The sequence below is a fragment of the Xyrauchen texanus genome, chromosome 5, assembly GCF_025860055.1.
Source record: "Xyrauchen texanus isolate HMW12.3.18 chromosome 5, RBS_HiC_50CHRs, whole genome shotgun sequence".
Lineage (NCBI taxonomy): Eukaryota > Metazoa > Chordata > Actinopteri > Cypriniformes > Catostomidae > Xyrauchen > Xyrauchen texanus.
The window spans coordinates 45,791,911-45,936,089 of NC_068280.1; the positions used below are offsets into that span (position 1 = coordinate 45,791,911).

General features: G+C 37.0%; 4 protein-coding genes across 4 annotated transcripts; 3 read left to right on the plus strand and 1 right to left on the minus strand.

The window, feature by feature from the left end:
- The first annotated feature begins 781 nt into the window (after positions 1-781).
- grapb (GRB2 related adaptor protein b) lies at positions 782-13,677 on the plus strand. Its single transcript, XM_052127437.1, has 5 exons — positions 782-1,117; positions 2,906-3,003; positions 5,416-5,535; positions 10,562-10,730; positions 13,418-13,677. Exons 1-5 carry the CDS (start codon positions 1,040-1,042, stop codon positions 13,598-13,600), a joined length of 648 nt encoding a protein of 215 aa, XP_051983397.1. The 5' UTR covers positions 782-1,039; the 3' UTR covers positions 13,601-13,677.
- A 6,763-nt stretch (positions 13,678-20,440) lies between these two features.
- On the minus strand, positions 20,441-65,073 carry slc5a10 (solute carrier family 5 member 10). Its single transcript, XM_052126997.1, has 15 exons — positions 64,963-65,073; positions 64,649-64,720; positions 63,856-63,960; positions 63,363-63,422; positions 62,625-62,729; positions 61,768-61,873; positions 58,045-58,125; positions 52,214-52,419; positions 48,535-48,670; positions 33,572-33,679; positions 32,502-32,652; positions 31,000-31,168; positions 26,803-27,018; positions 24,098-24,188; positions 20,441-20,686 (listed from the first exon to the last, which is right to left on the minus strand). Exons 1-15 carry the CDS (start codon positions 65,071-65,073, stop codon positions 20,490-20,492), a joined length of 1,914 nt encoding a protein of 637 aa, XP_051982957.1. The 3' UTR covers positions 20,441-20,489.
- LOC127644007 (protein FAM83G) lies at positions 37,018-52,182 on the plus strand. The gene is made up of 5 exons (XM_052126996.1): positions 37,018-38,263; positions 39,767-39,934; positions 41,220-41,344; positions 42,802-44,062; positions 49,233-52,182. The coding sequence occupies exons 1-5, from the start codon at positions 37,805-37,807 to the stop codon at positions 49,713-49,715; spliced, it is 2,496 nt and encodes an 831-aa protein (XP_051982956.1). The 5' UTR covers positions 37,018-37,804; the 3' UTR covers positions 49,716-52,182.
- A 6,611-nt stretch (positions 65,074-71,684) lies between the features above and the next one.
- On the plus strand, positions 71,685-135,591 carry si:dkeyp-9d4.3 (caskin-1). Its single transcript, XM_052126381.1, has 21 exons — positions 71,685-72,137; positions 95,134-95,185; positions 97,207-97,304; positions 99,684-99,829; positions 99,931-100,026; positions 101,843-101,964; positions 105,799-105,907; positions 110,788-110,896; positions 111,006-111,100; positions 112,108-112,222; positions 115,696-115,797; positions 117,357-117,556; positions 117,687-117,768; positions 121,020-121,129; positions 121,571-121,681; positions 123,186-123,287; positions 123,376-123,514; positions 126,394-127,337; positions 127,743-128,364; positions 130,970-131,780; positions 133,502-135,591. The coding sequence occupies exons 1-21, from the start codon at positions 72,044-72,046 to the stop codon at positions 133,596-133,598; spliced, it is 4,356 nt and encodes a 1,451-aa protein (XP_051982341.1). The 5' UTR covers positions 71,685-72,043; the 3' UTR covers positions 133,599-135,591.
- The last annotated feature ends 8,588 nt before the right edge of the window (positions 135,592-144,179 follow it).

Consider the following 144,179-nt stretch of genomic DNA (forward strand, 5'->3'; position numbering starts at 1 on the left):
ATCAGTTTGTATGTTTGTGCAGTGGTGATGATGGGGAGCTGGGTGGATGCTGCCACCACCAGCACATGCTCTTAGAGATGTCAACTGTTTTTCAGCTGTCAGACACATATGTGTAACAGAATCTGAAATCATCACACAAATATGACAAAATATTCATGCTGACTTCAGCGTTTTAATTAAGTTCAACAGCTCTGAAATTAACTCTGCTCTCAAAAAAAATTGTTAATTGATCTGCACTAAGTCAAGAGGCAGCTAATAAGACAGAGTGTGTCCATGTGCACTTATATAAAGTCCTGTCATTTGAATCAGCGAGGACTTTACTAACATGCATATATCACATTCATACATGCACAGCTGCAGCAAACGCTCCCCTAATAAGGTTGTTGTTTGATTCAAATAGCAAACTGCCAGGGGATATCAGACATGTGCACTCTCCAACAAAAATGTATGATTTATACACAACAATGCACTTTCTATATCTCTATTATGTGACCCCCAAAAATACTTTGACACTAAAGTAACACTTTGGACACACACATATACACACATACACATATATGTGTGCATTTCTGAGGCATTTAACAACACAATATTTTACATTTTTAAACTAGTCACTAATTTCCCTTCCACTTTCTCTCTCTCTCTCTCTCTCTCTCTCTCTCTCTCTCTCTCTCTCTCTCTCTCTCTCTCTCTCTCACTCTCTTTCTCTCATCCCCTTTCGCTCCGGCTGTGCACAGCTGTACCACGGCACATATGCACATTCTCTCATGCTCCCTGTCAACATTGCGCTTCCTCAATTTTCCACTCAATGTTTTTGTCGCTCCAGTTTTTTACAAGCTGAAGACTAGTCATCATACCTCTTATTCTGCTCATCACACTCTCTATTCATCTCCATATCCATGCATCCTCTGTAATCATTTTACCATTCTCATTTCCCTGTCATTTGTCCCTGTGCTCATCTTTGTCTTGTTATTTGTGTATCTTCTCCACTGTTCATTTACATAGAAACCATTGTTCTTTCTTTTTTGTTCTTTCTCTAATGGAGGCAGAGGCACTTTACAGTTTCAGAGCGACAGAATGCGATGAGCTCAGTTTCCAGAAGGGTGACATCCTGAAGGTGAGTGTTAGTGTGTGTGTGTGTGTGTGTGTGTACATGCTATTGTACCATGTGAACATGGTGCATGCCTGAATGTATAAGGATAACTCTCTGCATGCTGTACTGTATATTTGCAGATATCTTTACTGGAACAGTCAGGCAGTGAGTCAGTGTGGTGGGAGTGTGTGCGTGAGCATGGAGCTTGTTAAAGGGAGTTCTTGTGGGAACTGAGGAAGCTGGTATCAAATAAAGAGATATTTTATGACTCTATCTTAGGGTACATTTATTGTTTGAGAGTAAATATCTGCATAGGTACATAACCTGTACCTTAAAGTTTAAGAAAATTACTATTTCAAAATTGTATAATTAAAACAAAAAAAAGTTTAAATTTATTTAAACAAATGGTAAACTGCAGTTGTTTACTTTAAGGAATAGTTCACCCAGAATTTAAATTCTGTCATCATTTACTCACCCTCATGCCATCCCAGATGTGTATGACTTTCTTCTGCCAAACACAAGTGAATATTTTATGCAAGCGAATGGGTACCAACATTTTCAAGCTGAAAAGTGAAAAGCTGAAAAAGGACTTATATATTGACTTATTTCTCACCCACACTATCATATTGCTTCTGATGATATGGATTTAACCCCTGAAGTCATATGGACTACTTTTATTCAGCCTTTATGTGCTTTTGGAGCTACACAATTTTGGTACCCATTCACATTGTATGGACGTACAGAGCTGAAAAATTCTTCTAAAAATCTTCGTTTGAGTCAGCTGAAGAAAGAAAGTCATACACATCTGGGATGGCATGAGGGTGAGTAAATGATAAGAGAATTTTTATTTTTGGGTGAACTATCCCTTTAAGGTATATTTATACTTTATCTAACCAATTAAAAATTATCTTGTTGGTATAACCTAATTTGTCAGGTATATTTATTCTGATTAAATAACATTTCTGAAATGAACAAAACAATTTCATTTAGATGTTACATGAAGAAAATGTATTAGGTTACCTCACATTGTTACAGTTTATAAAAACACAAAACAATTCATAATATAACATGCAAAGTATAAAACCATTTTCCAACCAAAAGTGCATAAAAATTTAACCTATGACATTATATACTGTAAATGTGACAACCTGCCCAACTTAATGTTTATGAAAAATTGCCTTTTCCTGAGGACGTAGCCCAACATTTCAGTTAAAATCTACCTTTATTATTTATATAGGTGACCCTTGTCTTCATGCATCAGAGTGCAGTAAAAATATAGCAGAATTTTATCAAGTCAAGTAATAAATTTTTATTTGTATAGCGCTTTTCACAAACACATATCGTTTCAAAGCAGCTTGACAGGAAATCATGCATTAACAAAATAATACATACAAATTAAACTGTAATATCTATAAAGTATTAGAGTGCTCATTGTGTAGTTTGATTAAATATGAACTGTGTATACAAATTTAATAATTAAATAACTGTATTTTGAACACCTGTGAGCAAGCTCAAGGCGACTGTGGCAAGGAACACAAAACTCCATAAGATGTTGGTTCATGGAGAAAAATAACCTTGGGAGAAACCAGGCTCACTGTGGGGGCCAGTTCCCCTCTGGCTAAACAACATGAATATAATGCCAATATTAGTTATTAATGTGGAGTACAAGTCATGGTATAAAATTTGTAAATTAAGTAAGTGTTAAGGTCCGATGTTTAAAAAAAGGAAGAACTAAAATATTTTATGAACTTTAAGATTAATGACTAATATCTTTGAAGTCCATTCTGAACGGTGTTCTTTTGTCTATCTCAGGTGACAAATATGGACGACGATCCAAACTGGTACACAGCTGATTTGATGGGCATGAGGGGCTATGTGCCAAAGAACTATATCAATGTAAGACCGCATGCGTAAGTATCAAATTACAAATGCCAATGTAGCTTCACCCATGAGCATGCATGTGGCTTTATTTGTGAAAAAATACAGTGGGTACAAGTGGAAGAAACCTTTGGAGGAACTAACTCATCTGGAGAAACCCATTCTCCTTTCTTCAGCTTATTAGAATGATTTATGTTATATTTATAGCCATATATGGCTGGTGATGGAGTACAAGTGGGGACAGGTTAGTCACATGTCAGGAGTCTGTTATAGGGATCTTCTTGGAGTGTATCTCTCATTGTTTTGATTAATGTTTAATCATTAATTATGCGAACAGGATTACTTCCTGGTTTCTGTTGGACCGGACTTGTGTCTCTGTGTCAGTAGTGCCACAGGAAACGGTAAAAAAAAACATTTGAATTGATATAAAGATGTCTGATAGGAGATGAGACTTGTCATTGGATGTCAGGATACTGGAATATTCCATAGCAACATGTTGATTTCCAGTGTGATCATGTTTCATTAATTTACGTAAAAAATAAACATGATTAACCAACAACAGTTATGTTTATCACAACATTAGTATCCTAAAACCAAAACTATGGTTACTACAGTCTACAATATTACTATAGTAAAGCCATAGTTAAACCACGGCATTAGTATGTATGATATAGTAAAACTATAATAATCACAAAAAAAAAAAAAAAACTGTTGTCTAGGATTATCACTATGGTTTACCAAGAATATCATGGTTAAAATATGGTTAATGTAGTAAAACCATGTTAAATTTATTGCAAGGGGTAGAAAAACTATTGCGAGGGTACGCAAAACTTCTTGCGTGGGAACACAAACTATTGCAAGAGAATGCAAAACTTATTGTGAGGAAATGCAAACTATTGCGATGGCACACAAAGCTTATTGTGAGGGAACGCAAAACTTATTGCGAGGAAATGCAAACTATTGCGATGGCACACAAAGCTTATTGTGAGGGAACGCAAAACTTATTGCGAGGAAATGCAAACTATTGCAAGGGCATGCAAAACTTATTGCGAGGAAATGCAAACTATTGCGATGGCACGCAAAGCTTATTGTGAGGGAATGCAAAACTTATTGCAAGGAAATGCAAACTATTGCAAGGGCATGCAAAACTTATTGCGAGGAAATGCAAACTATTGCGATGGCACACAAAGCTTATTGTGAGGGAATGCAAAACTTATTGCGAGGAAATGCAAACTATTGCAAGGGCATGCAAAACTTATTGCGAGGAAATGCAAACTATTGCGATGGCACGCAAAGCTTATTGTGAGGGAATGCAAAACTTATTGCAAGGAAATGCAAACTATTGCGATGGCACATAAAGCTAATTGTTAGGGAACTCAAAATGTATTGCAAGGGAATGCAAACTGTTGCGAGGGCATGCCAAACTTATTGAGAGGGAACACAAATTATTGTGAGGGAATGCAAACCTTATTGTGAGGAATAACAGAACTTATTGCGAGGAAAAGCTAAACTTATTGTAAGTAAATGCAAATTATTACAAACGCATGCAAAACTTTTTGCAAGGGAACAGAATCTATTACAAGCGCACGCAAAACTTCTTGCAAGGGAACACAATCTATTGCGAGGGCACGCAAAACTTATTGTGAGGGAACGCAAACTATTGCGAAGGCACGCAAAGCTTATTGAAAGGAAATGCAAACTATTGCGAGGGCATTCAAATCTTATCACGAGGAAATGCAACACTTATTGCAAGGGAACGCAAACTATTGCGAAGGCACTGCCCTTTCCTCTAAGGGGTGCCATACTCTGTAATGGAGTTGTGGGAATTGCCTGGCATTAAACCTCATTGTGATGCCATACAACAATTGTTGTAGGTGTGGCCTTCCTGTCAGTATGATTTTATATGAAATTGCTGGGTAAGGAAATCTTGACTTGTATAACAGGGAATCTTTTCATATATTTAGGGTTAGACAAAGTCAAAGTCCAGATGTATTCCCAATAGACATGCTGTGTCTTGACCTGAATAGACCAGTTCATGCCTGAACCTACCACTTATTCTTAATTAAGGATAACTGAGGGTGAGTAAGCTTAAATTCCACAATAGCAATAAAAATTAAATGTTGAATTAAAGAAACCATTGGGTTGAAATTTATGCAGCTTAAGTTGCTTAGTAATTGCAGAACTTTATCCACACAAGGAATATACAGCAGGCGATGGATCATTTGACCATTGGTGTGAGTTTGGGACGTGACTATCTGTTTGAACAACCAAAGATAAATGAAGGAGGTTTCAACTTTAATGTTGTCAACAAATATTTGCTAAATAATAAATATGAGGAACCAATTCCTTTGCACTCAGTGACAAACAATGTGCAGCAGAAGTTCCCTTTCATTCATGAATATACATTATGATGCTGAACTGAGGGATGAGTTTATATTTTGCAGGTGGTTTGTGGGCGGAATATCACGACAGGAGGCAGAAAACCGTCTGAGGCCACTGGAGTGTGGAGCGTTCCTCATCAGGGAGAGTGAGAGCACTCCAGGAGAATTCTCTGTGTCTGTCAGGTCAGATACACTACTTAAAAAATTAAATCCACTTTCAGTAGACTATCGACCTCATTCACAGACTTTGATAACATATTTCCATAATTTAATTACCCTCTTGTTGTTTCAAACCAATATGACTTTTGTTTTTCTTCTATGGAACACAAAAGGCAGAATAATACACTCAGTCACCATTCACTTTCATCTTTTGCTCACACAATGAAAATACAGGTAAATGGTGACTGAGACTATCACCTCCTTCCTAACATCTCCATTTGTGTTCCATGGAAGAAAGCCATACATGAGGGTGAATAAATGATGACCGAATATTTATTTTTGAAGACCATACAGGAGACCACCAATACTTGCACTTCATATACTGTGTTAATTATAAAGGCTTGTTATTTTACTCTACTGCGAATTTAGTCAGCGACATGAGTGTACTTGCATTTGTTTGTGGGTGTTCTTGATACCCTATCTGGCTCTTCATTAACACACTCTAATTGGAGTGGAGTACATGGTAGTGTGTTGCTGTGATGTAATCCTTTAGCTCCCAGCACTTTGGAACCTATTTACTAATAAACAATTAATTAACTTTACAAGTAAAATGTAAACATTTTGAGTAACACCATCAATGAAGCATTTTGCTATATAATGCATAAAAAAGGTGTTTTGTTGTATGTTATCTTGAAATATTTGAACCACTGTTATAATATTTGTACATTTTCTGAAGAAAATTTGAGGGCTGCTTGCCAGTGCAAAACTGGCCACCTCATTGATTTGGGTGGCTGCCAGGGCTTTGCTATATGGTTGCTATGGTGTTTTGAGTTGTTGCTAGGGTACTGTTAGGTTGTTGCTTGACTATTCAAGGTGGTTGGCCCAGTTTAGTCCACTTTACATTAATTTATGACATTTTGGTACCTAAATATGGCTCTGGTCACTACTTCGATGTAAGTCAAGGGATTTTTGTTTGCCCATTTTATTGTCCTCTAGGTGAAAATTGTAAGTCTGGTTACTTAGAAAGGTATCTCTCATATACAAGTTGAGATATTGTTCATGTCTAGAGCACAAATGGTTACAGGACCCAAGTAATAGTAATAGAGCATAACAGTGCCCGCTGACTTTTTCTGTTGTCTTGGTTCCAGAAGTATTTTTCACATCAATGTTTTTCCGTAGGGATTTCATAAAATCCCCCATAAAAGCAATCAGCACCAAGGTGAATCACAACCTTACAAACTGATTTGAAACAAAAAGTATTTGAAAATCGGACAAAAAGACAAAGGTACAAGACTGTGTCCTTTCATGAGGGAATGAACTACTGTACAATCGTGTACAGAAGCATTGCGAATTATGTAATTTAATCTCAGTTGCTTCCAAGACAATCAGCACATGGCTTGCTATGCGCATTATCGCAGAGACTTAGATACATACCATACCATATACCATACGTGGAGGCAGGGGCGGATCTAGAAAAATATTTATGGGGTGGCGAGGAATTTTTGAGGGGTGGCAACATATGGCAGACTTATATATACTTAATTTAATCACGTTTATCACAGTTTGATTAGAAATAGTATGTACACACTAAAAAAGGGCACAGGCTGCCATTTACAAACTCATACAGACAAACTTAATCTCATGCAATCAATGTCTTGCATCTGTTTTCATGTGAAACAGTTCATATTAGGAATAAGTGACCATACAATGTGATCTTACTTAATAGGAGATAGAAGTATGATTGAAGTAAGGGCATTATTACCAGAAAGGCATTAAGGTAAGACACAGGTGATGACAGGCAGATGTGTGAGAGGGGAAGCAAACGCACGCAGCATTTGTACAAGAAGAAACTATACAAAGAAAAACTTACACATGAAGATCTATGGACTGAGCTATACTAAAGTGAGCATAAATACTCTGTGGAAATAAATAGGTCACGGCACTCAAACGAGGTACTGGACATCGCTTTAATTGTTTACTCAGAACACACATTTTTCCAAACTGATCAGTCTCTTGCTGCATTCAGTGCAGTCGGACATTGGAGATTCGCGCTCGTAAATTGTCAAATTGGCCATAACTTTTGATTCTTTGCTGCCAACTGGGGTGGCAGCAGGGGTGGCAAGGTATTCTTTTAGGGTGGCTTTTGCTACCCTATGCCACCCCGATAGATCCGCCCCTGCGTGGAAGCTCATGCTCTTCACTGTGGCATCCATGCAAATCTCTCCATGTGCTCCATTGAGAGCAAGAACCACCATATAGCGAGTAGCAACTGGGCCTATTGGTTGCTTAGGAAGCCTGGCTGGAGTCACTCAATACACCCTGGATTCGAACTCTTGATTCCACGTGTGGTAGTCAGCGTCTTTGCCTGCTATGCTATCCAGGCCCCCTTGCCACGATTTTCCCTAGTGGATTTAGTGTAGTACTTCACCAGGAATTCCGCTCTTGAAGACGATTAAAAAAAATTACGTGAATTGATTGCTTTCACAGAAATGTACAACATCATGGTAGGTCTGCCTTTTAAAGGTATAAAAGTTTTTAGTTATAACAATATTTTTTTCCTCTATGGAAAAATGAATGGGATTTTTCTTCCAAGATCCAGACTAACTAACTTTTGTCTTTCACTCCCATGCATTCTCTCTCTCTCTCTCTTTCTTTCTTTCTTTCTTTCTACCATACTCACACATAGGTAAACACACAGAGAAACATCTGTGCTTGCCTCAGGTACTAGTGCATGTTAATAGGCACTATGCTAAATGCTAATAGTACATGACAGGATTGGTTTAATTGTGCTGTAACTGTGCTGCATACTCTCTGTTCCTTGATTTCTCTTTCTTACTGGCACTGTCTCTCTCTGTCTGTCTCAGTGGAATTTTACGTTTTAGGTCAGGTCTTCAGAGGTGCAAAGCAAAGCGATCTAAAAATAATCCTTGTCCACCCTACTAACGTAAAATAACATATTTAATTCTACCATGATCTATGAGCTATAAATAAAAAGAAGAGGTATTAGTCAAATATACCCATTGAGATTAATGTACAAACAATGAATAGCGCCATACTGTACTCTCGTTCACCCAGTCATGACCCAAAGCTGTATTCTGTTTTATAAATATTTCAGAATAAAATGATTTATGTCAAGATATCCAAAGAAGAAATGCATTTTTGTTTCTATATGACATACTTTGTAATATATAGGTTATTTGAACCTGCAGAGAGTGACAAAAAGGACCATTCATTTTCATTTTTTCATTTTCATTTCAGGCTATAAAGGTTAAAGGGATAGTTCACCCAAAATTGAAAATATTTCCATCACTCGCCCTCATGCCATCCTAGATGTGTATGACTTTCTTTTTTCTGCATAACACAAATTAAGATTTTTAGACGAATATTTCACCTGTGCAATTAAATGGTGACCAGAACTTTGAAGCTCATATAGGACATAAAGGCTGCATAAAAGTAATCCATGTAACTCCAGTGGTTAAATCCATATCTTCAGAAGTGATATGATAAGTGTGGGTGAGACACAGATCAATATTTAAGTCCTTTTTCTTATTATCATAAATCTTATTTATTTATTTTTTTGGCGATTTGCATTCTTCATGCATATCACCACCTACTGGTCAGGTAGGAGAATTTATAGTAAATAATGGACCTAAATATTGATCTGTTTCTCCCCCACACCTATCAAATCACTTCTGAAGAAATGAAATTAGCCAATGGAATTGTATGGATTACTTTTATGCTTCCTTTATGTGTATTTTGGAGCGTGAAAATGTTGGTACCCATTCTTGCAATGTGAGGATTTACAGAGCTGAGGTATTCTTCTAAAAAATATTTGTTTGTGTTCTACAGAGGAAAGAAAGTCAAACACATCTGGGATGGATATCAGGGTGAGTAAATGATGAAATGAGAACTTTCATTTTTTAAACTATCCCTTTAATTTAAATACAGACAACATAATGCTGTACAATGAATAATGTGAGGGTGTTTATATCTGAGCATGTGAATATTTAAACTATGTTCGGTTTATGTCATGTCTAATAAATGTGATAACTGACTCAGTCACTGTTCCTAATTGTGCCCTTTTTTGTGTGATTATCTGCCTTATAATGCTCTCTCTCTCTCTCTCTCTCTCACACACACACACACTCGCACGCGCATCTTGGTGCGGCTATTCTTATGTGGACTGTCCGTAGACAATGATTTTTATATTGTACAAACTATAGATATCCCCAATATTTTTTAAGCAATTACAAACTGGTAATTAAAGGCTATAACGCTATAAATGTGCTTCATGAGGAAATTTCTATTGTAAAGTAATTACCCCCCCACACACACACACACAGGTCCACATCCCTAAGGCTGTTCCTTATTCGTCACTTTTTCTGCCTGAACAAGCAGCGTGTGTTAGAGCAGCCCAGATAGGTTAAGTGCAGGTGTGGCAGGGTGTCACCGCGTGATTAAAGCAACATGCCGCAGGCATAGGGTGTGCATCTGTGGCTGCATTTCTTGGTAACACAGAAACAATTGATAGCATTTTCTTTTCTTTTTTTTTTAAACTTCAGCAAAAAGAAAAATCGATTAAAAGGAATACTTACCATTCTATTCTAAAAAGTTACAATTCTGATTACTATTTGATAAAAAATACCCCAAAACATACAAATAAAAAGTTTACATTAACATAACACATTTACAGTGACACTCACATAAAGTTTGACTGCACTGCTCTTTAATTAACATTAATTTACAATTGAATATTCTCTTATAAATGTTTGTTCTAAGAGTTTGTTCTATACCTTTGCAGGAAAATGTTTAGTTCTCAAGCACAGACTTGTTTAAACCATAATTTGATTAAAGTTATTAAGATTGCACATTAATTGACTCTGAGCTGAAATGTCAAACTGTGATTTATTGGGCCAAACCTTTGATCACTGTTATACAAACCATATTAACATTCTTATCTTCCAGATATAATAAACTGGTAAGTTGAGCCAAGATCTGTTTCCTTATCTTTATAGTAAACAACTCTCAAACTTTCTTTCTTTCTCACTAGTTATGGGGACCATGTGCAACACTTTAAGGTTTTGAAAGATGGGCTAGGACAGTACTTTGTATGGGATGAAGTCTTTAGCTCCCTCAACCAACTGGTGGATTTCTACAGAATCAACAGCATTGCCAAAGAGAGGACCGTCTTTCTACAAGAGCCTGAGGGTTCACTAACTGTAAGAATAGTTGCAAATATGTAACCACACGATTACCATTATCACGCCAAGTAGAACACGCTTCAGGATCAACACCTTTTTTGGTGGTGTAGAGCAACATTCCTACAAAACAATCAGATTTTAGGGTCAGGGTTAGAAGTAGGCCTATGTTTGGGATGGGGTTTGAACAAAATTCTCATTGAATTATGTCTCTGTGATTATAGCAGAAGTTACTGGTTAGGATTAAGGTTAGAACTATGTGTGTTTTACCAACGTAGTATTCAAAGGTATTCGTGTAATGAACAGACACTGAAATGTACAATATCAATGTATTAGCAGCATCTAAAATTTTAAAACTTTTACATATGAACGACTTTAGAGACAAATCATTCAAAGTTTGTACATATTAGGAATGTGCCCGAAGCTGAATAACTTATTCGGAAATACACGAATAATGACTTTAAAATTAATAACGAATTCTACCGCATAATGCAAAATAATATTAGTTAGACTGATGATCTAATTTATTGTGTGCGACTCCAAAAAATAAATAAAAAAAATATTTTTTAAACCTTTTCAGCGAGATATATAAGAATATGTATCTCACTCGCTCTTCAATCAGGCCAGTGGGCAGTGTGTAAGTTGAGGGAGGGGTGAAGTGATTTCCTTCTAAAACAAAGTGACAGCAAGTCACTTGCAGAGAACAAGCACATACTGCAGGGCTGTGTAGGGCTCGAAAATAATCGCAATGATTTCGCTGGTGATATCAAATGAATCAATAATGTGAAAATCAACAATGATTGATTTTAACACAGTTTAATTTCCATTTTTCGAAATGCTCTCTGTCCACACTGCTGTTTTCAAGTGTTTTCCAAAAGTTGCTCATCCACAATGAAACTTGTAAAAACGCTTAAATCCTCTTACTGTGCATGCGAAAAATCGCCGTTCCAAGTACGGTTGGAAACGCAATTGTCTGCATGTTGCGTCACTGAACAGCAATTTCGAGTAAACTTTCCATCGCCTTTGAAGGAATGCAATGTACTGTATTGTTTATTCCCATATTATTGAACATAATCCTATCACTGGTCTACAGTTCACAGCAACCCATTTTGCAATTGAATTTGTCAATTAGTCTAAGGACTTGTCTAAGGACACATCAATGTACACCTGTGCAAAGTGACCAGCGTCAGGCGGACGCTTTTGGAACGTCTCTGAGTGGTGGTGGCGTAGTAGACTAAAGCACATAACTGGTAATCAGAAGGTTGCTAGTTCGATCTCCACAGCCACCACCACTTAATCCAGGTTGCTCTGGGGGGATTGTCCCTGTAATAAGTGCTCTGTAAGTCGCTTTGGATAAAAGTGTCTGCCAAATGCATAAATGTAAATGCATGCAAAATTAAGTTTGAATCTTTGAAAAACATGTCTTGAGACCCCTGCATTTGGATTTGTTCTCCATCAAGTTGTGTTTGTACGCAAGAACGTGTTCTCATCTTGTGTTGTCTGCACTTGGTAAGTGTGGTTTGTTCTCTGTCTGTATGAGCTGCGTGTTGCCTATACAGACAGTTTCGCTTACTGCCCCCTGAAGAAAACGGGTGGTACGCCATGCTTGAATTGCTCATATGGAAGAAATATTCATTATTACAGTCCGGGGACATGATTAATTGCATTTTGCATTTTTTTTTTTTAACTCATAATTGTTTTAATATAATTAATAACACTGAATTAACCTGTTAAATTGACAGCCCTAATAAAAATATTAATAATCAATATTAATAATAAAAGAAGAAATAATGTAATGAATTGCACAAGGCTTATTTGGATTATGGAAACTAATAGCTAAATAGAAAAATTTACAGTTAAAAATGAGCTTTTCATTTAGTTTTGACACAATTCCGGTTTAAGCTCCACCCACATTGGGCTATACATGGACACAGATACTGATAATGACTTCGATGCACACCGTAGGTTTTTTATATTGTATTTAGAGCAAAGATTTTAGTTCTGACCTGTTTGCTGGGGATTCATAATTATTTGTAAATCTCTAAAGTTTGCCGTTTAAATGCTGTCAATATGTTGATATGGTAGGTTTCAGTGTCCACCCATACCTGCTAAATTTGGTATACCCTTTATCAGGGTTGGGAGGGTTACATTTGAAATGTTTTCCACAACAGATTACAGAATACATACTGAAAATGTTTATTGTAACGTATTCCATTAGATTACTCAAGGTCATTAACATATTCTAAATACTCTGAATTACTTCTTCAGCACTAAATATTAAATGAAATATATGACAATAAAATGCAAAGTAATCTTGTCAGTAATCAAAATACTTTTTGAATGCAACTGTATTCTAATTACTGTAATTTAATGATAATTGTAACTGTAGTGGAATACAGTTACTTATATTTTGTATTTTAAATACGTAATCCCGTTACATGTGTTCCGTTACTCCCCAACCCTGCCTTTTACGCTCAACAGTGCTGGGGGGTAACTACCTTAAAGTAGTGACGCTAGTACTAACTATAGTTATAATCCAGGTGTAATACAAGTTACATTTGTGGCATACTGCTGTTTACCACAAAAATGCATTCCTTATATAATAAAAAAACAAAACAATAGATGTTGATCATGAAATGTTTTGGCACACTTTTGGCATTGAGATTTAAATGTCTCGTCTCTAACCACTGTGTGTATTTCTGTTCCAGAGGCCACGTCACGCTCATGCCCTCTTTGACTTCACACCTCACCATGTGACTCATCTGCGTTTCCTGCGTGGTGATGTTATCGACCTGCTTGACTGTTCAGATGCTCAGTGCTGGAGGGGGCGGTGTCGTGGCAGAGTGGGTGTGTTCCCACCAGATTATGTGCAGCCAATTTATCATTTGTAAATTACTACTTTCTAACTCACATAATATGTTAATTTTATTCCTAATAATTATTCAGTATGTTCTCATATTAAATCATACTAAGCTTTAAATGTCATGTCTTGACTAAGTTTTGGAGTATTAGGCTTGACTCAGGTGATCAAAGATGGAATTAGGCTCATGGGCCAAGTCATCATCATATTGTTACTAATTGTCAGCAGTGTGAGTGAAAGTATTTTTAAACTTCATTAGAAAAAGTGATGAAGTAACTAAAGATAAGTAGCTGACTATAGAAGCTATTTTTGGGCAATGCAATATCTTTTTACCATCTAACTATCAGATGGTATTTTTATTTATTTATTTTGCGATTCAGCAAATCTGGCACAAAATCAATGAGGATCTTTATTAGGCTACGTCTACATTAATCGTTTTTGAATTGCTCTCTGTCCACAGTGCCATTTTCAAGCATTATCCAAAGGTTTCTTGTCCACACTGAAATGTATCAAAATGAAAAAAATCCCATCCATCTTCAACCGCTTATCCGAAGTCGGGTCACGGGGGCAGCTGCTCCCTTTACTGCAAATGCGAAAAATTACCATTTCATCGTCGGACATCAATTCCGAGCAAACCTGTTGCCTTTGAAATAATGGATTGTGAAGGTTGTACTAAGTAACATTTATCTTAAGCAATGCTATCAAAGTGTGTTGCAGGCACAGCATCGCTGCTACAACATGGGCAGCCATCTTGATTGTTTTCAGTTGAATGGATCACATGACTGGGTCACATGACAGCAAATAAGTCATCGTTTTCGACTATCTCTGTTTTTCCTGTCCACACAACAATGGAAGGTCAAAACGTAGAGAAAAAGATGCATTTTCAAATGAAAACATGAGCACATTTTTATGTTTCCATTTGTATTTTTATTATAAAACTACCATCTAGTTACTCCCTGCTGCAATGCTTAACAAAACATGAAAATTCACATTACTGTATATTTGGCAAATTTTTCAGTTAATGGACCCAATTTGTATTCGGTGTCTTTAACTACTATTTACTTAAAGTATTAGTTCACCCAAAAATGAAAATTCAGACATTGTTAACTCACCCCTGTGTGTAACGTTTGATAGGGAGAACAAACAGACCCAAGAGCTGCGGAAACATTTATGGAATTTATTAATCACAAAAAGCAGTCAGCTTAATACTCAACATCAAACAACAATCTAGCAAAGATACTGAGAACACGACGGGCTTAAAAAGGGCATGAATTAGAGGAGAACAGGTGTTGCTCGGCATGCTAATCAGTGGCATGATCAGCTTCCCCCTGGGAATAATCAATGTTCCCATGGAAATTCCAATCTTGCTTGCTGGCTGTGCCTGTGAGACATGGGGGAGAGAAAATGACAAAGCAATCAAAACAAATAGGCGAACTCACCTGAGCCGTAACAGTACCCTCCATTCTGCCCGCACACGTAAACTGGGGTCTTAGCCCAGTGCCGGTCAGCTGACTTCTTAACATTATAGTCCATATGAGGGATTCTCTGGTAGCTTTTCAGGTGCATCAGCACCTCTGGATAAAGGCGTAGGTGGATGGAAACTATACGTCAGGTTCTTGGGCGGAGAACATAGTGGGCTGAGGCTTCACTGGAAGGGTGATAACTCCATAGATGACGACTGCAAGGAATTTTGGACGTACTCGACCCAGACTAAATGATCGCGCCAAGAAGATGGATTATGGGAGGGCACACAGTGCAGGGCCTTTTCCAGCTCCTGATTCACACACTCTGCTTGCTCATTTGTACAAACTCACCGTAACTCCCAGCTGTCGACAGAACTCTGCCTAAAAATGTGACACAAATTGGTGGCCTCTGTCAGACCCCACATTGACCGGAAGTCCATGAATGTGGAAAACGTAATTAATGATGGTAATTTGGGGAGGGGAATAAAATGAGCCGCCTTCGAGAACTGGTCCACTACAGTCAAAACGACTGTTTTGCCACGCGAGGGGGGGGAGACCAGTTACGTAATCCATGGCTATGTGTGACCAGGGTCTCGAAGGGACAGGTAGCGGCTGGACGAGCCCAGCTGGGGGTTCACAGGATGTCTTATTAGTCACACAATTGGGACAAGCGGCTACAAACCGACGTAAGTCCTGCACTAATTATGGCCACCAGAAACGCTGTCTAATGAGCATCTGGGTGCATGTCGCCCCTGGATATCAAACAACATTGGATGAGTGACCCCACTGTAAGACGTCCATCCAGGCAGATCATGGAACAAATAACTGGCCCGCTGGATGTGGCGGGGGCACGGTGTTTCATAGCGCAGCACGAACACGCCAGTAACCCCTCTCCTACGGAAGAGCGATGTGTTTTAACCAGACAGGAAGCAGCAAGATCATCAGGGCGAGCACAATAAAAACATGGTCCATTATTGAGATGTCGCTGTTTCTCCCTACTAGCGATTTGCATAGGCTCAGTGTCGGGCTGTGATACTGGTGAATTTGCTGAAAAAGCAGAATGAGTGGGAGGATCAGCAGCCAGGGTGGGTGGAAAGCAGCGTAGATGGTGGTGACGGAGTAGGATCAGGCACTGATCGACTCAGATCAATGACTCAAATCCTGCACCAAGTCATCGAAGCGCGGAGGCAACTCCAAAGAATAAATCTTGTCCAGAATATTGTCGGAAAGGCCATGCAGAAATCGTTCCCACATAGCATGGTCATTCCACTCTCAAGAAGTAGCTAGGGTGCAAATTGAATCGCATAATCGGAGACTCTTCGATCTCCTTGAGACAGTCCCGATAAGATCCTCGGAGCCTCCCGACCTTGAGCTGAGCGATCAAACACTCGTTGGAGTTCTGTGGAAAAAGCATGACAAAGCACAGCAGGGAGGTCTGTTGTCCCATAAGGCAGTGAACCAACCTTCCGGTGAAGAGCATAATAATGCAAGCCACCTTCATCATATCCAAAGTGAAAGTGGAGGGCTGCAACATGAAAAACAGGGAACATTGTGAAGGAAATATGCTGCAGGATTCAACCTCACCTGAATACAGGGCTGGAGGGTGAATGCGTGCTTCAAAGGAAGATAAGGAAGCCTCCTGAGGGGGCCCAGCATCAGGAGATAGACGGAGCTGCTGCACTACGGAGGTGACCTCAGCGAGCAGCGAATCTATCATCTCAGGGCCCAGTTCGAAACAGAGATCTGGTCCTTCTGACGCCCCAGAAGGGCTCCCTGCTGAGAGAGGGCGAAGCGAAGGCTAGGTCCATACTGGCTAGATTGTTCTGTAATGATGTGATAGGGAGAACAAACAGACCCAAAAGTAGAGGAAATGTTTATGGAATGATGCTCAGGAACAATCCTTTAAAAGTGTGTTCGTAGGATGTATGTGTGCATTGTGGAAGTCAGGAACCGATTCGTAGAATCCTCCATTGAAGCTAGTGAGTTGCAGAACAGTGCCCAGCTGATGAGGGCGATACTAATCCCGACACGCGGGCAGAGATGAGGTATACTTCCTAGAAGACCAGCTGACACACAGCAATACGGGAAGGCAACCACACACCTGACACATGGGCAACCAACAGGGACACGAAACAGGACCAACTAGACAGAGAGAGCTAGGTAAGCACTCAACATCAAACAACAATCTAGCAAAGATACTGAGAACACGAAGGGCTTAAGAAGGGCGTGAATCAGGTGAACTCACCAGAGACCTGACACTGTTGTTATAAGCCAATATACATTTCTGTCTTTTTTAACATAAAGGGATACATTTTTTTAAATATTTGTTCTCAGTGATGACATACAAAGGCAGTTTATGGTAACCACCTCTTCATGCTTCAAAAGGACTCAAAAATATAATTTAGAAGTCTAATAACTTATTCAATGAGACTCATGTTTGTTATGCAAGTATACAATAAGGTTTGGTGAGAAACAACCTGAAATCGAGTGTATTATTTAGTGAGTTTCTGGTACCCCTCTTGGGTAAGATGGTGCCCCCTTAGGGAGTTGGTGCCCTACACAAACTGTGTAATATGCGTATAGGGAGTGGCGGTACTGGTATCCTCCTGTAGCCTCCTCCAACACACTTTTTGATTGAGAAATGCGGTTAAAACAAATAAGGTTGGAAATGTATCTATTCCACTTTAAACTCTTCAGACGTGTTTGTAATTTCTGGTTTGTGTGTAGCTATGTTGTGTTTTCTGTTGTTAATATCACTGGTGGTCCTGTTGAAGCGAAACAAAATGCTTGAACACCCCATCTCGCACTTGCTGAGAACAAGAGAACACATTTTTTTTTCACAATTTCTCGCTTTATGTTAAGAAAAAGAAAGAAAATCAGGAGTGAGTAAACAATGACTGAATTTTCAATTTTGGGTGAACTACCCCTTTAGGCATTTAATACAATGTACTTATTATGTATATATGTGTTGTTGCATTGTACTTGCATTTCAAGTACCTGCATTTAATTACAGCTGTAGTTACACGTTTTAACCTTACCCCTAACCCTAAACCAAACCCTATCCCAACACTTACCCTAAACCCTAACCTTAACCCTTGTGAGAATTTTGCAGAACAACATGTAGTTACACAATAAGTACATTGCATCGTATGTGTTTTAATGTTAATATAGTAGGTGACAACAACTCAACAACTTTTGGGCCAGTTGCTATATAAAATCCCGGGCCGAATTTCTCTTCCCATTCCAGCCCTTGATATCAGTATCATATATCAATTATTCTGATTTTAAAGTAATAATTAAACCGTTGAAAAATTTATCACATTACTGATTGCTTTACTTTTAAGTTAGGGGTCTGAGTAGCTCAATGATTATTGACGCTGACTCCCACCCCTGGAGTCGCGATTTCAAATCCAGGGTGTGCTGAGTGACTCCAGCCAGGTCTCCTAAGCAACCAAATTGGCCCGGTTTCTAGGGGGGGTGGAGTCACATGGGGTAACCCATGCCATGTCACGATTAGTGGTTCTCGCTCTCAATGGGGTGTGCGGTAAATTGTGTGTGGATCACGGAGAGTAGCATGAGTCCCCACATGCTGTGAGTCTCTGCAGTGTCATGTACAGCAAGCCACATGATATGATGCACGGATTGATGGTCTTAGAAGCGGAGGCAACTGACACTTGTTGAGTAACCGTGCCACCACGAGGACCTAGTAAGTAGTGGGAATTAGGCATGCCAAAACTGAAAAAATAAAAATAAAAAAAAGTAACTTTCTAAAATACATTTCACAGAAATGTCTTTTCTTTTCTGCTCAACAAACTCAAAATAAAGTCTACCTGTAAACCAGTAAGTGTAATCTGATTACAAGAATTTAAAATGTAATGTGATACAAAAGTTAAAAACTAATCAGATTACAGTAACTAATTACTTTGTAATCAGATTAAACCCAACAATGGTTTCTTACAAAGATAAGTTTCTACATATTATTCATATTTAAAGATAAAAAAACACTCTGTTTGCTTCATTATTTTTAATATATCATTTTTTTCATTTGCATTGTCACAATAAAATAAACAATTAATAGAAAGCAAAAGGATAATTATGAGACAGCCAGAAATATTAAACATTTAATGTTTCATGTAACCTCTGTAACATTCTATTTTTCTGTACATCAAATAATTTACAAGCTGTTTACTTAGAATTATATAATCTATAGCTATTCTCATGCTATTATATCGATTAAAAAGGCGCATATTACGTTATGTATCTACAGTACAGTAAATTACTGTTTAATCACTATTAATTTGTTTCAGAGAAGCAAATCTGCACTAAAATGTACACCCAACCCTTTTGGGAGTATCTGGCAATGACTGATACTCCCAGTAAATGGACACCAAGATCTTAATAAATGCATTTCATTTTGGCTTTTAAACAAACCTGAAAGTTATAAATTTCCAATCCACCATGAGAAAAATCTGTTGCCCTATGCTCAAAGGCAAATTTACACTTGTTAAATGTACAGCATATACATTTTATGAAAAGCTAACTGAGCAACCTTTAAAACCTATTAAAACATTATCTACGCTACCAGTCAAAAGTTGGGACACACTGAAATTATGCTTATGCTATTGCAACAAGTACCTATGTAAGAATTTATTTGCAAACCTAAAAGCTCATTTTAGATATAGGATTAAAATACATTTGTTTAATATTTTTGGTCAATACCTAATTCCTATACTTCCATTTGTGTTATTTCATAGTTTTAATGATTTGACTATTATTATAAAATGTGGAAAATAATATTATAATAAAGATTGTGTATATACAGGGGGCCTGGGTAGCTCAGTGAGTGAAGACACTGACTACCACCTCTGGAGTCATGAGTTCGAATCCAGGGCATGCTGAGTGACTCCAGCCTGGTCTCATAAGCAACCAAAGTGGCCCAGTTGCTAGGGTGGGTATAGTCACATGGGGTAACCTCCTAGTGGTCACTATAATGTGGTTCTTGCTCTCAGCGGGGTTCGTGCTGAGTTGTGTGTGGATGCTGCGGAGAATAGCATGAGCCTCCACATGTCTCCGCAGTAATGTGCTCAACAAGCATTCCAAATTGGGGAGAAAAAAAATAATTATTGCATAGATACTGTATGTGTCCAAACCTTTGACTGGTAGTGCTTCTCCAGTATGTACCCTACATAAATAGGTATCTGTATCATTTTTTACAAAAACTATTTTGGGTATTGCTGTATCTAATGCTGATACTGCATCATGATTCAGCCATTGTAATGACACAATTTGAACCAATCATGCAAGTATCCGTTTTTTCATTAACAAAGGTAAATAATAAGTAAAATCACAAAGGTGTGCATCAGACTTCTGGAAGAGCATGGTGATGAATGTGTAACGAAAGCAAAAAAAAAAAAAACAGTGTGCGTGACTGTTTGTGTGGGTATGTTTGCCGGTTTGTTATGCATAGTAAGCATAAAGAAAGATGTTAACACACATGAGAATGATGGCATTAACACAGCAGAAGCGAGACCAGAAGGGATCCTCTCTGGCTCTGTCAATCAATAGTGGTGGTGTCCCAGGTGCGGAACGGCCTGGTCGAGGACTACAGAACCCAGCGGTGCGGACACACCTTCCTCTACGCAAAGACTCACTGCCTGTATTGAGAAGAAATTTGATAGAGAAAGAGAAATATGAGATGGGGCGGAAGGAGACTGAAATCGAATGGTTTTGATGGCATCCCTTCATTTACAATGGTATTTACATGGTACTCGAAGATACATCAAAGAAGTATTGTAATATTTATTTTAAAGAAATATAGTATACTTTTCAAGCAAAACATTTCACAACAAAGTTTGCTATGTTCTTAAAAAAACACATCTAGCATCATTTGTTTTTAAATGCCACTTTGTTTTGTATTTTTAATGCAATGCAATAATATTCATGAATTTTCTAGTTTGGCTTAAAGGTGCACTCAGTAATTTGTTCCTCATTAAAAAAGTTTAACTTTTAAAGACATTTTCAAATTGTAATTTTGCAATATATGTAGAAAATCATGAACACTCACATTAAAATGAAAACTCCAGTCATATCAGTCACTGTATTAAAACTGTTTTATTCTACATGGAGAGGGTCCTCACATGGGGGCTTCCATGTTAGAATCACATGACCAGCTGAATTCTACTCGCTTAATCTCAGTAACCCTCCTGTTATTTGACACTTTCACTCATTGATTAAAGTAATCATGTCTGACTGTGAGCACTACATTTCTTCAATGGCATCTGAAACTGAAAACTATTGATATTAAATAATGCCGCATCCAAACCGCAAGGTGTCAATGTAAGTCCAAGGTGACAAATAGACAAAAAGAAATTGTTAAAATCTGATTCAATCATACGCTGATTGGACACGTTCAAACATGGCACGTTGCAATCGTTTACATAAGGCGTTAGGCAAGTTACAAAAAAAGTAATCACATTACTAATTACTTTATATTTAAGGTAATTTTTAAGAAATAAGTTTAACCCATGTAATGTCCTTAAATGTAATGTGTTACATTACATTTTGACTAAAAAGTCATTATATTTCAGTTGATAATTACTTTTAAATCCGATTACACCCAACACTGGTCACAAGAGATGCAAGAACCAATAGCGTTTGACGTCATTACTGTTAAACCTTGAGCGATGCATCTTGAGGCACCAAGTTTGCATTACAGAATAAAAATCATTAAAAAAAAAACAGATTTTGAAAAAAATCTAACTTTAAAATCTATTACAGTGTCATGATTTGCTATTTGCTATTGCTAGTAAGTGGCAAGTGGTGTAAGGGGGAGGGACATTCTTAGAAAGCATTTAATTAGACAAAATATTTGAGTTCAAGATGAGTCATCAATATTTTTGGTCAATTTTCACAGAATATTTTTTTTTTTTAAATTGCCATATAAATGTGTTTACCTCTGAATAAACAGTTTTTATTCAAGTCAAAAGTATTATTTAACTGAGTAGTTCGACCAAAAAATTATAATTCTCTTACTATCTCTCTCTCTCTTTTATTCACCAAAACGCTTCACTTTCGCCCAGCTCTCCTAAGCATCTATCATAAGAGAAGCTTGTTTGTCATGTTTGCGTTGCTTCTTACCCAAAGCAATTGTTTTGCTTCAGAAGACATGGATTAAACCACTTGTTTGAATTACTCCTATGCTGCCTTTATTTGCCAATGGGGTTAAAAAATTAACTTAATTCAAAGGGGAAACAAGTTTATTTTTCTTACCCCATTGGCAGATTTATCTTTCTTTCCTGTTTTAAGCATAAAGTTTACTACATTTGGTCAGATTTCTCTGAAAACAAGACTCAATATCTTGCACCATTTTGCTGGTCAGATAAATATATATTGTTTTAAAGGGTTAGTTCACCCAAAAATGACAATTCTCTCATCATTTACTCACCCTCATGGCATCCCGGATGAGTATGACTTTCTTTATTCATCAGAACACATTTGAAGAAAAATAGAAACATATCTTGGCTCAGTAGGTCCTTAAAATGCAAGTGGATGGTGATAAGAAATTTGAAGCTCCAAAAAGAACAGGCAGACAGCATAAATGTCATCCATACGACTCCACTGGTTCAATTAATGTCTTCTAAAGTGAAACGATCAATTTTGCTGCGAAAAAGATTCATATTTAAGTACTTTTTAACTATAAATCTATTTAACTTCTGCTCAGGAGTTTTTCACAGGGGTGGCCGGGCAGGGGCCAGCGATCAGTCTGTGGTGGCACAGACATTTTCGGCCAGTAGGCCTACATGATAAGTATTGTGCACAAAAACGGCAATTGTGAGTGGGGCGGCCAATGGGGTGCCCCTAGCTCCACCACTGTTCACACAATCTCACGTGTGACGTATTCACGTTGGCATGTTTCACGTTTTTCTCTCAGTTGAGAGATTCAGGATGAGTACACAAAGCCCCATTGTGAGTAAACAAACACAGATACAGATCCAAATCAAAGCCAATGACACTTCTCTACAGTGTTTCACCAATTCAGTTGTAAACAGTAGTGCTCTTCCGGTTGTGTCGCATGTGTATCTGTTCTCATGTGAACACGCCAACGTGATTATATAATGCGCGTACTGCTGACCAGAAGCGATGATTTATAGTTAAAAAGTACTAAAATATTTTTCAACAGAAAAAGCGATCGTTTCACTTTAGAAGACATTAATTTAACCACTGAAGTCATATGAATGACTTTGGGCTGACAAGCTGTTCTATTTGGAGCTTCAAAGGTCAGATCAAAATCCACTTGCCTTTTAAGGACCTACTGGGCCAAGATTTTTCTATTGCTCTTCAAATGTGTTCAGCAGAAGAAAGAAAGTCATACGCACCTGTGATGGCATGAGGGTGAGTAAATGATGAGAGAATTTTCATTTTTGGGTGAACTAACCCTTTATTTAGATATTTTTAATGGAAAACAAGACAAAAATACTAATTAAGAAATATATTTTTTTGCAGTGTACATCTTTCAAAGAATCTTAATTTGTCTTCTGCAGAGTAAGAAGGTTATTCAAAATACAAAATCATACCAATAAGTCATATATTATGTTACACCAACAAACAAATTTTAAGGCTAGATCAGGTATAGTAGAAAGAAGCTCCTGAAGGTAACAATCGCAGATTACCATGTTTTACAGCGTATATGACCTCAAAGCTAAAAGACATGGAAAAATTTTACAAAAATCACATTTTGATTTCATGGTGTCTTTAAAATGTAGTAATGTATATAGTGATTTGATATGCCTTAAGCTGACAGCTTCTTTGCATTTAAAACACAAAGAAATTGACAACTGGTATTTTTTCAGTTCCTTGTGTATGTGTTCTCACGCCTGTAGAACTCGCTTTGTCAACTGATACACAGATGTAAAACACCACCACACCCCAATGAATAGACCACAAAAATTCTCCTGAGATCTATCATCAGGCCCTCTGCAGTAACTCCTCTCAAACCTCCATTCTGCTGCAGGAAACAGGATTAGTTTAGCTGTGTGTGTGTGTGTGTGTGCGCGTGCGCTCCATACCTTCTGTCCTCCGATTGAGAGTGGTTACTTTCTGTAAAGGTATTTCTCTCTCAGTGCTGTTGTCGAGTGTCCACCAGGTAAGATTATGTGTCTGAAACAATATAAAACATAAAACAAGCCATTCTACACATGCAAAATATTTGTATTTTCATCTAAACTCAGCTTGTATTGTATAGCATACTACCATACTATTCTAAGTATATCTGCTGTATACAGTATATGTATATTGTGCACTGCATGCACATTTTCTGTATGAATTGAATACATGAATATTAAGTTTGTAAAAATGTGTAGTATGCAACCAGAGCACACTGCAAAGAATACTGTATTCCACAATACAATTAAATCAACTTTACCTTCCATTTCCATTTCCACAAAATTGGATTAAAAGTGCAAAATAATAATGTATTTTTTATATTATGATAACTGGACGCTACTCACTGAAATATTTTGACAAGTGTATCAAGGTAATATGACAACAGTGTAGCATACTACAGTTTGAAACATTTATCACTGCGTGATGCAAACTGGTTCACATTCTATTTAAAAATAGTAAGCACTCAAAGGGATAGTTCAACCAAAATGGTAAATTCTCTAGTAATTTACACACCCTCATGCCATCCCAGATGTATATGACTGTGTTTGTTTTGTAGAACACAAACAAAGATTTTTCGAAAGATATCTCAGCTCTGTATGTCCATACAATGCAAGTGAATGGTAGTCAGAACTTTGAAGGTCCAAAAATCACATACCGTAATTTCCGGACTATTGAGCGCACCTGAATATAAGCCACACCCACTGAATTTAAAAAAATTATTATTTTGAACATAAATAAGCCGCACCTGTCTATAAGCCGCAGGTGCCTACCGGTACATTGAAACAAATGAACTTTACACAGGCTTTAACGAAACACGGCTTGTAACAAAAATAAATAAGCTTTAACGAAACACGGTGTGGCAGCGGGGGCGTAGTCAAGCGCCCGGGAGAGAAAAGCGGTAAGGGCGCTTACATCAAGTGCTGAAAACTGTCACACTGGTGTCAGTGTGACAGTTTTCCCAAGAAGGACACGTGAAACAGGGCACTTGACGTTCCAGGTAAGGCTTTTAATGACCACAGCAATGTTTACAATCAATTTTATAAAGTTTCTCAATTCTTGGTCTTCTATGCGCCAACACTAGACTGACGTGTGTCTGTCTGTCACTCACTCACTCTCTCTCTCTCACTCATTCGGTCTCTGCTGCCTTTTTATGCCGCTCTACCCACGCTTACTGAAATTAGACACAGGTGTTAGACATTAGCTCAGGTGTAAGCGCCCTTACCGCTTTTCTCTCCCGGACGGGCGCTTGACCACGCCCCCGCTGCCACAACGTGTTTCGTTAAAGCTTATTTATTTTTGTTTCAAGACGTGTTTTGTTAAAGCCTGTGTAAAGTTCATTTGTTCAATGTACCGGTCTAATGGTCTAATGAAAGCTTCATGCCGCCAAAAAACTGAGCACGTCACAGAATGTTTTTTTTTTTTTTTAAATAAAATTTGAAAGCGGGAAAAATCCATATATTAGCCGCATCGTTGTTTAAGCCGCGAGGTTCAAAGCGTGGGAAAAAAGTTGCGGCTTATAGTCCGGAAATTACTGTAAATACAGCATAAAATGAATCCATATGACTCCAGTTGTTAAATCCACATCTTCAGATGTGATATGATAGGTGTGGGTGAGAAACAGATCAATATTTAAGCCCTTTTTTACAATAAATTCTCCTCCCTGCCCAGTGGGTGGCAATATGCACGAAGAACGCACATCGACAAAAACAAAACATGAAGTATATGGCAGTAAAAGTTGAGATTTATAGTAAAATAGGACCTTAAAAATGTATTTGTTTCTCACCCACACCTATCATATAGCTTTTGAAGAAATGGGTTTAACCACTGGAGTCATATGGATTACTTTTATGCTGCCTTAATATGCTTTTTGGACCTTTACAGTTCTGGCCACCATTTACTTGCATTTTATGGACCTACAGAACTGAGATTCTCTTCAGCAGAAGAAAGAAAGTCATACACATCTACAGTAGGATTGCACGAGGTTGAGTAAATTATGAGAGAATATTCATTTTTGGGTGAACTATCCCTTTAAAAGCATTTATAATCTATTGTAGGCAGTATGCAGTGTTTACTGTGCAGTATGAAGTGCTCTAGCATATTTCCAAACACTGCAAAAGTCTTGTGACTGGACAGTTAAAGCTAAAGCATTTTATCCTATTGTTAATCATAATAGTCCTGTAACTATACTGTATGTGTTCTAAAATATATATAGGAGGGAATTAATTAACAATCAGTTGTGTGTTGTTTATCTGCACACATGTTTGCATTTTTCAGCACTTGATTCACTAAAGGAATTATGCAAATTAGGTAGCAGTGCAAACAAGGCCAAAAATATGTGGTAAAACTTTACAATAAAGTTGTATGCATTGGCATGACTTTGTTAATATGAACTAACAAAGATCAACACAGCATTAATTAATCTTGGTTAATGTAAAATGATACAGGCTTCAGTGAATTTGGCCTCTTTGTTTTGTGTGTTGGAATCCTATAAGAAAATTCTCATTAGGATCCTTTACGATTGGTTCCAAAATATGAATTCCAGTAGGAATTCTGTATTAGGATTAGAAAACACTAGGGTACTGAATATGTAAAATTATTAGAATTTTACCTGTTCTTCAGTGGGTGGTGGAGTTAGTAGACTTATCACTGCAACAACAAAAGCAGTGAGGGCGCAGAGGATGATGGCAAAGTGCAGGTAGTGTACTCTTCTTAGGACGGAGGGTGCAGGGTCAAACACACCACAGCGTGGAGGAGGGTACACAAACTCTAGGACCATCCGAGTCAACCCCACCACTAGACCCACCATTAAACCCCAGAATGCTCCCTACGTACATAATATCAACAAACACACATGGGAAAACTTTTCAGAATACCTCTCGGAAAGGAGATGCTTTTTCTAAGCTGCTCTTTTCTGAGCCTGATCTCATAAAAATTACGTGATTGTGGCAACACTTGAGGAAAAATGAATTACACGTCTTGCTGCAGTTCAGAAGTAAAATGTCAACTGAGTGGTGCTTAAAGCGAGTGTTAAATGTTCTCTAAAACTGATGAGCAGTAGCGGCCTGTGTATTTTAAGTCTGGGCCTTCAGTGTGATTCATGCCATTCAGAAAACACAGTTTCACAATGAATAAGGTACCCTATGCCTATGGACATCATACATTATGTCGCAGCCAACTAATAATACCAATTGACATTTTAAAAACACGCCCACGCATGAAAGCCAAAACTCGAAACATTACTAAATTCTAAAGCAGCATGATTGTTTTATGAAATGAACATCTCCCAAACTGAAATTAAAAAATCATAATTTTTCATATAAATCTACCAGGGAGGTCTATAACAAATGGAAAAGGCTATCTAATAATATTTGCTATTTAAATGTTGATTTCAATACATTTTGTTTTCGCCAGGTTACAGGGTTACTTTTCAAAACTCAAGCAGCCTTATTTACACTTAGAAAACTTCTGATGTTGCAATAACAATGTAAAAAGCACTTACCAATTTACTTGGAAGTGAAAATCAGCCCTCCTTTCCTGTTCAATAAATGAAAAATCTCAAGCTCATTCTGAACATCTCAGGTTTTTAAATCCACAAGGATGTCTTTCTCAATGGCGATAGTGGCAGTGATGACAGCTGACCCGTCAGTTTGATCTCGCACTCTTCGTTTTCGAATTACATCACTTAAAGTGTGATTGCGTCACTCAAGGCCAACTAGGACCCCATTTCCACATGTTAGTAAGATGTGTTTCGTGTGATCTGATCACATGTGGTCAGCCCTAAACACTGGTCTAAACAGGGTCTTAAACGTTTTGTGATTGGTTCACAAAAACCACATTCGAATGTGGTCAAAAACGCATGTGTCCACTTCGCATTTGAAAAGTAAACGCTAATCCGTCCTGTATGAGTACCGGCAACAGTGAAGCGCCACCCCTAATGTGTCTGATATCAACACAGTTGAACACCTGATGCTTTTGTAATACACTAAAATAATGGATAATTCTGCTTGATATTTTGCACTTGTGCTTGGATTAAATTTCAATCGCATCTGGGAGAGCGCCCCATTTTTTTTGCGCTTTCTTTGACTTTTCTGACTTTGTTACGCTTTAATATCATGGAGTAACACACTTATATAGCGATTGATGTATGTCGTCATGAAACAGAGACCCTCCCCTCCAAATCAAGTTGTCAAAGAGACACATTTAAATGATCAGGTGTAAATAACGATGTGTCTCACCTGACCGCATGTGATCAGATCACCCAAAACACATCTTAATACCAGGTGGAAACGGGTCCTAGATGGCCTCGACTGGGAAATATCCTAAAGACCACACCCATCAAGAACAAATAAATAAATATGATTGGCTGATGAGTATGACAATCTGACTTAACATGCCTATTCACTTGCACTGTTGAGGGATTCTGTAGAAATTCTGAAGGCTTAATGGTGTGGGGCTTAGACACGCTGCTTCGGCTAACGGGCTTGGCTCTGGGCTTCGGGCTTGTGAGCATCAAGGAATATATTCTGATTGTATTCATTAAAAAAATTTCCCTATTCATTTGTAGATGAATTTGGAGTGGAAAGCAATTGAAAAATCATAGGCAAAAAGGTGAATGAGAATGAAAGAATGAAATTTGTTTTATTTATTAGGCATGTTATGCCAGCAGAGAAGGCTTTGGTGGCCCTGAGAATTCGGCATTGGTTTTAAATAATGCTATATCGTGTTTTAAATCAACTAAAACTACCAAACTGTACCTCCCTACCCCAAACCTTAAAAATAGCTGATAGTGTCATAAAAAGCAACTGTGACATGAAAAACTTCATTTTGTGGTGCTTCTATGACACTTTTGAATTGCATGCTCTCCAGTCCTTGATTATATTCGAACAAGCTTATAATGTAAATGTAGTTGTTTGTGTAATGTAAACATTAAAATCAGCCTACAAGTTATGCACTAAACTAAAAATGTTTAGATGTCATAATATGAGGAACAGGGCGAAACGCTTTGACGAACTGATAATCTGCCATTTTACTCATGAGTAAAACTCATTGTGTGAAAGGAAATTAAATTAATTGTTGTTGTAGCACCTGTAGTGTTCATTTCACCAGGAATGTGTCGTGAGACATACAACAATCCAAATTAAAAAAAAATATTATATAAAACATTATATGTATATTAACGTGCTTCTATGAGACCAGACTGTCTTTTCATACAAAATCATTCAGTGACCAGGTGCTTCAAAAATTAAGTAACGTTAAAGTAGCCCATGACTTGTGCCCTATATTTCAAGTCTTTTAAAGCCATAAAGTTTTCAGTGAGAAATAGACTAAAATTGAAGTGTTTATTTGCTTAAAATCTTCCCCTTCTCCGTAGCTCTCAAATATCATTCACTCACATGCATATACAAATTTTTTTTGGAATGTTTTGAAGTTTGACAGCCCCAGTCCCCATTCACTTTAATGCATGGAAAAGAGCAGTTCGGACATTCAGCAAGACATCTCCTTTTGGGTTCCACAGAAGAAAGAAAATCTTATGGGTTTGGAAATGATGACAAAATTTCCATTTGTGGGTGAACTCTTTCTTTAAAACAGTATCATCCATTCTCTGTACCTGCTGTCAAATGGATGGCACTTACAACTATATACTAATGCCAGTGTTCCTTTTTGCACGTGTTGTGTTTCTTTTCAGCGTGAGAGACTGTTAAGCGATATGTCTTTATTATATACTTTGTTAATGCTTCATGCATTCAGGTATTTGAAGGATTCACCAAATGGACTCTGAGTTGAGCACCACCACAAAGATTCCTGGAATGACAAGCTCTTCTTTGCTAATTCAAGGTACTTAAGGGTGGAGCAGGTGGTGAAATTCCCCTGAATAGTCAAGAATATTGTCATATTTCATTTTGTTTTGCATATTATTTATATTGGTGTTTTGCCAAAGACACACTTTGCATATAGACCTTAAAAATGATATAAAGTCAAAAAGTTATAGAACTTCTCAACTTGTGTATTTATTCATGCACCTTGTTTGGCATAAACACAGTGATTCACACGCTCACACTTACACAAATATGTTTACTGTAACGATTTTTATTACCACAAGAATGCCATCGGGGCAGTAAAAGTTGCTTCAGGCAAGCTTCCTTTTCCTCAAGGCATTTTAAGCTTTCACAACAACACACCCTGAAACGTTAGTTAGTTTGCGGAGTTCTGTAGATTTCTGAAAAGATTTAAAAAGCAATTACACGTATATGAATTCTGACTACCTAAACTAAGTATTTCCTTAATGCCACAAGGGATGAGGGATAACCTTCAATTTAAAGACCCACCCAGGCTCAAAATGTTAATCAGCACAAGAATTCTGAAAGTTAAATGTTTTGTTCAACAGGACTTCATTTTTTTGTTTAAGAGCACATGCTGACTGTGTTACAGTCAATGGGAGAAATTAATGATCTATCCATCCATCCATCCATCATCCATCCATCCACCTTTCAAAATATTAAGGTATGTAGCTATATTTATAATCATCACTTACAAGAGAAAGTCATGTTGACTGACTTCAGTGTCACTTAGAGACATTCACACTCTTTGTTTGTTTGAACAGACAAATATGCACGCCCTCACTAAACTGCTGCATTAAAATAGCAAGGCCAGATATTCCACTTCAGAGAAGTGCCATCTTTGAATGCATGTGACTGTAAATGTCTTTATGTAAATACAGTCTTTGCGAGTATGTTTACTATGGTCTGTTATGTGTTCATTTATTGTATTTGTGTGAGCAGAGAAATGAAAGGAATATTTTCATTACCGCCTCATTTGTTCTTTTCCAGAAAATGGCCATTACAAATATGGCAGTGACAGGAGGGGCCAGATAACTGGTCACCGACTGGATGTAAACGTAGAGCTGACCGCTGTTGGCGCTCTGAAGAATCGGGATCCAAACCACACTAATCACCACCAGTATAACGGTCACTATCCTGAGAAAACAAATCGATACTCACTTTATCATCTTAGCTTTTTCAACAGTTCTCATATATGGAATATGAAAAGGGAAAGTTGTTGGTTAATCAGATTAATAAAGTCCAAATAATGAAAGTGAATGGTGGCCAGAACTTTGAAGAAGTGAAATGAAAGGTGTGGGTGAGGGACAGATCAATATTTAAGTCCTTTTTACTATAAATTCTCCTCCTGCCCAGTAGGTGGCGATATGCATGAAGAATGTGAATCACCAAAAACAAAAGAAGAAGAATGTAAAAGTGAATATTTATGATGAATATTACTTAAATATTGATCTGTTTCTCACACACATCATATCGCTTCCGATATGTACTGTAATTAACAACTGGAGTCGTATGGATTACTTTTATGCTGCCTTTATATTCTTTTTGGACCTTCAATGTTCTGACCACCATTTGCTTACATTGTATGGACCTACAGAGATATTTTTCTAAACATCTTCATTTGTGTTCTGCTGTAGAAAGAAAATCATACACATCTTTTTGGGTGAAATATCCCTTTATTTTTCTTTTCTTTTTTTTTTTTTTCCAGAAAATGCTCTTCAATAAAAATACATAAAACAATACAGGCTCAGGTTTTTCAGCTTAAATATGAGTTAATCTAAATGATCAATTTACCCTTTAATATCTACAGTAGTTCATATTGTTGCTGTTACAGGCTCAAGGTCATAAATGAGACTTATTTTCATAAAAAAAACGAATCATAGAAAAACACATGAAATTATAGGTGGATGACATGTGTATTTATGTCATAATGATTTATGACAGCTCTAGATTCTGTAAACAGCAAACACAAAAGGTGTCAGTGGGCCGCAGACAGTGGCACTTTCTGCCTGTCAATCGTTTTGTGCATTCTAATAGTATTGTAGTTGCAGCGAAATATTGAGGCATAATGCCATTTTTATGCCATGTTGTTCATAACAGTTGTCAGCTGAGGGCGCTATTTTGCTGCTGTTGTTTTTGAAAACAATTTCTGCTCATGATAGTGCCAATAAAGCTCATTTGGTATCTTTGGAGTGCAGAGTTTTGGAAAGATGTGGCATTTCTATCTACAATATGAGCTAATCTAAATGATCAATTTACCCTTAAATATCTACAGTTAATATTGTTGCTGTTACATGTTAAAGGTCATAAATAATTCTTCTATTTGTACATTTTATTTGATTTTTTTATAGACAAAACCATCAAATTAGAGGTGGATGACATGATTATTTGTCATAATGATTGATGGTTTTTACATAGGAGACACAATTCTACACCTGAAGTGCAAACACACACATACACACATACACACCTGCCAACCAGCAGCAGCTCCTTCTCAGTAGCACCTCTGCGATACTTCTTCCAGATATCCATGGTGAAGAGTGTGCTACTGCTGTTGAAGATGGAGGTCAGTGAGGACATCAAAGCAGCCATCATTACGGCTATCATTAACCCTCGGAGGCCTGGGACAAACATATTACGTGTCATTTCATGTCATTCAGGTCTGAAAGATTCCCTTCACAGTCGCCACTATTACATGGATGTCTGTTCATTTGCCATAAATCAATGATTTGAAGAGATAATGGTAACACTTTGTAATAAGGTTCCAATCGTTAACATTACATGCATTCGATATCATGAACTAACAATTGACAATATATTTATTTACAGCATTTATTAATCTTTGCTAATGTTAGTAAATAATAATTAAATTGCTTATTGTTAGTTCATGTTAGTTCATAGTGCATTAACTAATGGTAACAAATACAACTTTTGATTTAGATGCATTAGAATATGTTGAAATTAACATTTATTGAGATTAATAAATACTATAAAAGTATTGTTCATTGTTAGTTCATGTTAACTAATGTAAAAAAAAATGCAACCTTATTGTAAAGTTTTACCAATTTGATAAATGCACTGCCAGTTAAAGGTTTGGGCACATCTACTCATTTTTATTTCTTTTTTTATTACTAATTTGCAAATATCTAGTCACCAAAATTGTGAAATTACACAAAAGGAATGATAGGACTTCAAAAATGGTCAAAAGACAATCTTTCTTTCCATTTATATTCTTTTAATTATCCACTCTTTGTCTGGATTACAGATCTGCACTCAGTATTCTCAACTGAATTTATGTGATGCCATCTGAGTCATTTCGAATGCGTCCCTGATGCCGCTTTACCTTCACTATCCGCTCCAACTAATATATATATATGTATATATATATTTTTTTTTTATTTGTTGGCACTATTTATATTCTACTAATATATTTTCAAGCATTTAAGCAGTTTTTTTTTTTTAAGAATAAATATTGTTCACATTTGAAGATAAACAATTTGAAGGAAAAAAAACACAAATACATTAAGAAATTCTGAATACCATTCGGCATGAGCTCAATGACCAGTTTTGGGAAAGCGATGTTGGAGCAGCCCACCTCCGCACCACATACTTTCACACACTCCTCAGGGTCAACACAGGCCACTGTGTCTGAAAACACATAAAGGATGTACAAATAAACACACATTAGTGTACCGTGTTATATGCACCTCCTTAAAAGGTTTACAAATGACTCTTTGATATATACTATGTCACTGAATGATTACCATATCCATTTACCATGAAATTTACAAGGCACTCTAATTTACTTTACAGAATCCCACGATAAAGCCATGGAACATTAAAAAAAAAAGAAAAAAGAAAAAAACATGGTATAACAATGGTGTTTCCTTCCCTTTCTAATTTTTGGAAATTCCAGTCCACATTTAATTGAACTTCGGACAGACGTGAACTACACAAAGAAAAAATTACAAATACGCATCTGAAAAGTTGCCTATCCCTGAAGGTGATTGCAGGCTGTTCTTAAAGGTACTGTAAGTGAATTTTTCATGGAAAGGTATGCAAACATTTTTACCACTCCCTGAAAGACATTAATGAATAAGTGCTTTGCGATATCTCACCAGTCTCTGTGACAGCTCTAGACTCTGCAAACAGCAAACAGAAAATGTGTCAGTGGATAGTAGCGCTTTCTGCCTGTTAATCATTTTGCGCATTCTCACAATATTGTAGTTGCAGCGAAATATTGAGGCATAATGCCATTTTTATGCCATGTTGCTCATGACAGTTGTCAGTAGAGGGAGCTATTTTGCTGCTGTTGTTTTTGACAACCATTTTTTCTTGTGTCGGTCTCAGTAAAGCTAATTTGATATCATTGAAATGTGCAGAGTTTTGCAAAAAGGGGGGTGTGGCTAATCCAATGGCTCAGCATATCGAAATTCTAGAATGGCTAAAATTGCCTATAGCACCTTTAATGCATACTGTACAGTGTCCCCAAAAATTATTCGGACACTTAAAAATATGTGGATGTCATTGCATTAGATTATAGGTAACACTTAACAACAGTAAGGTTCTATTCATTAACATAAATGTGAATTCATAAACAAACAATGAACACTATAGGTTATTTTAACAGCATTTATGAATCTCTGAAAAAATGTTTAGTTGACTCAACCACCATAACGTAAGAAAATAAATAACTTCTACTCAGAAACATACATATTTATGTTTAACTACTAAATTTGCAATAATGTGTACAACACAAAATATTAATTATAAAGATGAACTTAGAATGATGCATAAAGTCAAAGATTTTAAGTACAACTAACTCAAACAGTCATGTACTGAACCAAGGTTTCTGTGGAATACCCATAAGCCATTGTGCCTGAATAATTTAAGCATGTTTGTTTGGTCAAAAGGAACCTATTGAGGTATTTAATTCGTTTTTATTAAGAATTCATTAAGATTTGAGCTCTTTTTGGTATTATTGATGATGTTTTACTGTAATTAGTTGTTTTGTGTCAAGTCACCATTAGGATGATTAGTGTTCCCTTTGGTGAAGTTAGATCCAGTTCAGTCCATGTAATTGTCAGGGTTGGGAGGATTACATTTGAAATGTATTCTACTACATATTACAGAATACATGCTATAAAATCCATTAGATTACTCAAGGTCAATAATGTATTCTAAATACTTTGGATTACTTCTTCAGCACTGGTAGATTTTTTCACTTGTTTTAACTATAAATACTCTGCCAGTACAGTAAGACAAAATACACATGTTAAAAATACATTCTCTGAAAAACCTAAATATCTTATGCAGTGTTGTTTCTAAATCAAGATCAACTGATTGATCTTGTTTTAAGGATTTTTAGATATTCTTACAGGAAAACAATACAAAATTGATTATCAAGAATATGACTTTTGCCCTAATATCAAAGGTCTTACTAGGGAAAAAGAAATTATGATCCAACTTGAATTTTCTTGATAAAAAATATGATCATGCCTGGTAACATGTGCATGTAAAATGGCTATAAATATAATTTTAGCATAGCATAAAGCTGACCATAAGTTGAATTTAATTAAAAAGCGTGCCATGATGCAAAAACGCTACATATATTTTAAGTAAATCCAACACGTAATTTTTTTCAGTGATCTTAGTTGATGTTATTTAAATAAAAATACAATTGTTCATTGTTAGATAATGTTAATTTATAGTGCATTATGTTAACTCATTCAACTTTTGATTTTATGTATTAGTATTAGTATTAGTATTAGTATTAGTATTAGTATTAGTGTATTGGTATATGAAGAAACTTACATTAAACAAGATTAGTTACATTTGTTAAAGTATTGTTCATTGTTAGTTCATGTTAACTAATGTTGTTAAATAATGATAACAAATGGATCCTTATTGTAAAGTGTTACCGATTACTAAATTTACATTCAAATCACGTGGCATCTAAAAACTAAATCCATAAAGGGATAGTTCACCAAAAACAGAAATGTATCTAATCATTTACTCACACTCATGCCATTCCAGATGTGTGTGACTTTCTTTTAACAGCAGAACACAAAGAAATTTTAGAAGAATGTTTCAGCTCTGTAGGTCCAAACAATGCAATTGAATAGTGATAAGACCTTTGTAGCTCCACAAATCACATAAAAGGAAAGTAATCCATATGACTCCAGTGGTTAAATCCATATCTTAAGAAGCGATATGATAGACGCGGGTGAGAAACAGATAAAAAAAGGCATTTTATTACTCTAAATCTCCAATTTCATTTTTACATCTTAAAGCCACACCTGGGGCCTGTTAGTTTTACTTTCACATCTGAAAGTGAAAGTGAAGATTTAGAGTAAACAATTAAACAAATATTTATCTGTTTCTCACCCAATGCTTTTATATCGCTTTTGAAGATATAGATTTAACCACTGCAGTCATATGGATTACTTTTATGTTTCCTTTATGTGATTTATGGAGCTACAAAGGTCTGATCACCATTCACTTGCATTATAAGTACCTACAGAGCTGAAATACTCTTCTAAGAATCTTTGTTTGCATTCTGCTGAAGAAAGAAAATAATACACATCTGGGTGTAACACTCACATGAGGGTGAGTAAATAATAAGAGAATTTTCATTTTTTTTATATATTTTTAAAAATATTTATCTAATGCAATAGTCATAGATTTTTTTAAGTGAGGTTTATTTGTCCAAACTTTTTTTGGGCCACTGTAAAAATGTTATAACGTGAGCCTATTCTGCAGCCATCAAGTCAGTGGTTAAAAAAAAAGAAAGGGGGAAGTTGTCTGTGTTTCACTTTCCTGTCACTTTTTTTCCCGGACACCCCGCCCCAAACCACATGTAACTGCTGACTCAACAGTCTAATATTCGACAGTCTAGTCTGACGCGTCATTGGCGCTCATTCACCACGATGTCCGGCCTCTTCCTCTTTCCAAAACGCTTCGTGGATCTACAGAATTAGGTCAAAGCGATACAAACGCACCGCATGGCTTACATTACACTACAAACTCAGGACTAAACGTAGAGCAGGAGACAAAACATTGAAGAAACTGTAAAACTTTCGTTCAAATCGCAACACTTGTGGCGCTTATCCGGCAACTTTTGGTTCTTACGCAAAAACGGATGTAATGGAGTTTCTGACAATCTGATCGTTCTTTTCGGTGATATACCGGATTTATGCTTTCGTTGGAGATCCTGAACTCCATCCGAAATCTGCCGCGTGTGCGTTATGCATGTGTGGTGTGTCTGTGCCCCTCCCGGTCAGGTGACAGAGGTGTGCCTAATCACTTGAATCTCTGGAGATGCTTTGTTCTATTCTACCTGTCGGTTTAGGGAAAGCTGATCTCCGGCTCTGCGTATTGAACTGCGTCCAGTACACAACTAGGACTCGGCTTCTGGCAAAACATGATCAAATAACACCAAAGGCCTCGGACCAATAGTACATATTTCTGGAAACAATATCACGTTTATTTCTATACGTAAACGTGTTATTTTGGTGCTTGAATTAACGCTGAGCCGCGCTATTTGAGGACAAAATTGTTTACGATATCGTCCAATTTGGCTCTGCCATGGAAACCGGTTTATCGCGGACCGCGAATTGAATTTTTATAGCCCTGGGAACTGAGGGGGGAAACAAATTTTAGGTTTTAATTACTTTTCTTTGGTTTGGGTACTTAAAAAAAATAAAACATTACCGAATAAAATAATTCGCTCTTTTTAATTTGCAAAGAATTCGGATCGCGTGAGGCAGCATTATGGCACACTCACAGGTTCAGTGCCTTGATGACAATCATGTGAACTGGCGTCTAAACGAATCCAAACCGGAGTTCTTATACAGCGAGGAACAGCGGCTTGCGCTCGAGGCGCTCATCACCAAAGGACGCGACGCGTTTGACTGTTATGTGAAAGAGCACGAACTACGTCCTTTCCTCTCGGAAACGGAGTTGGAGCAACTCCGCAGAACCATAGAAGATTACAAACCCGGTTCTGAGCACCAACAACCGTATGGTATGACAGAGGGAGATGACAGTACGGTGTCGTTACAGTACTGGCCCGACCGCTCTGATATCTCCTTACCGAATTTGGACCTCGGATGGCCCGATTGTAATTCTTACCGCGGAGTGACGCGCGTCAACGTGTACACGCAGCCGCCGGTGGACGGACAGGCGCATATAAAAGAGGTGGTGAGAAAGGCCATCGCTCAGGCACAGAAGGTAAGCCAGCAAATTAGAGAAACTTGTGATGCCCGATTGTGTGGCCAGTTTGTCCCATGAACACTTTATAAACTCAAAACTAAAGGTCCTTCAATGATTCTTTGCAGCACCATTTTGACTGTAGACTTCTTGAAGCTACATTATTCTATGGACGTTATAAAGTTCTTAATGTTTCAATATGTTCTTCAGATCAGAATATTGTTTAAAGGGATAGTTCACCCAAAAATTATAATTCTTTCATCCTTTACTCACCCTACATGCTCATCCCATCCTTTACTACATGCCATCCCAGATGTATATGACTTACTTTCTTCGGCAGATTACAAACAGATTTTTAGAAGAACAATGTAAGTGAATGGTGACCAGACCTTTGAAGCTCCAAAAATCACATAAAGGCCACAAAAAAGTAATCCATAAAACTTCAGTGGTTTAATCCATGTCTTCACAAGCGATATGATAGATGTGGGTGAGAAACAGATCAATATTATGTCCTTTTTATTTTTTTATTCAAAATGTGAAAGTGAAAGTGGAGATTTATATATAAAAAAGTGACATATTGATCCATACTTCAAAAGAAATTAATTCCGGCTACTACTCTTTTAATGTTTTTAGACATTTTCAATCAGGGATTTAATTAATCCTGGTTTACCATTAATAGTACATTTCTACAATGGCATCGGGAACGTCCAAGACAACATATGAAAAAAATTACTGAGTACACCTTTGAAAATGATTTAATTTTCCAAAGAACAGGAAATAACAAAGGTTCTTCTATGTAATAATCAACCCATATTTTTCAGAATTTTGAGAATATATCTCAATCGCATACACTGAAAAGGCAGCCAAAATAAACATTGGCGTATGTTTGGTTTATTTCAACATGACTTTTCACGTATACGCTGTTTAATTGTTTAAAAAGCTAACATGGAAATGCCAACAGAAATAATTGAGAACAACTAAAAAAACAAACAAACTAAAGATTTGGAACGTCCAAAGCTGCTCTCCCTTCATCTGTCCATCATCCTCATCTGTCACGTTTCCGAATCCCTTCTGGCTTAAAACTGACTCATTTGTCTTGTCAGAACATGCCAAAGCTAAACTCAGTGCTTCGGCCAATGACACATACCGGCACACATTTTTTTCCTCCCCACTGTCTTAAACACCCACACATATTTACACACTCACAAATACGCAGTCAATCAGAGAGATCCCTTAATACAAAGATATTTTGCACAATGAGAGCTTTTGATGACCTACGTGATGTAGAGGTTTAGGGTGTGTATGAGCTGTTTTGTGGCTACAGCATCATGATGTCTACTTAATAATGAAAACATACTCCATAATTACAATAGAACAGGAGTCATGACTAGTTCAAGTGTACTGTATGTATGGTCTATAATATATTGTACACTAATTCAATAATTCAAAACAATTTCCATATTGCATATAATTCATTGTTTACAATAAACATTAACTTTGCTTGTGTATGTTTTTTACTTGCAGATGATAGCAATAGTTATGGATGTTTTCACCGATGTGGACATTTTTAAGGATCTAATAGAAGCTGGATTTAGGAAGAAAGTGGCTGTGTACATTATTATAGACAATACAGCTGTACAGGACTTCTTACTTATGTGTGGGAGAGCAAACATGCACAGAGGACACCTCAGTGTGAGTTAAAGGCACTTGAAAGCATTTATGCACACCTGTTTTCGTCTCATGCACATCCATAGACTCATGTATAATAGCTCTTACAGCACAGCTGTTGTAGTAATCATAATAATCTAAATGGCTAACACTTAACCTTAAGGTTCTAGGCATTAACAAATGCAGTAGACATCGTGAACTAACAATGAACAGTCATTTTTTACAGCATTTATTAATCTTAGTTTAATTTGAAAATATACGATTGTTCATTGCTAGCTCAGAATGCATTAACTTGCACTAACTTATACTAACTTGTAATGCAAAATGAGCATGTGTAGAAATGAACATTAACCAAGACAACAAAAAAAAAATGCTGTAAAACTATTATTTATTGTCAGTTCTTGTTATCGAATTTTAACATGCATAACCTTGTGTTACCTTACTGTACGTTACACTGAAAAACCTAATAACTTGACTTTACACAATTATTTGAGTAAACCTGTTCCCCCATTGAATTGAGTAATGGGGTCTCCAAAATCGGTGTAATTAAGTTCACTTAACTTGGTGATTATATTGAATGAACATAACTATTTATGTTAAGGTAACTAGATGCAAGTAGACTCAACTCAGATTTGCGATTTAAATGTTGTTGTTCCTACTTAATCATTCTAATAAAATGGACTCAAACTTAGGTCATACAATAACACAGCATGGATAAAGAAGATTATAACTGATTGTAGTTCAGTCATTAAATAAGCTTATTTCTCCACAGAAATGCAAAGACACCTGCACTACAGTGGCACGTGCACAAGGAGCAATTGCAACTATTTAAATGCCCCATATGTTCCCTTTGACCAAGGAAACATAATTAAATAATTCAAGCGCAAGATATTATGGGTATTCCCCATTGTCTAAATTTCGTACTCGACAGTTTCAGTTATTTACACTTAAAATCTCAAAATCTGACATTTCAAGTAGTGTTTAATTAAGACTAATTATCTTAATCTTCGCTGTAATGACAACATTAAGGTTTACAGTGTACCTCTAAATCTCATGAATCATCCTGTTTCAGTAGGTGTGTAGTGTTGACACTGAAAAGTTTAGGCTACCTAACCCTAACTATTAGGCCTAACCCTAACCTTTCCCTAACCCTAGCAGAATAAAATGCATTCACAACAAAATTTAGATCTGAAATAGTTTTTTCCTTTTAAATATGGGTTTACAAGAGACAGATGGTGAATGACTGTTTTGTATAATATTTTAATATATGTGGGTTTATGTGTGTTTGAAAAACAATGTGTGTTTGTAGCATCTGCGGGTGCGATGCATCGGTGGTTTGGAATTCTACACGCGATCAGCTCAGAAGCTTCGTGGCTCACTGAGTCAGAAATTCATGTTTGTGGATGGAGACCGTGCTGTGTCTGGATCATACAGGTTTGTTAATGTGTGTTAATGTGTTTGTATATTATGCACAAACATGAATCTGTATATCTTAAATGCAGCCTAATCACACCAGAAACTAGTTTGTGTCTATAGGCTGATGCTTGTCCTGTTAGTAAATACTGTTTGCCTTGTTTTGGGAATTTATTTTGCTGGTGAATAATTGTAATAATACATTTGTTTTTAATGATGAAGCAGCTTTGCTTATACTGCTTAGCAGGCATCATGTTTTCAATTAGTGCTAACTATTGTTGAGAAAGCTACTTTGAAACCGTATCTTGCCAAACTACATGCTTAATGTTTATTGAATTTTCCAATGGAATCAGCCATCCAAATTTGGCTACGGCAGAAAGTCCCTGAGCAGAAATGAAAACTAAATCATTGCAACTGGCTACTGGCAATAAAATAGTTATACTACAGTGAAACTATCCATTTACTTTTGGAGGCAATATTTTTTTTAATTACGCTACTATCATTTTATAATCAGGTATTTGTATGCCACAAAATCATTAAAAGAATATTCTGTGTTCAATACAAGTTACGCTCAATTGACCGCATTTGTGGCATAATGTTGATAACTACAAAAAGTAGGTTCTTCCCTCCTTTTCTTTAAAAGACGTAACATTTTTCCAGTGGTTTACAGGGTTAAAGTGAGGCACTTACAATGTAAGTCAATGGGGGCAATCTATAACATGTTGAAATACTCACTGTATCAAAAGTATAGCCACAAGACGTAAACAATATGTGCATTAACACGATTTTAGTGTTACTAGTCTTTCCTGTGTAAAGTTACATTAAATTGTAAACTGTGTTGCCATGACGACATGCCATAAACCTTAAAACGACTGTAAAAATGTTGATTTAAAAACTTCAGAGCTCTGTAAAGTTTTAACAGAAGAATTAATGTAAGTGCTTTTTATTAAAATAAAGCTGGAAATTTCTGTCTTTTAAACCCTCCAAAAATTGGTCCATTCACTTCCATTGTTTGCTCACTGTAACCTCGAAAAGGAGAGAAAATATTTTTTGTGGTAATCAACATTGTCACTAATGCTTTTGATTTCTTTTAGGATCTATCGTTGTTGAAATAGGGTGACGTCAAACGGGGATGCATAAACTTAAAAAGTAAAAACAAATTTAAATATCAAAACCCCCCTCCATAAATATTACTGTAGCTAAAAAAATGGCTTGTTATTATAAAAGCTACACTATAATTTCATTAGTGTTAAAACATCTAAGCTAATGTCATGCTGCTGAAAAATTTGGTAAATTTTACTTCGTTACTACTTTTAATTACTTAAACTGGTAGCACATATTTGGAGGGCTTCTCCGGATGTCTGTATTCTTGTTTAAACTAAACCTAAAATATGTGTGCTGTTTGTCCCATTATGTTTAAACATTTAGTTTTATAACGGTGTTTTATAGAGTCCTCAATTATGCTTTTTGGGTTTCAGTTTTACATGGACTGCTTCCCGTCTGGATCGTAACATCATAACAGTCATGACAGGTCAGGCTGTGGAGACCTTTGACAAGCAGTTCCGTGAGCTGTACCTGAACTCTCGCGGGGTCATCCTATCCAAGATCCCACTGGCAGACCCACCAGAGCCTGAGCCTGTCATAATCACTGTTCCTCCCCCTGTTTCAGCAACTGTCGCAAGAAAACTCATTAACCCCAAATACGCACTGGTAAATGTGGATGCATCAACCAAAGCCTCTTCGGACAAAGCTAGAGCCAGCAATAAGTCCCCGAATCCAATGGTCCAGATTAAGAAGCCCAAACGTGAATTACCGGAGGGACCACCAATGCATCCAGGACTTGCAGGTTTGTTAAAGGCAGATCTCATTTCCTACTTGCCCATCTGGCCTGAGCCAGACCCACCCAGCGATGTTATTGGGTTTATTAATATTCGTGACACAAGCAAGCCAGCACCGGTGCATTTAATGCGCTCGCAGATGTGTGGAACATCGCAAGCAATCCGCTTCAAAGACCCTTTCTTCTCCCCACCTGAGGAACTTCCAGAAAAGGCAATTCCCCGACCTAAAGTAACACTTTCTTCTAAAACTGATACTGTAAATGCAAACATTCAATCAAGTACCCAGCCTCCGAAAGATATTCAACCAAATACTAATTCTAGCAGCATTCATCAAGATGCACCAGTTTGTATCTCCCATTTGTCAACCACCCAATTGCAGGAGCCCAATCCCAACCCTACTCCAGAAGAGCAGCAGCCAAACCCTAAACCCATGCTTTCCTCTTCAGAGAACCAACCTGCTTCAGTACCACCCATTCCCAAGCCTCGCACCTTACAGGTTGTGGTTAATACACCTGAGGGATCTGGAGATGCAGAGATCAGTTTAGTTAAAAGAGAGAAGATCCAGACAATGAACTCAAAGGGTAAAAGTAGGGGCACTCATGGAAATGATACTGACAGCATTATTGTGACTTGTTCAGATTCATTAAAGGATGAGAATTCCTCAACTTCAGAAGAGTATTTTGAGTGCACAGACTCTGGTAGCTCAAGTCCTAACGACAAGCTCTCTAACGGAATGATAACGGGTTCTGGTCGCTTTGTAGACCACAGCCATGACACGCTTAATTTGATGGCGAGGTTCTCTCAATCTATGGTGGACTTGCGATCAGATGGCTTCGAGCAAGAGCTACAAAGTACTGCTGAGAAGAATCTCCTGAACACGCAGAACAAAGGCAAAGCAAAGGTAGGACTTTGATTTATTGTGTCGGCATGTTAGTTTGAGTGTAAAAGTGTTTTTTATCAGATTTATCACTAGCAGTCCATAAACGTGGGCGTGTTTCAAATAGACCAGGGCGTGTTGTGGAAAGCACCAAGGCATGTCAGTGTGCTTTCCGGGACTCTGTCGACATTTCCAGCATGTCTGAACCTGCTAGGAGAGTTAACACACATATGGGGGTGGTGGGTTGGCAGGGGGCAAAATGTAAATAAAGTTACCTACAAGACACGAAAATGAAAATAGCATGTTGTTAGGCTTTATCAGCTTCCTCATTGGGTGGAATTTCCACATGGAATCAGCTGTCCAAATGTGGCTTTGATAAAAATTTCCTGTGCTGAAGTTGGCAGGAAACTATTGCACAGCCCTTTTAATGTTCTACTATTATCACATTCAAAGTCGAACTTAGTCTTATCCTGAATTCTTTCCATTATGTCAATTTTTTTCTTTTAAAATTCAGTTATGTATAACTTAAATTGCCTTTAAACCACCACTGTTTCGAATTATTTTTGGGGCATAATGGGCATTAGTTAAAGCACACACACTGTTTAAATTGATGGAAATGAAAACAAGGCTGTGTGGTATAGAAGAACACTCATTTCAATAGGTTTTATCTTTATGTACATTGGTATCGTATTTATTTAGATGACTAAATATTGAAAAATAAATTTTTCCCAAAAATTCCTAAAATTACAAATCCAGAAAACTTGGATTGTGAAAAATTGACATCGGACCTTAAGACAGTAGAGCCTATTGAATGGACTGTAATTCTATCCCTCATTATCGTCTACCCTGACTTAGAGCCAACTACCCTGGTAAGCTTAAACCAGCTTAAGGTTGTAGTAAGTGGTCGAACAATATACAGTATCTGAGGCTGATAAATCGGCTGATATTCTGAATTCTTAAATTAGCGGCATCTGTCCGTACATTTTTCCTGTTTGGCCGCTGCGGCGCCAAGAATCAACTGCTTGCATGTGAATGAGCTGTCTGAGACATGAAAATGATCAATCACAGCTCATTTAGTTTGTTTGTGCCATCATATGAACTTTTTCACACTCTGGGTTTTGGAACGCGGAAGCAAACGTTTGCAGGGTAAACTTCAACAGCGGTGAATGGAAGATCACAGCAAATATGACTTTCACTCATCCATTTCCTCGAAGACCAAAAGAAAAAAAATCCACTCTTACATTTGAATGACTTTCCAGAAGAGGAAAAAATAGAGATATGTATAAGATAAAAAAATTGCGATATTTACGCTGCTAAATAATCATCACAGTCTGTGAAAAAGGTCAATAAAAGACAGGTGTGCAACACAATCTCATTTAAATATTCCTGCTAGTTTGTTTCACTCGCTCGCTCTCTCTCTCTCTCTCTCACTTCTCAACAGTTTCATGTGACTACTGTGTTGTCTAATGATACAAAGGGAAATATAAATAAAACTTCTATCACATGTCATCTGCAAATATGTGGATATCTCGTTTGAACATTCTGTATTCACAAACCTCACAAAACATATGCAAATCTGTGTTTTTCCTGTGGAGCACTTGCATATTTTCCTCTTAAGCGTGTTTTATAATAGACTGGATCAAAACTGTGTCCCTCTGACTCATTGGTCAGTCCGTGACACTCAAAGCAGATGATCCAGGCGAAGTAAACTAGAAGCGGTCAGTAAAAGCAGTAGAGCAACTTCAAAGTAAAAACGCTTCATGTGTGGTATAAGTACATGTTATATGCACAGTTCTCTGTATCTACAATTAGTTTGATTCTGTCTTTTTTTTTGTTGAGAAAATGTGATCACTAATGTGCACAAACTGTCCATGGTTGCTGGATTACTGTGTGCACTGTTGTTATTTCTTCCTAATGTATTCCAATTTCCCTAAAGTGGTAAGACTATACCGAAATCAGGAGAAACTGCTATCTACCATCTTAAAAAAAATTGAAATTCTAAATTTGAAAGTTAAAGTTTTGTTTATGTACGTGTCATTCTGGGTCTGAAATTAACATCTGGCAAGCACCAAATGTGGCTAAATTACATTGTGGATTTGGCTGGTGAATTACGCAGTGTCATACGCCACTTTGGTGGGCGCTTTTTTTGTCAAATTGTGTTCGTTTAGTAATCAATGGGGTCCTGTAGGTCTTCAGTCAGTAAGTTTGCAGGTCTTTACATGGAACGGCTCTCATTAGCTAGTCCCGCTGCTCATTGAAAGTCTCAGTTAGCAGTAGGGATACTGTGCTCGTGTACTTGTATGTGTGGAGCCGGTGTTGTGTTGAAGCCGGCTCCTTGGCTCACACTTGCGTGCTCTGTTTGTTGCAAATTACCGCAAGCGGAGCGTTAATTTGCTTCATACAGACTTCATATTTATTTAATAAAATAGTAGCCATTTGCAGTTTATTAATCACTTGGAGTCACGTTGCGATCGGTTTTTCAGAGGTGAAAACGTCCGTTAAAACACAAAAAAAACGGAATTAAAATTTAAATGGAAAAAAGAACCACAGAAATATGTCACTACTATATAGTTTTATTTAAGTTATATTATTTATTTAGTTAAGTTATATTCACTGTACTACTACTGCTGCTAATAATAATAAATCAATAGTAATCGCACAATATTTGACAAAAATAACTTCAATGCTGTATTTTGGATTGTGCTGTGAGGTTCTGAATAAAACCACCTCATTTGATAAAATAATACAATTATATGTTTTAAATTAATTGTTATATTTTAATTTGATTAAAGTTTATAAATATTTAGACACAATTTTGATGATAATAAACCGTTGTGGTGGATTTCAGAAAAAAATTAAACAAAACGTTATCAGTATAGGCGAGCACAGAAAAGGAAGTATCGGTACTCGTTCCCCCCCAAAAAAAAATATGGTATGAGGACATGCCCAGTTAGCAGTAAATCTATGAGCCGGCTCTTTTTTGTGAATCAAAAAGACTTCTGAATCAGTTGGAGCTGGCTGGTAAGAAAACAAACTAGCTAGAATATGTTTTCATTTACTAAAAAATGTATTTATTGTTATATTAAATTGTGTGATTATATCGGCCGCCCTGCCCTTTGGATATTGTCATCGACCATTAAAAAAAAAACATATTGGTCGAGCTGTAGTTATAGCTGTTTTTTCATAATTTCGAGCTGGTCCAAGCTGGTTAATTTAAAAAAGTTGTACATTATGACATTATTTTCATGAAAGTTAAGCACAATTATAATTACAGCAATGCGAAAAAAGGTAGTCATTATTGTACTCATTACCACATTTGTTTTATAATATATTATTTACATTATAAAGTATTTGTACATCATAGTAGTACTCCCTTTGTTCTGTCTTTCATTTTTGCTGGTTTTTATATAAAAAAAAATAATACAGTAAAAAAGAAAAGTCTGCTTTGCGGAAATGAGAATTATCATTGAAACTAAATGATAAAAAAATTAAAATAATAATTGTGCATGTTATGGATTAAACTGTGTCAGCCCTCTTTCCAAATGAATATGTATATCATCTGCAACACTTACATTTGCTCCAAGGTAAATTAAAGCTAATAACTGAACGTTAGTTTCTTTACGTATTTATTCAGTTCTTAGAAAATGCGATAGTAAATAAAGAGTTCACAACGTCATAGCGAGTGTGTAATGAGATGTTATAAATAGCTCCGTTCACTTACGCTAATGTTATTTGAAGTGTAATCGCCATTAAATTACTTTTTTTTTCTCTTTTCAAGTGACTAACAATCGATTGCCTTGATTCTGATTCACAGTTTTTAATCAAATTACTGAGTATTTTAACAATTTCTTTTACAAAAAACTTCAGATAAATATGCACAATGTCACACATCATACCAACCCACGTAAAAATATTACCCATTTCGTTTATGAGAATATTTTGCCAAAAACCGCGTCGTTCACAGCAATCGATAATCATCTGGAAAATCTTCTGATTATCATTGCGTGAAAAAGGAGTTGATCCCAAGCCTAATTGAAACCAAAGGGAATAGCAAATGCAAAACGTTCCAACACTTTAAGGGTAATGACAACTGGGGGTTAAAATGCCTTTTGAGGTGTTCTGAAATTAATCACTATGAATAAAATCTTAATGGTCCTAAATGTATGTAAGCTTCATTTTCTAGATGCAAAATATAATTTTGACATTTTCTTGACTGATTTCATGAGAATCTAGCTAGATTTAGGTGGCTGTCCAGCTCGACTACTGACTGAGCTGGTAGGCCATCTTGGTCAAGATGGTAATGTTTGGTAAACCACCAGCCACCATGGTCCAAAAACCAGCTTGACCACCTTAAGCTGGTATGACATGGTTTTTCTTTGGCTAGCCTTTTGGATCCAGAACCTTAAGTCTTTAAAAGTGAAAAATGCTTTGACAAAAGATTACATAGAACTGGATTTTTGCAGCAGTATACAACAGCTGGATCATGTGTAGAGTACCTGGGTAGAGAGCCCTGCTGATCATGCCAGGTAGGATGATGAAGATCATGGGAAGCATCTTGAGATAGCTGGCAAAGATGGATGCGCCTTTGGCGTGACTCAGATTCTTGGCTGACAAAGACCTCTGCACGATTACCTGCCAAGTTATATGATCAAATACAATTTTTATTCAGTCAAACATGACCCTTTCCTGTTTAAACATTACTTCTGAATCAAAGTATGCAAATGGACTAATGAATAAAGAATAAAAGCCCAAAAAATGCAGACTTAAGGAATAATTTGTAATTAATATTTGCAAGGGATAGTTCACAATTTTGTCATAAATTACTCAGCAGTCTACGTGACTCTTGTGGCATATTCCAAGTCTTCAGAAACATGTACATTTTGGGTATGCATCCAGAAGACGTAGAATATGACACACAAATCACACTGACCACTTTTATGATACTTTTGGGTGCTTTTTTTAAGCTTAAAAGTGCCAATCAATTGCCATTGTATTGAAAAGACAGGAAGTATTAATTAAAACATCTTCTTTTGTGTCTTTTCCACCTAAGAATGACATGCGGGTGAGAATTATGACAGTATCCTCATTTTTGGTTGTACAATTGCTTTAATTCTTCACTAGAGTGACTTGAAATCCTATCTGAAAACTATCTGTTATTCATTTTCTTTCTCACATGTACTTTCCTCCCCTTTAGTTTTATCAACTGGTCTCCAGGTCACCAGTTCGAGACTCTTATGGCCGGGCCAAAGTTGTGATTGCTAAACCTGGAGTGTTCCACAGACCCCCTAAAAGCTGCGGCCATGTCATCGGAGGTCACAGGTATTGGCAGGGAAAGATATTTGCCTCTGAACGTCCCCCAAGTGGATCAGGACAACAAAACCCAAATCGCACTGGTCGGTCTCCTAGAAGACACAGCCCTGCCTATAAAATAGAAGGACTGCAAACCAGCCAATCACCTATTCATCGGCTCAAACACTCAAACTCCTGCTCTCCCACTCAGCGGACCTCTCAAACGAAATCTCCATCGCCCCGGAGACAAGTTGAGACTCGTACACCCTTAGGAATCTCCCTTTCCAAACTCTCCCACTTCAAACACCTTCGGGGGAGGGTTCCAGTGAACACCGCTGGTTTTGGCTTGGAGGATAAATTTGTGTCGCATGGACAAAATGAAAAGTGATTTATGATCCACCCCCCAAACCCAAAAAAACAACTACTTTGTATTGATTACAAAGGTATGAATGTGCAATGATGTAGCCACCAGTTTTCATTGGCATAGACTTAGAATCCTTTAAACTGGAATTTAACTGGATCTTCAATCTGACACCAGTGTTACGTTCAAAAAACAGTGAAGTTTCCAAACTCAACGCACAGAGCTGGACAGTATATCTGTGTGTGGAAATAAAAGTTCCACACTTGTTACAAACAGCCTGACTCTTTGTTGTCATGTGCTTATGAGTAATCTGGACTGCAAGACATTTGGTGGTGGATTTGTGGCCATGGTGATGGCAATTTCACATTCACGTCTATATTGACTAACAGTGTTTTAGATTGAGAAATGGCTAAGGTTGGAAATGGCTAAGATACAAACCTGACCAACACACTAAGGTAATTTTACAAATTCATAGACATTTGCACACACATACACACACTAATATTGCGTGTTTTGAATTTTCAATTTCCTTTCCTTCTAATACTTATGGCTTAGCGATAAAACAATGTAGTTACTTATCAAGAAAAAATACATTCCTTGATATCGATGATAAACTTTTGAGTAATTTTCTATATTTGGAATATGTTCTACATGTATGCTATGTTAAATCACGAGCCGTTCAGCAAAGTTATACACACAACTAACTAACTGAATCACAGTCATTAAATCAGCTGGTTAGGGAGTATTAGCTGGCTAGCATCTACACAGCCCTGCTGTCATAAAAACCAGTACTAAGGCTAGGTAGCTAGCAACTAGCTATCCAGCTAATATGATATTGTTGTGTACCGAACAAGACAGCACTGACAATGTAATACAGCTATTGACTGACCACAACAGCAACATCATTGCTGTATATTTGGTACTATTTAGTTAAAAGTGTTTTAATGATCCATAGCGCTGTCACGTCTGCTTATTTAAAAAAAAAGGCAAGACATTATTTCTAATTGTGACGTTTATTAGCGGTTGGCAGTCCAGCTTATGGTGCATTACCAACACCTTCTGAGCTGGAGTGTGGACCATCACAAGAAAGTCATTTAGTGGAATTAACCGTTTGCTGAAGATGATGATATTGACGAAATTTCATCGAAAAAGTTGTTTGCATTTATTTTTGAGGTCTAACAAACTTTTGGAATGAATTCCCTTCCCCATTAATGGTATGAAATGTATATTGTGATAATTGTTGATATTGAACGATATGAAAATAAATGTTGTAATAATATTTTTGGCCATATCGCCCAGCCCTACTAATACCTCACATTGTCATTTCTTGCCATAGTTTAAAGTTTATTTCAAATTCAGTTGACATCTCAAACATTTTGCACATTTTACAGCAACCAGTCTGAAGCAAAGGTACAAGTTGAGCTCAAACAACATCATTTGTGGCATAATGTTGACTAACACAAAAGATAATTTTGACTTGTCCCTCATATATATATATATATATATATATATATATATATATATATATATATATATATATATATATTTATGTAGTTGCGTAAGGTGCAAAAGTCATGGTTATGGTAAGGCAAAAGCATTTGAAGTGAATGGGGCCAGTCCATAATCCATAAAATGATTTCAAAATTATAGCCAACATGATGTAAACATTTATGTTAACATAATATTAGTGTGATAAAATCAGGAATTTATCAGCATTACAGGGTTTACCACCTTTACCTCGTCTGATAATATTGGTTATCTGTATTATTGGATAATTCTTTACACAGATAAGGTTAGTAAGTGATTTAATCACACTTAAATCATGTTAAAATATATAATGTTTATGCCTAGTTTTGAAGCAGTGTGTATTGTAGCATTTATGGACCATTCACTTCCATTGTGCTTTACTATAACTTATGGTGGTAATCAATATTATGCCACACATGCTGTCGACTGAGCTTAACTTGTATTGGACCTGGAATATTTCTTTAAAATGCTAGTCTGCACACACTGATTACTACAGATTCTGTAGTCTACTTGAATAATTTAGAAACTTTTTAAATGGACACTTGATTCAATTTGCTTTGTTAATATATACCTGTATGGCATGCTTAAAAGGTTGTACTGATCTGTGCCTTACTGTTGATTGTTCAGCCAAGAAAACATTGTAAATATGTCTTTCTAAAAAAAGTATTTCTTTCATGGAACACAAAAGTAGATGTTAGGCAGAATGACGGCCTCAGTCACCGTTCGCTTTTATTGAGAGTTGAAAAACATATGGCAATGACTGAAGTCCAGGGATGGAAAAAAAATCAAGGCTTAATCAGTTCCAGTATCTTTACAACTGCAGTCTTTGTGGCGAGAGAAAAAAAAAAAAAGATGCAATAAATTGCTTATTGCCAATGCAAATCACAATGCAAAATGTGTTTGCAGTACTGTCCTCTGTGTGGGTTTTTTACAATTTGGGAAAACCAGGGTTGGCTTATTATCTATTTTCAGAGTAATTTGTGTATGTTTATACATACCTGATCAGTGCACCAGTACCAGGTTGCAAGAATGGTTAATCCCAGTGTCATGCCGGGCCAGGGTAAGTCTCCATGCACGGGGTCTCTGAATAGGTGCATGGCATCAGCCCTTGGCAGATGACATGTCGTGTTTGGGATAATCTTAGATGGCACAGCTTTCAAATACACGCTCTCCAGGTTACTGTAGCCTCCAATCTTATTAAATGCTGTAATGTGCAGAGATGCATATCAGACAAATCTACTAATGATTTTGGTCAAATGTAGAGTTCAACATATATTTCTTTTTAAAGTAGTGTCGAAACAACATGTGGTTAACTTGTATTACAAATGGAATGTAAATTTTGTATTTTTTCTAATAAAAAATACTATTTAAATTTCTAACTTGTTTAAGCAATGTACTTTGTGTATGTCATAGTGATATTTTATTCATTGATATATTACTCCATAGGATTCTTTTCAGAATCTTGGTCATTCTGAATCTTCACATTTAGTTGTCACTCGAAACTTTTCACATTGCACCTGGTTAGGACACATTATGTGGAAAATCTTTTTTTTTTTTATAAGTCATATTAGGCTACCTATTATTTGCCAATTTCACAATATAGAGTTTCTTTAAACATATAAGGGGAGACCGGGGCTAGTTGTCATATTTTTACTCCAGTGAATATTACTTGGGGTAGGTTTATTTTTTAAGTCAATTTCTATATAGCCTTCTATAGTCCTATATAAAACCTATTTAACTTTTTCATGGTTATCAAAAGCTTTCCAGCTAAATTTTAAAAGTAAAACGATTATAAAGCACAAAATTATTCTTCAAATGGCACAAATGTGAAAGTTAATGTAGAAATGTATAAAACCATTGTTTTGACCAACAAGAACATATATGGCACTTAAACATCGGTGAAAACTTGCCCTTACCTTACATTTATGAAAATTATCCTTGTCCTGAGAACATTTGGTGAAACTTTAGGTTAAAATCTACCTTCATTATATATTTATTCTTGTCCTAATATATGCAAATGTGGTTTTACTGTGTTCAATCAACAATGTAACAGATTATTTTAACTTTTAGTTATCATAACTTAAAATGTAGAGTTAGAATAACTACCCTGGATTGATCTTGTTGAGATCACTATCCAAGCTTTTGTTGGCTGAACTTGTGACAAGTTATTGAACTTTTGATCTGAAATAAAAAGAATTCAACGGTACTACGCACATCATGCTCACATATTTTAATTCCCAGCATGCTCTGTGGCATGCAAATTGCAATGTTACAGTTTTTCTTAAGGCAGCACGAACACTTTTGTTGAAACAAGATTTCTTTTTTTTTTTTTTACAGCAATTACACAAATACGATGACACTGGAATTTTAATGTGGAGTGAACCAATTATTCTTCAAAAATATTCTATTTTAAGAGGGTTTTTGTGCTAGGTGTTTAAAAACCAGCATACAAAACCTCTTCTGGACAAATTTGTGCAATTGATCTTTTGACTCAAAACTGTATAGTTACTAAGATATAGCCCTTGTGAATACTTCCCTGCCCTATAACCAGCCGACCATCACAGTTAATGTAAGATACATTTTTCCTCCTAGTGGGATTTGTTGAAAATATGAAATATCTGTACATGCATATATATAACCCTATAACCCTTGTGTAAGCCACATACAGTGCATTTAGAAAGTAAAATCAGTAACTGATTTTTGATGACTTTGCAAATTTATGTATATACAGGTGAAACTCGAAAAATTAGAATATCGTGCAAAAGTTCATTAATTTCAGTAATTCAACTTAAAAGGTGAAACTAATATATTATATAGACTCATTACAAGCAAAGTAAGATATTTCAAGCCTTTATTTGATATCATTTTTATGATTATGGCTTACAGCTTATGAAAACCCCAAATTCAGAATCTCAGAAAATTAGAATATTGTGAAAAGGTTCAGTATTGTAGGCTCAAAGTGTCACACTCTAATCAGCTAATTAATCCAAAACACCTGCAAAGGGTTCCTGAGCCTTTAAATGGTCTCTCAGTCTGGTTCAGTTGAATTCACAATCATGGGGAAGACTGCTGACCTGACAGTTGTGCAGAAAACCATCATTGACACCCTCCACAAGGAGGGAAAGCCTCAAAAGGTAATTGCAAAAGAAGTTGGATGTTCTCAAAGTGCTGTATCAAAGCACATTAATAGAAAGTTAAGTGGAAGGGAAAAGTGTGGAAGAAAAAGGTGCACAAGCAGCAGGGATGACCGTAGCCTGGAGAGGATTGTCAGGAAAAGGCCATTCAAATGTGTGGGGAGCTTCACAAGGAGTGGACTGAGGCTTCAAATGTCAGTATTCCTCTTGTCAAGCGGCTCCTGAACAACAAACAACGTCAGAAGCGTCTTACCTGGGCTAAAGAAAAAAGAACTGATCTGTTGCTCAGTGGTCCAAAGTCCTCTTTTCTGATGAGAGCAAATTTTGCATCTCATTTGGAAACCAAGGTCCCAGAGTCTGGAGGAAGAATGGAGAGGCACACAATCCAAGATGCTTGAAGTCCAGTGTGAAGTTTCCACAGTCTGTGTTGGTTTGGGGAGCCATGTCATTGGCTGGTGTTGGTCCACTGTGCTTTATTAAGTCCAGAGTCAACGCAGCCGTCTACCGGGACATTTTAGAGCACTTCATGCTTCCTTCAGCAGACAAGCTTTATGGAGATGCTGACTTCATTTTCCAGCAGGACTTGGCACCTGCCCACACTGCCAAAAGTACCAAAACCTGGTTCAATGACCATGGTATTACTGTGCTTGATTGGCCAGCAAACTCGCCTGACCTGAACCCCATAGAGAATCTATGGGGCATTATAAGAGAAAGATGAGAGACATGAGACCAAACAATGCAGAAGAGCTGAAGGCCGCTATTGAAGCATCTTGGTCTTCCATAACACCTCAGCAGTGCCACAGGCTGATAGCATCCATGCCACGCCGCATTGAGGCAGTAATTAATGCAAAAGGGGCCCAAACCAAGTACTGAGTACATATGCATGATTATACTTTTCAGAGGGCTGACATTTCTGTATTTAAAATCCTTTTTTTATTGATTTCATGTAATATTCTAATTTTCTGAGATTCTGAATTTGGGGTTTTCATAAGCTGTAAGCCATAATCATCAAAATTATATCAAATAAAGGCTTGAAATATCTTACTTTGCTTGTAATGAGTCTATATAATATATTAGTTTCACCTTTTAAGTTGAATTACTGAAATTAATGAACTTTTGCACGATATTCTAATTTTTCGAGTTTCACCTGTGTATATATATATATATATATATATATATATATATATAAACCTGAAATATCGCATTGACATAAGTATTCAGACCTTTTGATATGACACTTGAAATTTAGCTCAGGTGCATCCCATTTCTTTGGATCATATTTCAGATGTTTCTACACTTTGATTGGAGTCCACCGGTAGCAAATTAAATTGATTGGACATGATTTGGAAAGGCACACATCTGTGTATATAAGTTCTCACAGCTAAAAATGCATATCAGAGCGAAAACCAAGTGTGGTCAAAGAAACTGCTTCCAGAGTTCAGAGACAGGATTGTGATGAGGCACAGATCTGGGGAGGCTACAAAAAAATTTCAGCTTTATTGAAGGTTCCCAAAAGCACAATGGCCTCCATAACTCTTAAATGGAAGAACTTTGGAACAATCAGGCCTCTTCCTAGTGCTGGCTGCCTGGCCAAACTGAGCAATCTGGGGAGAAGGGCCTTGGTAAGAGAAGTGATCAAGAACCCGATGGTCACTCTGGCTGAGCTCCAGAGATCATGTGTGGAGATGGGAGAAACTTGCAGAAGGACAACCATCACTTCAACACTCCACCAATCTGGGCTTTATGGCACAGTGGGCAGATAGAAGCTTCTTCTCAGTTCAAGACATACAAAGGCCAACAGACAACACAAGAATGACTTAGGGACAACTCTGTGAATGTCCTTGAGTGGCCCAGCCAGTGCCCGGACTTGAACACAATTGGACTTCCCCTTCTGTCACTCACTCAACGTTGTGTCGATTGTAGTGACACAAGGGGTCTCTTCTGAGAGCCTTGCGTACCTCTGAACCAATGTCATATTGGCAGACAGAATTTGCATTCCCGCCCCCGGACATATGGTATAAAGGGGAGCAAATGTCAGACAGATTATTTTCTTCGGAACCGAACGGTTGTGTGATCAGCGAGCTGTGTGTGATGACCCGGCTGGCAATGGAGGCGATTTGAGGATGGCAGCAGGCTCTATTTCGCCAGGCACAGCCCCACGAACCACCTGCCCCCCAGCACGCTCGTTTGCTTCCGTCTGCGCTCGGGATGACGGCGACTCGCTTCACGGCCAGTTTGTCTCATCCCTGGAGCCAGGTCTAGGGTAGTCACAATCCCGACGTGCTGCAGGAACTGCCATCAACCTCGTTCTCAGGGCTACGAAGGTCACAGCGCAAGCAATCGATGGCCACCATCTTGGTCCAGGAACGCCACCTGTGGCTGAACTTGGTCAAGATGCATGACGTTGACAAAGCCCGCTTTCTCAACGCCCCGTCTCCCAGTTCGGTCTCTTCGCGATTCAATTTCAGCGGTATTCGCTCCACTTCGATGTGCGGTGAAAACGCCAGCACTTTACGAGCAGAGATTGCCACTCTGCTACTCAAGGACGCGATAGAGCCTGTCCCTCCAGCCGAGATGAAGAAGGGTTTCTACAGCCCTTCATCATACCCAAAAAAGGCAGTGGGTTGCGGCCAATCTTGGACCTGCGAGTTCTCAACCGGATTTACACAGACTCCCATTCAAAATGCTCACGCAGAGGCGAATTCTAACCTGCGTTCGGCATCACGATTGGTTCGCGGCAGTAGACCTGAAGGACCCATACTTCCACGTCTCCATTCTGCCTCGACACGACCCTTCTTACGGTTCGCGTTCGACAGCCAGGCGTATCAGTACAAGGTCCTCCCCTTCGGCCTGTCCCTGTCCCCTCGCGTCTTCACCAAGGTCGCAGAGACAGCCCTTGCCCCGCTACGGGAAGTGGGCATCCGCATACTCAATTACCTCGACGACTGGCTCATCCTAGCACACACTCGAGAGTTAATATGCGCCCACAGGGACCAGGTGCTCGCACACCTCAGCCGTTTAGGGCTTCTGTGAGAAATGCGGCACCACCTTAGCCGACATCTGCAGAGCGGCGGCTGGACAACACCTTTGCTAGGTTCTACAACCTCAGGGTTGAGTTGGTCTCGTCCCGTGTTTTGTCAGGTCTGAGCCGGTAGAACTCGATAGTACGGAACAGCCGACCGGGGCTGATCACCGACGGTTGAGCTTGAGTGGTTTGCAGAGAAGAATGGCAGAAAATACCAAAATCCAGGTGTGCAAAGCTTGTCGCATCATACCCAAAAAGACTTAAGGCTGTAATCACTGCCAAAGGTGCTTAACTTAAGTACTGAGCTAAGGGTCTGAATATGTATTTCAGTGTGATATTTTAGTTTTTCTTTTCAATAAATTTGCAAAGTTATCAAAAATCTGTTTTTTGCCTTGTCATTATGGGGTATGGAGTGTAGATTTACGTTTGTTTGTTTGTTTGTTTGTTTTAAAGCATTTTAGCATAATGCTGCAGCATAACAAAATGTGAAAAAATTAAGGGTTCTGAATACAATGTAACTTGAAAAATGTGTCTGCCAAATATGCCATCAGTTGTCAACAGTCTCTCTTTCAAGATGTTCTTACAATGACAGTTGACATAACATCACTGCCATTGTGCTGTCAATCGCAAGCCAACAGAGATAAAGTGAAGTCGACTGAGTTTGACTGACCTGTAATGGTAAGGATGACTGCTCCAATGATCATGACGAAGGTCTGCAGAGTATCGGTGTAGATTACTGCAGCTAAGCCACCTGGAGAAACAGGGTATTGCTCATTTCTCTCATGATACTTTAATGTGATACAAGTCATTGAGGTCGAGTCAGAATCAGCACTTTTAGACAGAAGAGTGAATCAAGTGACATCAGAGCCGCAGATTAAAGTAATTATGTCATTATACTGGAATCAGTTGTGTAGTCTATAATTACCATGGCAGAAATTGTTACTGATCCACTTTTCTGCTTCAATGAGAAAGTTACAGTAAGTAGTCATTTAGTAGAAGCTTTTATCCAAAGCAATTTAAAGTACTGTTATTACAGGGACAGTCCTTCTGGAGCAGCATGGTGTTAAAGTTGATTTGTGTTATTTATTTATTTATTTATTGTTAAAATACTTTCACTGTTGAATGTAACTTTACATTTAAAATGTTTGAAAGCTATTTTATCACACTAAAATCATGTCTTGTGGCTTAACTTACAAAACAATATTTTAGCATTTATGAACTGGCCCATTCACTTCCATTGTAAGTAGCCTTAATATATAAAAAAATGTTTTACACGTATATTGTGTTCCTCTATTTCTTTTCTTTTTTTCTTAGGAAAACTGTGGTTTATTTCATCTGATTGGAATACAATTCTGTGACTTTGTTCACACAGGGCATCTGAACACACAATTTAGTTATATATATATATATATATATATATATATATATATATAATTAAAAAAAACATTATATTGGTTTTATTTAACTTTGTTACACCTGTGGTGTTCCCGGTCTAAAGTGACCATGCAGCCAGTGGAGATGAATGGATTAGACTACAAAGTACAGAAATATTTTGTATTAAGTAGCCAGGGATGGGCAGTATTTGAGATACATGTATTTGAAATACAATTTTGTACCTTGTATTGTAAAGTCTTTGAAAAAGTCAAATGTAATTTGTATCTAAATACATTTAAGTTTGGTATTTGTGTATTATCAAAATATATAAAATATCTTTGCCAGTCAACCTCTTTTATTAGCCTGCTGATTTCCTGTATCAACAAGTTCAGGCATGCCCCCTAACCCCAACTTTCATGTACGCAGCTTCAAATGTCAGAGAGAACGGCTCCATCTAGCATTGGGTGAGCACATTTTCTGCGTTCTGGCAAGGAAATATAGAGTACGTAAAGGGGGTGGGTGGGGGTCGATTCTACTTTTTGCAAGAAAACAATAATTACTGGCAAATGTTATTTAATTTCCATTAAAATATTAAGGTAGCTATGATACTTCTCGCCAGCCAATGCAATGCCAACAGTGAGGAAATCAAAACTAGTCAGCAGCCAGCTAGCGAGCTAGTCTAACTATCATTAGCTATTTCACTAGCTATCGTTAGCTAGATCTCTAGCTAACAAGCTAAAATGGAACATCATTCAGATATGCCTTCAGATAACTTGAAGTAATAAAAGCACTGGCAAGGGGAAAAAAGCATTAGCACTGGACATTAGCGCTAGCTAGTCAGTCTTGCTAGCTATGGGTTGTTAAGGTGGCGTCTAATAAGACGATTTTTCCAATGATTTTCAGGTGTTAGCTTAATTAACAATCACCGGTCAGGCAGAAGGAGACAGAGCATGCATTAGTGTCTCACAGTGGGAGGTGTTAATCACTTGCCTGCTGATTTAATGGCTTCAAAGACTCAAAAAACATTTGTTTTGTCACTGAGGCGGGGTCTTGTCTTCTGGTCAAGTGACCAATGAGCTGCTTCTTTTACAGAAGTACGAACAAGACGTCAAGCTGATGTGAATGTTTTCATCGCACTCAGATTCTGTCACCAAGCTTTTTTCGTGCACTAAACCAAAACAGTGTTTTTATTGGATGCATTTCTTTACTCACTGAAAGCTGCATGTTGACAGGTTCTATATGGCCTCGATTGGATTGATAAACAATCACACACTTTCACAAGTACTCTTCACGATAACTTATTTTGTGTTGCGGCAGAAAAGACACAGGAAGAGAGAGAGAGAGCGAGCTCCGTGACTTCACGAACAGGTACTTTTCAGTGCAGAAATAATGCAAAAGCAACAAATGATGGATACAAATTACCACAATGTAAATTTTCCAGTTTTGCTCCGTTTTAAAATAAAAGCTTGCGAATGCCGACTGAACCTGCATTTGGATGAGAAGCTTATTGATCTTTGTCAACAAGTATGTTTGTATGGCATATAGAATGTCATTTGACAGACTATTAATAGAAAAAAAATATAAGACTATAAATATGTAAAACCTTTTACATAACTTTAACGTAAGCTTACTGTCTATAATTCCTAAAAATGGTACTTCATTGAATGGCCAATTTTACATGTATTTTCAAGATACAAATACTGTGTTTTATTTTGATAATTTTTTTTATTTACATTTAAACTGAGGTATTATGTATTTCTATTTTAAATACATTTTCATGTATTTGTGCCCATTACTGTTAGTAGCATCCAAATCCTTAGATGATATGGATGTGTATTTGCACACACAAAGTTCACGCACACACACACAACGTGTGTTGAGCGCCCTTTCGTGCATCGTATTTCCATGTACACTCTTTGAGGAATATTTCAAGATCTACTTTTCATATTATGTTGTGTTTGGGCTCGTTTGAATCGGGATTGTCTGCTGCAAGTTACAGTATGTAATTTTCTATGTTATAGGTATGTTTCTAGAAGTAGTAAGGAAAAATGTGACAAAGAGACACTTCTGTTTATTATACCTATCGTCAGTGGGAATTTCATACACTAATACTCATAGCAGTTTGGCCTCTGAATGAAACGACTTTGCTCATTATATTTTACTAATTGAAACCTTTCCAACAATATAAAACACATGGCTATCTCATTTTTTTTTAATGTTTGGCCAATTCTGATTATAATTGTATTGATGATAATTTAGCAAATTATGAGAACAATAGAGTTCTATTTTGTCAGCAAATTAAAAAGCTTTATTTAAGAATTTGTAGGATTATCTAAATGCATTGTAAAGTCCAGATTCTAAGCTTAAAATTACACCTATATTTTTAGATCAAGGAAGCGGATATTAATTTATTACATGATTATTATTATTTTTTTTAATCTGCAGGGAGTGCTCCTCACTAGCCCAGTATAAGCTCAGTTCAATGAATCCCAACAATAATCTATATATTTATATTATTATAAATATATATTATTATTATTTATTAATAAAAATTAAAAAAATTATATGTTCAAAAAAGAAGTACAAAACATGTCATAATTACTAAGTTGACAAAAAGATCTAATGAAATATCTTGGAATAGAATGTGCAATATGAGAGATTTATTAAAAATCTTAGTGGGCCAGTCAATTTTGACCAGAAACACTCAGCACAAGGGTTAAATAAACAAGGGGCCAGTCAAAATTATTTCTTGTAGTAAGCAATATTATGCCGCATATGCTGTTGATTGAGCCTAATTTGCATCTAATCCAGAACATTCCTTTAAGTAGCTTACACCTTGCTGGGATTGAACCAGCAACATTCCCATTACCAGGGACGGAACTAAGATGCGATCTTTGACCCAGCCATGGCTGTTACCAGCCTTGAGGTTTATGCAACATGTGACATCACCCCATCCACTTTTTACAACATTGCAGTGTAAGAGAACTTGGGACATTATACAGTACACACAAATACAAACCTGCAATAGTGTAGAGGGCAGTGACTACTAGCATGAGAACAGTGGAGAGGTAGAGATTCCAGCCCAAACAAACCTGGACAAACAGAGCTCCAGAGTATAGATCCGTCTGCAAATGCCCCAAAAAGAATATCATATAGTCAGTGTTTGTACTTTTATTGCACAGGAGACTTAATGGAGTCAGTTATGTAGCACTGAAGTATCAGCTTTGTCTCATGCGTTTCTTCTAATGTTGTTGGTGGTAGTTAAATCTACGTTATACATTATTTTGCGTGCTGTTACGTCTCACACACAGTGGAGCGCTCTATTGCATAGGTATAACTGCAGGGCGGAGACCTCTAAATGGGGGCAGAATCTCCCAAAGAGGGCAGGGTTACTCCAGGGCATCACTTCCACTCATGGTTAAGGTTAGGGAAAGGGTTAGGTAAGAGGCTCCTGCTTTGTAATTGACTTTTAGTATGTGGGCTGAAATGAAGACATTCAAATACATTTTGGTATCTAGATATGGCTTGTACAATACTTAAGTTTTTTTCCCTCAAATTCCTAACCCTAGGTATGAACAACAGTAATAGTGATGCTTGCCTTAGAAAGAATCAGTAACAAGAGCGCATGACCTCTTGCATGTATGTGTGTGTCTTTAGTGAAAAACAGATGTTGAAACAGAGCTAAACAACGCTCTCTTTCACAACTTATAATTCCACGGGAGCACAAACATGCCAGCTATGTCAGAAGACTCGCTGAATGAAACCCTTTCTTCTTTTAGATAAGGTTTTCTTTTGTTGTATTTATTGTCTCTTAATGGCAATTTGTCTGAATGAGACAGAAAAAACATCACTCTATGTGTGAGATTTCATGCTTACTGAGATCTTGGTAAACACAGACAGCATCAGACTAAGCGCTGACAAGTACATGCGAATTCTCTCTCCTCCAAACCGCCGACCCAGATACTCTGGCATTGTGACAATCTGAGAGAGAGAGAGAGAGAGAGAGAGAGAGAGAGAGAGAGAGATAGGAAGTGCAGAGGGAATGTCATGATCTAAGCAAACTGAAAGGCAAATCAGAGAAAGTAGTGCGCTTGTGTGTTTTTGTATGTCTGGAACATGAGGCAGCATAAGAGAAAATACCAGGTTCAATACAATTAAGTTAAGCTCAATCGACAGCATTTGTGGCATAATGTTGAATCCCACAAAAAATGTATTTAGACTCCCTCCTTTTCTTTAATAAAATCAAAAATTGAGGTTACAGTGAGGCACTTACAGTGGAAGTGAATGGGGCCAATTTATTGAGGGTTTAAAGGCAGAAATGTAAGACTTATAATTTTTTTAAAGATCTTACATTTTTCTGTTAAAACTTGTGTATTAAGTTTCTATTCAGCTATTATTTGAGCTGTAAAGTTGTTTAAATCAACATTTTCATGGTCGTTTTAGAGTTTACAGCGTTGTGTTGTCATGGCAGTGGAACTAGGGAAAACCTAGTGGGGCAATGAACCCCAAGGCCCCCCTTAGACCCGGCCCTTGCAAAGGTTATCTACTTTTAATACACATATGTTTATTTGCCAAATCAGTATAAAGGGTGGTTTTTGCATGTTAAAGACTCACCCCAGAGGACACGTAAACTGGGACAAAGATCCAGGCAAGAGCTAACAGGACATAAGTTGCCTAATGGAAGAGAGAGACAGAAGTGCGTAAACACACATTCTAAAAAGCTTGTTTTTAAATAGTGTCTATGTCTGTATTACAGGGAAATATATATATATATATATATATATATATATATATATATATATATATATATATACCTGTACATATAATTGTTTAACAAAGCTCTTATTGTAATTTTTAAGAGGTAATTTTATCGTGAAGGTAAGAGTATTTTGTCTTGCCTGAAAATAAATCTTTTGCTTCAAGTTAAAAAAAATTTTTTAAAGATAAAAAACAGTTTCAATATATTTCTGTAAAACAAAACAAGATATTTTTGCAGTGCTGAGTTGTGGCAGTTGTGAGGCAGAAAATGTACATCTTACTCCCCCTAGTGCTCATAGAACACAAGAGCATTTTCAATGAGACATTGAAAGAAAGTTATGATACTCACATTCCATTCAAAGCCAGCAACAGCAATCCCCCCGGCTGCTCCTGTCCCAGCCAATCCAATGAACAATCCTGAGCCCTCACTGCTGGCAAACAGAGAGGCCCCAATCTGCACCCATTAACATTACTGTTAATATTAGTATGCATGTATAATATTAGTGCAGTTCTCAGCCGGACTCAACATATAGGGTAAAATTGGCTAAAATGTGATTCAAATGAACAGGAAAGTGTGCACCCTTTTCCGAAGGGGTTATTTTAAATAAGCATTATCTTCATTTGCTACTAAAATGTATAATATACAATTAAAACAATTTAATATTTGTGGGCCAACTTAAAAAATAATGTGTTACACCATATGAATATTTAATTGAACTGCAAAATAAAAATAAAAATGCAAATAAATAAATATGATGATAAAAGTAGTGAAAACGTTTAAGAAAAGGTGACCAGTCACATCACCTAATGTATACACATTCCTTTAAACATGCATACATTTTGAACATAACATTTTAACATTGAATATTAGATTTGTTTCAATGTAATTTGTCTGCCCATTAAAAAGTGAAACTGCTTTTTCCTGCTTTGACGTAATAATACAATTTTACAAATAGTCAAAAATAAAATAATTTTGAAGTTTACATTAATCATAAAACTTAGTAAAAAAAAGAAAAACGTTATCATTCTTCATTGAATATAAATGTAGAATCTGTTCATACTTTAAAAATAGTAAATGTACTTTATTATCCCTTTTTCATTAATTAACATAAGTATGTTCAAATGTTGTGGGTTTCACTTACCGGCCACCAAGCCATGTCCCTGCCAGCCAGGAAATATCCACTTAGGGTGTTTCGGCTCACTCTGCAAGATGACTTAAACACACACACACACACACACACACACACACACACATACAACAAATGTTCATCCAAAATTCAAATAAAGTTATATTTCCCACCTTTACATAGTAGAAAGTATTAGAATAATGTTAAAAAACAGATAATATTTCCCTATATACAGTTAACATTCACTAATCATTCTATTATTCCTTATAATATAATGTTTATGACAACAAATGCACACACATACGCAAACACACATACGTATGCCTCACCCATATTCCAACTGCAACGTTCAACAAAAAATATGCTCCTATAACGATGATATCAGACACGCTGAAAGACTGAGAAAGGGCAAAAAATTTAGTGGTAGAGTTAGACGCCATGTCCTGCCTTCACACACACAACACATAGACTAAAACAATTAGACTGGTAGGGTTAGAAAGACACAGAGTGTTCCGGTCAGTCAGCTCTGTGTGTGAATTGATCATTAAACACATTAGTTTAATGAAGCAAACCTGAACCTACATGAAAACAACAAGGCAGATGAGACACATCCCTGAAGATGCACTAAACCCTGGTGCTTGTTGTGGTTTCACAGACCAACAAACACATGCACCTGCACATGCACCCAAATACCCATGACTAAACACACACATAAATGCACACACATAAATCAGATCATGGAGATATGTTATCTGACAAACCTAATGTGACTCAAGGAGTCTAAAAACATCTCTAGACACACTTAACAAAGTGAATCATTTACTTAATGGGTAGCACCAGTGGGTGTTTAACACACACAACACAAGCACTAACCATTAGCATCAATCTTACACATGGACATAAGTATACACTCTGCCTATACCTTTAGTGTTAACTGGGGTCACCATTCACCTCAACATAACAGCTTTGGAATTATAAATGCATAATAAACTTACAAGTCTATAAGTAAGTTAGTTAATAACTGTTGTAATGAAAACTGTTACCAAATCCTTTTATTTTATTACGTATTGTTATAATTAGAACAAATGATTGATGTCTGTCCAGCTTAATGTGAGTGATTCTATCTATCTATCTATCTATCTATCTATCTATCTATCTATCTATCTATCTATCTATCTATCTATCTATCTATCTATCTATCTATCTATCTATCTATCTATCTATCTATCTATCTATCTATCTATCTATCTATCTATCTATCTATCTATCTATCTATCTATCCCCGTCCGTCCGTCTGTCTATATATATATCTGTCTGTCTATCTATCTATCTATCTATCTATCTATCTATCTATCTATCTATCTATCTATCTATCTATCTATCTATCTATCTATCTGTCTGTCTATCTGTATATCTATCTATCTATCTATCTATCTATCTATCTATCTATCTATCTATCTATCTATCTATCTATCTATCTATCTATCTGTCTGTCTGTCTGTCTGTCTGTCTGTCTGTCTGTCTGTCTGTCTGTCTGTCCCCGTCAGTCCGTCCGGTCTGTCTGTCTATATATATATCTGTCTGTCTATCTATCTATCTATCTATCTATCTATCTATCTATCTATCTATCTATCTATCTATCTATCTATCTGTCTGTCTGTCTATCTGTATATCTATCTATCTATCTATCTATCTATCTATCTATCTATCTATCTATCTATCTATCTATCTATAATTAAACATGTCTATCTATCTATCTGTCTGTCTGTCTATCTGTCTGTCCGTCTCAGTCCAGTCCGATCCTGTCTGTCTATCTGTCTGTCTATCTGTATATCTATCTATCTATCTATCTATCTATCTATCTATCTATCTATCTATCTATCTATCTATCTATCTATAATTAAACATGTCTATCTATCTATCTGTCTGTCTATCTATCTATCTATCTATCTATCTATCTATCTATCTATCTATCTATCTATCTATCTATCTATCTATCTATCTATCTATCTATCTATCTATCTATCTATCTATAATTAAACATGTCTATCTATCTATCTATCTATCTATCTATCTATCTATCTATCTATCTATCTATCTATCTATCTATCTATCTATCTATCTATCTATCTATCTATCTATAATTAAATATGTCTATCTATCTATCTATCTATCTATCTATCTATCTATCTATCTATCTATCTGTCTGTCTGTCTATCTGTCTGTCTGTCTGTCTGTCTGTCTGTCTGTCTGTCTGTAATTAAACATGTCTATCTGTCTATCTTTATATATATATATATCTGTCTATCTATCTATCTATCTATCTATCTATCTATCTATCTATCTATCTATCTATCTATCTATCTATCTATCTATCTATCTATAATTAAACATGTCTATCTGTCTATCTATCTGTCTGTCTATCTATCTATCTATCTATCTATCTATCTATCTATCTATCTATCTATCTATCTATCTATCTATCTATCTATCTATCGATCTATCTATCTATCTGTATATCAGTCTATCTATCTATCTATCTATCTATCTGTCTGTCTGTCTGTCTGTCTGTCTGTCTGTCTGTCTGTCTGTCTATCTATCTATAATTAAACATGTCTATCTGTCTATCTATATATCTGTCTATCTGTCTGTCTATCTATCTATCTATCTATCTATCTATCTATCTATCTATCTATCTATCTATCTATCTATCTATCTATCTATCTATCTATCTATCTATATATCTGTCTATCTGTCTGTCTATCTGTCTGTCTGTCTATCTATCTATCTATCTATCTATCTATCTATCTATCTATCTATCTATCTATCTATCTATCTATCTATCTATCTATCTATCTATCTAAAGATGCATCTCTTCTGTGAGCACTTAACTATGTTTAGTTATTAGGATGTATAGGATATATATATATATATATACATACACTCGATAATCTGTCCTCTTGTAATTCCATTTCTTGAACTGGAATTGCTGGACTTTTTGTTTTTCTGCATTTGTAACTCACTTTGAATCAAATTAAATTCAAATGCATTTATTGATATAGCACTTTTACAAACACAATACAAATAATTTCGAAGCAGCTTTAAATATTAATAATAATAATAAAAATAATAATAACAATAATAATAATAATAATAAAAGGAGAGTGCCTTACAATCAATTGGTTAAAAAAAAGAATGAAAATAAATGATAAATAAAACATACCCTTTTATCAATAAAAAAGATATTTTAAATAAATGTAAATGTACTGTAGATATATCAGTGATAAGCAATATATTCTTCTAAAAATCCTTATAGCATTTTATTTGAATGTTATTAAGATTTTTACATTTAAGATATCGAGCTGAAATAGTCAAGAAGTGGTTATCTGTCCGAAGGATTATGCCAGGATTATCTAATTGAACCCAAAGACCTTGATTTCCTGGTTCAGATGTGCTTGATTAAAGTTGTTACCTAAATTGCAAGAAGATCTACACATTTTCACTATGAGACCAGGTTGCGTAAACTAATGGTTAAGATCCGGTGAACACAATCTTTACAGATTGGATTCCTGGTAGAAAAGACCGGAGAACGGTCAGTAGGGAATTTCTCTTTTCAATTTGGATTAAAAAAAATGTCTGCCACCTCACAAGTATATATTTAGCCACTGGAGCAGTCCTTTAAAATTGACAGTGCAAAATATGTAAAGAATGGCCTATTACACAGTGACTGATGTGGGTTGAAAAGAAGCCCAAATTAGATATCTGCTCTGATTTTAATGGCACCCTTAGGGAGTTATGTCTCAGATCACAGACTTTTAATTGTAAGAATGTCACCAAAATTATGTCTGAAATGGCAGATAAAGGGAAATAATGTGATAGAGATAGAAACAAAATGATATGATAATAATCAGAGGAGTGCACCTATCAATGTCTGAGTGAACCAATTACATTTAAAGAGATAGTTCAGCCAAAAGAGTTCAGTCTCATTTATTCACTTGTCATACTTGTTGTTCCAAACCTGTATGACTTTAATTTATCATGGAACTTGGAGGATAATACTTACAGAAGGTGACAGGGCTGTTTTTAAATAAAAAATAAAAGCATCCCTACTTAAGTACAATTTTATATTTATGCATATGGCAGACACTTATATCCAAAGCAACTTACAGTTCATTCAAGTTATACATTTAATCTCTTTATGTGTTCCCTAGAAATTGAATCCATTACCTTGGCACTACTAGTGCCATGCTCTACCAGTTGAGCATGATAAATGTATTCTATATTATTTGCGTGCTATATCCCTATAAATAAGTGGCAGCAAGTCAAGCAAACTTGAACATGCGCATGGGCAAATTACATTTTAGAGCCATAGCAGAACGCAAGAGTTTCACTCAATACTGATTAAATTTCAAAATGTTCCTCCCACAAAGCAATTGTAGGACTCCAGAAGACTTGGAATATAGTGAACAAGTACAGTAGTATAGAGTCATACATTGACCTGGATCAGACGGGTACCGAGAAGCAGCTGGAAGCGTGTCAGTTTTCAAGCATGACTTCGGGTTCGGGTCGGGTTTGGGTTTGTAATTAATGAACGAATAAACAGACCTACATAACTTTCTTCATGCACACACTCTTGCTCACAGACATGCGTGAACGGCAAGTTACTGTAGGGGTCGTTCAAACCAAACTAATTTGGTAATGCGCTGGATAGAAGCCTTTGAATGTTGCATCATATCTCTTGTCGGAATGCTGCATTTGTTTAAACACCATCTCAATTAAAACGTCCAAGCTGTAGCAAACTCGTGTCAAAACTCCTGTGATCTGTTCCATTCTTTGCACTGCGTCTAGCTTCTTTTAGCGCATGTGTCACAAAGATTCAATGTTTTTGAATAAGTTCAGGTTACAAAGGACTTTATGTGACTGTTACATTGTTTCAGATATTTTTTTATTGTTCTGCAATAAAAAACAAACAACCTGGTCTAGAAAACATGCTAAACATAAGTGAAAATAACTGATTTAAGGTTTTCACATATGGGGAATTATCAGCATCGAAATCATAGCAAGGATAGAATACAGTAACCTAGTAAAGTCTTTTCAATAAATGCATTCTTAATATTAAATATATCCCTAAAAAATAGAAATCTCTCTCTTGTGCACACACACACACACACACACACACACACACACACACACACACACACACACACACACACACATGTTGTGTTTCCATGTTTTATGGGGACTTTCCATAGACATAATGGTTTTTATACTGTACAAACTTTATATTCTATCCCCTAAACCTAACCCTACCCCTAAACCTAACCCTCACAGAAAACTTTCTGCATTTTTACATTTTCAAAAAACATAATTTAGTATGATTTATAAGCTGTTTTCCTCATGGGGACCGACAAAATGTCCCCACAAGGTCAAAAATTTCGGGTTTTACTATCCTTATGGGGACATTTGGTCCCCACAAAGTGATAAATACACGCTCACACACACACACACACACACACACACACACACACACAATAGTTCAGTCAAGACTTAGATAAAAACTGATAAATGTACTTTTTACCTCAATAATTTTTCCTTGTATCTGTATAAACTGTGCATGTATAAGTTGTAATTATATATAGTTGCCAAAAAGGTCTTGAGCATGTCATGAAAGGCTACATCCACAATGTGCATGAAGGCAGAGATATGTGTGATGCAAAGGTTTCCTTCTGAATCAAAGCACGTTCCTATCATTTTGAAAGAAAGAAAGAAAGAAAGAAAGAAGGAAAAGGGGTGGTGTGGCATAGTGGGCTAAAAAACAGAACATGTAAGCAGAAGGTTGCCAGTCTGATCCCCACAGCCACCACTGTGACTTTGAGCAAGCCATTTAACTCCAGGTTGCTCTGGGGGGATTGTCCCTGTAATAAGTGCAATGCAGTGTACTGTAAATAACTTTGGACAAAAGCAACTGCCAAATACATAAATGTAAATGAAAGAAGCCTGATTTTGGGAGGGAACAGGCAGTTTGGCAAATTTTATCAAAACTAAATTAAGTATTTCATTATAATTCATTATTTTTCACTGGTTATCAGCATTTAAAAATAAAGTTTTCACACTGGAACAATTGAAAGGGACGTTTTCACTTTCATTCTGCAAAAAATTACATTTACATTTATGCATTTTGCAGAAGCTTTTATCCAAAACGACTTACAATGCATTTATTACAGGGACAATCCCCCCGGAGCAACCAAGTGTCTTGCTCAAGGACACAATGGTGGTGGCTGTGGGGATCGAACCAGCGACCTTCTGATTAACAGTTATGTTACGTTCCTTGAACTGTTTTTAATTCCTGATTGGAACAATACTTGCTTGGAAAATAAATAATAAAGAGAGAGAGCAATTTTGTTTGGGTTGATTTCGGGCTTAAAATCTGACATTCGGGTCAAATAGGGTTCGGTCACACGGCCTTGGGTACGGGTCAGATTCAGGTTTCATTTTTAAGGCCCGTGCAGACCTCTAGCCTACTTTTATGTTACTTTTTTGGAGCTCAACAGCTCCTGTACACTTGCTATGTATGGGAAAATATCAGTGTGAGCATTCTGCAAAATGTCTCATTTTGTATTCCACAAGAAGAAAGAAAGGGTTTGGGACAACATAAGGGTCATATGATGACAAAATGTCACTTTTCAGTGTGATAAGTGTATCTGGCTTAGTGAACACTGTCAGCAGCCCCTATCCCACTAAAATCTGTCCTGACCTTTTTTCTGACGTGTTGTCCTCATAAACACACACACACACACACACACAATCTGTCAAGCCCATGGGAAAAGGGTATATTAAGTCACGCCCCCTGATTGATGCAGCACCATCTATTAAACCAAGCAATCACGCACACACACACACACACACACACACACACACACACACACACACACACACACACACACACACACACACACACACACACACACACACACACACGAAAAAGCTACAGCGGATTACAACCTCCAGCGCCCGCGCGCACATCTGCTAGGATGTTTACGTAATATATACGGTGTCTCTACCAGCTTCGGGTCAAAGAGACGACTTCCTTTTGAACATCTGCTATTTTTGTTGCATTGCTCAAATGTCACAATCCGTAAATACGCTCAGCGTTTCGGCGCTGTCCCTTTAACCCGAAGACTGGACTCTGTCACGGTGGTTCGTCACATCACATCAGTACGAAATAAGACTGCGTGGACATCGCTGGCCACTCCACTGGGCAACGAACCTCGCGCGTATCTGCGCACTCGACCTTTTTACGATGAGCGGCGAGACCGTTACGGTCGCCTGGCTCCCTGAAGATGCGCTGGATGTAGTGGAACCATGATTGCGTGTGTGAGAGAGGGTGTATGAGTGTAGTGATTGAACAGGATGGGGAAAGAACAGGAACTCTTACAAGCGGTGAAGACGGAGGACCTGGTTACCGTCCACCGGCTCCTGCAGAGACCAAAACAGGGCAAAGCGAGTGAGTATCACACCCACCGATTTTTTTACATTTCCCTTTTACGCATCACAGTGTCTCCACACATCCACACACTCATACATTCTAGGTTGTACGCTCAAACAGACACACATCATGCCTGTATGTTGGACTGTCCGTTGACCGGTTGTGGAGCTTATATGGAGCAGTGATATCTTATAAAATAATAATAAAAAAAAAATAAAAAAACTGTTAGCTTATTTCGTTAAATAAATAAAAAAAAAAATACTCAAATTTCCTCTTAGGAGCATGTAGTGGGAAAAATACTTTGTAGGCCTTATGCATGTTGTTTTTGTCGTAATAAAATATATCTTTTTTTATATATATATTTTTTTACAATAGCAGCGACCTCTCGTTGCGTGATAGCTATTACAGTAAAATTACAATAAAAACAAGCTGCCACTTGTCCCTCGTTTACTGCACTATAGATAATTCTCACCGCCCAACGTCTACATCTTAAGCGCGCGACGCGAAAAGATCGTCTACATTATAATCAACATAGGGGCCATTCACACCGAACACATTTTAGCGTCCGTCCACGCTTTTTTTTTTAAATCGTTTTCCCATGTTAACGCGCTCTAGACAATTTTAGACCCTGTGCCAAGTTAAAAGGAACTTCAGCTGTTAATAAAATAACGCGTCTCGAGACAATGCGTTCTGTCATTTTCGGTGCGCCGCGTCTAGCTTTTTAGACATAACGCGTACGAACGCGGCACGGCCCCTAAGATGTCTAGAGCGAGCGATTTCGATTAAAAAGCGAAGAGCTTTGTTGATTATAACGGGAGCTTTCTAGTTTTGTCGCGTCGCTCAGGGTAGATGGGAGGTCAAGTATAATGCTCGCTGTCAGTAACGGTATGAAAGCCGCGGCCCGCGTCAAATCCGTTTTGATGTCCAGATGAGCGCGCGCGGAAATGGCAGGTGACTCACAATCGCCAGAGATGAAGGAGAATAAGAGATGAAGTGTTGAAGAAAACATTAGTAGTAACAGTCTTCATGTTATAGCCTAAGCTACTTTAGATGCTTGATGCTAGTTAGGCTACCTAGATCTTGTTGTAAATTGGGAAGCGTTAGGCTCGGGAAAGGGAAGAGGGATTATGTTAGTGAAAAGCACCAGATGTCAGCGTAATAAAATGTTTGAGTGCGAGTATGCGAGAGAGAGAGAAAGAGAGTGAGAGAGAGAGGCCACTCAGCTGTTTGGGCGTGTGCCCATAATGACGTTGAAAGGGGCGTTCACACAGGACGTATACATACACCATAGATAAACCGGCACTGCAGCTTGACTGAGGAGAGGAAGAATTACACAGCTCACAGTCCAGATGCACTCTAAACTTTCCAAACAGCTTCAGGTGATGAAGATCGCAAAGGATGAGTGAATTATAATGCAAAAATACAAAATAAGTAAATACAGAAGTACTGGAATAAGTGGAGAAGGAGCGTCTTTAAAGGAAACACCCGGCGTTACATCTTAAATGCAGTTATATTAATGCATTATAGCTTCATTAAAGTTCAAATAATACGGAAGCAGACCATGTAAATAACTACAAACTCTGAAAGTGGCATTTCTCTGTGCGGTCAGCAGCTCTTCTATATGTTGCGCAAATGTCCCGATCTAAGGGGGAGAGATTGAAACTGCACCCGGCTGAAGCACACTCTGTCACGGGACGGAATAAGCTTAATGCAGCCAGATTATAACATGATGGCTCACGACTTAATGAATCATAATATATATGTCACTGTGCATTTCTTATTATGAAGAAAATTGGCAATATGCAGCTTTATTAATAAGAGAGAGTTTTTTGTGAGTAAAAGATTGATTGAAGTGAACAGAAAGATGAGAGAGGGTAGTCTTCGCCCCATTATACACCTCAAAAACAATATATGATTTTGATTTGTTTTTGTTTTTGCTTGATTTTCAAGATCTATAAAGAGCTAAAACTCCTTTAAAACAATGCACATTTACTTTAGCAGCCATACTGCAGTAGAACATTTTATCTGAGAATGTTGAATATAATATTAAAAATACAAATATTTCTAAATATCTCAAAACCCTTTAAAAAAAAGATGCATTCAACATTTGAAAACAATAGGATGTTTTGCTGTGAATTTCTTTACTGAATTAAATGTAATAAAAAGTATTTTTTCCCTTTAATTTAGTGAATGTCATTTAGAGGTATTTTTAAAAGATGATTTTGTCCTCTATTGTTAGTAAGCACATTTATTAATACAGCATTTTAAGTCGAGGCACAAGCTGAATAATCGGTTAAGAGCTAACGATTAATCATTGCAATAATCGCAGAATATTTGAATAGTCATTCGAATAATCATTAGCTTAATCAATTATCAAATAATCGTTAGTTGCAGCCCTACCTATCACAGTGGAGATTAATTTGTTTATAGAGTATTTCAGATTAAATTAAATGCCAAATGTGATTGAAATTGACAGAAAATGTTTCTGAAGTGGCTATTTTGAATAATCTTAATTTATAACTCAAAAAAGCATCATGCGGTCTAAAAACTGTTTGCCTAAATTGACAAATTTTGCCCTATAATTATTGGCCCTATATTTACAAGATTTTACTTTAACCCCCCTGGGGGCCTTTTACCCTAAATGTGTGGGCCTTTTACCTCAAGTGTGTGGTAAAACTCTCCCTCGCCACTTTTAAATAATAATAATAATTTTAATCAAAACAACCTTCTGTTGTTATTATTTTTCTTCACACAAATTATGTTGCTCCATCCAATATTCAATAAAAAGACATTCATTTTTTTCAATCTTGATTGTTTTTGTGACCAGAAAAAGTGAGTATTTACATTGCCCTTAGAGAGAGAGAGAGAGAGAGATTTTTCATCATTATGAAAATGCATTGAAAATTAGATGCTTGATTGTATGAGTTTAATCAAGAAACATGTAAATAATTGTAATTAAATGTATTTATAAATACATTTTAAAAAAGTATTTTGAAAAACAAATATTTTGAAAAATATTATGATGATTATGAAGTCATATTTCTTTGTTTCCATTGAAGCACACAGGATGCTCGATGGAATGTTTTCAAGTCATGCTGGGATTGACCATCAGGTTTTACTCAAACTTTAGGAGTCCATGCCAGCCGAGTGCATGTTGTCATTTAAACAATAGGTGGACACACCAAATACAAAGAAATTCTGAAATCCATGTAATTATTTTAATTCATACTTTCTCAAATTGTTATGCTGATAATGTAAGTTGACAAACTTTGTATTAAATAGTGGATTTTCACTGTGGTCAAAGACGTTTTGGATCACACAATAATATAGCCCTTTGCATGCACTACCGGTAGTTATTTTCTCTATTTACGTTTAGACAAACATTTAGACAAAACTTTAAAAAAAAAATTTTATATATAAAGTTTTTATATATAACCATATTTAAATCTGTAATCCTCTTTAGAGAGAGTATTATCTTTTATATTTGAAGGCAAAGTAAAAGTGAGGATCAATTGATATTCAGTGATAATTCAGTGTTCAATATGTTCTTGTGTAGTTAGGTCAGTGTAGGTGCACCAGTGCTGCTGATCTTCTAATCTAGGCAGTTTCTTGTCTTAACACTTCCCTCATGTCATTCCTCAAGAGACCCCTTAAATGAAATATATGTTTTCTAAAGGTTAGTATTGCATGATTACCATGAACTTTGTATCCTTTGACCTTCATTTTATTACATCTCCCATGAAACTATTCTGTCCTGAATGACTTGTCTAATTTTCCACACCAATATTTGAACAAATGTAATTAGTCTTCATACATCTACATACAAAGATAAAGGATTATAAGAGTCCTTAATGGTGTTTAAATTTTAATTGATATTTAGACATATAAGTGTTCTTTCTATTATAAAAACATACTGTACATTTCAGAACTCAAAACGATTCAAGCTTTGATAAGGAACTGTTATTGGACCATATTATAAAACCTTAAGTAAACAGTTCCATTCAAATGTAATGACTGTTTAATAGTTTATGCTTCTGACACTCAGTCTACACTGGGTACATGATGCAACGCAACGGCTTGAGGTTTTCTACATCGGATGCATTGACACAAAGTTTCTAAATCATTTATTTGCATTGTTGGCAGTAGTAGTGCAAGTGCATACATTGCTAAATGGAACGGGATATCCATTTAGTGTCGGCTCACCACCACAATGGACACTTCCATTGTAGCCAGCATCATTGATTAGAATGGGTTCAATTGCTTTTGATACGACATGCCTCTTGCGTCCGTTGTAGACAGGGTGTACGTGTTAACAGTTGTGCTTAATATATTTGGATGCAATGTGTTGGATGCGCGTTATGTGTAACCTCTGAAATTTAGTTTTATAATGTTGTGGAGCTTGTTCTTTCCCTTCCGGTTGAGTTTCAAATATGGCTGTATTTGAGGGGCTGCACGATGTTAGCCAATCAGAACAATGGGTATTTACACTGAAGTTTTAAGGGAGTGCATTTCAGAACATTTCAGATTGAGGGCCAGGGCCAGGGTGAAAAATGATCATAAAGTACTATGACTGTTTTGGAGCAAAAGAAAAACAAAACAAACAAACAAAATAAACTTTACTAACATTATCGGTGGACCTCAGGAAATATAATAAAACTATATAAAAAAAGAGCATTTCATGACCCCTTTAAATAATTTTTATCTGAAGCAGCATGTGGATTTGGCAGAAGACACTGGTTCTTCAGTCAATTTCCTTCTGTTCTAGAGTATTTAAATGTTGTTCTTGCAAGGACAATTAACCACTGATTGTTGACACCAGGGCACCTCAAGCACCTGTTAATGGAATCAGAATAGAGAATGAGGAAGTAAATAGCTGTCGGTCAGCCTTTTAGAATCTTCTCCTGTGAAAGACAAACTATTATTTAAAATGATTGAATCAACCTGAATACATTAGGTTACACTACTCAAAGTACTTTTTTAAGGGTCAGAACAAGTTGAAATAGCTACTTTAGGTAACAACTGCACATGTGTATGTATAATGGACCGAACTCACTGGCTTGTGTTGGCTTGGTATTGAGAATTTGAAAGAATTATTTATATATTATGTTAGCCCAAATCTTTTGTGAATGACATGCCACCAATAGGCTAATTCAAGCAGAAGAACAGATGGAAAATAAGGGAAAATGAAAGTAAAAAATCGAGGAATGGAACAGGTTTGCTTATTGAGTTGGCATACAGTATCTGACCTTTTTTAAGTGTATATCTGACACTAATTTAATTTCAATTTTAGTTTGATTATTGAGCATATAGCAGTGGTTGTAATGATTTTACAGTACGGTCATTTTAAACCTAGAATTTATTAATACTATACAATAGATGCAATGTAGTGCTATCAACTATATAGTAGAGCAAACAAGTTGGAGGACAATGTCACAGCTTGCCATATTAATAGAGAATTCGACTGATGTGCGGTCACGTGTGTATATCAGCTATTTTACAGCCAAAGCTTAGTCAAATTATCCTTTATTATATAATATTAGTTTTAGTGCTTTTAATTAGTGTTTTTACGTCTTGTTTCATGACGTGAAGCTGGATTTGCACTGATGCCTGACCTACAGTATTTAGTTGTTATGAATAATCGTATCTTTTCATTTGCATCCATCATGTTCCAAATAGAAATTGAGAATGATCTAATAAGCGGAAGTACCTAAAATATTAATTCACTGGATAATCCAAAAATAGGCATTGCCAAGTGTTTTTATTATGTATATTTTTGTGATAATTTTGGACTGCTTTTACAAGTCTTAACATGAGCTTATTTTATCTGTGTGTATCATTTTATCTCCCAGTGCATTCTCTTAAGGCCTCATCACTCCACAATGTGTATGTGTATTTTTTAGCCACTATGGTGTAAGCTGGACATTTCCAAACTAGCAAAGAGAAAATGCCAGAACACATCAGGTTAACCAGCCATGAACACCAATGCACTCACGGAAAAAGAAGAGGGAGAGGGAGAGAAGGAAACAATTAGCTCACCCTGAAGGAGAATGAATGAGATCATGTGCTGTGTCCTGAGATATATTGAAAATGCAGTTATTCATCCCAATTGAAACTATTTAAAATTTCAGGTGTTGTGAGTTGTGCTTGATCATTTAAAATTTGCCACCATGATGCTAGGGTGTTTTGGGTGGTTGCCAGGGCAATGCTATTGTGGTTGCTAAGGTGTCCTGAGGGTTTCAGTGTGATGCTCTATGGTTGCTGGGTGGTTTATAGGGTGTTTGTGGTGGTTGCATACTGGCCTAAGTCCTAAGAGCCCACCCCAATCTCTGAAGTTCATTCTTAAGCACACATTTTCGCAACAAACCATACAATTTGAGGTACCATTCATAACTAAAACACATAAGTTAAAGGATTAGTTAAAACACTAAATTTAAGAATTAGAGTTGTAATCCTCTTTCAGTTTATTTTTATCTGTCAGGTCTTTAAAAACCAGTGCTATAGTGGGTTTTGTGATCACTTCCTCCGCCATGGTTTCGTAGTTGACAGTGTCAACACTTCACATTGTAAACACAAGCTGATTCGTCCCCAGTTAAAGTTGACAATGATTGGTTGGACTGTAATTTTCCCAGACAATGAGGTTTCAATGGAGTTGAGGCCAAATATGGAGCTGAGCAATGTGAATCACAAGATTCATCTGTATGTACAAGGCCATGTATTTGTGGCGCAGTGTTTAGGAATCTAGACTATGAACAGGGTGACATAGATTCCTGCACAGGGCAATTCATTTGACCACAGCCTTAGTGAAGAAAGGTGCTTAACCTCTGTAAGTCCCTTGAATATTGTATCAGCATGGTTGTACATGTGCTTGAGCCCCTCTTTGTGTGTATGTATGCTGATTAAAGTCTGTGATTTGTAAAATAAAGTAGTCCTGTCACTGGACATAATAGTGAAAAAGCCTCAACTTAAAAACCAATACAAGAATCTTACATCCTCCATAATCTCATCAAAGAGTGCAGACTTTTCATTTATAAGTGATGGCTGGCCATTTTCATGGTTTGGTGTAATATTTATTTATTTATTTAATTAATTAATAATTTATTATGTTTGTTCCCATGTACCTAATATTAGAATCAACTACAGAGTAGTACCACATTCCAGCATTTGCTAGCTCCATTTCATGTGAGTGATGGTTGTGAGGGCAGAGATATTTAATTTTGATGTCTATAGGTCTCTCTGGAAATGTTGGCATGTCAGGGTCAAGGCCATCTTGTAACATGTAATACACTCCAAAAATAGCTCTTTGGCTGAACTTTATTCAGTTGTGGACAGTGGTTTCAGATGTTTGAAATGAGTTTTCTTAGCTTAAAATGACTATGTATTCTTAACACAAACACTTTGTGTAGAAATAACCTTGTGTAACGCCAACAAAATTAGACTTGTCAATGTAACTCAAATAAATCTATTTTTGTACTAACTATTGAAAGTTGTGTTAGCATGATAAATATATGCTTGATGGAAGCACTACAAAGTGTGGTTTAGTTAGCGCAGCATTTGGTCAATGAAGCGAGCAACCAATTGTATGTCTGATATCTACCGGTCCTCATTGTTAGCTCAAGCTCCACTCTTCACCATAACGGGACCCACCAAAACTCCAACATAACAAAAACTATCCTAAATCTCAACATAACAAAACATTAAACTCTAACAAGTATCCCCCCTTTTTAGTCATCTTGCACAAAAACACATAAAATAACTCTTATTTTTAACATTTACTATTCCTATGGAGTCCTATACAAAGCATGCTGGGAAATGAAATCCCCTGCCCAGTTCCACCAATGCTAGAGCAACACCACAGAAATTATTATGTAGTCCCAACTCAAATGGATTAAGTAAACTTCCACATTGACAAATTTAAATGGATAAAACACAATAAAATCAAGTTTTGACAAAATGTTCTTGGATTGTGTGGCTTTAGTTGCAGTTTAAACACAGTTTGTGCACATTATTCCTGCCTGATCTAATTAAAATGATGGCCAAATTATATGACTTGTTTCAGGACATGTATTACGGCGAGGTGAGTTGTCCATTGTGTGGCACTAAAAGCGAGTTAAATGTTCTGCCAAAAATATGAGGTTTTTAAGGTTAATGTTCCGTCGAGATTTAAATCAGCAAAACCTACCTCCCTAACCTAAAACTTAAACCTTAATGTGAGAGCAGGGTCGGCGCTAGCTACAGGCAGACTGGGCAATTGCCTAGGGCCTCCGTATTGCCGGGGGAGGGGGTCCTCCAAATTATATTTGAACTTGGTAATTAGCAGGGCTGTGCGCACTAAGTTTAATTTCTAGCGCTTTGAAAATCCACAAATGACACCTATTATCAGTAAGCGGTTATGGTCGTTTGAACTGACAAGCTTTGCATAAAAATCCATTCTGCATAAAAGGAATGGATAATATTCTTAATTGGGCTGGAATGAAGAGTGACATTGTAAGGCATACTTATCTAGCGTTTTAACAGAAATAGTTAAATTACACAGTAATTTGATTAAAAAATATAGAGACTGTGAATCAGAATAAAGAAAAATTATTGTCACAGTCACTTGAATAGAGAAGAGTTATTTGATAGCAATTGCACACCATATAACATTAAAATAAGTGAACTGCATATAATGCCACTTTACACACTCATTTTGATGCTGTGAACTGTTTATATGCTATAGCTTTTACTATTACATGAATCAATACATCAATTATTTATCATTTAGTTATAAGCTTGAATTTACCTTGGAGGAAATTAAGGTGTCCTTGCTGATGTTAATCATGCTCATTTGGGAATGTGGACTGACAGTTTAACCCAATATGTGTTACATTCTGAAGGGCTCATCCCTATGCCCTAAACCTTTCAAAAGGGTTTACCCATCAGAGTGAGAGCTTTGGAAGTGTAGGGCTCAAATATCAGTCATTCAGAATAAACTTTTACATCACCAATCCAAGCCAAAGGAGCCACTGTTAACGTCGCACAAGGCTGACGCTAATGAACATCAGTTGCAAATAATCAGAAATATTTACACATGATTTTGCCTCACTATTAACTACTGTACTTTCAGAAAGTATTAAAAACTATTTAAAAAAATGAACTGGTAAATAAATGTACTGAATATGTTTAATCATTAAATAAATAAAATGCAACTGTGTCTGCTTGTTTAATTTCAGCTCCTTTATAACAATAAAGATTCATATCAAGCGAATGTACAGTAAAATAACACAAGCAATAGTCATTTCAAACAGACAGCAAGAGGGTTAAAATGTTCATTGTAATAATTCAAAGCTTTTATAAACCTAGTAGATGAAGGAATGCCACATGTTTATGTTGCAAAACCAAAGTGTGTTTGCAGTTGCGGCTAGTTTTATTTACATCAAACTTGGAAAACCTGCAGATTTATGACGTATGGTCCGGTTCTGATCTGCTTTGCGGTGAAGTGTCCATTAGTTGAACACCACAGAAATGTTTGTTTTGAAGGGCTCTTCGAAGCAGCTATGTGAGCACTTCGGTTTGGAACGGCCCATCAACATGGCGGCCATGTTTGTTCTCCCTTTGTAGTGCCTTTGGAGGCTGATATATCCCATTTGGAACACAGTGAATGTGATCAGTCTGTCTCAAACAGACTGTGCAATTTAATGTACATTAAGCTATGAAAGAAGAAAATATTTTAGCACTGAAAAAAATTACACACATAAACCTCCTTTTCACCTTAATTTTCCACTACTGAGAATACATAAAAGGGTAACTAAGGACAAGTTTCTTGGCAGTGAAAAATGACATGACAATGGCATAATAATAGCTTAGACACACTGAATTATAGGTTTATATAGAAAACACCATGCATAGGCTACATTTCCTGCACAATAGGCAGCAACAACAATTTCTACAAAGTGTGTGTAGTCTAGCACCTGATTTGGAAACCAATTGCTTTTGATGTATAGAAGGTTGTTTCAAATGTCATGGCAGGTCAGCTGGATTCTGAGCATCACAGGTTTTGCTTCTCAGGTCTTGTCTTTGACAAGACAAGGCAGGCTTTCAGTACGATGACATGTGCTCATTTTACACATGTCACTTTATAAAGCTGTAGAGGGGTTTGTACATGCATTTAAGCACCTTGGGAGTAGTGATCCATTGATTTGAGATTTGGGATCTATAATCTTCGACATTAATTGGGATCTGTTTTGCTTTAAGTGGAACAGAAAATCTGAAAATGTATATATTTAGATTATATATAATATAATTATATACTGTGTAATTGTATGTATTTATAGTTTTAAATTCTTTTGAGAATTTTACATGCTTATAAAATTCAGGATTTAGGAAATCAAACTGTTAAATAATTATTTTTGTAGTTGCTGTGGTCTTGTATCTGTTGCCAGATAATGGCGATGTTTAAAGGTGTATGTCTGGGTAAGCAATTGATGTGGACTACATAGAAATCAGTTTTGTGAGATGATTATGTCATGAAGAAAAGCCAATGGTTTCAAAGAATGAAAGTTTCATATCTTCATTAACCGCTAAAGTTCAGGTCAGTTCACATTAAATTAAATTCAGTTAAATTGAATTCAAAGGGTATAAACAGCCTTCACTAGCAAGCTTGCAACAATTGAATTCTTAAGAATTGTTTTTATTTTATTTTTTTTGCTATTAGTGGGCCAAGCTGATCTGATCTGATCTGTTGTTTGTGTGTGTGGAGACTTTATGCTTAAAAACTATTATGCATAGAACTTGTCAATTTAGTTACCATGGCAATGCTGAACATCTGTATCGGCTCTGGCAGTGCTGCGTGTCTTTGTGGGGGTGCATCTGGGCATCAACATATTGCACTATCCTGTTTTATCCTCGACACCAAAGATTGTCTAATCTATGTGTCTGTGTGTGTTTGATGGTGGGGTAATCCCTCCTAAGGTGGCGAGAAATGACCAGAGGACCATGACGACAATGTTCCTGCTATATTAGAGATGAGAAGCAGTTCACAGGCAGCTCTGAGGCCCCATTTTCAAATTATGTTGTTAAAAAATTTAGATTTTAAGGGCTAATGTTTAACTTTTATTTATATGCAGGGAAAACACACGCTTGCAATTCTTTCCCAAATCTGCAGTTTTCTACACTTAATTCAGCTACAACCATTTTCAAGTCTACATGCAATCTTTTATTGTAGATAATTGTTGCTTTAGGTGTGCTGTAAATGTATCATGTTATTATAACTTTGTACTTCAAACTATAATTAAAACTATCATTAAAAAAAATACATTTAAAGAAAATGTACTACATTAATAGAACATTTTCCATTGGTGTTGCAGGTCATTTTGACCCATTTCTAAAATGGTTCTAAATGGGTCTGAATGTTTCTCAAGACCAAGAAGGGTTAAAAGTCACACTAAACTTTGTGCTTTTTTCTTTTCCATGCATGCAAATGCTTGAGACCGGAAACGCAAGCACTTGCGAAGAAGTGTCATCATCTGCTGTATACCAAAGATCAAGTTTGGTTAACTCTGATGTGCAAATTTATATAGTGAAAAGAAACACATTTGACCAATAGAAGTTCTAAATGTCACAGATTGACCTATCTGAATCCTAGATTGTGCCATCAAATCCTTTTGCCGAAATTCGTTGTGAGGTCTGAAATTATTTTGCATCCTTAATGTCTTTAAGCAGGCAAAGCGATTATTTCATAACGTGCATACTGAATCTTAATTCATCTTTATTATATTTTTGCTTAAATATTGTTTGTTTATAGCTCAGGAGACTTAGTGGATTTCTCAGTTATGTCTAACTTATGTACTGAAAAAATCTGAGTAGCAGGAGAAATAAAAGTCCCAATTTGCTATTTATTTTAACTCATTGCAGTCTATGAGAAACAATTGACATATTAAAGAGATATTGTTTGTGATTATTCTTTTCTATGGGTTCCCTCGCACATAGTTTTCTAGAGTCCAGTGTAAAAACAGTGAGTCACGTGTAAAGCATGTGAGGCTAAACTACTGGAAGAAAAATATTGCTCTCTCTCTCTCTCTCTCTCGCTCTCTCTCATATTTTCTTTTCACTGTCAGCTTGCTCAAGCTGCAGGCCATGGCTGCTTTAAACTGTAAATGGTTAGATGATGGTAAGGGATGTTGAGGGTTTGTGTGGGTGCGTGTGTAAATACGGAGTGCACTCTGGTTTTTGGTGGTATTGAAGAGACTGTAGTTTATTTACTATGATACAAAGGCCGCAAATATAACTTAGAATTCAGAGGGAGCATAGCTTGTGGCTGTATATCTTAATCGTGTTTACAATTTGAAAAATGTATAGTGTGTCACTTTCGGTTAATTTTAAATTATATTAAATACAGTATCTATTATTACAGCTATGGATTTGGGACTGAGACCGGGTGAGGGAGATGATGGATGCGTGTGTGTTTTGTTCAGATTACTGTGTTTGTCCTAGATTATGCTCCAGAGCAGAGATTACATTATTTCATTTTTTTTAAACAAGAATAGCGGAATGCTTTCATTACTGTATGTGTGCTTCCTCAATTATTTGTTTGGATTCTCCTATATCAGCCAGTATTAATTTACACTTAAAGCAGAAGTGTGTCATTTCTTCACCACTAGCGTCATCAAACGGAATTGCAAAAATAAATTGTTTTCAAACACTTTTACAAAATACTCCCTACATCTGCTATTGGTCAAATATATAGATAGTCCCGCCCAAAACCCACACTATTGGTCGAGAAAATTTGCTGTGTCGAGCTGTGCCGTGTTACTCAAAAGCACTGCAATCTTCAGTTGATTGTTGAGACCATTGGCGCCAATGGTTTCTACGATCTTCTACGATGGTTGGGCTAGGTGGGGTTAGCTAAAATAATTGTTTAATTTGAGAGTTTAGGTTTCCTTAGTAAAGGAAAATCTAACATGATTTAAAATACATTTTTTATTGAATATATATTCTGAGTGTGGCATTTTTACTATCTTTTGAAATTTATCTTAAAGCTATTTCATGTGACAATCCCCTATACTCAGTAAATCCTCTCTGTTTAATGCCATTGGACCCAGCATTGGGAGAGTTACTTTTAAAATGTATTCCATTACAGATTACAGAATACATTATACAGTTTTTGTACATATGTTTCTATTGTAAACCTTAGCGGGTAAATTACAGTAAATTATTGATAAATCGATACATTATGTAATTTGGATTTAGTGAGAGCTTGTAGGGCTGTGTATTTGCTTTAGTATTGATCTCTGATAGTGGAGCTGGTGTCGGTCACATGCTTGGCTAGGTGCTTCTGTCACAGGCTGTAAATGAATTGATTACTTAATTACCAAGAGAACGAAGTACAATATATCTGCTTTAAAACTGCTGCCTTTAATGTAATGATCATCCTCTTCTTGAGGCCTGTAGACTAAACACTGTGACATACAAAACACAATGGCTCCTAAATGTGAACACAGGGTGAGAGTGTTGGTAATTAACCTCTATGCTGTTGGGCAGGACTGGATTTGGTGGATCCAAGTTCAAAAAAGGCTTGATACAAAACAGGATGTTTTAACAAGCGTAGTATTTGGAGGATTATGGGATTGATCTCAAGAGGTTAAAACACAGACGATGCCAACTCGGAAGTGTGCAAAGTATTAAGCCCTGTTGGAATTTAATTAAAGCAGAAGACAGGAGCATCCTCATTTATGCAGTAAACTTTAGAATGCAGTATAGGCACCTGTTCAGATTCAGACTGATCTTACCATGAATTCGGCAACAGTATGTCAAAATGTCTTCAGCTGAAATCTGTGCTTACTGAAAATCGTCCCAGTGGATGCATTAAGGTTGTTTATTAACTGCTGCTGTTTCACGCACCACTGTAAAAAAAAATTGGAATTTTAATGGTAAAAATATTAACAATTCTGCAGTAAAAAAACGTTAATTGGTTAATGGGTATTTACCTTAAAATATATGGTCAATTTTATATATATATATATATATATATATATATATATATATATATATATATATATATAAAAAGACAATACGTGAAGTTTTATGGTAACAGTTTAAAAAATGATATTATTTTTTTAAATCTAAAAAGTATAATTTTCTGAATATATTAACAGTACACATTTCATTATGTTTATCAAGAGAGTTCATGAAATTTTTATGGTAAATTATTGTTAAAATTACGGTAAAAATCAATAATCATGCATTCCCAGAATTCCCTGCGTGACCTATTCATTTCATAATATCTGATGGGAATAGTTATGTTTCTTCTTATTTTCAATATCAGTTATGTACATTGGAGTGTTCTGTTTTATATTTGATGTTTATTACATTATTTTAATTTCACATGTGTTACCCTGATGGGGTTTAGTGTTTGTGTGAGTGACACTGAGCACTGTCTCTACATGTTTATTGATTATTGCTCCAGGAAGGGCCTCTATTGATGAACTTCATGTCATCATTTGCCCTTTTGTAATTACTACAGTGATTAACAATACATTATAAAGTGAAAAGCAGATTTTTACAGCATCAGAAGGATAAAATACTAAGTTTATTATGTAATTATATAAATAACGGTAATGGACCGTAAAATATACAGGCATCAAAATGACATCCTGTAAAGCCTAAAATGTGGATTTCTGGCAACCACAGCTGCCAGTTTATTTTACTATAAACTTAACAGGATTTTTGTTACAGTGTGGAGATTTTTTCTTTCTATACGTCTACACACTCTATGCTTCAGTTCAATGCTTGTGGCTGTGTCTTGGATGATCACTGAGGTATTTTGTGGTGTAGTCACTGTGACCGTCGTGTGTGCGTTGGCTGCTTGAGGTCCTGCCATTTGTCTGCATCATCGTTCTTTTTGTTTCATTTCACCACAGGGGACTGCTCGTGCATTTTATTTTTCCTCTCATTCTGTTTGGATTGGATGATCGTGAACATGCTGATTGGACTATCACCATTTGGACTATGCTATTGTCCAATCATCATATTTAGGCTCTATTGCTGTGGTGTGTCTTTGATATATATATTATGTTTTTTGTTATGACTGGAGTCTTTATCTAATTTTAAACACATTTGTCAGATGTTGGCATACTATTCATTCTTTAAATATGAAACCTTTTCTAATGAGGACAAATTACTGAGTGTACCATTGAGTTAATGTCAAGTCCTGACAGTGCAAAATAACAGGGTGGGAGTTAAATAAGGCAGAACACAGGTGCAAACAATTACTCAAAAGAAAACAGTGGAACTGTCATGAATCCCACTTCTGTAGTTCCTCCCACTCACCACCAGAGGACTCCATCACCTGAGTATTGACTTTAACTCTCTGAACTCTAATTCCCATAATCCCCGTACCTGGCACTGATTACCTGCTCACCTGTTCCTCATTTATTCAGCTATTTAGGTCTAACACACACACACTCTCTCTCATTGCAAGGTCTTGTTTTGCCCTGGCTGACATTTCTGAGCATTCTCTTAGTATATTGCTTTTCCTGTGTATGATCCTGGACTGTTTACGCTGTTTTGACCCATTGCTGCCTGCCTTCTATTATTCCCTTGTTTACCTGGATATAACCTGTGATTGTCTGCTGCCCGCCCTGACCCCTTGCCTGTTAATTGATTACCTCTCTGGATTGCCTTGGATATTTCTGTTGCTGGTGATTGACACCTGCCTGTCTGGTTTAAAGTTATTAAAGCTGCACATGGATCTCAACTCTGAATTGTCATTATGGAAGACTTCACCACAAACCAATCCAGCGGCTTTTCTGCAACTCACCACCATGGTCTCAGCGGAAGTGAATGTACTGGCCGTACACCACCAACAGCTTGATTGGCTGGCATCCTTAACAGAGGAGCTTGTTTAAGACTTTGCAAAGCCTCTGTTTATCAAAACCAAACCCGTCAGCCTCTTTATCTAATCGAGTTGCTCACTTGGTCTCACCTAGCACATTCACCGCGAACCCATGCCTCACCTTTCCTGAGAAATTCAATGGGTCACCAGCTAAATGTAAGGGATTTCTGCTCCAATGTTCCTTGTTTGTTAACCTACAACCCGCACTATACCCTACTGATGAGTCGCAATTCCTTTGTTCTCTACTAGGCTTAGGGACTGGATAAGAGTGGTGTGGAACGGTGACCGAATGACTTTCCCTTCGTTCAGTTGATTCCTCCGTCGATTTCATTGTGTTTGAACATCCAGTGGGAGGCAAAGATGCCGAAGATCAGCTGCTGTCTCTTCATCAGAGTAAGGCTCCCACCGCAGAATACACTCTCAACTTCCGTACTCTCGCTGCTCAAACCATGTGGGTGGAGGACACTTTAAAGCTACTTTTTTGGAAGTGACTATACTTGGAGCTTCAATCAGAGCTGGCCTGTCAATATGAGGGTAAGACTTTGGATCAGTTAATTGAATTGACTATACGTATTAATAATCTCCTCAAAGCACATAAACCCTCCAAAAATCCTGTAACACCGGGGTGACCAACCCTGCTCCTGGAGAGCTACCTTACTCAAGTAATCCTAAAGATCGTGATAAGCTAGTTCCGGTGTGTTTGATTAGGGTTGGATCTAAACTCTGCAGGAAGGTAGCTCTCCAGGAGCAGGGTTGGTCACCCCTGCTATAACGCATACCACCGCTGCATTCAACCAATGTGAATCTGAACCCATTCACATTGGACACACCCACCTTACTTCTCTGGAGAGAGACTGTCACGTTAAGCATCATCTGTGTATGTACTGTTTTCAAGCCAGACAAGTTATGTGTTAAATTGCCTGTGATAACCTTTTTGGGAGGATCTCTCTCTCTAACCCAGCCATGCTGGACTCTGGGGCAACGGCAACTTTATTGGATTTCGCTAGGGCTCATAATATTCCACTTGACCTCTGTGACTCTTTTGGCAGTGGCAGTGTTAGACGGACTTCCACTTGGCGATGGTCATGTTCATCACACTACCAAAGATATCATTCTACAAGTTGGAGCACTGCATACTGAAACTATTCACCTATCTATCATCCTATCACCTATATATCATCCTATCACCTCAAATCTTGTGGAGAGATCAGCAAGTTACCCAGTGGTCCAGTACCTGCATCTCCACCTGCCTTAAGCCTATTTCTCCCAGGATTATTAGAGCCGCTGCTGTGTGTATTGAACCCACTTCAGTTCCAAATCTTCCTCCTGAGTATTCCGACTTGGTTGAAGCCTTCAGCAAAGCCAAAGCCTTACAACTACCTCATTGCCCCAGTGATTGCGCCATAGATCTAATACTTGTTTCCTCACCTCCACGAGGCAGAATCTTCCCCTTGTCTAAACCTGAGTCGGAGGCCATGAAGTCATACATTGAGGAACTAGCCAAGGGATTTATCAGACCCTCAACTTCAACACATCAGCTGGATTCTTCTTTTTGAGTAAAAAGGAGGGAGGGCTCCGCCCATACATTGACTAATGTGGTCAAAATTAAATCCCTGTAAAGATTATTTTTATTTATTTTTTACCCCCTGCCATTGGTTCCAGCTGCTCTTGAACAACTCCGCACTGCCAATTATTTCCCTTAACTTTATCTTTGCAGAGCCTACAATCTCATCTGCATATTTGAGGGGGACGAGTGGAAGATCACTTTCTCAACCAGCACAGGCCACTATGAATACTGGGTCATGCCTTTCGGATTGGCCTACAGTCCATCAGTGTTCCAGGCATTCATCAATGATGTCTTCCGAGACCTACTGAATCAAGGGGTAATAGTTTACATCAATGACATCCTCATCTACTCTTACGAGGAGCATGTCAAGCACGTTCGGGCTGTTCTACAATGCCTCATTGCCCATCAACTGTATGCCAAGGCTGAGAAATGTGAATTCCATCAGACATCAGTGTAATTTCTTGGATATGTCATCACCCCAGAGGGCGTAGCTATGGATAACAAAGTGAGAACAGTTTGGAAATGGCCACAACCTACCACGATAAAGGAATTGCAATCTTTCCTGGGTTTATCCAATTTCTACAGGCGCTTCATATTTCAGTACTGTGGCCGTGCCTTTGATGTCTATGCTTAAGAAGAACTCTCAGCTCTTGTGGTCCCCAGCTGCTGTCCAATCCTTCAAGGAGCTCAAAGCTCGTTTCACCATCCAGATCCTGATCGCCCATTCATTGTAGAAGTAGATGCATCTAACACTGGTATCGGAGCCATCCTCTCTCAGTGGTATGGTACACCTCCTAAACACTTCCCCAGTGCCTATTACACACGCATTCTCCGATTTGCTGAATAGAACTATGATGCCAGAAACTGAGAACTTCTAGCCATGAAAGCAGCGCTCGATGAGTGCCGTCATTGGTTTGAGGGAGCCGAACACCTGAATCATTGGAATCTAAAGTACTTGCATAAAGCCAAGAGATTTAATCCAAGACAAGAAAGATGGGTATTGTTCTTTACTCCAACTCCACAGTCACATATCTTCCAGGCTCTAAGAACGTCAAGGCCAATGCCCTCTCTCGCCAGTTTGAATACTCTCTTCAAACTCTCACTGAAGAACCCATCTTGCCACCCACACTGATAAGAGCTCCGGTACAATGGGACATCATGACCACAATAATTAACACTCATTCCTACGATCCACCACCTCCGAATGTTCACCTGATAAAACCTATGTTCCACTCCCACTTCATGAGTAGGTTATCCAGAGGGTCCACTCATCGCTCCGCTCTGGTCATCCGGGCATCACTGCCACTGTTCTGTTGGTATGCAACCAGTTCTTGTGGTCCAACTTGCAGGCAGACACCATCCGTGAGGTCAAGATCAATATGATTCCCTATATGCAACATCAACAAGTCATCTAGATAACTTCCAGCTGGGTTATGCAGCCTACACCTATACCTCAACGTCCTTTGTCTCATATCACCATAGATTTTGTCACGGATCTTCCTCTCTCTCATGGCCACACTACCATCCTCACGGTAGTAGATCGCTTCTCCGAGGCTTTCTGCTTCATTCTGCTTCACAAGTTAACCTACTTTCTTTCAAAACTGCAGAGCATCTATGCAATAATTTATTCAGGTTTTATGGTCTACCCGAAGACATGGTTTCAGACCGAGGGCCTCAGTTCACCTGACAGTGGACCGCTTTCTTTTGACAATTCGCCATTAATGTCAGCCTAAACTCTGGGTACCATCCACAATCTAACAGCCAGATGGAACGCATGCATCAAGAACTGACCCACTTACTCAGTATCTACTGGAATCAGAACCAATCTGACTGGAGCCGCTATCTACTCTGAGTTGAATGTGCCCAGAATTCCCTCTGCAAACCATGAACTGGCATGACTCCCAGTGTGGTCTTGGTTTTTAGCCACCCTTATTTCCTTGGTCAGGGGAGCCCACAGACCTTTCTGCCATCAACGACTGGCTCCTCAAAAGTGAGGCTCCATCAACAGAGTATTGACTTTAACTCTCTGAACTCCATTTCCATAATCCCTGTACTTAAATGGTCTGCACTTATATAGCGCTTTACACTGTGTCCCATTCTCAAACACACACTCATACACCAATGGTGGCAGAGCTGCTATGCAAGATGCTAGCCTGCCATTGGGAGCAACTTGGGGTTCAGTGTCTTGCCCAAGGACACTTCGGCATGTGGAATCGTGTGGGCCGGGAATTGAATCGCCAACCCTGCGATTGGCAGCCGACCCGCTCTACCCCCTGAGCCACAGCTGCCCCATAATAGAGTATACCTGGCACTGATTACCTGCTCACCTGTTCCTCGTTTATTCAGCTATTTATGTCTCACACTCACTCTCTTGTTGCAGAGTCTTGTTTTGCCCTGGCTGACATTTCTGAGCATTCTCTTTAGTTTATTGATTTTCCTGTGTATGATCCTTGTTTACCCAGTTTTGACCCATTGTTGCTTTCCTGCTATTACTGCCTTGTTTGCCTGGACATATCCTGTGATTTTCTGCCACCTGTCTCGACCCCTTGCCTGTTTATTGACTACCTCTCTGGATTGCCTTGGATTTTACTGTTGCTGGCGATTGACCCCTGTCTTTGTTACTACGTTTACTGTTATTAAAGCTGCACATGGATCTCTACTCTGACTCATCATTACAGGAACTTGTGAAACCACACCAAATGACAGTACTCCTATGCCCTACAGCTAGCATCTCCCAAAATCCATTTCACACATTTTAACTTAATGTTAACGAGAACATGTATGGTTTCAAAGCTAATAGACATGGACTAAAAGCCACAAAACTTTAATTTTGATTTTAAATTCATAAAACATACACCAATATAATGTCAAACATGTCTTTTTAAAGTGTTATGTTAGACTGTACTTAAAGCAATATCACAAGTTAAGCTCAAATTACAGGATTATGACATTGCGTGTTCATGGCTACGAAGTTGTAAAATTGGATATAACTTTTACATGGAACATTTTACAGAGAAATTTTAAAAATGTTAAAAACACATATTGTTTATGTGGCTATACTTGTATTGAACCTGAAATTTTCCTTTAAGGAGAAATTTTATATAAGCATTTTGTTATGCCAGATGATGATTATATCATCTTAACCTTTAACATTTTGTAGATTTCCAAGTCTTGAACACTCCAGATGGTTATTTTGCTGTTTTCCTTGAGTATAATGCTGCAAATGGATAGAATGAGTAAAAGCATTATTGAAAGGGGATCCAAGGAGAGTATTAAAGGAGTATTCCGGATTTAATATAAGTTAAGCTCACTCTACAATATTTGTGGAATAATGTTGATTAACATAAAAATTCATTTCAACTTGCCAATCCTTTTCTTAAAAAAAGAGCAAAAATCTGGGTTCCAGATGAAGAATAAAAGTGCTTTTATAAAATTATGAGCTTCACATTTCTGCCTTAAAACCCCCCAAAATTGGCCACATTCACTTCCATTGTCTCACTGTGACCGCAATATATTTATTTGTAAAAAATGTTTTTAAAGGAGGGACAAGTCAAAATAATTTTTATGTTAATCAACATTATGCCAGAAGTACTGACAATTGAGCCTACCTTGTATTGAACCCAGAATATTCCTTTAAACAATGTTTAAAGCATAGTAGATTTTGTGTGTGTGTGTGTGTGTGTAGCAGATACTGGGCAACACTTATTGTTATTGTCATGGTTTAAGGTCAAGGTTACCATAGCAACAGGCACCAATTAGGTTGCTGTGATAATGGTATGAATAATTTATCAGTTGGAAGGATTATATCTGTGTTCAAAAACAACTCATGGTGTGCAACTGTATGTGCACTTGTTTGTGAATGTATACATAATGTATAAACTTCCTCATTTATCATGATACCATCACAGTTACCAGATAGACATTCCATAGCAACTCCAGGTGAGGCGTTGCCATGGCATTTTTATCAGGTTCTCTAATTAGCAACACAGTGACGTTGAGTTGTCATGGAAATGCTCATTTGCGTTTTTCTTATGTCTTTTCATAGTGTTTGATTGAATGTCTGCAAGCTTGTCTTAGTATTATCTCTATATATGTGTGCAAGGTTGAAAATGAGATGCTTAATTCATTGTTTCATTACAAGGTATACTAATTACATATGAATTAATTTACCATTCCAAGAGATTAAGATGAGTTGGCAAATTAATTAAGTAATTCAACATTACCAAGGCATAAGCATAATTGATTAGGCTGTGATCAGTGAGTATGAATAATAACATCATTTACACACACTGAAGAGATTTTTAAGCATGTTTACTAAAATAAGACTGTTATTAAGGTCAAATGAACAGCACACACACAAACACAGTGTTTGTTTTTAACCATTTAGTGTTATTTTCCATAATTCTAATTCTATGTCTCTCTCTCTCTCTCTCTTCCTGTCCCCCAATCTCTCTCTCTATCTGTCTGTCTCACCCTGGTAGAAGGCTGCCATCTGGACCACTTTTATTTAGCGTGCGCGCGCACACACACACACACACACACACACACACACACACACACACACTCTGCTTATAAATCTTGAGATTAATATACCAAGGCATAAACATTTGATAGACGTATAACCCCAATATAATATACTAAATAAACTGTAATGTTTTTTATTCGAATTTGTATATGTTGTTGTGTGTATGTGTGACTTATAACCAGCTGTGATTAAACACTTCTGGAGTTTAATGAATGGAAACTCTACCTGTTGTCTTTGGTTGAGTGGAATCTCCTCTGTGACTGATCCAGTTCTTGTTTTGACCTTAGTGCTGTTAGATATAAACATGATGGTGAAATAATATTTTTTTACTTCATAATTAAGATTCTGCTTCAAAGTATGCAATCTATGTTAGAATAAAAGGTCAACAAAGACAGATGGAAATAGTTTTTTTTTGCTCCATTCTGAACTGATTTGAATGTCTTTTAAATTCCAATTCAATTTCTGAATTTGTATCAAAGTTTAATGTAGGAGGCAAAGATAATGCATAACTGAATTTGAATTTAAAGGTGTAGATTTAACATTTGAAATTCCAAAAATTTATTTAACTGCTGTAAGTGTAATATTTTTTATTTTATTTTTACCCTTAAAATGTACAGCATAAAGTGTATTTCCAGAAATATTTATAGTAAATTCTTGAAATGCTTAATGAATTAAAATGTAGATTTAAAATAATAATACTTCGTTATATTTCTAGAATTTTCTTTCATTCTATTGTGTATAGTGTGGAAGAACACCTTCACAGAATTATTTCCATAATGCCATCACCAGTGTTGAATTTCTTTACATTTCGATTCAGTACATTCCTTTTTCAGTCATTCCCATTGTAATTCAATTTTTAACATCATCATTATTGTCTGCGAAAATGGTAAGTTACGTGGCTAAGAAAAGTAACAGCACACTTACCCTCAAACAATGTTTATGAGTATAAAAAGTGTCATTTTTGTCAGCTACAGTAAATGGAAAAAATCCTTCACTATTCTCTTTTATTAACAAAAAAAAAACTCAATTTACAAACTTTTCTTTTCACTTGCAGAGCTCCTGGGTGCTGCTAAGAAGGTGAATGTGAACTTCCAGGACACAGATGGGTGAGTTTCATCTATAACACACTGACACCACATGCTCACTTATGATGTGAATCAATTTAGTTCTCATTATTGTAAGTAGTGGATAAGTGTTATGGGTTTTTCAATGAACTAGAAAAATCTATACATCAAGAGAGCAGGGAGGGTGATAGCTGAAATTATGCTAATATTTACATTATATATTTAACAGTTATTTTAGACAATATTCATTCTAAATTAACTCCAAAATATTTCAAAATGTGATCTCTCATGATTATACATTTACACAACTGTCCGTGAAAAACTAATTATTGTTAATCAGTCATGCATATTTACAGTTTTTAATTTGGAGTTTTCCCATTATAATATATAATGCCATTTCTTCTGTCTTTTATTTCTGGCTGTGGTGATTTTTCTCATGATGTATCAGATCATTTCAATGTATATTTCTTGGTAGAAAAAAACAATCACTACACAATATGGTACACAAAAGAAAAAATACTTTATAGTTAAAGTTAACTTACAGTATAATCACCTGAACATTAATCCACATTTTTACATTAAACAAAGTTTAACAGTTGTTAGAATGCAGCAGTGTACCAGAGAATTAGAGAGAGAGAGAGATTGAAAGAAAGTGTGTGTGTGTGTGTGTGTGTGTGTGTGTGTGTGTGTGTGTGTGTGTGTGTGTGTGCTGTACATGTGGCTTGGGGCTCTGACAGAGAAAAAGCTCTTACTCATGGAAGTAGGTCATAGCCTCCTGCTCAGTTAGAGAGTTAGGGATCGGAGCGAAGAGGCAGAGTTGAGCTGAAATTAAGTCTGATTAGGGACTCTCTAAAAAGATATGCATGAGTTTTAAGCTATGGGACTGGAAATAAGCAAATCGATATTATTATAAGGGTTTTGTGAAGAAATATATCAGGCTATTATGAATAAGAAAGGAATAGGACAAGACGACAAATAGGCCTAGAATTTCAGCAGAATAATAAGACAAGTCACTCACAAAGTTCTACTCATCCCCTGCCCCTTGTGTGATATTTGTATTTCTTTCTTATTAAATTGGATTTTAAAAGTGAAAGTGAAGATTGAAATAATAATTTAAAGGTAACATTAGTGACTGCACAACATCACTAAAGACCCCCCTTAAAGAAAAGTTATATTGTGGTCCCAAAATGTATAATGATAGGTAAAAAAAAAAAAAATACATATACATACTGAAAATGAATGGAGTAACACATTTTTTATTTTATTTGTTTTAAACTTGGCAAATATTGGCCAAGGATGTCTCAATTTACATTTATTTCATATTTACATATTATTTATTTTTTGCAGTGTTACAGGGGTTTATAAAGTTGCCATTATAGATATTTCTGCCATCTAATGTTTTAGTAGAAAATTACATTCAAAAGGTCTTTAAACATTGGGGGAGCCCATTGTACCCTATCATATATAATGATGATACATATTAGCATTAGTACACTTATGCTAACATATTAACTGTTAAAAACTGTAAAATAAACAACAACAAAAAACACTCTCTTTAACAGTATGGCACTAGGGGCTAAATTTGAGAATTTTTTTAAGTCAATTTTGATTCATAGATGTACAAAAAACTATTTAAAAACATCCAGAATGTCAGAAGGTGAAAGGTCACATTTGGTTCTTTCCATACAAGTCAAAATTGACCTGTTAAGACAGTGAAAGTAACAATTGGTTTTAAATTGTTATTTCTCTTTATATATACAATATATAATTATATACAAAAATACATTTTATTTTATTTTTTATTTTGTTTGTTTTTATGGTCACAATGTTTGGTTCCAGTACCAAAAAACTATGCAGTATTTATAACGTATTCTTTACCTGTCCTGGGCCAAAAATGACCCTAAGACAATAGAAGAGTTCAAATGTTTTATGCATAATTCTGTTGATTTCATCCCAAAATCAATACAGAAAATTTAAAAATTCGACATGGCCCTGAATTGTGTATTTGAATGAAGTAATGCAGTAATGAATGAAGTGTGTTTGTTTGTGCTTGTGTTTTATAGGTTGTCTGCCCTGCATCATGCTGCTCTTAATGGTAACGTGGAGCTAATCGCACTGTTGATAGAGTCGCAAGCCGTTGTGGACATCAAAGACCAAAAAGGTGAAAACACACCGATATTCAGAGTACCAATATGCAGAGAACCCATAAGCCCAGTTTATACACACACACACACACACACGCATGTTGTGTTTCCATGTTTTATGGGGACTTTCCATAGACATAATGGTTTTTATACTGTACAAACTTTATATTCTATCCCCTAAACCTAACCCTACCCCTAAACCTAAACCTCACAGAAAACTTTCTGCATTTTTACATTTTCAAAAAACATAATTTTGTATGATTTATAAGCTGTTTTCCTCATGGGGACCAACAAAATGTCCCCACAAGGTCAAAAATTTCGGGTTTTACTATCCTTATGGGGACATTTGGTCCCCACAAAGTGATAAATACACGCTCACACATACACACACACACACACACACACACACACACACACACACACACACACACACACACACACACACACACACACACACACAGAATACTGAAGAAAATGGTATTGCGCAGAATGGTATTGCTCTTTCATAGCTCAACTTTGCGCCTGTGGGTTCTCCGAAGAATAAAAATAGATACAAATGAGTACATACAGTAGTGAGTCTATGTTCATGGACATATTTGGCCTTTGCATTATATTTTGCTGTTAATTTATGGCATGGGCATTACTCTTTTAAGACACTGTGTCAAGTTTAAAATAGGCTGACTTTTGTAATGCAGTGCAATGTAAATGCAAGTGTCTTTTTAAAACGATGGACCAATCAGAATAAGCCAAGGATAACAATCTATTCGCTTCAGAAACACATTAAGAGATACAGATGTATACAGTTAATTTAGTACATGTATTGTACATAAATAATATTAGTTTAGAAATATGTGGAACCCCTGGTTTACTCTGGATAGTTCTGGTTTGGTGCTGGTCTAGCTGGTGGAACAGCATAGCTAAGTTGTTCATGAAAAAACATTGCTGGTGGAAGTGGTTGACCAATTAGTTTTTTTCTGGTCATGCTTTTTAAACAAAGAAGTCTTGCTGCTTAAGCTTGTCAAAAGTCCTTGTTGGAACACAAGAAATAACTGTAACAAGGTTCATGTTGGGAAAGGAGGAGGTGGGAACCTGCTGCACAATCAAAATAATATTTAAATGAAAACTTAAACAAAAAGACACAGAACACAAATGCACACAAGGCAGCTGCATGTGGCTCTCTCTCTCCCGAACCGCCGCGTTCCACTGCACTTACCCCTCTCCGCGGCTGATTAACTCAATTGGGGGCCTGGTGTGCATAGTCACGGCCTGGCCCCGCCCTCCTACTCATCTCAATAACATATAAACCAATCAGCCACCACATTAAAACCACCTGGCTAATATTGTGTACGTCCTCCTCATGCTACCAAAACAGCGTTAACCCGCACCTCAGAATAGCATTCTGAACATATTCTTCACACCCTAATTGTACAGAGCGGTTATCGTAGTTACCCTAGGCTGTTTTAGTTCAAACCAGTCTGGCCGTTCTCTGTTGACCTCTCTCATCAACAAGGTATTTCCATCCACAGAACTGCCACTCACTGGATATTTTTTGTTTTTGGCATTCTAGAGACTGTTGCAGGAGAATCCAGGAGATCAGCAGTTACAGAAATAATCAAACCAGCCCATCTGGCACCAACAATCATGCCACCTACCAAATCACTGAGATCACATTTTTCCCCATTCTGATGATAGATGTGAACATTAACTGAAGCTCCTGACCCATATCTGCATGATTTTATGCACTGCACTGCTGATTAGATAATCGCATGGATGATTGTTGGTACCAGATGGGCTGGTTTCAGTATTTCTGTAACTGCTGATTTTCACACACAACAGTCTCTAGAATTTACTCGGAATGGTGCCAAAAACAATAAACATCCAGTGAGCGGCAGTTCTGTGGATGGAAATGCCTTGTTGATGAGAGAGGTCAAGACTGGTTCAAAGACTAGAATGCTATTCTGAGATGCGGGTTGGCGTAGTTTTGGGGGCATGAGGGGGACCTACACAATATTAGGCAGGTGAGTTTAATGTTGTGGCTGATCAGCATATAATGGTGAGCAGCTGTGCTGTTTTTTTATTTTCCTGCAAGGTAACCTGCAAACAGTAGCTCGAAAATTGGGCATGCAACATATGAAATTAATAGAAGCACCACACAGAGGGGTGCAGATAGCTAGCTATTATAGAATTATAGAATTTTAACTAACTTACTCAGTAAGATCCTCTTTAGACTGTTCCTCCACCATGAAGATAGTATACACTATTGCTGAGTGATGAATTACGTTTTTGACACAAAACACAACAACTGGTGAAATTGTGTCTCCTCTACACATTGCACTATATTTCTCATTCAAACTCTAGCCTTTTCATTTCATTTTCTCTTTCTCTGTCTTCTTTAGGGATGCGGCCATTACACTATGCTGCTTGGCAGGGCAAGTGTGAGCCAATGAAAATGCTGCTCAAGTCGGGATCATCAGTCAACAGCCAATCAGATGAGGGACAGATCCCTTTACACCTCTCATCTCAACACGGCCATTATGAAGGAGTGAGTACATAACAATCAGACTTACAGTACTGTGTATCCATGTGCATTCATACTGTACACAGACACATGCTCACTGTACTTTACTGTATGTATGTTTGTAGAGTGAGATGCTGCTCCAACATCAATCAAACCCATGCCTCAGAGACCACGCTGGGAAAACCCCTCTTGACTTGGCCTGTGAATTTGGACGAGTCACGGTCAGTTACGCTGTGTTTGTATCCACCTGTCTGTAAGTACAGGGGAGTTTATGATAGATGGATGAGAGGTGATGCTCCTCTGTGGGTTTGTGGGAACAACACCTCTTCACAGTTCCTCAGTCAAATACTGGAAGTTCCCACATGCACTCACACTCTGGTTACCTCTGCTTCCAAAAGAGCTTATAGAAATGTTCCAGGTTCAATACAAGGTCAGCTGAATCGACAACATTTGGAGCATGATGTAAACATTATACATGTTAACATGATTTTCTTTGTGAATAAAATCTCTTACAGGGTTTTTCGACTGATGGCTAATGGGATGCAAAAAAAGAGAGGGATGCACTTTTTTTGTAAATTAACTCAAGGATCTATTAATCAAAAATGTAAAGTGTAAAAAAATTAAATAAATGTTTTTTTTTTTTTTAATAGATGAAGGATGAGTCTTGATTATTTTCATGGTAATCAACATTAATATCCCACAAATGCTGTTGATTGAGCTTAACTTTTATTGAACCTGGAACATTCTTTAAAGAGATTCTTTTGTAACACACAGTTTAATCTATTCATTTTATTCATAATCCAAGGAACAAAAACAATTGGAGGCCAGTGATAGGCTTATGTTAAATTAATAGGAAATAATACAAAGAATATATTGATTTCTAAAGCCACCTTTATCTATTCAGTGCTTATGCCTGCTTTAAGCTAAAGTCTCTGAATTATCTTAATTTTCTCAGCAAATATTGATATATGATAAATTGCGATGACTTTAATTCATTAGAATATGTACACATAATTAATCTGAATAAACATTTTAATTAACTGAACTACTATATATATATATATATATACTGTATATGCTTTAAAATAATTGCTTACTTTTCTGAGTTATAATCCTAAAAGTTTACTCTGAACCCTTGGTTCAGAATATTTTGAGTTATTATCAGAGGCACACACTGATTATTTTGCTCCTCATGATTTGGTTTTGTGGGCACCTGGCCAGAGCCGCAGTGCCAACATTTAATCAAATCCTACCTTTTCTTACACAATAGTTTGCATTTTCATCTTTACCAATATACAGTATTCTTTTAAGTACCTCAGAGGACCATGAAAATAACATGATATGTGAATATGGCAATCATTCGATTAAAAGTTTCATGAAAATACATATATAAAGATATAACCAAAAACATAACTGTACCATGGTACTGCCACGGTGGTTTTGTAAGGAATTATTCTGGGTGAATAATTTTAAATGGCAAACATGACAACCCTACTCACCTATGTAAGTTGCCTATGAATGAATATACAACCGTTCCGGTCCTTGAATCTGATTGGACGAGAGACTTCCAAGAGTGCAGATGTCTCAGAACAGCAGTACTCATACACTTTGCTGTTTGTATTAATCCATGTGTGTCTGTGGTGTAAGAGCAGCTCAGATGTAAAAAGAGCTAGATGTGTCTCCTTTCATTTATCCCTGTGACATTAAATATTGTAGCTAGCAGGTGGTGACTGTAGACCATTTTTGTGTGTTATGAGCCAGTTGAGTCAGTCAGCGACAGGTGTCTTGGAAGTAATCAGCATTATCTCTCACTCCATGATCGACTAGAGCTGGGAAATAGACTTAAAAGAACAGCTTCAGCATTAAGGCGGAGGAGAGAATGGTTTCTATAGTGAATGACTCTTGTGCACCGGCTACTGCAAAATACTCTGGGTGGACCACCGCTTGCGGCCAAATCACAGCCGTGCTGATATAGTACCATACAGCACTCTTGCTCATGTTATATTGCTTTAATATATTTTTGTGTGTATTCCACAGGTGGTGCAGTTGCTCCTTAGCAGTAACATGTGTGCTGCTATGTTAGAACCGAAACCTTCCGATACCAATGGCATCAGCTCACTCCACTTAGCTGCCAAGAATGGACATATCGAGATCATCAAGTAAGTGCACTCTGGTTTCTTGGTGTTATAACCACAGTGACTTGTTCCATGTGGCTTTATTTCAAATTGTGGCAAACATAAAATGCTCAATACGTCTCTTACATCATGTTTTAAGACATAACAGGAAAGTCTGCACTGACCTGATGCATCATCATATGGTAACAATGAATCCATCTTTACTCAACAACTTTGATTTAGATTGTGACGGTTTTGACCTGCTAAGCTGGCATAAGATATACACACACACACACACAGATTGTACAGAGCACAATTGTACAGAGCAGTTATCTGAGTTACCGTATACTTTGTCAATTTGAACCAGTCTGGCCATTCTTGATTGATCTCTCATCAACAAGGCGTTTCCATCCTCAGAACTGCCGCTCACTGGATGTTTTTTGTTTTTGGCACCATTTAAGGTAAATTCTAGAGACTGTTGCAGATGTGGGTTAGGACCTTCAGTTAATGTTCACATCAACCATCAGACTGGGGAAGAATTTTGATCTTAGTGATTTCGACCGTGTCATAATTGTTGGTGCCAGATGGGCTGGTTTGAGTATTTCTGTAACTGCTGATCTGCTGGGATTTTCACCCACAACAGTCTCTAGAATTTACTCAGAATGGTGCCAAAAACAAAAACATCCAGAGAGTGGCAGTTATGTGGACGGAAATGCTTTATTGAGGAAAGAGGTCAAATGGAAAATGGTCAGACTGGTTTAAGCTGACAGAAAGGCTATGGTAACTCATGCAGCCTCAGCTTTCTGTTCTTGGCTGAATGGAAATGGAACTTGACGGGGTCTTCTGCTCTTGTAGCACATTCACCTCAATGTTCGACGAGTTGTGCATTCTGATATGCTATTCTGCTCATTACAAATGTACAAAGTGATTAGCTGAGTTATCGTAGCCTTTCTGCCAGCTCAAACCAGTCTAGCCATTCTTCATTGACCTCTCTCATCAACAAAGTGTTTCCGTCATCAAACCACTGCCACACGTTTGGATGATTAGATAATCGCATGAATATGTAGGAGTACAGGTGTACCTAATAAAGTGGTCCATGAGTGTATATATTCGGTATTTCGATATATCAGTAGGTACGAATATTGTCAGTCCTTGACATATCATGTGTACATTTGGGTGAATCTTACAAAAACCTGTGTGGGCCATATTTCCCCCCAAAATCAAAAGATTATCAAGACAATTTTTTACCTCTAAGATTTGTTTACATTTTGACATTATTTAACACATTTTCCCCAAACATTTGCATTACTGTAATACATCCAGATTTTTTGTAAATATTCTCATTGATGTGCCTCATTAGATTATTAAAATATAATTTTTTTGATTATAATCACCATAAATGAAAGGTAGTAAAACAAATACTGTACTTTCATGATACTTTATATATACACTCACCTAAAGGATTATTAGGAACACCATACTAATACTGTGTTTGACCCCCTTTCGCCTTCAAAACTGCCTTAATTCTACGTGGCATTGATTCAACAAGGTGCTGAAAGCATTCTTTAGAAATGTTGGCCCATATTGATAGGATAGCATCTTGAAGTTGATGGAGATTTGTGGGATGCACATCCAGGGCACGAAGCTCCCGTTCCACCACATTCCAAAGATGCTCTATTGGGTTGAGATCTGGTGACTGTGGGGGCCATTTTAGTACAGTGAACTCATTGTCATGTTCAAGAAACCAATTTGAAATGATTCGAGCTTTGTGACATGGTGCATTATCCTGCTGGAAGTAGCCATCAGAGGATGGGTACATGGTGGCCATAAAGGGATGGACATGGTCAGAAACAATGCTCAGGTAGGCAGTGGCATTTAAACGATGCCCAGTTGGCACTAAGGGGCCTAAAGTGTGCCAAGAAAACATCCCCCACACCATTACACCACCACCACCAGCCTGCACAGTGGTAACAAGTCACGATGGATCCATGTTCTCATTCTGTTTACGCCAAATTCTGACTCTACCATCTGAATGTCTCAACAGAAATCGAGACTCATCAGACCAGGCAACATTTTTCCAGTCTTCAACTGTCCAATTTTGGTGAGCTCTTGCAAATTGTAGCCTCTTTTTCCTATTTGTAGTGGAGATGAGTGGTACCCGGTGGGGTCTTCTGCTGTTGTAGCCCATCCGCCTCAAGGTTGTGCGTGTTGTGGCTTCACAAATGCTTTGCTGTATACCTCGGTTGTAACGAGTGGTTATTTCAGGCAAAGTTGCTCTTCTATCAGCTTGAATCAGTCGGCCCATTCTCCTCTGACCTCTAGCATCAACAAGGCATTTTCACCCACAGGACTGCCGCATACTGGATGTTTTTCCCTTTTCACACCATTCTTTGTAAACCCTAGAAATGGTTGTGTGTGAAAATCCCAGTAACTGAGCAGATTGTGAAATACTCAGACCGGCCCGTCTGGCACCAACAACCATGCCACGCTCAAAATTGCTTAAATCACCTTTCTTTCCCATTCTGACATTCAGTTTGGAGTTCAGCAGATTGTCTTGACCAGGACCACACCCCTAAATGCATTGAAGCAACTGCCATGTGATTGGTTGATTAGATAATTGCATTAATGAGAAATTGAACAGGTGTTCCTAATAATCCTTTAGGTGAGTGTATGTTTTACCTTAAAGCAATGAGAAATGTGTGTAATGGTCATACAAATGTCACAATGTATAAAATCTTAATGATATAATAGCCTTAAAAAAGTCTTCATTGAATTTATTGATTATCTAAATTAAAGTTTTTTAACTTTCTTTTTATTTTGGGGTGATTTATCGACAGGTTTTGTGAGGTTCAACCATTAACAGTTTTTAGTCATAAGACTTGCGCATATGAAAATATTTTTGAGAAACATGGCATTTGAAACACTCTAGCAAAGAGGTTGTGTTAGAATGTTATGAAGTTGTTTTCAAGGCATTTTACTCTTTTTATTATTGCTTTAATGTAGCTGTAATATATTCTGTACAAGTAGGCAGACATTGACAGCACAAAATCCTGACACAGCATTTAGCTCACTGACACAAAACTGTCTCCGTCGCATGACTAATGTGCTGAGACAGGTCAGGAGCACAGAGATCAGACATAATGGGGGAAATAGTCCTTTTGAAGCTGAAAGGCACTGTGGACAGTCTGAGCAGTCCCTGGATGCTTTATTTATTAGATTCACACACACACACACACACACATTCAAACTCACTACTCTCATTTCTTCCGTTTGATGAATGGTGCTGCCACTGCCCAATGACACACATTGTTAATTAATGATTACATCACTAATTACTTAAGTTGTTTGTGAGTATGAATGTGTGTCTTTGGGTGGACTGGTGTGAAGGACACTTCCTCAAATGTCCCACCTTGATATCAATCCCATAGACTCTGTCTCTGACCTCTTTTTGGTTTGGCATAGATATTAAAGCTTTGGGCTGGTAACCAAAAGGTTTTAGCTTCAAATATTATATGGATCGATCCTTGAACTGTCACCCATTGTACCAGAGGGATTGTTGATGTAATAATAAGGGTATTGCAATAATAATCATAAACTGCGTGGGATAAATATGTCTGCTAAATGACCACTTCGTTGAATCTCACACGAAAATTTTAGGGCCATATTTCACCCTAAAATCAAAAGAAAAAAACCCCACAGAAATTAACATAATATTTATATTTTGCTTGATAATGAAGTGTTATATTGAAGACGATTATGCCCGGTTCCTTTGAAATTTCAGAGCAATATTGTGAAAGATGGTCTTTTCTGTGTAGATACATACATACATTTATAAAGTTTGTAAAAGTTTTATAAAATGTTTGTTGTGTGTGTATTCAGGTTGCTGATCCAGGCTGGTATAGATATAAACAGACAGACTAAATCGGGCACAGCGCTGCATGAAGCTGCTCTCTGCGGGAAAACTGAGGCAGTGCGACTGCTGCTGGATGTAAGCTCTTCGTTTTACTATCAACAGAACTTGTGTTATGTTGACAAGTATACACTGTAATACACAATGTGAATCTCCCAAAGCTTGTCAAGAACATTCATATTTCACTCAAATATGAAAAGAAAATATAATGTGCTTATTTATATATATATATACAGTGAGGAAAATAAGTATTTGAACACCCTGCTATTTTGCAAGTTCTCCCACTTGGAAATCATGGAGGGGTCTGAAATTGTCATCGTAGGTGCATGTCCACTGTGAGAGACATAATCTAAAAAAAAAAATCCAGAAATCACAATGTATGATTTTTTAACTATTTATTTGTATGATACAGCTGCAAATAAGTATTTGAACACCTGAGAAAATCAATGTTAATATTTGGTACAGTAGCCTTTGTTTGCAATTAAACGTTTCCTGTAGTTTTTCACCAGGTTTGCACGCACTGCAGGAGGGATTTTGGCCCACTCCTCCACACAGATCTTCTCTAGATCAGTCAGGTTTCTGGGCTGTCGCTGAGAAACACGGAGTTTGAGCTCCCTCCAAAGATTCTCTATTGGGTTTAGGTCTGGAGACTGGCTAGGCCACGCCAGAACCTTGATATGCTTCTTACAGAGCCACTCCTTGGTTATCCTGGCTGTGTGCTTCGGGTCATTGTCATGTTGGAAGACCCAGCCTTGACCCATCTTCAATGCTCTAACTGAGGGAAGGAGGTTGTTCCCCAAAATCTGGCAATACATGGCCCCGGTCATCCTCTCCTTAATACAGTGCAGTCAGCCCTGTCCCATGTGCAGAAAAACACCCCCAAAGCATGATGCTACCACCCCCATGCTTCACAGTAGGGATGGTGTTCTTGGGATGGTACTCATCATTCTTCTTCCTCCAAACACGGTTAGTGGAATTATGACCAAAAAGTTCTATTTTGGTCTCATCTGACCACATGACTTTCTCCCATGACTCCTCTGGATCATCCAAATGGTCATTGGCAAACTTAAGACGGGCCTTGACATGTGCTGGTTTAAGCAGGGGAACCTTCCGTGCCATGCATGATTTCAAACCATGACGTCTTAGTGTATTACCAACAGTAACCTTGGAAACGGTGGTCCCAGCTCTTTTCAGTTCATTGACCAGCTCCTCCCCTGTAGTTCTGGGCTGATTTCTCACCTTCCTTAGGATCATTGAGACCCCACGAGGTGAGATCTTGCATGGAGCCCCAGTCCGAGGGAGATTGACAGTCATGTTTAGCTTCTTCCATTTTCTAATGATTGCTCCAACAGTGGACCTTTTTTCACCAAGCTGCTTGGCAATTTCCCCGTAGCCCTTTCCAGCCTTGTGGAGGTGTACAATTTTGTCTCTAGTGTCTTTGGACAGCTCTTTGGTCTTGGCCATGTTAGTAGTTGGATTCTTACTGATTGTATGGGGTGGACAGGTGTCTTTATGCAACTAACGACCTCAAACAGGTGCATCTAATTTAGGATAATAAATGGAGTGGAGGTGGACATTTTAAAGGCAGACTAACAGGTCTTTGAGGGTCAGAATTCTAGCTGATAGACAGGTGTTCAAATACTTATTTGCAGCTGTATCATACAAATAAATAGTTAAAAAATCATACATTGTGATTTCTGGATTTTTTTTTTTAGATTATGTCTCTCACAGTGGACATGCACCTACGATGATAATTTCAGACCCCTCCATGATTTCCAAGTGGGAGAACTTGCAAAATAGCAGGGTGTTCAAATACTTATTTTCCTCACTGTATATACATACATTCACACACACACACAGATGAGCCAAAAAATTATGACCACTCACAGGTGAATTGATTAATGTAGATCATCTCCTGACAAGGCCACATGTCAAGGTCTGGGTAGATTAAATAGTAAGCAAACAATCATTTCTCGTAGTCAATGTATTGAATGTAGAAGAAATTATCAGGAGTAAAGACCTGAGCGACTTTGACAAGAGCCAATTTGTTATCGCCAAACAACTGGGTCAGAGACATCTCGTGCCTTCTGACAGTGGTCTGAGGAGGGACAAACCACAAACCGGTGACAGGGTGTTGGGTGCCCAAGGCTCATCAATGCACGAGGGCAATGAAGGCTATCCCGTCTTGTGGCGCAAGTCACAGTAAATGTTGTATCGCAACCTACTGCGTATGGGGCTGTGTAGCCGCAAACCGGTCAGAGGGCCCAAGATGACCCTAGTCCACCGTCGAAAGCACCTACAATGGGCATGCAAGCTTCGGAACTGGACCTTGGAGCAGTGAAAGAAAGTCACCTAGTCTGATGAGTCCTGTGTGTGCTGTTTACCTGGGGAAGTGATGGCACCAGGATGCAGTGTGGGAAGACAACAAGTCGGTGGAGGGAGTATGATGCTCTGGACAATGTTCTGCTTGGAAGCCCTGGGTCCAGCCATTCATGTGGATGTCAATTTGACATGGCAATGGTATTCCATGATCACAATGATGGCATTGGTCTCTTTCAGCAGGATAATGCACCCTGCCACACAGCACACATTGTTTTTGGATGGTTTGAAGAACATGATTTCAAGGTTTTGCCCTGGCTTCCAAATTCCCCAGATCTCAATCGGATTGAGCATCAGTGGGATGTGCTGGACCAACAAGTCCGATCCACGGCAGCTCCACCTCACAACTTACAAGACTTGAAGGATCTGATGCTAATGTCTTGGTTCCAGATACCACAGGACACCTTCAGGGTTCGATTAACTTCCATCAGCCGGGACTGATTTGGCGGCACACTGAGGACCAACAGCATATTAGGCAGTTAGTCATAATGCTTTTGCTCATCAGTGCATTTATATATATATATATATATGCACATATATAATATGTGTCCTTGAACAAAGAGGGGATCAAAATCAAAAGTAACAGTCTGTATCTGGTTTGGCAACAAGCTGCATTAAGTACTGCATTGCATCTCCTCCTCATGGACTGCACCAGATTTGCCAGTTCTTGCTGTGAGATGTTACCCCACCCTTCCACCAAGGCACTTGCAAGTTCCCGGACATTTCTAAGGGAATGGCTCTAGCCCTCACCCTCCGATCCAATAGAAAGAAAGAAAATTCTCTTATATAACAAAAACATTCTCTGAAAAAAGCCTAAATATCTCATTCAGTTTTACTACTCAAATTAATAATGTTTTTGGGATTTTTACAGAAAATCTGCTCCATACTTTAAAACGCCACAGAGTGTACACAACAACATCCTTTTCTGATCAAATGTGGATTCTGTTTATAGAATGAGGCAAAAATGTATTTGTAGCTTTCTATACAATGTTAAAGTCTACATTGATGAGCATTTCTTGTAAAAAATACCCTAACTGTATAAAAAAAAAACATCGGCAAGGCATGTAATCGTGTATTTATAGGATTTCTGTTTCATCTGTCAAAGTGTTTCTGACGGTTTTTTTGGTAAGCTGTAGAAACAATATGTAGCTTCTCTATTAAGCTCCCAAAGGAAAGTTTCTCAATTACGTCATACCCACCATTTCACTTACAACAGTATGGCTTGTTTGAATGTAACACATCGTAAGAAAGTGTCACGTTCATGGACAGATGAATCCAACGACAGACCATAAATAGAACAAAATTACTTTTATTAACAAAAACAACTCAGACTAAAGCCAAACTGGCTGGGGAAATAAAAACCCATGAGAGATAAAACACTGAATAAACTAAGGGGAAAATAAATCAAACAGAAAGCACTGGAATCAAATCTGGGGGAATAACCAGAAAATAACGCTAAGCTGCCCAACATGACACAGGCAAAATGACAATGAACCGACTAGACCAACACAAGGATAATAAAGGAAAGGAAATGAGGAGGGTAATGAGGGAAAACAGGTGAGAGCAATTGACATAACAAGAACAGAACAAAGGCTAAACAAGGAGGAGGGGTGAGGGAACGAGCCGGAGGAGGCAGGGAAGCACATGGCTAACAAACACAAAGCCATGTGCATACAAACAAGAGAAAACATAACAAAATGCTTAAGTGTCAGAATCCTGCCACACATGAAGTACCAATGATTTAAACTGTAACTGTAGTCCAATACAGTATTTTAAATATGTAATCCCATTACAATCCTGTTACTGTTACTCCCCAAACCTGTATGTGTATATATATTATTAAACATACAGTGTATATACACAGATCAACCACAAAATTAAAACCCCCTGCCTAATTGTGTAGGTCCCCTTCGTGCTGCCAAAACAGCACCAAGCACACAATCGTACAGAGCGGTTATCTGAGCTAACATAGACTTTGTCAGATTGAACCAGTCGGGCTATTCTCTGTTGACCTCTCTCATCAACAAGGCATTTCCATCCACAGAACTGCCACTCACTGGATGCTTATTGTTTTTGGCACCTTTCAGAGTAAATTCTAGAGACTGTTGTACATGAAAATCCCAGGAGATCAGCAGTTACAGAAATACTCAAACCAGCACATCTGGCACCAACGAACATCCATGCGATTATCTAATCAGCCAATCATGTGGCAGCAGTGCATAAAATCAGTCATATACGGGTCAGGAGCTTCAGTTAATGTTCACATCAACCATCAGAATGGGGGAAAAATTTTTATCTCAGTGATTTGAGACCGTGGCATATATGTTTGTATATATATGTACCTGTATATATATATTTGTTTTGGAACATTTCGATTGTGACATTATTTTAATGACAAACTAGCACATTTTCTCTTAGAAGATGTCACAATGGAAAGAAAAACATAACTGTTTCAAAAGTAGCTTTTCAAAATAATTTCTGAAAATGTTCTGTTGAATTTCGGGTAAAATGAGATGACATGAACATGGCTGAAGCTGTTTACCAGTCATGTAAGTGTATGTTCTGGTTTCTCTCTTCAGAGTGGTATCAGTGCAGGGGTGAGGAACACATACTCTCAGACAGCACTGGACATTGTAAACCAGTTCACCACGACCCAAGCCAGCAAGGAAATCAAACAGATGCTGAGAGGTACAATGGGGGAGAAAGTATTTGAAAACACAAATTCACATAGAAATTTTGAGACAAAGGCTTGCTGAACTCTCTTTCTTGGTTTCTCTGTATTTTTGTCTGCTTACAGATGCATCAGCTGCCATGCAAGTGAGGGCTCTTAAGGATTATTGCAACAATTATGACCTTACAAGCCTCAACATTAAAACAGGCGATATCATCACGGTAAATAAACACTTCTCTCCTTTAAAATATGTCCAAAAACACAGCAATTTTAACAAACTATGTGGAAAAAGATTGATTTTATGTAGCTGATACAAACTTATTGGTCAAAAAGACTGTATTGATGAGGTATTAATGTAAACAAAGTTGATTTATCACCAGTTTGTCCACATTGAAGCTTATCCTATCCAAGAAATGGAAGCTTAAGTGATAGTTCTTGCGTAGGACTCGTGGTAGCATTACGTCATTCATCCATTCAATTACTAGTGGTAAGCTCCTCTCCTCTGCCGTCTTTGCCTGCCGGCAGGATCCTTTGGTTCGAGTGAGAATCCTGATGCTGAACCGTAGGATGGGGCTTACGCCAAAGATAACTAATTTATCACTACCTTATGTTATTCCATATTATCGAGACCTCTGAGAGAACTGCCCTGACAGACAAGTAAACTGACAAAGCACAGTTCACTTATATGACAAAGGTGGGGATATACTGTATGTAACTGTATATAACTCTGAGAGGAAAGTAGAATAGGCATGATCAAGCATATCTCATTTACTTGCTAATCTTTTGGGAAATCCAGCAACTAGGCCTTCCTCTGAACATTTCGTCAGTCTGGAAACTTACACATAGCTTTAATTTGCCATAAGCACAACTTTGATTCCCAAACAACTGATAAAAATGTGTGAACCCTGTCTTGCTGAAGTTGCATAAAGTCAGCCAACCATATTGGAACTTACCATTTTAAGAAAGAGTTTGCCATTTTTGCACAGCATTTCCCAGGTGTAAAAATTACTTGACGCTGGAGATTTGTCAGGTTGTGCCTAGTTAGGACACTGTGTTACATTCCAGACTTGTTGTCACCGGGAGCTTTTAAAAAACCTTGAAATAGCGTTTTTAGGCGAAGAGTCTGTGTTTGACACAATTTTGACATTTTGACAAAAAAATTACATTTTTAGGTCAGGATTACAAACTATTACACAAAACTATTGCAACATTTCGGTTTGTTCCTCAGGTCTTGGAGCAGCATTCTGATGGTCAATGGAAGGGCTGTATCCATGACAACCGTACAGGAAATGACCGTGTGGGGTACTTTCCGTCCAACATGGTGGAAGTCATCAAAAGGGCAGGTGTGCTATAGCATCATCAAATGACACATTTTACTTCAAGGTCTATCTAAAAGTCATCTGCTTTTCACGTTAAGTGTGGGTGAGTTTGTATTTAGTGCATGCATTTCTTCATGTGCGTGTTTATGTATTTGATGGTGTGTATGTTTGTTAGGAATGGGTATTTTGGTAATTTTGTTTACTCAAATACTCATACAAACAGATACAAATAAACCCAACACTCAGAAGAGTATACATTATGCACAATTTGTAATTGTTGGTCTGTGTATGTGTCAGATGGACTCTTTGGCTACAGCTTCTCTTCTCGCTGTTTTTCAGTGTCTCACGTTAAGAGTGTCGCCTTTTTGAGAAGATGTATGAAGTTAAATATAATTTGACTTTTACAAGCCCATTTCAAAATTCTGTGTTCTGCATTCTGACTCATGAACCATCCAAACCGATTCACTGAAATGAATAGGACATCCCAAATATGATTGAGAGAAAGTGTTACGGGAAAAGCTACTCTATTTTGAGAAGAGCTGAACCACTATAATTAGCACACTACTGAAACATTGAGTTTAGTAGCTTTGCTACATTTTGTTAGTTACTCCTCAACACTGGCAATCACAAATTTATGCCACTTTTTGGCTTGTTTGTTGTTGCTAGAATGCAATTGATATTTAATGTTCTGAAGTTGACAAAATAGGTAAATCGCACAGTTATTGTATTTTTACAGCCTGATCTCTATTAAATTATGTGACTGTGGTGTGTGTGTGTGGTAGTTGTTCATTTGCTCTGTATCCAACTGTCCTGCCCTTTATCACCAGTCAAGTGATTTTAAATAGAGGCATCAGCTTGAAGGGAATTAAAAGAGTAAGTGAAAAATGAAAATAGTGGAAAAATGCATTTCTCCATCCACCTGTGCCTTTGTTTATGTGCCTTCTTTATTTTCACATTAGGGGATTCTCACTTGTACACATAAACATGTATGGAAACATGCTTGCACACACTCATACATGCAGATCAGTGGCAACTGGTGCTTCTCTTGAACAGGGAAGCACAGATGTCACTTTCAAATGGCAACACATTTTAAAATATACATGTAGATTCTTTGTATATAGATAACACTCCATCATTCTCCACAACCCCTTAATCTCCCTTTTCTTGCATGAAAGTTTAGTCTGCATGCAGAGCACATAGATTAGTTAACATAGATTAAATTTTGTGTTTTTGGGAATTGCATTGCAAGTATACAGTATGCTTTGTGGAATAGTGTGCATGCAACATGACTATAACTTTTTATTTTTAATTTAGTTTAAAACTAAATTAACTCAGATGTACATATGTTTATTTTCACCTTGCATGTTAAACTATATCGTATAATAAAGTTAAGCTCTAAGATAGAGTTAGATCTTTTTGCTTGAACATGTTTTTGTTTTGTGTTTCCTTTCCTGTTTTTTCGTTCTTGTTGTTGTTGTTTGTGTTTTGGGTGTTACCGTTCTGTTGTACCTAGGTCCCTCAACCCAACAGTATCTTATGATACAGATCCGTCCGCCAGCAATTGGTTCAGTTGTCATGGTGAACGGTGACTCCTCCCACATTTTTTCTCTCCCACTCACCCCCCATCCTATCCAGCCCCTTTCCCATCAGCCCCTCTTCACCTCATTTGGCTATAATATGCCCACCTGCAGAACATTTGTGTATGAACCAGCCTCCTCCCGCACAGAGGAGCCGCAAAAAGAGACAGGTATAAACACACACGTACACAGTCAGAATCACACACATATTCACCCTTCATAATCATATCATATCATACGTGAATCTGCCTTTCTTAACTTCATGATCACAGATATAATGATAGTTCTACCCAAAATTATAACTCTATCATAATTTACTCAACATCATTTTGTTCCCATTTGACTTTCATTATTTTGCGGAACCCAAAAGGAGTATCAGAAATATCAGAAAAGTAGTCCATGCGACTTGTGCATCATATTTCAAGTCCATTGAATGGATATGGTATACAGTATATTGTGAGAAACAACTCGAATTTAAGAAATGTTTGTTAGTGAAAATATTGGCATCCGTTACACGCTCATATGCGCTACGACAAAAGCTTGTTCACAGTGACACGCATGTGTTGTGTAGCACTAAACAAAAACACTAGTTCTCACTTGAACATGTGAGCAACAGCATGAGGATGAGTAAATTATGAATGAAATTACATTTTTGAGGGAACTACTACTTTAAGATGCAAAAGTGGGATTTGAATCTTGATGTCTATGGAAAAATTGGATGTTTACCACAAAACATCGGGAAGGATTGGGATAAAACATTGGAAACAATGGGACACATTTTAATGTTTTTCAAAAAATTTGGAAAAAATTGTTTAAGAAATTTGGGAGAATCTTATTAGACCTGTCAAGGACATGTCCAAGTCATAGTTCACTCCAAAAAAGTCCCACTTTATATTAGGTGGCTTTAAAGGTGGAGTAAGCAATTCTTGAGAAAGACTGTTGATAACTGAATTCATCAGCCAAACAAACACACCCCTCCCTTTAGTACTCCTTCAGATGCTCCGCCCACTAAATTCTTGCACACGCATTGCCAATGCTGTGTGATTGCAACAGTGTTGTGTGGATCGGTCCGATCCACTTTGTTTATTTTCCCATTAATAGAGCCAGGGCTGTGTACAAACACCAGCTTTTTTTTTAAGTGCACACACACAGAATGGACAGCTAGCGGACCATGAAGAGATATTTGTGGAATTTGACAAAAAGTATATTAGATTAAAACAACTTACTCCACCTTTATCTAATATGTATTAACCTTAAAACACATAAAATACAATGTATTTACTGTGTAACTACATGTTGTTCTGCACAATTTGCACAATATTCACATTGTCTGCTCCTGAGGTTAAGGTACTGGTGGGTTTAAAAGTAGGGTTGGGGTAATCCGGTTTTAGGCTCAGGGTTGGGGCTTGATTCAGGGGTTAGGGGAAAGGTTAACACTATAACTATAGACATAATTAAATGCATGTACTATGAATGTAAGTTCAATGCAACAACACATATGTACATAAAAAGTACATTGTATCAAATGCATCAATACATAATAGTAAAAGACATCTAATATTTAAAGTGGGTGCGAAATAAAAAATTATATTGTGCTTAGAAAAAACTATGTTTTGCATTATGACATAATTTTCAAGATGATTAAGCCTTATATTGTATTGTATTTAAAACTGTATTATGAAAAGTAATTGCCATAAAAAACAATGGCACAATGCAAAAGTTCTTAGGCTTTCGTACATTTTCAAACATACATTTTCATCAGCAAGGCTCCAGATGACTGCCAGATGTGCTACAGTCCATTTGAACTGCCCCAAATAACTCCTTTGCTATCCGCTCCCTTCTGTGGTTGTCAATTAGGAGTTTACAAGGTCATTTTTCCCTTACATCACTATGTTTGTGTGCATGTATGATATCTTTCAGGCTCTAGAGGATCTGTTTCCAGCCCTCATGGTTCACCAACCCTCAGCGGCCAGCAGAGCGGTGCCAACGAGGACATTTGGGTGCTGAGGAAACCTTTAGCAGGTACATAACATTTCGGAAGATACAAAATCCATATCAAAAATCAAATTGGGTTATATGTCAACCGCCCAAATACACACTACACAAAATGTCTTTTGAATCTCATGCAAGTTAAAGGTGCACTCAGTAACGTTTTGCTTGTGTGAACTAGGACATCAATCAAAATCTATAGTTTTCAGTCACATATGCCATTGTAGAAATGTTATATTCACAGTCAGCCATAATTAATATAATCCAAGGGTGAAAGTGTCCAATAACAGGCTGGTTAGTGAGATTAGGTGAGAAGCATTGACTGGTCATGTGATCTCAACATGTCAGCCCCCATGAGGAACCCTCTCCATGTAGAATAAAGCGGCTTTTATAAGGTTAATGTGACTGGAGACTTCATTCCACGTGAGTGATCATGATTTTATACATATGTTTAAAAATCACAATTAATTTCTTTAGGAGTAAAACGTTTTAAATGTGAAAAAAAATGACTGAGTGCACCTTTACATTTTATTTATCTATATCTGTTAAGCTAAAAATATGCACAAACTTACTTAAGAGGATCAAATTTTTTTAGGGCTGTCAATTTAACATGTAATTTAAGTATGATAAATTATATAAATTGCATGTGTTACAAAAAATTATGCAATTAATCATGTCCCTGGGCGTAATAAGGAAGATTCCTGAGCAATTCAAGCTTGAAGTACCACCTGTTTTCTCCAGGGGGCAGTAAGTGAAACTACAGCTTTGTAGGCAATGCACAGCTTATACAGAGATCAACTCACACTTAACAACGGTCTTGTCTAGAAGTGATCCCTTTTTTTCGTCAACTTCTTACACATGCTCAGCCTGTTTTGTATAGTCTAAGTGTGTGTAACTACGTTCATCTGTTAACTATGTTTATCAAAAGAATTTATATAAAGTCAGTTCAAGATTGCTAGCAAAATAACAACGGCATGCTCATAAACAACATAAGCATTAATTATACAGTAGTAAGACAATAGCAACATATGTGCTGCAGTGATGCACTTGAGGAATCGAGAGTGGGCAGCGATCTCTCCTCATTGCTGCGAGTTCCGCAGCTCGCGCTCTTTTCCAGTCGAATCCCATAGAAAAATGCAAACAAATATGTCCCCACTCAAGATATACATCCACTGAGGTGTGGATGCAATCTTTGTTAAAAGCACATTAGAACCCTAAGCATCTTATACACAGGGCGAATTAGTTACCACTAGGCCTCCCAGTCAGACTCCTACTACCAGCGCTGATTGATGTACTTCTTCACAGACTTACAATATCGCATGACCGACAATAGCACACATAGAGATGAAATTATCACATTTATTATGTGAAAATTTTATTTTAGAGCTTGAATTGATCATCAAGAATGACTATTTATTAAAACAGACGTTCATCGTTGCTGTGTGACTTAAACGGCATGTAAACGAAAGAGAAAAACCTTCTAGACACACCCCTGACAGACAGCAGACAGCACAACATGAAGACGCAGCCCCATTTTTTTGTCTTTAACATTACTAATTTCTTTATCCTTGCATGACATATTTGTCTATCAGCTGTGGGCAGTGTTGGCAGCATGGGCAGCACAGGCAGTCTTACCAGTGGACGTTCGTCTACTAGTGTTCAAAGCAGTAATGCCAATGCTCACCTTGCCAACTCACCTGTGCCTGTGCCGACCACCCCAACACACTCACCTGGAATTAACCCACACGGCCTCAATGTGCCGGGACTGCACGCTCAAGCAGAGGGTGTGAAGGTGGGACACAAACCAATCGCATCCACTCATAAGGACAATATTTCAGTATTATTTCCTTTGTCAGTCTTTCTCACATTTTCTCCCATTGATTGTGTGTGTGTATATGTGTGTGGGTGTGTATGTGTTTTAGCTGTTGGCCACAGTGCTGTCCCAATCAGCCAAAGCAAAAGAACATCTTATGGACCAATCACAATCTGTAGATCCTATTTCAGGTACTGCAATATATATACCCATTACTTATCCACCAATTTAATCAGTATTTTACATTCTTAAAAGATACTAAATAAAACATGCTAATTGCTGTACATGTGCTGTACACTCCCAGGATGGTCTCTGCAGTTAAATTTTCTTTACGTTGCTTGAAATAAAATAAGTATATACATTTGCCCATAATGCACCAAAGCCTTTATTCTTACACTGATGTTAGAATACAACCAATTGATTTTACAAAAATGTCAAATGAATTGGTTTGTCTCATCTGTCTAATTTGTATATGTCTCATATGTCCATGTTGCCGTGCCTCCAGATGTTATAAAGCGTACAATATTAAACTTTTTTTCTCTTCTTCCTGAGATCCACTTATAAAAAAATGTTTTTGAGCCAAACCCAAACTGGTTTCACAGAAAAAATTTTATGTGGCTTGTTGTATATATATCACAGCAGTTTACTGGTAAAAAAAACACTTGAGGTGCTACAACAACAACGATTTTTATTCCCATTCACAGAAATCACTAGTAAAACACCAGATTATCAGTTCATAAATAAATATACTGGTGGCCAGATTGAACTTGCGGGAATAATGTACAGATTTTGCTGTTTCGGAAGGAAATTGGTTATTTTATTCACCAAAGTGGTATTCAACTGATCACAAAGTATAGTCAGGACATTATTTATGTAAAAACAACACAATCACAATTTGAAAAAATTTAATTTTTTATCTAATCTAAACAGGCCCCAGTTCCAGCAGCCATCACTCCAACACCTTATCCTTGAGTAATCATGCTAAATTGCTAATTTGGTACTAGAAAATCACTTGTGGGATCATCTAGACTGTAAGGTGCTATTTGAAGTAGTTTAAGAAATTCTGAAAATTTCTTTCAAATTGTAATAGTAATTTTTCAAGTTATTAATGTCCTTACTATACATTGTGATCAGTTGAATGCCACTTTGATGAATAAAAGAACCAATTTCTTTGTACATTATTCCAAACTTTTGGCTGCCAGTGTACTTTTCGCCCTGTTCCTCACAAAATGCCATCTAATAACATCTAAACACTTTGACTCTAATACATGACTTTTCCACTGCACTGTACAGCTCAACTCGACTCTTCTCGCTTTTTGGGGGTTTCCCACTGTGGATACGGTAGTACCTGGTACCACGGTCGAGGTTCCAAACGAGCCGAGCCAATACTAAATGTGACGTCAAAACCCTGCAGATCACTGATTGGTCAGGGATAATCGTCACTACCAGCGTCACTGGATTTCCGACACGCTACATCAACCTGCTAGTTTTAAAGTTAGCAAAAGCGATAAAAGTATCAATTGTTCTCGCAACTTCAGAATTGTGACAGTAGAAATGGCTGTGCGCAAAACCACACCATGTTCAATAAAAGAGGTGCAGACGGTCCACTCGTTAGCGATGAGCGAAACGAAAAAGTATCTCAGGAAATGTTTCAGCTGTTGGCCGTACACGGCTACCGCCGGACCTACCAACAGTGTAGGGAAATTTAAAGTGACTACAGAACCATCAAGTGGAAATGGTTCGACCAAATGGACACTTTCTAAACCGGCGCGCAATGGGAGGGAGAGTGCCCTGCCACGATGGAGGATGGTATGTTTTGTTACGTTAACTCTATACTCTGCTTGAAAGCTTCACTTTATTTAGTTGACCAGCGACTGGAAAGCTTGCTTCTAAAACAAACAGGAAAATGTAACTGTTACACTTGTGTAAAATCACCATGCAACAACTGCTTAATGCAGCACAATGAGCTAGTAGCTAACAGCTAGCGGTCGTGCTATTGTTTTGGTCAGTTTGTGTCATGTTTAAGATGATGTCACGGAAGTAGAGGTGGCGCAACTATGACGATCAGCCTATAATCCCACCCACGATGAGATGCACTAAACAGTGGAAATGAAACGTAAAGCAAGTAGAGTTGAGGCGAGTCGAACCAAAACGTGCAGTGTAAAAGTGCCAATAGATGCATCTCAAGATTATGTGATTGCTTCATCTATTGGGTTTTTTTTTATGTCATATTTGCTTTTTTATGATTCTATTGGCTAGGTTTAGGTTTAAGGTTTAATGTAGGGCTTGAGGTTTTGTTTATTTAAAACTTGGAAAAGCATTAACCTTAAAAACTGCATCTGTTTGGGAGAAAATGTAATTAGCTTTTAGTACCACACAGTGGATATTTTACCTTGGAACTCAAAATAAAATTTGGCCAAAACGTCGCAATATTCACATAATTGTCATGAGATCAGGCTCGCCAAAACAGTCACAGTTTAGTTTGATATGACCGTTTTTCCCCTTCTCTCAGAATCATAGTATTTTTCACATTGGCTGGAGTGGTGGTGGTGTAGTGGTCTAAGCACATAACTGCTAATCTGGTAATCAGAAGGACACTGGTTCGAACCCCACAGCCACCACCATTGTGTCCTTGAGCAAGGCACTTAACTCCAGGATGCTCCAGGGGGATTGTCCCTGTAATAAGGGCTCTGTAAGTCGCTTTGGATAAAAGCATCTGACAAATGCATAAATGTAAATGTAAATGTAAATGGCTGTGTTTTGCTGTGCCTTTAAGACGTGTGTGTAAAAGCCCTCTTTCCATGTGAAATAAGTAAGGGCACTTTGCTGCAGGTTTGCTGTCGCACCGAATGTAGTTTTTAAGTGCACTATCCTTCAATAACAGTGTCTTTGCAAAGCTTGGGTTATGTGAAAGGTGCGATGATGTGTCCCTCAAACTTTGTAGGTCAGACTGAAATAATCATCTTGTTAAAAATAAACTTTAGCCTTTAGTTTCTAATGCTGAAAATCTTCAGAAGGATATGCAGAGCGGCAGGTGCTGCACCACATAGCCCACAAGTCTAATGAACTTTCTAGACTTTTAACTCTTGTTCGATCTTCTGGAGTTTAGAAATTATTAAATCTATCCTACTTTATCCTCATTACTTAACTGTGACTGAGCAGACAAGTTTGTAAGTAACGAATAAATAACGAGCGTTGTTTACGTGTTTTTTGTGAGGATTTCAGAACAGGCCTTTTGCAGGTCAGTTTCAATAAATGATCTTTTTTCACTGGATTATTTGAGTTCTGAAAGTTACAGTTTGTCTTATCTCAAAATATCAAATACAAATGTAATCCTCATGATTTGACCCCCGTCAATAGCCTATGCCTATAAGTCCTCATGAGTAAAAATAGTAAAAGAATTGTTCAATTTAAAAATTGTTTTACTTATTTTTTGCCTTAGGGTCTTCCCAGCGCACTCAGAGTGCATCTGTTCTCCCTCGTCAGCAGAGGAAAAAACCCTTTGTGGATCCATTGCTACAGAGGAAAGACGAAGCTTCAGCTGAAAGCAAGGCAAGTGTGTGTCTGGTGGCCCAGGTTTGTGTATGTGAATCATAATGCATCCATGTGTCTATATTTGTCTCTTAAATGGCCTGACGGTGGGCTAGCAGGTAATTTTTATGACCTGAATGAGAATGAATACTGTAAATTCAAAATAAGGCCTTTGATTTATTGCATGTTTATAAGTATCTTGTTTTGTTTGTGGATTCTGATGCAAGAATGTTATTTGCTCCCACACAGTGGCTGTAATGTATACTGCCTGACACACTTTCATGTATGACAGAGCATCATGTCAAAGTAAAGTCTGAAATGTAGATTTGTTTATCTTTTTTTCTGTCATTCTTTGTGTTTCTTTGTGTGTTTGTGTGTGTGTGTGTGTGTGTGTGTGTGTGTGTGTGTGTGTGTGTGTGTGTGTGTGTGTGTGTGTGTGTGTGCGTGTGTGTGTGGTTGTAGACCTCGGAGGCTGTTGTTGAATGGCTCACAAGTGCTCAACTGCAGTTCTACACAACAAACTTTCTCACTGCTGGTTATGACCTACAAACCATTAGCAGAATTACACCAGAGGTAACAAATACACAAACAACATTGTCAAACATCATGCAGAGTGTCCGTGTGAGCGCAAAGTTTAACTCTTTTTTTTAAAAACAATTACCAAACCAACAGCTGTGGACCTGATACACAAAATAATAAATGTATAAAATTATATAAATAAATTAATAAATATATAATGAAATGTTGCAATCAGTAAATTAAAAATAATGAAAGTAAGCATAAATACAATATCCTTTTCTCCTTATTTATTTCTGCTCACTTTGTTTTATAGTAGATTTTAAATGTGTCATTCTATATTTATTTCTATATTTATTTATCTAATTTTGTCTATGATAGTGTGTATATCTTAAAAAAATACACTGGCCGAAAAAAGTATTTAAAGAATGAAGCCATACTTAAAAATGCATGAATGACCTTGCAATAGAGACACACCAAGTGGCATTTTAAGGGTTTAAGGGATATTTAACTCAAAAATGTTACTCACCCTTATGCCATCCCAGATGTGTATGACTTTCTTTCTTCTGCAGAACACAAACAAAGATATTTAGATCAATATATCTCAGCTCAGTGGGTCCTTTCATACATGAATGGTGGACAGACATTTGAAGCTCCAAATATCACATAAAGGCAGCATAAAAATAATCCATAATGCTTAAGTGGTTAAATCTATGTCTTCTGAAGTGATACAATCACTTTAAAAGAGTGAAAGTAAAAGAGGAGCTTTATAGTAAAAAATGGATTTCAATATTGATCTGTTTCTCACCTACACCTATTGTATCACTTCTAAAGACAGATTTAACCACTTATGTGTATTATGGATTACTTTTATGCTGCCTTTAGGTGATTTTTGAGCTTCAAAGGTCTGGCCACCATTGACTTGCACTTTATGGACCTACAGAGCTGAGATTTTCTTCTAAAAATTTAAATTTGGGGTAAAATATCCCTTTAAAGTAGGATACCACAAGTCCTTTTTAAACAAAACATTTCACTAAAAGATGTTTGACATGTTTTACATTATATACTGTAAGTATAGCTACACCACAAATTAAAATAAGACAAAAGGTTTTTGGACACTTTCTGTTTGTCAAACTTGAAACATAGTTAATTTGATGATCTTCAGCTGTGGTTTTGTTGGTAGGGTGCCTGTGTGAACTTTAGAGGAACTGACTACATACATCAACTAAAATGACTTGGGGACCATTTGGTTAAAAGCAATTGCAAAATGGCTTAGAAAAGTAAAGTTAATTCTGAGAAAAAAGGTTTAGCATTTGTTTGCATATGCCACTTGTTATCTTATGCAATGACATTTATTTTAAAGTGTGGATTAAGTATCCTTATAGGTTTTGGGATCAATATACAATATGGTGATAGTCATTATACATTACATGTATAATACATATATTTCTCCTAAAATACGAATCCTTTCACAAATATTTCTTCAGCTTATTCTAACATTGAAATGACTATAATTCTACCAAATTGTTAAATCAGCTTTGAGAATGTTTGTACCCTACAGGACCTCACAGCAATTGGAGTGACAAAGCCAGGGCACAGGAAGAAAATGTTAACTGAAATCAGCAAAATTAACATCCCAGACTGGATACCTCAAGAGAAACCTGTAAGAGAAATATCTACATACAACACCCACAATACTTTTGCAAAAATATTACTCATTCTAGAAACACAATGTTTTTGTAACCTTATAGGCCAGTCTGGCTGAGTGGCTGTCTGCGATTGGTCTGAATCAATACTATCAGACTCTGGTTCAGAACGGTTATGACAATATGGACTTCATTAGTGATATTACTTTGGAGGACCTAAAGGAGATTGGCATCACTAAACTAGGCATGTATACTACACCAAACCTGCTTAAATCAGCATGGAAATTAATTTTAGTGTTTTACTGTACAAATCTTCACATGAATGAATCAGAAATTAAATATAGGGCCAAATATGAACACATACTGTATACTGTATAAATTATAGTTTCTATTTTTGGGCATATATGTAAATATTTTAATTCTACTATTATTTGGGGAAATTATCTGCATTTTACACATATAAAAACGGCTATTTTTAGAATTTTTAAATAGGGTTGGATATTTTAATAAAAAATAAAAAATGAATGCACCACATATGACTACATATGTCTCTAAAATTGTAATCATATTACTTTACTGATTATGTCATTGAAAAATGTATCATATTACCAGGGTTGAGGAGTAATTAAATATATGTAACGGGATTACGTATTTAAAATACAAAATATAAGTAACTGTATTCCACTACAGTTACAATTTAAATCATTATTAATTAGAATACAGTTACATTCAAAAAGTATTTTAATTACTGAAGAGATTCATTTGCATTTTATTGTCATTTGTTTCATTTAATATAAAATCCTTTCAGATGGAAAACATTTATACATATAAATGATGCGATCCAAAGTGCATTTCAACAGCGGTGAAACACTTTCTTATGATGTGTTACATTCATACTAGCAAAGTAAGTAAGTAAGTAAGCTTGAAGTATGTTTGGAGCAGAAGAAATAGAAATAAACCTTGTGTAAATTGTCAGCTTTACACGAATCTAAAATGCTATTTCTAGACATTTTAGATGCACATTTTACCAGACACGATCATATATTTTAACAAGAAAATTCAAGTTGGATCATAATTTCTTTGATATTAGGGCAAAAATCATATTCTTGATAATAATTTTTTTATTGTTTTCCAGTACAAATATCAAAAAATCCTTATTACAAGATCAATTTGATTGATCCTGTTTTAGAAACAACACTGCATAAGATATTTCGTTTTTTCAGAGAATGTGTTTTTAACAGAGTTTTTATAGTCAAAACAAGTGAAACAATTTGCCAGTGCTGAAGAAGTAATCCAAAGTATTTAGAATACATTACTGACCTTGAGTAATCTAATGGAATATGTTACAAATGAAATTTTCCAGCATGAATTCTGTAATATGTAGTGGAATACATTTCAAAGTAATCCTCCCAACCCTGCATATTACATAAGTACAATACTTGTAAGTACATTACTTTTCACAGAAATATGTGTTTTTCCACTCCACAGTTAATTTAAAATAATGTTTTGAATGTTATAGTTAGGGGCATGCATCGAAGCCAATATCTGTGTTTGTATCTGTATCTGTTCATATGACAAAATGATCTGCATCTGTCTCTGTATTTTGGATAAAACCAAGTGTGGGTGGTGCTTAAACCAGAAGTGTGTCAAAAAAAAGTGTTACTCTTACATTTATAGTTTCTATTCATAAAATATGCCTTGTATGTACAGTACTTTTTAATAATAATAGCCTAATAATAATAATAATAATTTTATTATACAAATATTATTTAAAAAAATATTATTTTATTCTTTTTTTTTTTCTTACAAGATGAAGCTGAATTTGTAGGCTACATTAACTGTGGAATATGTTGTGGTTTCTCCTGGTATTCCATATATATATATATCATCATGAAACTGAATTTTCATTTGTCTGTGCATGAATAACAACATTATTCTGGAGGCAAGAGGTGTCGCGCAAAATGTGAAATATCAAGCACACATTTTGCAGTGAATAATAAATACCAATTCAGACATTAAATGAAATGAAAATAGCTTACAAACATATGAAAGTACCATAAATTACCAGAGTTCAAGAACACTTAACATTCAAATTTAGCATAGTTTAAAGAAGAAGGAAAAAAGACGGAGTATGTTTCAGTTTACATAAGGAGGAATATTCCTAATAGATAAATACTCTATGGAGCATTTAAACCTTTATGGAGCATTTTAACTTAATAGCTGATGTGGATATACTGTAAATGTGGTCCATTATAAGAGATGGAACGATGAGCTCCGACATTAAATCACTTCAGGTCAGGAATTAAACATCAGGTTTTGGCTATAAATAAATACATGAGAATCATGCGTGAATCATGTGATACATTAACATAGACATTTCAAGACGTGTAAAGTGTAAATTATGTCGTATCTTAGTTAATGTTACTCTTGACAAGCTCCAGACGTGCACAATTAACAGAAACCACAAACGGAATTAAGACCGTGGCCATCCGATCTGAAATCCCAATGTGCGCATTTTCATTCATAGGGTTTGCACATTAGAAATGTTGGCTGCACAGATTCATACATTTCTTGTAATTTAGGATATGTTTATTTAAAATGTCGCTTTATCCTTGTGCTTTTTGAATAATCAGTCATACAAATATTTTTTACATCATTCGATGAATCCGTTATTAATTTTGAAGTCATTGTTCGTGCCTTTCCGAAAAAGGTATTAGGGTTTGAGCACATCCATAGTTCTCATTATGGGGTTCATGGCTAAAGAGATGTGCACATTAAAATAATAAATGTTTTAAATGTATGTAAACATTTGTGTAACCTAAGTAATGTACTTAAAAGTACTTGTAACTAAAAAGTTAATTTAACTGAACGTCGGTCATTTTTAACTGATTTCAAGTGTTTTAAATGTAATGGGTTACACTACTTTTTGACTAAAAAGGTAATTAGATTAGAACAGAATATATGTTGCATGTATGCACAGATAAATTACTTTTTATATCACTTAAAACTATATATAAACATGCATATTACATTTGTGTTTTACGTATATGAAGATTTATGTTTGGAAAAAACTCAAAACAAAAATATGTAACTGTCCACATCTTGTTTTTCATTCCCACTAAGGACACCAGAAGAAGTTGATGTTAGCTGTCAAACGACTGAGTGAACCCCCACCAGAAGCGGACATTCCCAGCAAGGAGAGCCAGTCAGAAGAAAGCAAAGACTCAAAACAATCATTAGAAACCAGTGTGACCAGCACCGAACCAGATGTGAACTCTGCCTCCTCTGTTAGAATACGCAAAAGATCGGAGGGGCAAGGCTCTCCCCGACACAGCACCCAAGGGCGTGGCATACAAAGAGCTAATGTCCCTCCCCCTCTGAAAAAGCCAAGCTCAATCGAGAGCCCCAACCAAACACCTCCTCACACCCCTACAAAAGGCAGAACCTCCTCTTCTGCTTCAAGTTCCCCTTCACACACCCCTTCCTCCCCACTGAAAATGCAGAGCAGGGGCTCTTGCGACTCGCCGCGTTCACACGCTAACGCCCGTACTGTCCCATTACTTTGCCTACCGCCTAAAGGAGACACCGAAGAGGGCAACGGTCAAACGTCTACACCATCAAGGCATGGAAGGTCCATTGATGCTGATCATGAGTTACCCTTGCCTGATTACTCTGTGAAATATGCCACACTAGGTGGACATACAGTTACTTCCAGTAGTTCTGCAAAAATCAAGGGAGAATCCCTTGACATCAACAGTGTCAATCGCAGTCAGTCGTTTGCCACAGCTCGGCCTCGAAGAAGGATTCGTCCCCCAACTCCGCCCAAACGCTCCTGCTCTTCTATATCCACGGGTAACCTGGCTGATGAGGCTGTGGCAGATGATTTAAGGTCTAACAGGGCTAACAGTTTGCTACTCAATGTGACATACAGGGAGCGAAGGCGTAGCGACTGTGGCATTGCCTCTGAAAAAACTTCATCTGGGGGCAGCGTTAGAGACATTGCAGCCATGCTTGAAATGTCCAATCTTGGGAGCTGTGGTAAGGGAAGTGGCAGTACTTATTTGCAGGTAATCCAATATTTGCATTGTACAAACACAAAAAATTTGGTTATACGTCCAAGCTGTTCTGGGTGGTTGCTAGGACATCGATAGGAAGTTGCTATGGTGTTACTTCATGGCTGCTTGTTGGCCTGAGTCAAAAGACCCTTCCAAGTCTCAATGATATTCTTATGCAGAGATATAATCTCTCTGATACCTTTTTAAATGTTAGTCCGACCAAAATTGGCTCAACTATGCTCAGATTCAGAGAAAAGGAAATGGGACAATTTTATAATCCACAATTGGCAGGACAGTCACAAAACCTTGAAACCATTTCTTGGTTTCAGTGTTGGCATAGTTATTGGGGATGTGACTTCGTTATGCACTTTCATCTGTCTTGTTATTTGGGTGACCAATTAGTGTGTTGTTCCCCAGGCGAACCAAAACCTACTGCGGCAGAACCGTGACGCTTTGAGTTCAGATGAAGACTGTCGTCGCCGCACAATCAGTGGACCAGTACCTGGATTTTCAGACTCTCAGAAGCAGCCTGATGAATGTGTGCAAGAAGCTGAGATTCCTTTGCATCATAGAACAGCTCATCAAGAAAACCCCTTAAATAAACAGGTCCCCGAGCCACGTCCACGTTCCATGATCAGTCATCTTGACGGGGGCATTTCTTCTCTGCCACAGGAGATGTGGTCACGGATGGATGCCACAGCAACTTTGAGAAGACCACGCCCACCACATCACTCTGATGGTGAAAATTTTAACCTGACAGAAAGTGGTACGATAAAGCGAAGGCCTAAAGCATTAGCTCCACCACAAAGTAATGGAACAAATGAAGGTGGGCTAGAGAATGCTCGGAGAAGGCCTATATCAGAAGCTTGTGTTGGTGATGGTGGTAGAGAGGAAGTACCAGATAACTTTGACTCTCTTCTCCGACAAATACCGAAACCCTCAATTTCACTCAAACCAGCAATGGCCCTTCAAAAAGCAGACCTCCCAACCCCTACAAAGAGGGATCCCTTACCAGGGCCAGAAGGTCAACATAGTCCAGGTAACACCTTTCTTTACAATTCAAAGAGCATTTCAATAAAAATTCAATAAAAATGTTGTTGGGTTTTCAATGCTGTTGTCCCCAACATGTTTCTTACCCAACCAGAAATCCTTGGTCATACAGCTTCACCAGAAAGCTGTACAAATAAAGTTTTGCATGACCAAACTGGTTCATCTGCTAGACCATCATCAAACCAGTCTGGACCAGCATGGAAATTCATTCTAGTCTAAGTTGGCCTTTTCAGCTGGGTCAATTATTATTTACGGTAGAAACATAATTTATGTAAGTAAGCGCACACAGATTTGAATGCTTTGTCAATGCATTGCCAACGCACGGTCCAGTTGAACGTGCTTCAGATCGTGCATATTTCTGTTACAGAACAAATAATTACCTTCAAATGTCTGTGCCATTGAACTAGATGCGTTGTTATTCATATAAGTTAATATAAATATAATGACTTTAACTTACTTGTATGGTAAAGAATATTTCTGGCCTAATGTCCCCTATAGCACCCCTTGCGGAAATGTTGAGAATGCAACATTTACTTGCGTTGTATTATGAATGCAGTCTATCAGTAATATTTTGCGGTCTGACATGTTTTTGAATGCAACATCACACAAAATCGAGCTAATGTAGCTAGAAGCATTCACATACTTGCCTAAAGAATGTTTTGGCCTTAAAGCTAAATAAATAATTTAATAAAGATGTTAAATATTTTTCTGAAGAATTGCAGCTTTAATGTGGTATGATGACAATGGTAATTCACTGTGAGATCTACTTTTATATGTCTTATTATCATATTTATTAGGTATATCCCAATAAGAATTTTGGGAGACAGAGTACAAGTACTGATACTTCCTTTCTGAGACTCACTTATACCAAAACATATACCTGTTTTTTTTTTGTTGTTGTTTTTTTTTGCAGTTTTCCAATACAATACTGTGAGTAAAGTCATGTCAAGTCAATTTTATTTGTAAAGCGCCTTTCACAACACACATCTTTTCAAAGCAGTTTTACAGAAGATCAGGCATTTCACAGAATATAAAACTGTAATGTCTATAATGCCGATGAATCATCATTGTGTAATTAGATAAAATATGATTGTTAATCATGTTTAAAAATAAGTAATTAAATAACAATTATATTATTAACCCCAGTGAGCAAGCCGAAGGCGACTGTGACAAGGAACACAAAACTCCATAAGATGTTGATTAATGGAGAAAAATAACCTTGGGAGAAACCAGGCTCACTGTGGGGGCCAGTTGATGAATGGCAAACATCATGAATATAATGTAAATATGACTTATGTATAGTGCAAGTCATGGTTTAAAATGATTAAACTAAGTAAGTTTTAAGGGACAGTGTTTAAACATAGATTTTGTATGAACTGTAAGATTAATGACCAATGTATTTGAAGTCCATCCTGGATTAACTGCAGAAGTTCACATAGATGCAATTGTCCTTGTTAATTGGCTGGTGAAGGATTTTGTTGGCAATTGATAGTCCATGTATTCCATTTCAAGAGCGTATTCCATCAATAGACCGAGGTGATGCAGGCAGAGATCGATGAAGTGCATTACAGTTCAACCTAATTTCTGCGAGGTTCGGTGTGGTCCATCCTAAATCCAAGGTTCAGACAATGGCATATGAAGTATCCCATGTCTTATGGTTGGAGATGGCATCAGTTCATCCTCTGAAGTCCATCGTAATAGACTGAAGTGATGTTTGGCTGGCACCAGCTGCATTTAGTCATCATCACACGGCGACACGTAGCATTGGAGTCCAACAGGAAGCAGGAATGGAGCTGGATCAAGCCGGATCTTGTGGCCTCAGGATAGGAGTCCCTAGGTTGAGACAGGAAAACAAATAATATAATATACGCATGGATGCCATTCAATTTATTGCAGTGTTATAGATCATGATCAATGTTTCGGGTTTCTGGTTCTGGCTGGTGTGAGACTGATTTGAAGACAGTTTATTATTTTTCAGCAAATATTACCCCATAGACATCATCAAAAACAGTAATTTGTGAAACAAAATTATGAAAAGTCACAAACAGTATTTACAAATCACTAAATAAACAAAACCAAGAGAGCTGACCTACTGACATTTTTGGTTACAGCAATTGTAACTTAAAATACATTATAAAAAAGTAATTGTCAAAAATTGTCAATATTCAAAAATTTCACAGGAAAAAACAAACTTTAGATTTATAACCAATACATATTTGCAAATGTAAGGACCAGGTTCTTTTTTATGTTTTTGTACCACTTTATATTTTGTTAGAGCAAAGTTTACTTTGGTCGTCATTGTTAATTTTGAAATATTTCACACCGCTGACATTTCTGTTTGTGATTTTTGTGAGGTTAATATTTATGCAATGACATTTGTACATCAAATGGAATCAGTTTTTGGTATCGTAGCATTTATATGAGAATGAGTACGTGAGCAGGGTCGACCACTGTTAGCCACTGCACCACTGTCGGTATTGGTAGTCAGGACATCCCTAATATTTATAATTCTCCAATATGACTTAATTGTATTTCTTGGTTGATGTATTAAGATTTTGGACAAGTCATACATTAAATATTTTTTTTCTTTATAGTGGAAGTTAAGAAAATCCCTCCTCCAGTATCTCCCAAGCCAAGTCCACCTCCTACACTGCCTAAACCAGTAAAAATCAAGCCGATCCTTCCCATCGGAAATACCAGCTCCCCTCACGCAGACGCTCTCAGCCCATCCAGTGCCTCCTTCAGCCCTGCTTTAGCTGAACTCCAAGTGGAGTATCCACCACAGACTCTGAGTCCAGTTACCCCAAAACCAACAGAGGGGAGCACACTTTCCACACGAGCAGCAATTTCTCCTGCCCAGAGCCCTCAGACACCCCAAACGCCTCAAACCCCTCAAACACCGTCTACACCAGGGTCAGGCTCAGCTCCAGTGAAGCCCCCAAGATCCTCCATGGCTGGTCTCTCAGTGGACATCCCTAGTCCTCTGGAAGTTGAACTTCCTGGAGTGGATGTTGTGCAAAAGAGACTGAGAGAAGTAGAGAAGCAGAGAGAGGAAGAGGAAATAAGGAATCAAGACAAGACGGAGAGGATGGGTCTCATCCAGGTGGATCCAGCGTATGAAGGAGAACAAGGCTGCATTTCAGGGTTCTCTGGAGAAAGTCATGTCACAGAGAGAGGGGAGGGGGCGGGGCCTGTGGTTATGAGGAGAAGGAAGGTAGGTGTTGCCAGACAGACACAAGTAGAGGGCGAATCACTAGATGGAGATGGAAAGACAGCGGTGGGAAGCCAAGGGTTATTGAAGATTGCTGAAACAGGGGGCGTGAAACAACTCAGACTGGATGAAACCAGCGCTTCCCTGGCTGCTGCTCTGGAAGTAGTCGAGGAGAAGATTAAAAAGGAGGACAGGTACATGAGTAGATGTTTAAAGACAAATATCATTCTTCCTCTGTAGTACTAAGCGAGCCTGATCTCATGAAAATTACAAGACTGTGGCAACATTTTTGCAAAATGATATTTCGTGGCACCTTACACATAATGCATCATTTCCAAGTTGAAATATCACTGATATTTCACTGTTCTTCCAAACAGATTCAGTTTTAAGGTTAATGCTATATCGAGTTTTAAATCAACAAAACCGAACGGCCTACCCTAAACCTTAAACCTAAACCTAACCGATAGAGTCATAAAAAGCAAACGTGACATGAAAAATGCAATTGCAGAAGCAACAAGGTCCTTTCATTGTGCTTATATGACGATTTCGACTCGCATATCTACTTGTGTGCTCTTCAGGGCTTGTTCCCCAGTCCTTTCCATCGCAAGTGCAACGCTCTATCAGTTGAGCTACTGCGCAAATCGATCACATTGAACAAGCTCATAAATGTAGTTGGTTATGTGATGCAAACATTAAAATGCATCGTCTTACTAGTCATGCACTATAGGAAGCGTTTTGATGTCAAAGATAGCGTTTTGTAAGAACAGGCTGAAAAGTAAATGTTTCTGAACAGATAATTTGCTGTTTTACTCTTGATTTGTGTCATCGTCAAGTTATTGTTGTTTTAGCACCTCTAGTGTTCATTTCACCAGGAAACTGCTGCAACATGTATAATGAGCCACCTAAAAATAATTTTGAAAAAGTGGTTTAGTATAGTGGTATGGTAACGTTATTTTATGAGACCAGGTTGTACTATGCACTCGCATCACTGCATTATTGTCATGTTATTATTTAAAGTTTAAATACTTAACCCCAACATTTATATTCTATCATTATTTACTTACCCTAATGTCACTGCAAACCCACAGTGCTAGGTCCGTGGAACACAAAAGGAAAAAAAAAAATCTTAAGTCTTATGAAGCCATATAATTTATTGATGAATAAATTATTGATGAAGTGAATAAATGGTGCCAAAATTTAATATTCAAATAAAATAAAAAAAAATTGGTCTGTTCATCACAACCAAGTGATCAGTTGGCTTCAGAAGACTTTGATGGTGTTTTTTGCTCTTATTGGAGCTTGACAGCTCAGAGTGACAATTCACTTTGTGGGCAAATATGAAAAGCAGATTAAGACTTGGTAAAAATGTCTTTATTGGGGGCCTGGGTAGCTCAGCGAGTAAACTACCACCCCTGGAGTCGTTAGTTTGAATTCGAGTGACTTCAGCCAGGTCTCCTAAGCAACCAAATTGGCCCAGGGTAGAGTCACATTGGGTAACCTCCTCATGGTCGCTATAATGTGGTTCTCGCTCTCAGTGGGGCGGGTGGTTAGTTGTGCACGGATGCCGCTGAGAATAGCGTGAAGCCTCCACATGCGCTATGTTTCCGCGGTAACAAGCTCAACAAGCCACTTGATGAGATGCGCGGATTGAAGGTCTCAGATGCGGAGGCATCTGAGATTTGTCTTCTTCCACCCGGATTGAGGCGAGTCACTACACCACCACAAGGACTTAAAACATTGAGAAAATGGGAGGAAAATGTTTTTTTTATTTTGTGCTCCACGAAAGAAAGTGTTATTTGGGTTTGGAGGGACATTATGATGAATAAAAAAATGACAGTTCAATTTTTGTGTGAACTATTCCTTTTACCTATCGGTTTATGTCTACTCTATTTTTTCTTTCTTTCTCCCTCTTTAGCACTGTTGTGGAGAACAAGAGCACAGTCAATATCCTGGATGACATCGGCAGCATGTTCGATGATCTTGCTGACCAGCTGGAGGCCATGTTAGATTAAAAATCACAAAGATCAGAGATTACATTGGGATTTCAAAATGCTGAATCTTCAAGTTTCTCAGCGAGGATAAGCAAAACCTACTTCGCACGTACTGGATGATTATGCCACATAGCAGGAACTAAAGTGTGGTCAGAATGCAGGTAATGGAACGTCAATGAAATACAAATTTGTCCAATTAAAACAAGGATATCTAAATGCTGAATTTCTAACGCCAGAGATCTACATTTGAACGGAAATCTCTCATTTTACTGGAACATCTGTAACCCCTTCATTCTCCACCAGCCTTTCGTCTTACTCTAGTGACCAGAATAGGTACTGCTAGTATAAATTGCTGGTATATATCCAAACCTGTAGATACAGCCTGCAAACATGCTGCTTCCAGAGATAAGCACAATTTAAAGAGAGACTATATAACAAGCTTTCTAAATGTAATTTAAGCAGAAAAATGCTAATATGTGAGAATGTGTGTACCATATGCAGTGTGAGAATATTGATGAATATGACAAATATTTATTTAGATGGTTGTGCAAAAAGCACTGAAAGGCAGGCACATAATGTGCTCATTTATGATGTTGGGAAGTTTAAAGATTTATTATTATTTTTGATTGTCCACATCTCTGGAGCTGGAGTCTTATTTTAAAGGGGAATTTTACATTTCACCTTATTGTCTTCAGCTGGACAAGTTAGTGAAAAACTCTTGGTTTGGACTGAATAAATATGAAGAGCACAGCCCAATTTACAGTATGACCCTGAAAATTTTCTCAACTTTTTGGACTGCTTTGTCCACTGTCAATGTTTCTTAGTTCCTTAAAGAACTGTAATGAAGAAAAGCTTTGAAACTTAAAGAGGTATATTGTAATCTTCATGTATGTCATTACTGTTGTTGTTGTTGTTGTTGTTGTTGTTGTTGTTGTTGTCAGTGTGTGTGTGAATGTTTGACTGTGTAGTGAAGTTTTTGCATTGACAAATCCTACCCTGCAGAAGGTGTAATACATAGAAATAGACAGAATACAGAATAAGATGCTGAAAAGAATAGTGTATATATGACATATAGGTTTTACAGTAGTTATCATTGATAGAATAGAGTACGGAATGCATCAATATGGAATGCTACAGACACCTGCTCATTCCCAAACAATATGTTCTAATAGTATCAGTGTTTATGTACTGTATGTGTGTGTGCTTGTGTGTGTTGGGGGATCTGTTTGAGAGACAGATCTAGGGAGTGTGTGTTTAAAATTATGGAGACAGTATGTTTGTCTTCTCTTACAAAAATGTACCATGGTATTACCATGTTTTTACGAACATGTTGAACGATTTTTGGACCTTTGGAGCGTACCATGTAAATTCCATGGTAATCATACAGTACCATGTTTTATATAAAATATAAAGATGTACCACCATAGTACTTTTTTGTAAGGGCTGAATGTGTATTGACCTATTGGACAGTGCAATTACTCCTGTCACTGCAAACAAAAATGATTTACTGACAAGAAGTTGCATATTCTATAATTGTCTATAATTTGATCATTTAAGATTATGTCATCGCAAGATGTTTAAGACTACAGAGCAATATTTTTATCCATGCACCATGTTATTAATTTAGCTTTATAAGTGAAACTTTAAAACCAGCCATCTCAGCAGAAGTGAACATTTCCGACAATCATGACAATGTTGTCTTTGATTCTGACCCTGCACAGTCAATGGAATAGATGTTGGAGTATAAACTTTTACAGTTTAAAAAAAAAAAATGGTGTAATAATCCAGTTGTTTTTTTGTGTGAACCTTCAGCTGGCTAATGTGTTTGTCTGATCCTGGTGAAATTATCATCAAAGACCTCTTCCATGTAAAGAGCATTAAGAATATGTGGAATTAGCATAAATAAATTGTTATGAATACAACCTCAGGGGCTGTTGAGAGTTTGGACAAGCACTTTTTTTTTTTTTGTTAGAGTCACATGAAGGGATGTTTTATATTATTTTACATTTTCTGAGGGTAATGGATTACTTTTATGTTAAATATATTTGCCCGATAACCCTGTAGATTATGCCAGTTCAAAATTAATGTTATTATTTAGATTTCTGAAATCTGCAGCTTACATTTCTAAAAATTCAACCAACATTCAACATTTTGGAGAAAAGAGCCATTCAATTCACCAATGAATGCCTCTCACACAGCATTTTCTTACGCTACCATATAAATCTAAAAGTTCAATGCTGTAAATATCTGAAAATCTATCCATGAATATTTTATTTTATTATACTTGAATTTATTTTATTTAGGACTATTTTCTAAAGGAATTGCAAATTGTAGTGATATTGAGTTGAAACATTAAAATGTGTTCAGATTGATGTGTTAATTATTTTGAGATCATTGATATTTGCTTGAAAAAAATTAGTTAAAAGTCATGAAGTCAATTGTTTTTCTGGAGAACATAATAATGGTTGTTTAGAAGAACAAGAGCAGCATCTCTTAATGGTCCTCAACAAGGGAACCAGGCCTGTAATTATTCAGTTCTTCATTGACCAAAGTCCCTGAATACAGTTTAACCCTAGAATGCATACAGTATGTAACATCACCCCCTTAAATTCATAAATGGGACTAAAAAGACCCAAGTGAAATCTAGTTGCTTATTGTTTATAAAACTTTTTTTTTTTTCAAAGAAAATTTACTATAAGAATAATTGTATTTATAATTTATATTTGTTAATGATTTTAATATATTTTATTCAATACTGCAGTTTCACACACATTGGAAATGGAGTAGGTGTTTTGGTAAAAAAGTTTCCATGTTTGGTGGTAAAATATAAAATGTCTCAACACACAAGAAAGTACAATGCATGATGATAAAATCTTTTAATGTCATGCACTTTGGAAAGAATGTGGGCTGAATGACAATTTCTTTGTTACATAAATATGAACGTTAACATATTTAACATATTTAATTGTTAAAAATGGTCAATGTATAACAAGTGTAATACCAGTGTTAAATGCATTGAATACCATGATAAACGCATAGTGTATTGGACATGGAGGACCCACATATGTATTCTAAAGGTAGTGTTGCAAGATCTCATATAATATATATATATATATATACACACACACACACACACACACACACACACACACTGGCAACCAAAAGTTTGGAATAATGTACAGATTTTGCACTTATGGAAAGAAAATTTTATTTTTATTCACCAAAGTGGGATTCAACTGATCACACTGTACAGTCAGGACATTAATAATGTGAAAACCCTTTTCAGAACTTCTTAAACTACTTCAAAGAGTTCTCATCAAAAAAACAATCCACATGCACCAATGACAGCTTTGCAGATCCTTGGCATAGCTGTCAGTTTGTCCAGATACTCGGGTGGCATTTCACCCCACGCTTCCTGTAGTACTTAGCATAGACATGTACAGTCTTGCTCAGGGGTGCCCACACTTTTTGCATGATGATCTACTTTTAAATGGCTAACTCAATAAGATCTACCAACTAAAAAAAGCACAGTTTCATTTTTTTTTTAAATGCTTGTTGGGAATACTGTATGTATCCCTACATGGAATTAATCTTGTAATTAATAAAAATATATATATATGTAATAATGTTCAATGTTGATATCATTCAGTTTTAACACTAAACCCAAAACACCTACAGCACAATAGATTACAATAGCAAGGGCATTTACCTTATTCTGATGATTTGCACTGAATGGAATCAGACAGTAGCTGCTGGTAGCTAGTCTCAAACACTGCTAGCTTCGCAATTTCGCGCTCTGTTCTCAGAAACCCTTGGAAGGCCCGAACCTAGTTGTCATGGCAACTAAATAATCAAAAATCTCACCTGGTCAAAATGTACTCGTCAAGTGCAAGTCAGACAGAAACTAAAAGAAGGAAAGACATATATATATATATATATATATATATATATATATATATATATATATTTATTTTTTTTTTTTATTAAAATGTAACGAAAGCACATTTAAATTTCGTGCAATCTACCAGCATTGCCTTTGCGATCGACTGGTAGATCGCGATCGACGTGTTGGGCACCCCTGGTCTAGCTGATCCCACAAAAGCTCAATGGGGTTAAGATCCGTAACACTCTTTTCCAATTATCTGTTTTTCTGTGCAAATCTTCCCAAAAGGCCTGCAGCCCTGAGTCTTCTCTTTACTGTTGTACATGAAACTGGTGTTGAGTGGGTAGAATTCAATGAAGCTGTCAGCTGAGGACATGTGAGGCATCTATTTCTCAAACTAGAGGCTCTGATGTACTTATCCTCTTGTTTAGTTGTACATCTGACCTTCCACATCTCTTTCTGTCCTTGTTAGAGCCAGTTGACCTTTGTCTTTGAAGACTGTTGTGTACACCTTTGTATGAAATCTTATGAAAACGTTTGGCAATTTCAAGCATTGTATAGCCTTCATTCCTCCAAACAATTATTTACTGATGAGTTTCTAGAGAAAACTTTTTCTTTTTTGCCATTTTTGACCTGATATTGACCTTAAGACATGTCACTCTATTGCATACTCTGGCAACTCAAAAACAAACACAAAGACAATGTTAAGCTTCATTTAACAAATCAAATAGCTTTCAGCAATGTTTGATATAATGGCAAGTGATTTCTAGCAGTAAATTAGAAATTGATCATGATTACTCAAGGATAAGGTGTTGGAGTGATGGCTGCTGGAAATGGGACCTGTCTAGATTTGATGAAAAATTGTATCACTATTCTATTATTCAAATTGTGATGGTGTTGTTTTTTACATCAGTAATGTCCTGACTATACTTTGTGATCAGTTGAATGTCCGAAACAGCAAAATCTGTACATTAGTCCAAACCTTTTGCCACCATGTAATATACTTTGATTTTATTTCAATTACGTCATTCGCAATGCTTCATGGGATTGTAGATTGTGAAACAATCTCGAAACGTCTTCACATACTTTTTTTGCTTCAAATCAATGTTTATAATGTTGTGATTCTCCTCGGAGCTGGTGGCTTTGATTCAGACTTAGAACTCATTAATGAAGGATTTTATTAATCCCTCTGGAAGAAATAAATAAGAATAAAATACTTCCGAAACAAGACGGTTGAAAAAGTGGATGAGATTGTTGCACTCCATGTTCCTATCATGTGACCTGGTAGGTAGGATGTAACAACTTCTTCTAATGTCCACATTTGATATGACATTGCATAACAGCGACCTGTCCTGGATACACATCAAGATTCTGGTAGCTGAACAAATTGGAGCAGGAAGGTCCAGCTTTATTAACTCCATCAATAATGTCTTTAAAGACTGGATCTACTCTGAGGCGCTTGTTTATTCAGCTGCTGGTGCTAGTCACAGTTTCACACAAAGAGTAGGTATTTGTCACACAATTTTGAACTCATATAGTACTAAAATAAACATAATTTTATATATTTATATATAATTTATAACCAGATGTCATCATCAATGCTGTATTTGACCATGTGAAGGAAGAGTATAAGGTTATAAACCACTATGTTAATTGGGAAAATTATATTTTATCATAAAATATGTTTGTGTGGAATATGTCTTATATTTTACAGATTTTGTCTTCATTTATTAACTTAGTTCGACCAGTTGAACCCACTCACTTTCAAGGATCAGCATTTTATCCAAAACCCTGACCTCTCAGAGCAAGCCTTCTGCCTGGTTTACGTCATAGATGCGTCAACAATCCAGTACATGAATGAACAGCTTATTGATAAAACGAGGAACATCTGCCAGAGAATCAGTGATAAGGGTAAAACTGACCCCTGCATGAATGTTTATTGTTGTTATTATTCATGAGCCTACACAGGGGTGGTTCTAGGTTCAGTGGATATTCGGGCTTAGCCCAGAACTGTTTGGATATGTATCAAGCTATACTTTAAGTTGATTTAAATTCATTTAAAGTGTGTAGGCAATTTTTATATACATTTTTATTTATATAAAATAAAAAACAAAACTAATCTCATCTCATCATTTACTCAACCTCGTGTATATGACTTTCTTTAATCTGCTGAACACAAACGAATATTTTTTTTAAATTATCTCAGCTTTGTAGGTCCATACACTTCAAGTGAATGGTCGCCAGAACTTTGAAGGTCCAAAAAGCACATAAAGGCAGCATAAAAGTAAACCATGCAACTCCAGTGGTTAAATCAATATCTTCAGAAGCAATATGACAGGTGTGGGTGAGAAACAGATCAGTTTTGCAGTACTTTTATTACTGTAAATTCTCATGTTCCCAGTAGATGGAGAAATGTACGAAGAATGTGAACTGCAAAATAGAAGAATGTGAAAGTGAAAGTAGAGATTTATCCAAAAAGTTATTTAAATATGAAATATTTGATCTGTTTCTCACCCACACCTATTATATCGCTTCTGAAGACACAGATTTAACCACTGGTGTCAAACAGATAATTTTTATGCTGCCTTTATATGCTTTTTGGATTTTCATGTTTTCGCCATTTCCACTCACTTGCATTGTATGGACCTACAGAGCTGAAATATTCTGAATAAGAAGTATTCTTCTTAAATCTTTGTTGTGTCCTGCAAAAAAAAAGGAAGAATGTAATTTACAGCTGGGATGGCATGAGGGTGAGTAAATGATAAGAGAATACAACATTTTTGGGTGAACTATCCCTTTAAAAGTGGAAACAGGGATCAAGATGGAAGAATTGAAACTGAATTGAAATTTTCGTCCTATCACATCTAGACCATCCTTACACTATGCTGTTGCAGCAAGACTTGGGATGCAGTTTATCTTTAATGAATGTGTCTAATAAAGTGCCCAACATGGTCTTCCGCTGTTGTAGTCCATCCGTCTCAAGGTTTGATGTCAGCTCGAACCAGTCTGGTCATTCTCCGTTGACCTCTCTCATTAACAAGGCGTTTCCATCCATAGAACTGCCACTCAATGGATGTTTTTTTGGTTTTTGGCACCATTCTGAGTAAACTCTAGAGAGTATTGTGCTTGAAAATCCCAGAAGATCAGCAGTTACTGAAATACTCAAACCAGCCTGTCTGGCACCAAAAATCATGCCACAGTCGAAATCAATGAGATCACATTTTCCCCCATTCTGATGGTTGATGTGAACATTAACTGAAGCTCATGACCCGTATATGCATGATTTTATGCATTGCACTGCTGCCAGATGGTTGGCTGATTAGATAATTGCATGAATATGTAGGTGTACAGGCGTTTCTAATAAAGCGCTTATATGTTACTTACTGCATCTGGACAGAAGAACTCAACACATGTTCCCCTATCTCACCAAGACAAGGATTTTGACCATTCAGACTCTATTGACAAAGCCGCAATCATCAGTGCTCTTCTTGCATTTCTGCACATTTGCATGAGATTCCATTGAATTCCATTAAAGGAATAGTTCACCCAAAAATGAAAAGGGATGCTCCGATCGATCGGCCACTGATCGGTATCGGCCAATATTCACGTCCTATGACTCAATCGGTGATCGGTAAACCGATCGCTCATGTCGCAAAAGACACTCATGTGTAGTAGAGTCCAGAAACATGCGCTCTTTCTCCACTTTCCTTTCATCTCTTGCCCTCATGAGAGAGCATGTGTTCCCCTCATTATAGGTAAAACAGCAACAAGTGAAAAATTATCTATTTATACAATCATCCAACTAAATGAAAAGGCAGGGAAGGAATTTATAAATATAATAATTCTTTATGTAATATTAATATACCATGATAAAATGTATTAAATATAATGCAAAAATAAAATAAGGAATAATCATTATTATATGAAATATTGACAACAAATTAATAACCAAAATATTTCACATTAAGTTTAATTGCGTCTATGGGTTATCAGTATGTCGTCAGTTTGACACTAAGCTTAATGTTTTTTTTTAATCTATCTTAATATGGAGAATATTTTGTTAGCATATACTTGATTTAAAGTCTATTTAAAAGGCTTATTATAAAAACGGTTTTTTCTTTCTTTAATTTGGCAAAGTGATATTACTGGGAAGAAGGAAAATCCAGTTGATAGTGACAGTGTGCAGAAAGTTGCCATAGCCTAATGTATGTTACAGTTCGTAAATTGCATTGAATGTACAGAATGCTTTAAAACTATACTTTATACATTGACTGTATGTATGCAGGATATATTATACAATATGGTATATCTGATACATAAGCTCCTACATTTGGCTTCTGCAAACAGCCATTAGAATTGTTTTGTTTTTTTTAACTGGATTAGGAAGTGCTCTATGTGACTATAAAATATAATAGGCTACTTACATAAATCTAAGTACTGCATGTATATTAAATGAATACACCTTGTCTTCTTCTAAGCCAACACAGCAGCTGTAACTGGTTTTATTAATATGGCGCATGACATTGGAACTTTATACATTACAGCAGAAATAATCCTTGACTTCATGCATATATTATTGTAACATAATTTTCAAACTTAGTATTTGTTGTAGCTCACTTTTTTATCAAAATGTATTAATAAAGCTGAAAATATAGCAAACAACCAAATGATGTATGGTTTGATTAAAACAAGTTAAACAAATACTTTTTATAAGCCAAAATTGTATTTCATTTGTAGAGGAAACTGTTAATATTTACCATATTATTCAGAAATTACATAATGTAAATTGCAAATTTGGATTATGAAAAGTAGTTCTGTAAATGGTATATATATGAAAAAATATAATAATATATATATATATATATATATATATATATATATATATATATATATATATATATATATATATATATATATATATATATATTTTTTTTTTTCCATCAACTGTATGATGGGGAGTTATAATCTTGACAAGATCGTAAAACAGAAACTGAAAGTGATTTTGATCTAAGGACTACATTTGACTTGACTTAGCACACTGCTGCCCCTACAGCTCATAACATTTAGATGTGTTTTTATACAGTATATATATACAGTATATAGAAAGAGACATACATTAAAATGAGTTGGCCTAATACTAATAGCAAATGAGTAGCATATTCAATTAAATAAAGTTCATACGAAAGAATGAAGTACACCACCACATCCTATCACTTGTATAAATTAATTACTGAAAATTAATTCAGATTTTTGTAATTTTATTTCAAAAAATTGTTTTTTACATTTGCAGGCACACACTGAAGGCAACTAATCATTTTAAAGGCATCAGGGTTTGGTGGTTGATGGAAACCTGAAAAACCGTGCCAGGGGGTTGAAAATAATAAATTAATAAATTTATGTCAATATGTATTATTATATGTATAAGTATTTTAGTTATACTAAATATTTGCTTGGTTATGTCAGCTCACTAAATTTGTGTTACAGAACTCGAGAGTTTTGTTTAGATTTGTTATATTTTTATTTTGAACAATTGTACCTGTTCTTTTCTTTCAAGAGTTAAGATGGGTATATTTGATAACTTTTGAGCATGTTAAGTCATTGCATGTTAAAGGAATAGTTCACCCACAAATTTAAATTCTTTCCTCATTTCCTCACCCTCGTGCCATCCCAGATATGTGTGACTTCCTTTCTTAAACTCAAAGATTTTTAGAATAATATTTTAGCTCTTTTGGTCCTTAAAAGTGGAAAGTGGATGGTGATCAGACATTGGTAGCTCCAAAAAAATCACAAAAAGGACTGACTTTTTTTTTTCTCTAAATTTCCACTGTAAACTTTCACTTTTACATCTGAAAGTCCCATGTGGTTCCTCTTTAATTTCACTTTCACATCTGAAGGTTTAGAGTAAAAAAAAACAAAACAAAAAAACCCATAAAATCTGTTTCTCATCCATACCTGTTATATCGCTTCTAAAGATATGGATTTAAACACTGGAGTCTTATGGATTACCTTTATTTTTTCTTTATGTGATTTTTGGAGCTACGCACAAAAGTCACCATTATTTTGTAATGTATAAGGGCCAAAAGAGGTGAGATACTTTTAAAAAAAAACCTTTGTTTGTGTTCTACTGAAGAAAAAAAGTCATACACATCTGAGATGGCATGAGGATGCTCTCTGATTGTGCGGACTCATTTTCTCTAACTAAGCATCTGTCAGATACGATCTCTGTCGCCGTCTTGTGGCGAAGTATAGATAATGATCATTGTAAAACAAACGGAATAGATTTGTGCACCCAAAAATTAAATTCAGTCATTGTTTACTCACCCTTATGTCGTGAACTCATATGGCTTTCTGTATTTTTCTTAACACAAAGGGAGAATTGTGAAAAAGAAAAAAAAAGAAAAAAGGGAATTTCATATAATGGCAGCCTATGGTGACCACATCTTCAATGCACTGCACACAATAAAATAAAACTAAAAACATAAGAGGATTCGGCAAAGATGGGGATGAAGTATACTTTATTAAACATGAAAATATGCAATAAAACGACTAATGACTAAAATAATCAGTTTCCTTAATCGTTGCTTTGGCAGTAAAGTTATAATAGTGAGATAACACGCTAAACCAATTCATATGTACATTGCTTGAAATCGGTAAATTATAAACAACGTGAGATGAGTATACACATGGGGAACTACCTTGCAGTAATATTATAGATGTAA

Excerpts from the sequence above, each read along its gene's own strand:
- grapb (XM_052127437.1), top strand. The coding sequence starts at position 1,040 with ATGGAGGCAGAGGCACTTTACAGTTTCAGAGCGACAGAATGCGATGAG. Across the intron at positions 3,004-5,415 it reads ATCAATGTAAGACCGCATGC|GTGGTTTGTGGGCGGAATAT; the intron begins GTAAGTATCAAA and ends TATATTTTGCAG. Across the intron at positions 10,731-13,417 it reads AGCCTGAGGGTTCACTAACT|AGGCCACGTCACGCTCATGC; the intron begins GTAAGAATAGTT and ends TTTCTGTTCCAG.
- LOC127644007 (XM_052126996.1), top strand. The coding sequence starts at position 37,805 with ATGGCACACTCACAGGTTCAGTGCCTTGATGACAATCATGTGAACTGG. Across the intron at positions 38,264-39,766 it reads CCATCGCTCAGGCACAGAAG|ATGATAGCAATAGTTATGGA; the intron begins GTAAGCCAGCAA and ends TTTTACTTGCAG. Across the intron at positions 41,345-42,801 it reads GCTGTGTCTGGATCATACAG|TTTTACATGGACTGCTTCCC; the intron begins GTTTGTTAATGT and ends TTTGGGTTTCAG.
- slc5a10 (XM_052126997.1), bottom strand. The coding sequence starts at position 65,073 with ATGGCGTCTAACTCTACCACTAAATTTTTTGCCCTTTCTCAGTCTTTC. Across the intron at positions 64,721-64,962 it reads ACGTTGCAGTTGGAATATGG|TCATCTTGCAGAGTGAGCCG; the intron begins GTGAGGCATACG and ends TGTGTGTTTAAG. Across the intron at positions 63,423-63,855 it reads TTGCTGGCTTTGAATGGAAT|GCAACTTATGTCCTGTTAGC; the intron begins GTGAGTATCATA and ends CTCTTCCATTAG.
- si:dkeyp-9d4.3 (XM_052126381.1), top strand. The coding sequence starts at position 72,044 with ATGGGGAAAGAACAGGAACTCTTACAAGCGGTGAAGACGGAGGACCTG. Across the intron at positions 101,965-105,798 it reads GGACATATCGAGATCATCAA|GTTGCTGATCCAGGCTGGTA; the intron begins GTAAGTGCACTC and ends GTGTGTATTCAG. Across the intron at positions 110,897-111,005 it reads AATCAAACAGATGCTGAGAG|ATGCATCAGCTGCCATGCAA; the intron begins GTACAATGGGGG and ends GTCTGCTTACAG.